Below are 137,252 nucleotides of genomic sequence, written 5' to 3'. Positions count from 1 at the left end.
TGTTCAATTATGAATTCATAAATGTGACCCTGGATCACAAAGCCAGTCTTATGTTGCACGGGTATATTTGTGGCAATAGCCAACAAAACATTGTATGGGTCAAAATTATAGATTTTTAAGTATTTATAGTATTTATAAGATATTAAGTAAAGATCATGTTCCATGAAGATATTTCGTAAATTTCCCCTTAAATATATAAAACATTTATTTTTGTGAATGGATGCAGCACTATTGCCAATATAAATGGACAACTTTAAGGCGATTTTCTCAATATTTTGATTTTTCTGTACCCTCAGATTCCAGATTTCAAATAGTTGTATCGGCCAAATATTGTCCTATCCTAACAAACCATACATCAATGGAAAGATTATGTATTCAGCTTTTAGATGATATATAAATTTTCATTTAAAAAAAATTACACATAAGACATAAGGTTTTGTGGTCCAGGGTCACAAAAATAACAACAATAAAAATATTTAATCATTATTATTTGTTATTAAATGAAATATTATTAAAGGTAGGCTAGGCAATTTCAGAGAAGCTAGCAATAGCAAGCTATAGCTTTGAAATCATAAGATCCCTCCTCCCCTTCAGAACATCTCCAAAGCCAGGCTACCTTCAAAACACATGAACGCGTACAGCAAGAGTATAGAGTCTGCAAGGCGTCATGAGACATGAGAACATCTCGGGTTGCCATCTCTTAATCAAGGTAGTTATGGCATGAACGCAGCATGTGATTGTTATTTTGGTTCAGGAGGAACTGTAAAAGGTGGCTGCTGTTTGTTTGCGGTGCTCAGTGACTGTGCATCTATAACTCTTCATAGCCTCTTGGAATGCGCTGATGACATGTGATGTCTGCGCGAGCAGGGTACGAGAAGGTATGCAAATACATACAGGTAGTAGGACATCCTATTATTTCATTCGGACCGAATGCAATGATTGGACAAACATTTTTTGGCCCTGAGACTTCCACTGAAGATATATGTAAATTTTTAAATATTTAGACCACTTCTGTTATTGATTGCTATCAGGATGTGAAGAGAGTTTCAACCAGTATAACAAAAGAGTGTTTATGAAAAACATTGCCTACCTTACCTTTAATTCTTATTTATTTAAATATTAATATTGAATTTATGAATTGTAAGAATTATATTTATTAAGAGTTTTCATGCTAGTTATTTCTTCTCAGTCATATTTTAAAAAGCACCTATTTATGTTTAATTTATAGTTCTCATTACAGTTTGACAATGAACATCCAAAGCTGAATATAAAACCAGGGTGTGCTTCTGTTACAGGATGCTGGCAGTCAGTATCTACTCCCCAGTCATTCCCAGCGTGCACTGCTTGACCGAACTCTTATGAGCCTCAACGTTGCCACGGGTCTCCAACAGTCACGTTTAATCTTGATCGAGCTCTCGTTGTTTGTTATTTTTTGCCAGGGACTTCCAGCCTTGCCATAGAAACCCGATCTTACGTGGTTTCTGGTCTAATACATAGTCGAACATCACTGAAATAGTCCATCGCATGATAATTACAGAGGCCGCAAATCAGAGGTCCCTGTGATGTGGACGGCTAGCTAACCTCTAAGTGGTACAGCAGATCTCCCAAATATTAAACCACTACCTTGCTTTTCCATCCTGGGCTATCTGTGTCTAATGATGGGAAACGCAGTGGTGTATCAGTGCGACTTTTGACTCTCGCCTGCTCGTGAAGAAGCCAACAAGCAGACTCACACTCTTCCACAGTTTAGCTCACCAAACACTCTTCATCTTCACTGATGTGGGAACAAAGATTATAATTATTAGACTTATAGAAATATAATGGCTGGTTGTATTTGTTCCATGAACGGGACCAAAATGTACTGTAACCTCGAACAATCATAGAGAAGCACAGCCAACCAGTGGTTGCATTTGAATTGAATTTAACGGCTGCGTGTTCACAGATGTTAGCTGCAGTATTAGGTTCTGTTGAGGACAAACTGTGACAGGAAAATTAATTTTGAATCTGTTTTGAGAATTTCCAGGCTAATGTTAATAGCTTTGTTGCTATTTTGCTTCCATTTTATACATTTTCCCAGAGTTTGCGAAGATGCATTGGTAAACGAAAGACATGAGAATCTGTTTCCCAGAGCTACAAGTTTTCCAAATGAGTAAAATAACTGAACAAATGCTTCTAGATTGTTCTATGTAGAAAGGGCCTTATTTAAAATATATATTTTGAGGTCAAAGCTTGAGCATTATTAGTTAATGCATTTGTCCAAATATTTGGTCTGATTTTCCTGAATGAGGCAGAAAATCAATTGACATAACTAAGGAGATCTTACTGTATCTACAATGAATGGCCTATTTACATTCTTTTCCATCCACCCTGCTTTACATTCTTACAAATCTTCTCTGTCAAGGGTGTACTTGAATGATGAAACAAAAGTAAACATCTGTTGCAGTCTGAGCACTTTAACTGGATCTCACAGAACACTGTGAAGAGACTTTTTTTTTTACTTCTTTTCGGCTGATTGCACCTGTTTTACTGTAAACTTTCCATGCATAATGGTATTTTGATCTTAAATTTCTGCTGTAGGTTGTGTCATAGCTTTAGACCTTTTTCTTCTGTGTAAAGAACCACTCGTATAACGTGCTTATACAGAATGTTCCCAGATTTATAAATATATTTCAGTTTAAATAAGGAAAAAACTGATTTGTAGATTTGGCAAACAAAAAGCAATTCCAGTGCATTCATGGTACATTTATCAGTAGTGTGTTCCCTGTAAATCAGACTACTTTGGACAATTGCTCCATATCTTGCATTCTAATTCTTAAAAAAACAGATGAGCAATCTCAATCTCATAATTGATGTGTCCTTATATTTGACCTGTTTTGGGAGCCAAGTCACTCTGCAGTCCAGCAGACGGGTGAGTTATCACGTTTTCAAAATTGTTCTTAACCCAAATCCAGCACCATTTCAAGTTTCACATTGTTTTGGCATGCGGCTTTTTTAATGCACTTTTGATTGTTCCCACAATAATGCCTATAGCAGAATACTGATTTATTTTTTATTTTTTAAATAATTGGTCATTACATATTTACATAATTAGTTGCTGTTCCATTAAGTGAGTGCAATAGACTTGTAAATGAGTTGTGGGGATGGGATTTTGATTCATTTCAGTGACTCGAATCTTTTGAATCTGTTTAGCAAAAAGATTTGTACTTCAGAAGTGTTCAGTGATTCATTCACTAAGCCACTAATGATACTACATCAGTAGGTAGTATTTGTTTCATGACCGAGTCATCAAATCATTCATTAAATAACTGTTGTTAACGACCAAAACAATACTTTTTAGAATTCTACTACACTGATAAAAATTCTCTGCTTGATTTACTTAAAAAATATGATGAATTCTTTTGCATAATTTTATTACGTAGATCCAACAAGACTAGTCTTTGTACAAACTACTTAACTTTTCTGTTTGTTAAAATAAAATTTTTACATAAAGTTAACTTAATTTTTTTATTTAATTAACTTAAAATTTGTACATAAAGTTAACTTAATTTTTTTATTTAATTAACTTAAAATTTGTACATAAAGTTAACTTAATTTTAGCATTGCTCTAGTCATTTTTGTGTGTGTGATCTACATAACTTTAAGAGTTCTAAATGTTTATTTTTGATTGAATCCAACTTAATTTTTACATTTCCAGATTACAAATTTCAAGTGGGATCTACTGTTTTCAAAATTTGTTAGTGTATTTTAGAGTTACAAGTACTCAAATTTTATAATTAGCAACTGAGTATTTCTACTGAAAGTATAAATGCAAATAGTACATTTTTTACTACTATAGTAAAAGTTCAACACTGGTACTTGGAATGTTTGAATGTGGAATGTACTCATCAAATATGAAAATCTAGTTATTACATTACATAAAGCTGACATTTGGCCATTTGATAGTAAAAATTGACAAGGTCAAAAAAGTATAATAAAATATATTCATCTCACAGGTTGAGACATTGTGTACAACAGAAAATTGTGCTTCATGGTGGTGCTAGAGGAAAACTCATTAAGTGAAAGTTCACAAGGCTTTATTGTCTTCAGAAAAATAAACATTTACATAATATTTTCTATAAAGATGTGTTTTTCAGTCCTGTACAGTAACATACTCTAAGACTTTAAAACAACACGCTCACACAATCTTCTGGCTTCTCAAGACCACCATCTCTGGCTTTGCTGACCACAAAGATGTCGAGCAAAAATGAAGTGATGGCCTCTTGGATGGCTGCAGCATCGTCGTCATCACAAACCTGTGAAATATACCAGAGAGAATTTAACCTACTTTTTGTTTGCTAATGTGAAGAATGCATTTAGCTCTTTGCTCTCCCTCTGAACAGAAATCTGGGTGGAATTACGTGGTTGCTGTGGTAGTTTTGATCCATATACTTATGTAAAAATTGTGCATGAAAGTCACTCGAAGAACGCAAGTCAATCGAAGATTGAAAGTCACTTGAAGAATGTGCTGCGTGTTGTCAGGATTTGGGTGGGATTACGTGGTTGCTGTGGTAGTTTTGAGCAGTGTTGTGATTTAAGCCCAATTTTTTTCACATTGATTTGAACGCAAGACTTTCGTTCATCTTCGGAACACAAATTAAGATATTTTTGATGAAATCTGAGAGCTCATCATGACCACTTTCAAGGCCCAGAAAGGAAGAGATTGTTAAAATAGTCCAAGTGACTACAGTGGCTCAACCTTAACTTTATGAAGCGTTGAGAATACGTTTTGTGCGCTAAAACAAACAAAAACAAATGACCTTATTCAGCTATTTATTTTCTTCCGTGTGGGACTCTGACGTGAGTTCATGAGAGCATCACAACGCATGTGCAAGAACTGAGAAGATGCTGAAGATAACGTCCTCATAGCCAGAAGCGCTTCACTGTCTGTTTACAAGCAGAGGATGATGCGCACTGTACATAAAACTTTGTAACTTTGTCTTTGTAAATATGTCTGCAGATTTCAAACACTTAAAAACCATTTTATACACTACATCGAGACCTAAAGCATAATCAATGTCGAATTCAAATAGCTTACATACACAGTATGTCCCCTGCTTGTAAACAGACAGTGAAGTGCTTCCGGCTATGTCAGGACGTCATCTACATTCTCGCGCATGCGTCGTGGGGCTTTCGTGAACATCAGAGTCCCACACGGAAGAAAATAAATAGTTGAATAAAGATGTTATTTTTGTGTTTTTTTTCACACAAAAAGTATTCTTGTCGCTTCAAAAAGTTAAGGTTGAGCCATTGTAGTCACTTGGACTATTTTAACAATGTCTTTACTAACTTTCTGGGCCTTGATAGATGCAATTACCAATCAGCCTATGGAGGAGTGAGACAGCTCTCAGATTTCATCAAAAATATCTTAATTTGTGTTCCGAAGAACGAAAGTCTTACAGGTTTGGAACGACATGAGGGTGAGTAATTACTGACAGAATTTTAATTTCCAGGTGAACTAACCCTTTAAGTTAAAATTCTGTCAATTACTCATCCTCATTGCTCTAAACCCGTAAGATTACACAAATGAAGATATTTCTGATGAAATCTGAGAGCTGTCTCAGTCCTTCATATACAGCAACGTCATAACCACTTTCAAGGCCCAGAAAGGAAGTATCATTAAAATAGTTCATGTGACTACAGTGGCTCAACCTTAATGTGATGAAGTGACGAGTATACTGGCCGATGCTGTTCACGTAAGCACAATGATAAATGCATGTGGTGCTGACGCAGGAGCTGGCCAACCAGAGGCCAAAACTAAGCCGGCGTTTTGAAGTAGAACACCGAAAGGCAATGCTGTGTTTACTACGTGAACAGCGTAAGAGACTGACATAGAAGAGATTAAATAGTTGAATAATATCATTATTTTTGTGTGCACAAAAAGTATTCTCGCCTCTTCATGGCATTAAGGTTGAGCCACTGGAGTCACATAGACTATTTTAACAATGTTTTGACAATGTGCCTTTCTGGACTTTAAAAGTTGCAATGACGTTGCGGTCTATGGAGGGTCAGAAAGTTGTCAGATTTTTATCAAAAATAACTTAATTTGTGTTCCGAAGATGAAAGAAGGTCTTACGATTCTGGAACGAAATGAGCGTAAGAAATTAATGACAGAAATTCAATTTTTGTGTAACCCTTTAAGTACAGATATCGGAATGCAACAACATTAAAGTAACTCCTACAATTTTAAAAGTACATGCCTCATTCATGATTTCAAGGGTCTCATCAAGTTTCTTCCCTACAGCTCCTCCCGTCCCCCTGTAGAGTCTCAACAATTTAGGCGTGTATTCGTCCAACTTCCCAAAGAATGTGGACTGTAGTGGCTTCAGTGTGATCCTCCAGAATTCCTCCTCGATCTGAGAAAGAGACCAAGAGAGATGGAGAGACATCTATTCTTCAGATACTGAAAGAATTAGAGACACAGTGAAAAAGAAACAGAAACAGAATACCAACTAGAAAAACACTAGGAACAACATTTAGGTGGCCTGATGTCTGGAAAGACAAAAATAGATTACCATGCAATGCAATGCAACTAATGCAATGGCAGACTTTGAGCAGCTATCAACATATGGTGCATACACGTTAATAAGTCACTTTTTTGACGAAATTTTTGACAGGACTATAAATTTGTTCTGTGAAATGAAAAAAAAAAAAAAAAAAAAAAGAACAAACAGGAAAACTGGAACTTTGCCTTTTGAAATGAAAAATTTTTAAATTTTGTCTGGCCCATGAGCTAACTGAGTTATAACTTCACCCCTAGTTTCCTCACTACATTTATTATAGAATTTAAATACAACATATTGAAAGTTACATACCTTTATCCAATGTAGTCAACTTGTCAGTAGAATAACCTGGTAAGGACACAGTGTTATGGTTAGTAACTGAACAATGCAAGAAACCCAAATCGTAGCAAATCATTTAACTATAACTAGAATTAAAAAAATAGTTTCACGTTTTTTTCTCTCCACAAAAACTGCAGGTAGTTGACCTGCCGATCAGACAGTTAATTGTCTTTGGTTTCATATCAAATGTTTCTTTGTGTTTGTTTTCTCTCAGAGCTATGAGAAAAGAGTACAGGGAATGCGTCATGCAGAAGGCAGGATTATGGTCACGTAAGATGATTGACAACTGTAAGCGCTCTTTCAGCTCGCGTAGTTCAGTGGTAAATGGAGTATGCATTCTGTATGACGAAATAGTTTGAAAACTAAATCGATATTTCTACAAATGCGCGCACGCTTGGAAGAGTCCTAATGGACGCTGTCAATTGTATCTTTTGAACAAATAAATGGATTATTTGCAATATTTGACAAATTAATAAATTAATGTCACTACAACTTTTATCATAAATAGTGTCCAAATATCTGGAGTCCGATCAGGTAAATGTTTTAAGGTGCAGTGAATATTAAACAATAATCTTTCTACGTAAACGGGTTAAATAAAAAGGATCATAACAAACATGTATGTCGACTTCTGTAGGGATCCGTTCCATAATGTTGTCAGACAGTCTTAGAATAATAATCTGAGCATGTCAGTGGCGAATAAGCAGGTTTTGTGGATGTAAGTTAAAGATACGCAATTGCCCATTAATGTAGGCCAACTGTTATTTTTTTCGCCTCTGCAAACTGCCAACAAAGATTGTTGTTCCCATCAGTCACTTAAACACAAAAACATATATTTTTTTAATAAGACCCAGATTGAAAAGAAATGACGTTACCTTACATTATTCATGGATGTTTTGAAAATCCACGTGCTTACACTAACTTACATCCCTTATTTCATGGCTGTGTATTCTAATGTGAGCTTCAAATTACACTAGAACAAACTATTTTATTATCACCACTTGCAAAGTTTCAATTAGGCCTACCGTTAAGCTAACGTTACAAGTAAAGCAACCTATCAGCGTAACCACATGGTAAATTAGGCCTAGGCTAATGCTAATTAGAAAATCCACATACAACAATCTTCAAATTACATTTGAAACCTCGTTTTTGTACAACAATTTGAAAACTGTAAACTAAAGAATCTACCAACCCAAGTAACATTAACTGTTAATTTGCTAACTTTATTCTTACTTTAAGTTCAGTCCGCGTCTTCGTCTTCGTCTTCGTTTGGAATTGCAACTTGCAAGGGGTTTCCAGACCAACGAATCAGGAAGGGGAGGGGTTTTTTGTACCGAGTAAATAAAACAAGGTATTGTTTGTTGTGCGTGTGTACCTAAAAAGTTTGGCTGGGATTACTTAGATTAATTTTGTAAAGGAAAAAATGCACATTGTCTTGTGTTTTGAACAAATGCAGATTAATTCAAAACTAGATATATTAATGTAAATATACAAACTTAACCTTTTATTGTTGATATCACACATTTTAATTACTTAACATTTACATCCACTCAGATTTATTTTTTTCAGTGTAAAAGACGCATAAAACTGTGTTTAAACATCATGAATTTTTTCCCATTAATTGTTTTATAGATTTAGTCAAAAACTTGACTTGCCTTTTATTAATATGAAATGGACAAAAATAATAGCCTAAATAGTTTTAAAGTTCGCGTGAACCGGAAGTTGCAAACGACTTTTCTCCAGTGTTGTGATATTGAACAGAGGGCAGGGTTTTACTCCAGCGCTCCTCCTCTCCATCTCTCACTCATAGCAGACTAACGGTTTGAGGGGAGTGGTTAAGCGTTTCCCAACCCAAGTCGTCAAACCTACATCATCAGAGAAGGAACGCCATTCCAGACCGGAAGTCACTTTTCAGACTTTGATTAAAGATTATGACAGCAAACAATTTTTTTTCTGTGTATTAACTAGTTGCACGGATTAATTTTTCACCACAAGACTAGTAATATGCGCTAATAAAGTAAATAGGGTCAATTTTGATTTCAGTTGGACTTTAATAGCGTGCTTGTTTTTACAGCCACATTTTAATTGCCTATGGTTTTTACACATTCTTTCACAGATTATTGTAAATACAAGTTTTCTAGTTAAAAACTGGACATGTTGTGTACCACTGAGAAGCTCAAAGGGATAATTTTGAGACCCAAGTTCCCGAGTTGGGCGGGTCATAAGCTTTAAACATGGCGGAGAGGAGAATGGTTGCTGCTGTGACTGATATTCTTTATTAGTTTTTCCACAACAGCTACTGTACATCGCCTTGTCCTTAAAGTAATACATATCATCATATATAAATAATCATTTGAAGCGTATTCTATGTTTTACACAGCGAAAATAACCTGTATTTGACCAAAATGAAAATATTAGAAATGAAAAGATTTCTGTCCCTCCATAGACAGCTATAAATACCACTTTGACACTTCAAAAAATTATTAAAGAGATCGTAAAACTAATATGGATTGAGCGGTTTAGTCCAAATTTTCTGAAAAGACTCGCTTGCTTTATATGATGAACAGATTTAATTAAGGCTTTTATTCACATATAAACATTGATCAGCGAACATAAACAGAAGCTCATTGTTCTTGCTTGCCGCGTGAGAACAAACCTCATTGGTTCTTGTGGAAGCTTAAACGTGCTTCGTATACGAGAATAAACCTCATTGGTTTTTGCTGAAGCTCAAACGTGGTGCGTAACACACAAGAATGAACCTCATTGGTTCTTGCAGGTCAAGCGAACATGCTTGAGCTTCCATTTACCACAACCGATGCGTGCGTTGATGAATGTTTATATGTGAATAAAAGCCTAAATTAAATCTGTTCATCATATAAAGCGATTATGTCTCTTCAGAACATTTGGACTAAACCACACAATTCACATGGATTAATTTTATGATCTCTTTATGAACTTCTTTAAAGAGATACTTCACCTCTGGAAAGATGAATGTGTATTTAAAATAGGTCATTTATGTAGAAGAAATGTGAAGAATTTTTTTTATTTGGAGCTTTCTAGACTGAGAAAAGCCAGAAAATGTATTTTTGGCTTATGTGGATGAAAGACAACAACTACCAGAATGCACTTGCTTCGCTGCCCTAGGAGGCCACGCCTACCGGTTAGAGAGCGCAGTTGAAAACAACAAGGTTAGGCTACCAGTGAGTCTCCGTGACGAGTCTGCCTGGGATTTCGAGTTCGCCCAAAATGTCTGGGATTCGGCTTTTGCGTTCTACAGTCGCCATTCATCATGTTTACTGTGGCGAGCAGGACGAGGCTGACGGCCGCGGGAGAACGGCGCGAGGCCGGTGGCGTCATTACTGAGATGCGCCGGTCTCTCACGGAGGTGCGGTAATTTTCTTAGCAATGTTAAAACGCACATCAACCGATCACTTGTTTAGCGTTCATGTAAACAATACATTCAGATTCACCAATCGGAATGAATTCAGCTAGATTGAAACAAGAGGTGTGCATGTAAACAATGAATGGCGACCGCAGAAAGCAAAAGCTGAATCCCGGACATTTTGAACGATCTCGCCCGCCGGACAAGTCCGGGAAAAAGAGGATAGTAACCCCTACTACTCAGCTTTCTCCTACTACTCAGCTTTCTTCACAGAACAAGAGCCTGCAAGCTTAGCTTCCAAAGAAAGACGGCTGACTGTGTATACATTATGTTAGTGAGATCCCACCCTCTATGGGCGGGTTGAAAACATGCGGAACAGCCCCTCCTACTGGCTGTAGTCTTTAGCCTCTGGCCAGAAAATCCTCCGATGATGCAAAATGACGATTTTTGCGTCATCTGAGGATTTTTTTCCAGACAAAAAATACATAAATCTCTCCTCTCAGGGGGTTATGAGGGTGGAAAGCATGGTAATTCGAAAATACTACAGGTTTTCTACTAATACAAAGCTTAATGCCAAATCCTGAAGTATCCCTTTAAGCGTAAAAGTGGTAGTTGCTTTGACTGTCAATGGAGGGACAGAAATCTCAAAGATTTCATTAAAAAATATCTTCATCTGTGTTCCAAAGATGAATTAAAGTCTTACGGATTTGGAACAACATAAGGATGAGTAAATGATGACAGAATTTTTATTTATGTACAATTTTTGGTTGAACTAACCATTTAAGAATGGTACTATAAAAGCAGCTTTAGAATCACTTGTCGGTAAGAATTTTAGTCTAACAAGTGTCCATGTGCAAGATAGACAAAACCCTCCATGTGCTGTCCAACACAAACGTTCTTCACTGTGTTTCAAGTTTTCCGGCCGAACAGATACTCTCACTGAGACCTCTGCGTGGTTCACACATCCTTCCTGAAGTTCAAAGGCCAGGCACTACTGTCGGAAATGGATGAGCTGAATGATTTGGCCTCCTGCATGAACGGAAGCTGTAGCAGAATCATTTCCACCATTCTTGGGGTCGAAGGACAAACATCTTTATCACCGATGCACAACAATCTGCATAACAATAAACAGGAAGCAGGTGAGATATCCATTTGCGTATTTTTTTGCGCTTGACCTTCCCGTCCTTCCCTTTTTTAGCCATTCGTCATTTTTAACGTGCCAAAGCTGAGAGAATGGCTGAGGTGGAGGATGACTTTACCATAGATTTTTCAGTAGATACTACAATTTCATTTATATGCCATAATGGAAAGAATAGGCTCATAAAAGGGGGGAAATAAGGGTCCATGGAAATGACCCCTGCGTGTGACCTTGCAGGACCTTGTAGAGTCTGGATATGTTTCTTACAGTGTTCTGTTTCACTCTTGGACTGATAAGAAGCGATTAATGCTGATAAGAAAACAGCAACACAATACTGGAAGGGTGAATTTTTAGCATGTGATGCCAAAACTGCATGCAGTCTTTGTGTTCATGATACACACATCCACCACTTTGCTCACACACAATTCATAATCATGCCACGCCATCAACACACACATTTCTCACGCACATACTACTGAACATGCACAAACATACACTCATACAGAATAATTTGCTAGTCTAAAGCTGTGGTGCTTGTTTTACAGTAGCGTAATGTTGAGTGACTAGGCACAATGCAGAGGAAAGGCCAAGTGTTGTCAAGAGTTTGTTTCTTTCCCACGATGCTTTTCACAGTTAGGGCACCACAAGGAAGGAAGCTGACGGTGAGGTTTGTCGCCTTGGCAGAGGCGGCCATGTTGCTCTCCCCATGCACACTGTTGGACATAAAGTAAAATAACTCATAGGAAGTTCTCAGGATTTTGCACTTCCTGTTTTCAAAAAGGCAGTTTTGACACAATACAGGGCAGTACAGTGATTTCAAAGACTTGCTTATGAAACGCTTCATTAATTTAACACTGTTACACTTGTCTTTCAATATTATGATTCCATTATATGTATACATTACCATTCCAAAAAAGGGTGCATTAAATTGATGAAAAGTGACATTAAAGACTTACATTATTACAAAAAAATGTTTTTTTTTAAATAAATTGGTTTTTTGTTGTTGCTTTCTTTTCATCAAAGAATCCTAAAAAAATGTATCAAGGTTTTCACAAAATATTACGCAGTGCAACTGTTTTCAACATTGATAATAATAATAATGAGAAATGTACCAAATCAGCATTTTAGAAAGATTTTGTAAGGACACTGAAGACTTTGTCATCACAGAAATAAATTACATTTTGGAATGTTAAAATAGAAACAGTTATTTTAAATTGTTATAATATTTCACAATATATATATATATATATATATATATATATATACAGAGAGAGAGAGAGAGAGAGAGAGAGAGAGAGAGATAAATGGAGTCAGAGAGAGATATCAGATGTTTATAATTTAGATATTATATAATATGCACAAGTTATTCTTTCACCACTTGTGAAAAAATCTCATATCATTCAATCCTCAAACCAAAAATACCATTAAAATATGAGTGGATACTCACAACCATATACAGCATGTTAACTACTTATCCATCAATATGTCTGCACAGGAGTGAGAAACGGATATAAATGAAATCCAAAGTCAATGCACAAATATCCGCAGTGTAGTGTATCTTGGACTGACAGAATCTCCCATGAGTTTCTCTTCAAGAGATCTGTGATTTGAAAGCAGCTGCTTCATAAAATCTGTCAGTATCTGCACAATGGAACAAATATCTTTACATTTTTTCAACCTAGCAAATTTGATCGACGTTGTACGTCTATAAAAAAGCTTATTGAATAACATTTAACTGCTACAGTATTATTACTGGATTCTGAACATGCTCTTTTGCATGCTTCAACTCTTTGGGCCCTATTTTAACGATCTGAAACGCAAGTGTCAAAGCGCAAAGTGCAAGTAACTTTGTGGGCGGGTCTTGGCGCTGTTGCTATTTTCCCAGCGGGATAAATGACTCTTGCGCCAGGCGCAAATCTAAAATGGGTTGGTCTGAAGTAGCTTCATTATTCATAGGTGTGGTTTGGGCGTAACGTGAAATAAACCAATCAGAGAGTCATCTCACATTCCCTTTAAGAGCAGACGCGCTTTTTCTAAAGCGGATTCCTATTGTAACGGCGGATTTGCCAGGCGCGCGCCAGGAGCGGTTCACAGCCGAGGAGAGCAACGCTCTCGTCAGGGACATTGGGGATGGAGAAACCCACCCACATTAACTTCGGTTAAAAAGGCGTATGATAATTTGGGTAAATGTGTAAGCTAGATGTATGCTTTTATAATAAATTGTCTGTCTATCTATCTATCTATCTATCTATCTATCTATCTATCTATCTATCTATCTATCTATCTATCTATCTATCTATCTATCTATCTATCTATCTATCTATCTATCTATCTATCTATCTATCTATCTATCTATCTATCTATCTATCTGTCTGTCTGTCTGTCTGTCTGTCTGTCTGTCTGTCTGTCTGTCTATCATAATAATGTATGATTTGCAAAAATGAAAACTGCTGCTTCTGTGTAGATGAGAGAATCAAAGTGTGTGTATGCGCGTTGTGAACACGCTACATTAATGTCCAAGCATGCGCCCTTAAAATAGCATATGCATAACATGCGCAACGCGCCACTGACTTTAAACAATTTTTTTCCTGGTTAGTTGCGCAATTGTTTTCTAAACCTGCAAAATAGCATGAAGGAACGTTTGCGCCTGAACACGCCTCCTTTTTTGCGCTGAACCGCCCAGGGAGCGCAAGTTCATTCCCTAGTTTAGCGACGTGCTTCTGTGGAGGGAAAAGCGCGCTTTGCGCGGGTGCGAAATAGGAATGATACATGCGTCGGTGTACAAAGTCAATTGCGCTGGGTGCAAGATAGGGCCCTTTATGCTTTTTGTAGTCTCTATAACTGTATATCAGTTTCCTTCGCTCCCTTCAGACCTTGGCTTGAACATCTTCTCATGCTTAAACACACAGCCCAGGCCTAATTACATCATCTCTTCCAACTTATAAGCAATAAAAATGAAAAAACACCAACGAAGATCTCATTGCTTTGAATTTGATTCTTTTTATGTGCATGTTCACACACACATATCCACACAGAATTTGCACAAAGGCTAGAAAGCAGTTATCAGAACTCAAACACTTTTCAGTTTGAGATGTAGTATTAACAAAACCTATTAGATTTGACAGATAAGACACAAATATAGGCATGAAGTTTTCATGATGCTGTGTTGAAATACATCTTTCAGGATTTGATGAAAAACAACAAAGACTGAATTTATTGAACTTGTCAAAAACTGTGAAGCTGGTGAAATTCCAAGGTTTCAAAAACACTCTAAATGTGCGTATTAAATTAATTAATAGATTATGAGAAGTAAATGAATACATGTGTGGTGAGGCTACAGTAAAGGCCTTGAGTTTGCTATATTTTGCCATTCAAAAATAAACTTCAACAAAACATTCAAACTCTGACTTGAACTTAATGGTGCATTCAATTACTTCTGGAAACTTTGCATTCATGAGTTGGGAAGTCTCTTTAGGTAGAAGCAAGACGGCAGTGTACCATTTCTCTATATTTGTACTCTACTTCTACTAAAGAATGTGCATCAGGTGTGTTTTTATTCAATTTATGAAGTGTCTGTAAATTGAATCGTTATATATTGTACAATACTATGGTGTTTTGTACATGTAACAACACCGTTTCCATAAAAACGGAAAGCTTTTTATGCGAACTTTTGAAAGTTTATCCGTTATCATCTCCATGTAAACTACAATAACGGGAATTTGTGAAACTGGTGATGTCATATTTTGTGTTCAGTCTATAGGCGTGTAGTGTTTCTTTGCAAAGTGACATCGCCAACTACTGGCCTGGCATGCAAAATACAGCGTTTTTAGTCATTTTCGTGGATCCTTGTGAATGGCAAAAATTCAAAGGATTTTCTTTATGTTTTTAGTCCATCGTTGTCGTGTAAACGTACACGTACATAGTTTTTTTTTTTTACAAGAAACACAGGCTTAAAGAAAGCCCTCTCGTTTACAATTACGACCTTGTTCATGTGTGTTCAACTCGTAAATACAATCTCTCTGACATGACCTGAATGCACTATAACTTGATAGACTCTCATTGTCTTTAAAGTCCAATATCTGACCACTGTAGAGAATAACAGTAAAGGCTGTTATGACTTTATGAAAAAAGACATAATTTCCTCTCCTCACATTATGGAGAGTGACCTCATCCTTTATGTTTTAGGGAAGAAAGTGTGAACTAGAATTGCACCAGACTTTTGGCTAGAGAGGTAATGTTGATAGACAGAATAAGGAAATTATTCAGAGTTTGAATAAATATTTCCATAAAAACATAACATTACTAAAATGTTTTCCTATGTAAAATTAATAAATGCCCACAATTTCAAGTATCACACACATTAAAAATGTCTCGGGTCCAAGCCAGTGAAAAGTCTGTTAGGACAGCCAAACTCAGTCTGTGTGAATGGCGCTGGCACCTTAGACAGAAACCCTTATTAACTCTAAATGAGCCATGACAAAATGACCTCACTGTGATTGGACTCACCAAAGCTGGGACATTAAGCTCAAAGATTAAGATGGTTTGAGCAGGAGTCTTTCACAAAGTTTCAGGTACTCATGTCCCATTTCTCCAAAAGATAACAACATGCATTGGTGGGAAATCAGCAATGGGAAAACTTCAAACGCAACATACAGTACAGCTCCACATGCGTAGGTTTAACTCTGTGAAATTACATTTAAATTGAGTTTGTGTGTTTTAGTATGGCTGGGAATTTGCATGAGCCTCTATTGGCTGAATTGTATTGCATCTAGACATAAAATCAGAGAAATAGAGGCTGATATCTGAAGGTTATGAACAGAGGCCAAGTGTGTCCTAAACCTTGTGGGGAGCCTCTCCCCAAACGCTCGCACACGAGAAACGCAACGTCACCATCTGCTAACACTTAGGAGCGTGTATCATGAGTTTTGCGGTAAAGTCTTTTTACAACAGAATGGATCTGCAAAGAAATTTACATATAAGATGACTGAATGCTGATTTCACCTCAAGGTTTATAAAGGACCTAAATATTTATGCGCAACATTCAGATTATAACTCTGGAGAAAATGGAGAACAATGAATGTGATATTTACAGTAAGACTCTTGGATAAGAACACACCTTTTAATTTCCGAGCGTTTGAATTGTTTAACAAGGAAAGACTGTGTTCTCTTCAGCAGGTTTGTATTCAGCCAGCAACCCATCTCTCTACATAACGCTTGGGTGCAGTTGAAGGGGGGGGGGGGGGGGGGGGGGGGTTGACCTGAAACCCAGGTTGATAAATGACCTTGCTGTCACACTGATTCTCCTGGTGCTGCTGTGCACTGAAACTCCATCGGTCTGCGGGGAGTACGCCCATGCTCCCTATACTACAAATAATGTCCAGCAAGGTCTATCCACTCACAGACATTAAATAATATGCAATGCTAATTTATTCTAAATCATTAAAACAACCATCAATCAACAACCATCAATGAATTGTAGGTTTCACATTCCCAACCTCTTTTTTTTTGTACGCCCACAGCCCCAAACCTCATATGTTCCTCTCTCTATATATAGCTACCAATTAATTAATAACTGTTAGGTTGCTTAGGTGTTTTATCTTATATAGCCCTTAATATTTAATATTCATACATAATTGTATATATATGAAAACACATATTGTGCATATAGCAAATGTAGTCTATATGCAAAAACATAAGTTACATACACCATCAAACTACATTGGAAGAAGGTTTAGAATCTGGTTCTTTGTCTTAAAGCCATTTCTCCAAGGTAGAGCATGGTGGCACTACAGTCTACAGGAACTGGTCTCTTTTCCTCAGTCCTCCTCTTTTTTCCAATGCTCCCCCTTTTGTACCGCTCCCCACGTGTCGAATATATTAGCAACCCAAATTAAGAGAGGCCGGGCCTGAGGTGGGTGTCGGATTTCACTCGCGGAGGTGCGGTGTATCCACAGAGCGTCCAGTCCATGCAACATTGGATGCTGAGGTGACCGTTATACGGAGGTGCGCGTTACTATTTAACACACAGAGGCAATCGTACGATATCCTGATCCCGTTTGGTGAATGGAATAGTGAATGCAGACCCGCTCACACCTGAGAGGCTATAGGCTGTTATTTGCCGGTGAAAGCAAGGAGTATCTGCTTGAGTATTTAATCTCTTTCCCATGGATTTAAGGCTGATGTATTTATCTTAAAACAAAAACGATCCGTTTGACGCTGGGGACGGGCTGGATACATCTGCATACAAATTGGATTTGAGTGAGACAACGGATGCTCACAGACAGCGGCGGAGCTCGATCAGATGAATGTAAGAATCAATGCCGTTATCCTATCTTTCACTATGATTTAAGACAGTCTGCTTAACACTGATTCTGACACCTCAAGGGTTTGCTCAAGAGAAAACGTTGGGGGGCTGCACGATTTAGCCACATTTTTATTGATCATTCATTTACATCTGTTTGAGCAAAACCAAGCGCTTCTTTGTGTAGCCTATGCAAGAGTGTGGTTTCATTCATTTTCTTTTACCCTGATGAAGTGACTGTATTCGTCCGCGTATTTCATGCCAGCTGGTTAAAGCATGCAGCTTGGATGCGTTAAGGACTCAAGCAGGAAAATTAATGTTTCCTAAATGGACCAACACGTAACTCATAAGATATCGCCTCTAGAAAGAATTTAAGAAGCTAAACCAACCAAACCAAAAATGAACTAGACCTGCTTAATGTTTAGTTAATTAACAAGTTGAGAATTGATATTCTGTTCAGGTGTATTTCCGCAGGCAGGGTGCAATAGGGGGGTGGGGGTAGTTGTGGATAGGTTATGGTTGTGGAGTCTTACTGGGGTGAATTCAGGTTGATTCTTGCATGACACTTTTTTCCAGTCATCTCAATGGCATGTCCCAATCAATCTGAATTCACCTTACCAGTTAAAGTATATTCAACAGTTAGACGGGTAGGCTATACTCCACGGGAGTATTCAGTGGCAGAAATTGCGTTTCCATCAGCAAAAATTAAATCAACAAAAGTTTTGCTAAATAATTACAGTAGGCTTTTTTTTTTTGCTGCAAAACAATTAGGCCTGCTGTAATTAATCACTTTATTAAACATTAACATAGCCTATCGCAGGCTATAGCCTAGGTTATAGCCTAAAAATAATCAATAATAATCAATTATTGTTGTCTTGAGTTTGCACAAGGCAAACTTTAAAAGCCTCCAAACTCCAAAAGCCATATAGGCCAATGGAATTTAGGCTATTAGAAATAGTTCACTCTCAAAGTCACAACTAATGCAGTGGGTATTTTTAAACATCCACGTTCAAAGATGTTTTCTGATTGTACTGTCGGCACATAATCATTCCTACCTTCACCCAACCAAGTTTACGGTCTTGGATCCTACAATGAGCCATATCTGCACTAAACATGGGATTGCCAAGTGCTATCTATTCCTCGCACGTAAATTAAAACGTTCTCAGTAAATGATCAAGTGGAGATCGGCTTCTTCTTGAGCTGCGAGGCGTGCATTCTCTGAAAACAGACTCCCATTTTTAACAAGAGACATATGTTTGAGTTTTTGTTGGATTACCAGGTTTTTTTTTTGCTCTCTTTTATCGGTGACTGCGGCTACCGGACACGTAGCTATAGTATGTGCCTGCACGCAATATAACTGCACGCAACTCATGGCATCAAAGCATGCCTATTATTTAGGTCCTTCATTCAAACTACACAGGCTGTAATTAAGTATCGTTAGCATGTAGTTAAAAGAGAAGAGAGCAGTTCACTCACTCATGTGTGAAAGGCATGTAATAGTGGTGGAACTGACAGAAGTAGCACTGAGGGGTTGTGTGCACTGAGTACAGGAAAGTAGATGCTTCGTGACTGCAGATGTGTAAGAACTTAACAATTTTGCTATGGGACCCCACTGTTGAGTTCTGTGGTGATTGCTTCAAGACTGCACTGCTTTAAAATCCACTTCCCTCAATGTTTTGCTGCGCTTAAAGAGTGATGAGACGGACTATGGAGCTGGGACTTTTCACTGATTGTCACTGTATTAGTGGTGGGGATTTTTCAGTGACCTTTCTGGAGGTTATATCATTACGCCTTTAGGTGGCAGCAAGCGTTTTTGTAAATGATGAGTATATGAATCATTCACTAAACCGATTTGTTAAAGGAGAACTCCGGTCAATTTTAACATTGAGCTCATTGTTTTGTAAATTTGGAGTGCTGTCAATACAGAGAACAACGACAAAAATCGGTGTTGCCTACACCGTGTTATCCTCTTTTTAAAATGTGCACCCTGTTGACTTCAAAGGGGCAAGTTTTAAACCTGCTTTTAGCCTCTTAACATCCTTGATGTGTCATTACAAGTGCACAGCTAATGTGAGTGATTCCTTCAGAGTGATCACGGGTCAATCTGACTGCAGTAGATGTGAAAGATATGATTAAAAATGATGTTATTTCAGCCAGCGCACATACCTGTATTTACATCCTGTTTTCGGTTAAAGTCCATAGTAATCGATTGTCGAGTTCACACGCATAGGTTTAGTTACCTATGATCACGCGCGTGAACTCGACAATCGATTATTATGGACTTCGACCGAAAACAGGAAGAAAATACAGGTATGTGCGCTGGCTGAAATAACATCACTTTTATTCATATCTTTTACATCTACTGCAGTCAGATTCACCCGTGATCACTCTGAAGGAATCACTCACATTAGCTGTGCACTTGTAATGACACATCAAGGATGTTAAAAGGCTAAAAGCAGGTTTAAAACTTGCCCCTTTGAAGTCAACAGGGTGCACATTTTAAAAAGAGGATAACATGGTGTAGGCAACACCGATTTTTGTCGTTGTTCTCTGTATTGACAGCACTCCAAATTTACAAAAAAATGAGCTCAATGTTAAAATTGACAGGAGTTCTCCTTTAACCAAACGCTACTACTGTGTGTTGCTTGGAGACGCGCAACAGTAAATCCTGCTTTAGTGGTATTATTAATTAACAAAGTAACTAGAAATACTGTGACTGAAATGTAAGTTACCCAATATTAACTTCTTTTAAAAACAATCACATCAGTGATATTCGACATATAGGCTACTCTTTGTCAATATTTTAGCGGATGAAAGGTCGAAAACACTCAGGATTGTGGCGCTGTTCTCCTGTTCAATCTGCACAAATCTGTGCGTAGAATTCAGCGGAAGCACAAGCCATAGAGCCGTGTCAAAGCATGCTTCACGCAGTCTATGACAGACACCTGTACCGTTGATATTAATAAAACAAAGATAGATGTTCAATAGACTGTGAGAAGCGTCACTGCTGGTTTCACTCGGACGCCATGCATTCATGAGCGCTATTTGTATTGTAAGAAACATCTGTTCATTGGACATTGGCCTGTCAGTAATGATTGGACACGAGCTCTCGATTCGGCGTGGTTTTGAACAAACGGTGATGTACATAATAGAAAGTCACAGCGCGTATAATTTCAAAACATCTCTGTACACTGAGAGCTCGGTGATAGCATAGACTGTTAAAAAAAAAAATGGACGTAGTGTCTGTGACGTCACTTGTAGGTTTCTGAAGAGAATTTTTGAAGCCCAAAGTGGTCAGAGCCGGCCGTCGCCATCTTGGGAGCGTGTCACTCCTGGATATCCAAAAATGGATAAAGAGGTGGGATTAGCTGAGGTGACTAGCCAGCTAACAGACAGCAGACAAACGGCTAGTAGTGACAGCAGCGGCAATCCACCTGTCACTCAAGTGACCACGCCCTTAATTATGCAGAACTTTAAGGCTAAATATAATTTAAACGGATGAGTTATAAAAATATACAGGCTCTGCTGTAAAGTTAGGCATTTTAACATGGGAGGTATATGGAATTGACTCTCTTTTGGTGCCTGTCTCTAGCGGCCAGTCGATGAATTGCAGTATAAGTCACTTCCGTGTTGGATTCAAGAGAGAGACCGGAAGGTTGCCGCTTGGATGATAGTCAAGTCTGTTGTGAATCATAAACCATTTCATTTGAATTTCATAATCGTGTTTCTTGCACAGCGCTTTTTGTAAATATTGTAGGAAAACAGTTATGAGCTTGGTTAAATATTCTTACATTTGTTTGGCAGTTGAGAGGCAGCTTTAATGAGCAAAATTGCACGATAGATCTTAGTGTAGATCTAATTATACATAACAAGTGATTCCTCTCTTTTATAAATCACAGGTTTACACTGGTTGAAATATACTTAAGAATCTTTTGTCAATTGTCAATTTATTGTCAATATCTTTAATACAATTCTTTATCAGTACCAAATAAAATATAAAAATTATTATGACTCCTCTGGAACCTCTTTTCCTGCATCACAGATCATAGCTGATGTCAGGAGCGCGGGGCACATGTGCTGCCTCTGCGTGAGACACGTTATAAGGCAGTAAAAGAAAGACATGCCCAGTGAGGGGGAGTCTGTTCATACTGTTGCCCATCAACACTTGGAAACTGATCAGAGGCAACACATGGGGGGAGAGGAGCTGTTTGATTTAATTAGAAGAGAATAGGGTGTGTGTTTCAGTTGGAGGGGATTTGAAACCACTCGTGACCACCGCATATTGCACGAGGATCATTTGTGCAGCTTATGTACTTGGTATTATTTTGTTGAATGATTGCTATTTAATATGAATGTGTATTTGCTACCCTTTTTTTAAGACATTGAAACTCTAAGATTAGAAGTATGGTCTGAACTCTTTGTTGGTCTAGGGGAAACCACGATTAATCTGTTTCCTGCAAACGCCGCAGTCGGAAAGGGGAGAAATAGCCCCTGTGCTGAGTGATTTCCATGTCTAGATGTTAGATCTCAAGGGTGTATATCCATTTCTCTTTCCTTATGCTTTTAATTGAAGCCTTATAATCATCCTAGAATTGTTCTTTAGAGGAAACGGTTTGCGTGTGATTTTATACACTTGCCTTATAAAAAAAAAAGAATGAAAACATTACATTTTATTCTTTATTCAAGTTATTCTTGGATGTGCCATAGACCAATTCTCACTCCTCCCTTCTTTGAATGAATGAAAAATATTCAACCTATGATGGAAATACATGCATATACCTACATTTTTGCAAAACTTCAAAAACATACCTATATTTACAATTCACTGCAGTTTCCTGCTGAAATGCATGATTTGTAAATACAGTTTGATATTTGCATCACATAACCGACTCCATTTGTATGGCTTGTCTGACTTGGTAAACTTGCTCAGTAGCTCACCTGGTACAGCACTACACTTGCGATGTGGAGTGCTTGGGTACAAATCCTAACCGAATCATTATTAAAAAGCTTGAAAGCGAGCTAAAATGCCATGGTTACTTCAGTAGACTTTTTTTTTTATCTCACTTTTGCTTTTGTTAACACTATAAGTTCTATTTAGTGTATGTGTTGCATTGAGCTAATACCTTTTAGCACTATACATTTAATTTCCTTCAACTGCTGCAATGTGTACAACAACCACCACAATAAAACATTTGACATTCATCTGTTTCAAATGAAACTGAACATGCTTTTTAATGCCACTCACTGGACATTTCACTTTGAAAGTGTCGCGAAACATGCAGGGAGCATAATTTAGCTGAAATGTCGCCACAAACAATTTTTCCATTGAGCCTGGGTTGCAGATATAAAAACCAGACCTTTTTTCTTTTATATTTACATAGTATTCTAACTTACGTTATAAGAGAGGTAACAAAAACTGCCTAAAACACTTTGTGTCTGTGTGCAAATGTTCTGTTTTTAATTAGCTTACCTAACGGTCTCTATTGTTAGATTTTGGAATCGGCTTCCTGGCACTTTGGTTAGAGCCAAGCCATTATATCTAAGCGCTCCAGCGGCTTTTCTCCTGGGAAAGGTTTCTTTTTTTCCATCTATGAAGCATGTTCTTGCTAAGTCATTTGACCAGTTGGTGATCCACTCCTCTTGAGTGAGGTTGCTATACACTTTCAATGTAAGTGGTTACTGAAGTGCAACATTTAATCTTTGCTCTTATTTGTGTACTTTATTAGATACTGATAACAAGCCAAACCAGGCTTGTGAGATACACAGAGCACTCAAAAGACACTAAATGCTTCGCTCTGCTCTCACCTGAACTGCTCGTTAACACAGTAATAATGTCCTTGAATCATTGAGAGCTTCATTCTATGTCTGAAATCCCTTGACAGCATATTTATTCAGAGTAGCAAACTTCAGCATGGTGGCACTGTGGCTTTGTGCTGTGTTTTACCTCTCATGGCCAGAGTTGTTCTCAAGCATCAGCACTGTCAAATGGACTGGAAATACGCATGTTTGTAGATAAGGTCCGAATTTGGACAAGTCAGTGTACAATTCTACTGAGGCACAGTTCCTTTTCCTTAATAGAAAGGTACCACGGCCACTGGTGATTGCTCTGGGTGTAGGCTTTCTGTAATTCTAATTTAGACAAACATCTGTTTTACACTTTAACATTAACTTCCCCATAGTCTAAGGAGTAAAAAATATTTTGGTCGTTTTTATTGGTCACGTAATTTCTTATGAAATTGACACATTTTTAGTATGTCATTAAAATGTTACATTAAAATATTACACCCTAGTATACAGAATATTTTAAAATAAATGTTTTTTTAAAAACTTTCTTTTCTTACTTATTTGGTTTTATCATCTGCATTATTTTTTTAAATTTCAACATTAATTTCAACATTTAATTAATTTTTAGATGTAATATTTAATTTTATGTTATGTTAATGTAAAATGTTCTGTTGTGATACATACTGTACTGTGTTACAGCGATTTAACTAATACGTTTAAATGTTAAACCATTCGAAGAGCAAAGGATTTGTTTCCCCCAGAGATTTCAACATCTGAAGCAATTAGATGTCAGAGATGTTTTATCTCAAGTAGTCTAATACCCAGTTTATTGTGTACAGTGGGACATGGTGCTGTAACCTGGGAGACATGGGAACCTGAGATGTGGCATCTCAATGTTCAACGTTTGTTAAACAGTTCGTCACTGCTTATTAATAATTCAGGGAGCTTGTCTCTCTCACAGTCTCTCTTTTCCTGTTACATCCCATTCCTCGAAAAAGAGCATGCTGTGCACCCGACCCGATCATAACAGGGAGACCGCAGGTTGTTTTGCTCATTCACTGAAGCTTTCTCTTTCTTAGAGCACATAGTGTGCTTGGCAGGTAAAGGCAAAATTGTAATCTGATTAAAATATATATATTTTTTTATTTAAACATTGAAAATCACTCAGGGAAGAGGTAAATAGTAATTTAATATATTTTTTTTACTTGTGTTGGCATAATATGGTTCACATCTGTTTTGTGAGAGTAAAAGTCGACTTGAAACGCAATATTGTGACTTATATACCTGAGTGAAACGGCTTTTGGAATGAGAAAAAAAAGTAGGGTGGGACTTGATTTCGTTCTTGGGAATTTGTTAGATTGTAGGAAGTTGGATATTGCTGTGGAGTTGTGGAGGATATATAGCCCCACCCTCTTCCGAGACATACCTCATGAAGAGAACAGATGGCAGAGATAAATCTTTTATTATAAACACTTCAACATTCTGTAAAAATTGGAATTGTCAATTTTGATTACATGGTGACTTTAAGACAAGTTGGACTTTTAACAACCTTGTTTTGGTTTACGACCTTGTTTTGTCTTTGGTTGGTGAAGGTTTGAACATGTAGAGTAGTGTGTAGGGTGTATCTATCATCGGGAAATTCTTCTTGAGGATTGATTTTTTTAAATATAGTACATATTTTTTTATTACAAAACCATGCATTTGTTTTTATATGAATTTAATATATTATTAAATTCAATCCCATCCATCCATTCATCCATCCAATCTAAATATTGGCTAATAACAACATAAATAAAAGAATTAATAAATAATAATTATATTACATAATGTATTATCTCATATATTTACGCTATTGCAATATATAATTATAGGCTACTGCATAAAAAATACTAAATATATTTATAAAACCTAAAAAAACACTGAAAATTTAGAATGAAAACTGTGTAGCTTTCACTAAATTAGGGTTTACTGATGATTATGAAGGGAACCTGTTTCTGGGGTGGCTAGCATGAGAAATGTTTCATCTGAACTTGTGGGGTCACTGCTTTAGCCCAAACCTTGTTTTTTCTGGACTTGCCTCTGATTGGAGAAGGAAATTTGGAAACATTTCTTCCTTGCATTTTTGCCACAGTGACAAACTCCATATTTCCAGTTACTTTCTCAGGAAACCACATATCCTATTAAACCTGTGCCACAGAGAGACCATAAAAACCAAACTAGTATGTGCTTGTGTGGAGAGAAATGTCCGGAAAGCTATATTACACCAGTTACTTAGGATCACGTCATTGTTGTCCAAACTGGGGGACAAACTTTACGTTCACTCACCTGATGATGGAGGTTGTTTTTACTCATGAGATCTTTCCTCAGCCCATGTTAGTGTGTTAACTGAGAGATTTATCTTTTCCTGGGGCTGGTAAACCTCCCGTGAACCAGTGGCAAATTCTCTATATGAGATTTAGAGTTGGCATTGGTTCCAACCTTGAACTCACTCTTGATGTCTTAAGCTGTTTTGTTTGAGTGCACTGAGGGTCTTTACACACTGAAGAAATTAGTAGTAATTGCCCTCAGAAGTGTAATCTCGGCCTTTATTCAAACGCGGTACAGATGACAGCTAAAAAGCATATGTTGGCTACCATGAGTGAGTCACTAGTAAAGCACGCTGATAAGGGATTTTATTGGATCTCATATCTTTAGGGTTTTGCAAATGTACTGTATGAATGGCTATCTTTGTAGAGAATTAAGGTTTCTTTGAGTTTTACAAGTATGGCGCAGTTTCATACCGGCACACAAATAGTCTCAATCAGTGGTTCTCAACTGATTTTGCTTCAGGATTTTACATTGGACATTATATATATAAAACAGATTAAATTTAGCCTTGTTTTTTTCCCCTCCTCACAACTAGTCCAATAAGAATCTAAGTTTTCATCCAAAATAACCCCCACATTTATTTTACTAAATTACTTTATGGCAATATTATAAAGCATTAGCATCTGTAAATACTCTTGGCATTTTATTTAATGGATGCTCAGTGACCTGATCCTTCTTTGTTCATCTGTCACCTGCTTCCTCAGTCTTAGCGTAGCTCAACTGCCATAAAAACCAACTAAGCCAGTCTCATATCAGTTGGAATCTTTTACTAAGACCCGCCTGCCACCTTCACCGTTAAATCAACCAACTCCAGCATTTTGACGACAGCTGGACGGCTAAAAGCAGAAAGCCCAAGGAGGTCTGGCACTGTGGTTGTCTAAATACTGAAAACTGAGCGGGAGTGAATTCCATACCCATTTAGCCTGCGGAAACTGTGGCAACTGCTCATCCGTATTCAGTCATTTCAGACCCATCATAAGCATGGGTTTTGGTGAAAGATTTTTCATTCGTCCCTCAAATGGAGCCAAGTTTCTTAAAATGATATATCCTACCCTGCGATGGTTTCTGCATCATTTTTATAGTGCAACATGAATATGATCACTCACAGTTTGAATGTTCCAATGCTTCTAACAAAAGTAGTTAGGCTATCAAATTAGTTTTAAGATACAAGTTTGAATGTCCATAGGAAGATTCTTAAATCTCTGCGGTCTAACATGGCGGTGATCTTCGGCTCTGTAACATTGTATAGGACAGCCGGCCCCCCACAGGTTTTCCTCAGACGCCTCTGTCAATCACTCAGTCTGGCCTCTGTTTATTCGGAGAGATCGTGATGGAGAAACCGTCAGCTCCACGGGCCCCCTCGACAACCTTTTTATGCTATGTATTTTAATAAGCCGTTAAATATAAGAATGAGACACATTGTGTGGCAATGCATCGTGGGCCTCCATGATCTCAGAATCTTGTTTAAATTGGCTCAAAGTGGCCCCCAAGTGCCCCACAATCTCTGCTACTTTCATAAGAATGAACATAGGGCCCGCCACACTTCACACAAATACCTATAGGGGGTCCCCTGATCCTAAAATTGTAGGTTTGAGGTTTTAACCCCAAATACAACTGTTTTTCTGTCCTATAATGATCACTTAAATTGTTTCGACAAGATTTGTTTCAGATCATCAATGTGATGAACAGATAGTCTTTGCTGTCTTTGTCCTTGGATATGCAATTTGTGTGTAAGTGTGCCCCCCTTACACATGTCTGGCTAAGGACGTATTATAAATCACATGTTTGTGAAGGTCGCAGATAGTTGATTAGGACAGACCGCATGGAGCCCTGCCGTTCAACTGTGTTTGTGAGGTTAATTATTTGTAAATGCCTACCATTAGTGGCACAAAATCACTTGATGTGTCATACACAACACACAGGACAATTGGTTCAGACAGTAGACATCTTTGTGATAGACAAAGGTAAAAAGCATTACTTTTAAATCTACTCCTTTCATAAACCTATTGACTCATTGTGGCCACTAGAGGGAGCCTGCTTGAAAAGCCTTGTAATGAATGAAAACATTCATGTGGTTTTATCTGGAGGGCTTCTTTCTTGTTAAAAAAATGACACTGAAGTCCAGATTCAATATTTCTTTTTGTCCTACAGTGAGTTCTGTGCATCTCACTGGAGAACTCTTAAACAGAACTGACAAGGACAAATTGCATTTGTAATCCAATTATGATTAGAGACCACAACAGCCCACAGTGATGATTTGCCATCATTATGCATTGAGGTTTGGATAATACAGACTTTACCAACATATACTCTACACAGCGCAAGTGCAAAGACTCCTGAGGTTTGTTGTGATTCCAGCCAAAGTAGTATAATTTTCTAATTGTGCTAGTGTACTTCTTCAGTGGCGTATAAAATATCATCCGGAGTCTGACCATCTGTAGCAGATTGCTTCACAGAGGATTCAGCCTTCACACATATGACAAGAGAAGAGATGCTTTCCAAACACATGCTCCAAACTCCTGTCTGGCCTTTTTGTCTGAGTAATGTCTTTCTGTCTGCTCAAAATTTGTGGCTAAGTTTGCTTCTTTAACATGGCTTTAAAAAAAGAAAAATGTTCTTAAAAATCAACTACTGGCTGGTTTTGGTTTGAACTGACTGCACTCAAAGGATGAATAACCTGCTAAATGAATAAATGTACTATGAATATTATATGTCAACATCTCAACTAAACGTTTTTTAACATGTTTAACATGTTATTTAACTAAACGTTTTTTAACGGCAGGGCTCCATGTGGTCTGTCCTTAACATGTTGGGATCATAGTGGCAAGCAAGAGAGGCTTGTCCTGCAATCTGGTGACCACCCTTTCAAATATGAATGATTCTATGGCACAAGTCTCTTTTGCCAGTTGGTTGGCTAGGTGGCCATATTCATAACATCCTGGGCAGCTATTTACTGTACATTTATGCAAGTACAGCTGTTATATTACATTCATATAACATCTCAAATCAGGAATAAAATTTGACAACAATGGTATTAAAAATGTAGTGGTGTAATGGTATTAAAAAGTCTGATCCAGCTAATGGGCGTATGAGTGACTGTAGATCTGCTTTAATATTTTTTTAACGTTTTATACACTGTTATTAAAGCATTTGGGACTATCTGACAGCATCATAGAAACATGGGAAATAGATGCGTGTGAAGTGTATTTTGAAAAGGCATAGTGCATAAATAAGAGCATGTACATCATCCACATACGTTTTTACTGCCATGACTGGGGAAAGCCTCTCCTTTTTGAAGCAAACACACCCCTTTCTCATGCATTCCAGCTGTTTGTGAGAGACAGGAATTTGCATTGATCTGCATTGGTATCTATGTCATAATATTGTGATGTGTAAATGTGATTGTGACAATCTGCTCCCCTCCTGTTTTGCAGGTGTGAAGAAACCTTGGCACGATGACTCCGTTGAATGGCTTTGGGAAAAACACATGTGGACAGTTCCGGATGTGGGTATTCTGGAGGCTAAGGATGCTTTTGGTGCTTTGTGTAGTAGTGGAACTATTAACAGTAATGGTCAGCGGAGAGGGCACATCAGGCATTTTAGAGCTCCAATTAGATGAGGAACAACCTGCAGGGACGATAGTGGGCGACATTAGCGCTGGTTTGCTACCTGGAGTTACAGCCTCACTATACTTCATCTCTGATCATGAAGGCACCGGCATTGGCAGTGATCTCCACATCGATGAAACCACAGGCATTATCAAGACCGCCAGGCGACTTGACAGAGAGGAAAGAGACCATTACAGTTTTATAGCTGTCACTATGACAGGGTTCACAGTCAAGGTCTCAATCACTGTAAATGATATCAATGACCATGCCCCCACATTCCCCAAGAAGAAAGCCTCTTTGAAGATCCCAGAGCAAACAGCGGTGGGAACTAAGTTCTCTCTTGAGCCTGCCACTGATGCGGATAAGGATCAGCTTACTGTACAAGGATATCAGATTAAAGAAGGCAATGTAGGACAAGTGTTCCGACTCGAGACCAAAAGAGCAGCAAACAAAGTCCTTTACCTTGACTTGGTAGTCAATGGAGTCTTGGACCGAGAGAAGAGGTCCTCCTACTCCTTGGTGTTGGAGGCCTTTGACGGTGGATCTCCAAGGAAGACTGGACAGATGACACTTGACGTCTTGGTGCAGGATATCAATGATCACGCTCCGATTTTCAACCAAAGCCGTTACAGTGCCATCATCTCCGAGAGCCTTCCTCAGGGCAGTAACATCCTGCAAGTTTTTGCAGTTGATTCTGACGAAGGAGACAATGGCCTTGTATTGTATGAGATAAACCGACGGCAGAGCGACCCGGATCGCTACTTCGTCATCGAACCTCGCTCTGGGATCATTACACTCAATAAGCCTCTAGACTACGAAGTGAGGAAGGTTCATGAGCTGGTAGTGCAAGCCAGAGATAATGCGAGCCATCCAGAGATCACCAATGCCTTTGTTACAATACATGTTAGAGACTACAACGATAACCAGCCAACCATGACCATAATTTTTCTCAGTGAGGACGGCTCACCCCAAATCTCTGAAGGTGCTCAGCCGGGCCAATACGTTGCAAGAATCTCTGTCTCGGACCCTGATTATGGCGAGTACTCCAATGTCAATGTGTCTCTTGAGGGAGGGGATGGGAAATTTGCCCTGACCACTAAAGACAGCATCATCTACCTCATCTACGTAGACCAGATTCTGGATCGGGAAGAGAGGGATTCGTATGAACTTCGTGTCATGGCTACTGATTCTGGAACCCCACCGCTTCGTGCAGAGTCCTCATTTACGATTCATGTCACCGATGTAAATGACAACCCACCTCTCTTTGACCAACAGGCATATAAGCAGACCATTCCAGAAGTTGTCTACCCAGGTAGCTTTGTGCTGCAAGTGACCGCGAGAGACAAAGACCACGGTCCCAACGGTGATGTCCGCTACAGCATCTTACCAGACAAGAAAACGCACGCCAGTTGGTTCACCATTGACCCTGTCACAGGTATCATAACCACTGCAACCAATCTGGATTATGAGAAGGACCCAAAGCCAAGTTTCAAAGTAGTGGCCACTGATGGAGGGCGACCCCCGTTATCCTCCACTGCTCTGGTAGAAATAGACCTCCAGGATAGTAACGATAATGAGCCCGTGTTTGGGAGCAGCTTCTACAATGTTTCAATCAAGGAGAACACATCAGCAGGGACCTGCTTCCTTGAGGTAGGAATGATTATGTTTTCCTTTTATGTTTTGTACCTTGTTCACCTACTTCACTTGTATTGTTTCTGTGATTTGTTTTTCTGTGATTGTTTTGGCCATGATTTTTTTCAGGTTTCGTAGTATTAAATGTAACATTTGATTTGGGCTCGGTATTCATACCTATTTCCTGATTCAATTACTTTCTGATTTACAAGCTAAATATTTGATTCCAATTTGATTTGTTTGGGATTGATTTGGATATTTTTTGCTTATGTGATGGCATCTAATGCTGTAAAAGATACAGTGTGGTTTTTCAGACTAATTCAAATTGGTAACTTATAAGAGTGAGTTGTTTGTTGTGGAAATTGAGTTACGGTATACTGATTGCACATTTTTGCTTCAGCAGTTGGTGAATTAATTGGAAAATCAAGATTTTTTTTTTACCCAGCCCTACTTTTGACTATAGCGATCCGATATGTCTTAAAACAAGATTTAAAAGTATTGTGCATATTTGTTTTGGGTCTTTTATTTTGCTTGAAAGATCCATGGTAATTGTGGAGCAATAAAAACTTGTAATTTCACTCACCAAGACAATTTGTAATTATGACATATGATTAGCAGATTTTATCCTCTCATAGAGAATTGCAGAAAGCTGCTTGACAGATGGTAAAATTGTGCTTTGTTGTTCTTTTGAAATGTTGGTTTAAGTCTGTTGCCATGATAATTGTTGTCACCATGTGGCAACTGGGCCAACTGTGTTCTCAAGCTGTTGTTACCCCTGTGGGAAAGAAATGAAAATCAGGGCATGGTTTTTTCCTCATTTTTTTTTCGCCCAATAATAAGCAATTCCAGACATCAAAGGACCTCCGTAATGTCAGTTTCCAACAGAAGCATCTGTTGAAAAATACCCTCCAGAACAAACTTTTTAGATAAATACTGGAATTCCACATTGTTGCTGGTTCATTTAACATATATTTGGAAAGAATCGCTGGTCACTGTTTGGAGGAATTTGGTATGTGGGTTTGCAGCATGAAGAAGAAGTAGGAGAGTGAATGAAAGAGAAGAATAGAGAGACAAAGAGAGACAAAGAGGGTTTGCCACACACATAGAGGGATGCATAAAGTCAGGAATAAAAAGGAAGATGGAAGTGAACAATATACTGATCTGCGAATCTTGGAATGAAGGGGTTATGAGAAAGTATTCTGTGAAACCAGAAGATATGCAAGTTTAGCAAAAAGCTGTTTAAATGTATCAAAACATTATCTATTTAAATCACTCACTCAACACAAATGACATGAAAAAATTCAATGGTTTTTCTGTTGAATGATTCTTTTCTCATTATTAGTCAACATTCTTTCAACTCATTTCGGGCAGCACAGTTGGTTTTTCAGTACCCTTGTAGCAACTTTCATTCCAGCATATTTCCCTTTGGTTTCACTGAACCAGGTTAGGACACTAGTATGGGTGTTATTTTTGATCCAGTGCTCAGTAGCAGCAGTCCTTATGGCACCAGGCCTCACATATTGGCATGTAATACACCAAACCGGCTGTGGTCACTGGTTCTGATCCATTAAGACACTGGACTTGGCTTGCCTTAGTGTTTTTCTACTCTGGACATTGTAGACATTCGGTATTTTTATAAATCACTATTTGTCCCATTCATATTTTTATTCAATTTGGAACTTCAGAGTGCACAGCACTTCAGGAAATGTATTAATAAGACCAAGGGGCAAATTCACTGTCGCTATTTTGCACAAAAACATACATCTTATTCGTTAACCACCTACAGTCCAGGTTAACCAGGCACTAAATGCACTAAAATAACTCTATCATTCTTCAGTCCAAAAACTCCTTTTTATGTATAGGCTCATGCTAGATTTTGACTTTGCTCTGTTTGTGTGGCACAATTATTAAATTGTATTTAATAGAGATGTTTGTGTACATTTTTCTGTTGATCATAGCTGTAGCTATTCATTACATGATAGATAATATTTTTATATCCAAGATGGGGAATTGCATTTAGAGTTTGCATAATTTTTCCTGAGATATCAAATCGCACACTAAAACATCACTGACAGCATTTATCAACAAATTAATTATTTCTTAGTGAGTTTGCCCTTCACAGAGAAGGGATTTGTGTTTAATCAATGTTTGTATGATAAACTGCTGATGCATAATATACATTTTTAGCACACCTCAGAATACACATGCATTTGTCTATAGGATTTTTTTAGACATTGATTAGCAGTCTTGAATGACAGATTGGATTGATGAATGTATATTTTTAATAGTTTAAATTTCAACCACTATCCCCCAAACACAAACACTCACGGCTAGTCCAGTCATTTCCTCCAAAAACATGCCTGTTTAACTAAGCTTATCTATAGAATAGAATGGTGTATTATTTACACACTGCTGAAAGAGAAAACTGCCTTATATTTGTATTTCGGTTTCCTTTCTTCTCCCGAGAGTAATTTCTCATGGAAGCAGTCTGCTCTAGTTTTCTGTTCATTGTTCTGGTGATCCGACAGATTTCGTGAGTAGGGCGCCCAAACCAAACCCTGTTCGGGACAGTCCCTGTTAAAGCATGTTTGGATAAGAAGGACCCTTCTTTATGTACAGGACAGAGGTCTCTCCACCCAATGCGCTCCTGTATCAACCGTTAGGCTTTTCCATTAGTACTGTTACACTTGCGCTTTTATGCTGATCTCAGAGCAGATTTTGTTCCCATTGCATGATTCCTAAGTGTAAAAGCTGATTCCAAGTTGGTGTACATTGTCCACCCATTAGTAAGACCGGAGATCAATTCCCTCCTGTTCACATCTGATAATAAGTCTCTCACTGCTGGTCTGATGCATTTAAAGTGTCTCTTATACGGTGGTCTGGAACATATACGTTTAATTCAGAACAAATGAGAGAGAAATGGACTTACACCCACTCAGGACAAAATATAGACATACAAATCTCAAACTGTCATCAAGACATCTTTTAGGATGTGCCTTGATTACTTTCACATTTAAGAGAAAGCTTAGTGTTTATATGCTCTTCACGAAGCGAAAAAGATCTTTTCCTGAATCGTGCCTTGGCAGCTCAGGGTCATGTTGAACTGGACAGCTCTTCAGTGCTTAAAACAATTCATTTGTATCATATGAATTTATTGTGTACTACGTATTTCTATTTGGCAGGGTTGCGTGTTTATGTTCACAGGTGCAGCTAGTGTTACATTTCCCAAATTAAACTGTAGAAAACGCTTTTCTTCACCTGTTGAAGCAATTGTACGCACTGTGGTGTTGAATGGTATTTTGTCCTAAAGACTAATCATGTTTAATAAACCGGGCATTGGAGCACATCTGGACTGATGCTTGTAGAGGAAGCTACCTGGGGAACAGCTTCCTGTAACATAAGACCGGCCCCCTGGTGGGGTCACATTATAAAGTGCCCCAACGGAAACAGGATCCAGACTGTGACTACCTACACAGTCTGTGTCATTCTGCAATAGAGCACACAAACCCTTTTTGTAGTTGGTAAATGGTGATAAATGTATTGAATACCCATGTAAGTTGCCCAAGTGCTTGAGAAATCCTCCTTGAAATTCCTCCTTGAAACTCCTTGAAATGTGTGTGTGTATATATATACTGTATGTGTGTATATATGTACAGTATATAATGGGATATACATTTAGCGTATATGTATGTAATGTTCTGATGATGCTTAAATTCACTTTTTTAACACAAATTTAACCTTCAACAATTTTTTTGTGTTTTTTTATTCATTTAGATACAATTTTGTAGAGTTTAGAGGTCATTATATAAAAAACAAAATTTAGAATCAAGTATTCTAGAGAGCTATGCACTCCTAATTATTAGTCTTCTCACTCCTCTGTCATTCCTTTTATCTTCAATTCCGTTTGATTTCCTCACCATTCCTTCATTTTTTTCTCTCTAACACATTGTTTGCATCATTTCGTACTACTCATGTGGCTGTTCGACCTTCTCTCGTTTGCGTGCCTGATGTCCACTGTTGTTGTCTCGGAGTAAAGCAGAGCAGCTGTGGCTGTATCTGGTGACACAGTGTTGAGACTGGCAAGCTCAGAGGTTTCTGGGGGCAGTGTTGCTGTTTAAGATCAGCTAATTGAATTTCATGATGTGTTGAGATGACTATTACCATGTATGAATCCTTAGGGTCCAGAAAGTTGCTGTTGGAGAGTTGCTTCATGGGACAGCAGGTGGTTGATGGCTTTAGAGGTGTTGATTCCTTTGGGCGGTGAGCTCAGCATTGGGGATAATTTTCCCAGAGTGTCATATTTGATATAATTAGAGATAAAGTTGAAAAGCAGAGATGGCCCATCATGAATGTAGGAACGTGGAGGCCATCTGGTCTTTATCTGTAGATGGTTGGATACGAGATGGTTAGATAAGATAATACATTATAGTCAATAAACTCAGCTTCAGTCAAGTCATAAAGCTGTCATCTGAGAGAACAAACAAACACAGCAGTAACAGGATACACAAGTTTGTTTAGCGTCTCAACAATGTAAATCTCTTTAAACACTCATATTTTTCCATTGTTCATTTGTCTCATCAGTATTACAAATGTTCCTGTCACAAAATCTGAAATGTAGACAACCGCGATTTTCCACTGTTGTGTCTTGGCCTCATTATGTCTCACATGTATTATTCTTTGTGGTCAAAAGGAGATTTCAAAGCAGCATTTCTCAAAGCGTCAGGGGCGCCCAGAGCATATCAGGCGAGGCCAATGATGATAATTCACCAAGTAAGAATAATTCAATTCAATTTCATATTTTAGTAAAAGCAGACTTTAATCTTAATAATGTTTCTCGGCTTAGTGGGCTGTAACTTTGCCTCTGTGATATGGTTTAGTGTGGGAGAAAACTATTTTAGTTTATCATAATTGTGCATTCATCGCTTATAGGCAAAATTAAGAGAAACATCCTGTAGATTTTGCTTTAAACTTTGCAATTTTTTCAGCTGTGAGCTCCCACCCTCATGAAGCAGTGCTCAAACAACATATATATTTGACTATTTTGCGATAAACAAGTTTTTTACTGTACTGTCATTTATTAACTTTTTGATTGCGTCATTGACAGTGCTTTATGTGTAGTTCATTGGCTCATGAAAGATGTTAAAGGGGTGGTATAATGCCCTTTTCACAAGATATAAAATAAATCTCTGATGTCCCCAGAGTGTGTATGTGAAGTTTTAGCTCAAAATACCCCACATATATTTTTATATAGCATGTTAAAGTTGTCCGTTTTTGAGGGTGAGCAAAAACGCACCATTTTTGTTTCTGTCCCTTTAAATGCAAATGAGCTGCTGCTCCCGGCACAGAGGGCGGAGCTAACAATTGCAGCTTTGATTACCCCACACAGACATGCACTGAAAGCATTTCAAAAACTTTTAGCCTTTTATGTTCAAACCGAAATCAGACAAACATGGAGAGACTCAAAAAGTGACAAAATGTAGACAACATTTCTGAATGGTTAGTTGATGAATTTATGAAGCTTATGTGTAGTTATCTTCTAGTCATTGATAAGCATATTCTGTCTTGATAATCTATAAATCGTGTTCCGGGGCAGGGTTTATGTAAATTTAAGGGTTAGTGATGTCACTAACCCGGGAAGAATATTGTGTAGTCCCTACCAGCCTTTTTGTTGTAGTCCTTAAAAAGGAATTTCTTTAAAAGAAAAGATCTCCTTTTGCTTTGAACTTTGAGCGTTGTAACTTTGCAGATGTTATTTATGCTCAAACAGCAACGTTATGCACTAACTAAAGTTAGAAAAGTGAAATCATAATCAACCACCCCTTTAAGTACACACTGTGATGTGTACCTTTTGAGATTTGTAAAAATTGTAATGGAGAAAATGACTGCGAAAAATACTTTTGGAACCAAGATTTGCTGGGTTTTTACCTGTTGATCAGAACAGGTTTGTCACTGTTTTTATCGCTCATCAGCTGTAGAACATCATTTTTAAAATGATTCCAACTATATTGTTCTTCTGTGTTTTTATTATAATTGTGGGGTGGACTTTGCTATTCTCATAGAATATTCAAACTTAAAAGTTATCGGTATAGTTATTGTCTTTGGTGTGAACGGGTCTTAAGACTTTGAAAACCTCTTTTTTCAATACATAGAGACAGAGTTATATATTAAACTCATGTTAGTGTTGTAATGTCAATTTAATTTAATTGAGACTTAAAATTTGGTGTAAACTTAAAGTATAGGCTAATAGATTATGTACCGCTAAACACTGGAAGCTTGTAACTGTGCATTCACATGGGGCATCGGCGTCAATGCTTGACGGAGGGCTTGTCTGAACTGACACGACCGTCATAGTGACAACAGCCAATCACATTACTTCCAGCTTTGCATAAAGACGATCTGATTGGCTGCCGCCTGCGTTGGCACTTGAAAAGTTGATTTTTTTAAACTTGTAACGCCAGTAAAGCAACGGAACCCAAAATTCAGTTCGGCAACGCATGATGTCACCCATTCAAAGTAATGAGAGCCGACAGCCGGTGTGAATGCACTGTAAAAAAGTTAAAATGTTATTAAAGCTATAAGCTAGTTCACCCAAAAATACATAATTTTCTAACCGTCATGTCATTCCAAACCTGCATGACTTTCTTACTTCTGCAGAGCACAAAAGAAAATATTTTAAATAAATGACAGAATCTTTTGAGTGAACTGTCACTCAGACACCCCTCAGTCTCTTCCCCTCCTGCCATCTTCTGTAGTTCATATCTGCTGAGCTAGTGTAGATATATCAGTGCTGTGCTGCACAGAGGCAAAATCTTATCCAGTCAAAGAGCCTAATGAGGCTTGAATAAAAGTGATTATATTTTAGTGAAAGGGCAAATTAGACGAGGTGACTAGAGATGGGTAATTGCACTCTTCTGCTTTTATTTTACACACAATACTCACATTCACCATGTGTCACTCCTTCCCTGTCAAACCTTACTTTCTATTTCAGACTACAGTTCAATCTATCGTGTCCATCCTCCAAAATAAGCAAGTCTCTCCCTCCCTTTTTAAGCTTTTCCCATAAAAGCTCAGTTAAATGAAATTTAATTACAAAGCTACTGTGCGCACCAGACTCAGCCAGTAATAATACCTGCTGTATTGATTTAATGAACAGTCCAATGCGGTGAAAAGTCCATTAAAGCCCGCGGACCTTGAACCACAGCATGGCGGCGGTAATCTCTATAATCTTTTGCTCACTCCACCTTTGCGTTTCTAAACAACTGCCTTTATAAGCCGATGTGCCAATAAACTGGGCACATATGCACACTGTGCCATTAATTGTGGTCTTTCTAACCCATCCTTGCTTTTGCAGACTGTCAGGCACCTAGATTATCCCTCTAACACACCCAGTAATCTTGCCGTCACCCTGGTGGTCTCTTCTCTGACCTCCATCCCGCACGGTTTGATGCTCTGCCAGCTTGCCTTTGTGGGATCTCGCCACTTTCTGCTACTCATCGAACCCTCTGGCCTTCGCCCTCACTCTCAGGACTGTCATTTCCCTCCATGTGTTGCCATTACATAATGCCCTGTCAGTATTTTTAAGGTTTGTTTGCATTACATTTAAGAGGCTGTACATTAACCTGAGGTTTCTGTTTGATGGGAAAAGGAGCTTACTGCATTTTTCCAAACCTCACGCTGAGTTGATTCATCTATCCTTGGCAGGGTTTGGGTAAACTTGTTTGAGTTGGCATTCGAGCGTGGTTCTGCGAGATTTAACTTCGTGGAAGAGACTCTGCAAGCCGAGGAGAAAGATATGGAGGTGCTTCCACTCAAAATTCACACATTGGCCCTGTTTATTCCCCCCAAGCTGTCATACTTGCTCAGAGTGACTCATAATCAAGGTCTTGTACTCAAGCCAGATCAACTCTCAAGTACTGATTTATGTGCAGTGACTATCCAAATGATCTTTTGTAAAGTTCATTGCTTCTTACTTTACTTGTCTCCTTCATAAAGCAAAGAAGCATAGAAATGTTTGGAAATTCATCCATCAGTCATTTTTTCAGCTAATTTGATGCTAAAGTATTTTTATTCTGGCTACAATGGCGTTTTAATCTTTCTGTAGCCAGTAAAGTTTTTGGACTGCTTGCATAGTCGTCCCAATTTGCGTGTACCGTATTAACTATACTCAGAGCGGTGTGACACAATTGTTACAATGTGTTTCTTATCCTACCGTTCAAAGCATTTTCAGTTGGCATGGTCCTTTCTTTTCCAGTCCACGTTTGTTTCAGATCAAGAAAGGACGGCCTCTGTAGGCCTATTGAAAATACCTTGGGCTACAAAGCCTGGAAAAATAAGATTGCCGACCTCACGGTCTCTGTCAGTCATCAAACTTGTGCGGGACGCTTAAAAGTATTACAGTGAATAGGGGAGTGAGTTCCAGTAGCTCATTTTGGTCTGTGTGCACCAGGCTTTATGTCTGCCGGCACTTGGGGCCTGGAAGGAAAGAGATGTTCATTTGAATTCATAATGCTTTTTCAGATGGAGCTCTTGATTCTCATGGCAAGTCTTAAGTTACCTTTCGATGCAGCCTTAGATAGTGTTCTAAGTAGTTTAGAACGCAAGTTTATTTCGTCTTCTTCCTCGTCGAATTTCTGTCGCTCTACATACGTCATCTGGTATAATTGAAAAAATTGGCTATGAGCTACGTGCAGGCGCATTTGATAGACATACTTGGAACCCAATAAACAGCTCTGAGCATTCGTAAACCACGCCTCAAATACGAGAAAATGAAAATGTGGTTCCCAGACCACGTCTCAATGAGAAAGAGGTCTGACGTTAGCCAGGCTAGCTGTATATTTGAAATAGTGAAAAATTAGAGGGACAAGTTGAAATTATTGTTATGTTTTGGTAAAAACAAAATTGTCCCGCTATTATCTCAAAAACACAACATTTCCCCACAATTACTTTTGATTGAGCTTGTACTGAACCTGGAATAGTCCTTTAACATGGTCCCATTCTGTGGAAAGACGTTCGGCCAGCTGTAGTCCTGTGGTGATAACAATTGTCTTCTACACCCAGGTGATGATTTTGACCCTAGTTCAATGGCCATCTATGCTGTGCTGATCCATTCATCATTGTTTCAGTAGCACGCACTGCTCTGAGCTCAAGTGTTTTGCCTCGGGACGAGTTTACCCCTGGAATGCAGTGCACTCGTTGCTTACAAGGAGAAAGCGGATATGAGGGCGCTTTGTGATTGCAGTAGAACTTGACCGGATCATCTGGCTCAACCTGCTCCACCTGCAAGCAGAGATCATTGATTTCTAATAAAGAGCCCCGCACCCCTCATAATGAGGTTGAGACGTTTCTTCGGCTCCTTTTCTCCTAAAGATTGTGTAAATGGGCCAGCGCTGATCAAACAGAAACATCTGAATGATAAGATCTCTGGACTCTTGAATGTTCAATAAAAGCTCTCAGCTGTCTTGCAGAGAGGCTGTGCCATTATTGGATAGTTTCCAACTAATCAATTCATATACAGGAATCAAACACGGATCATTCGGATCCAGGTGCTGAAAAATAGCAGCAATGTATCCCTGGATAACCCTGAATCTCCACCGACTGCCAGATGCATGTCCCTGAACTGTTTAAGAGTGTACTCATCTTATGAGAGCTCTTATGAGTAGAAGTAAGAAGAAGAGCAATGATGCAGTTAAAGGCAACTGTTTATGAGACAAGTCGATCTGGGAGTTTTGTTTTGGTTGGCTGTTTACACTTTCGTACAGTGTGTACATGCACTTACACCAATAAATTACAACCCCATTATCGGCATAGTTGTGTGTTCTACAGCAACAAATAATGATAAATCAGACAATCTGGGAGGCTTTCACTCGCAGTTTAGATTTTCTGGGTCAATGACATTTAAGAGTATCTGTGATTTAATTTTTTTTAGTGTAAAACATGCATATTTCTTAGAAATGTACTCTTTGGATTAATGTTGGTTTGAATCTGAATATGAGTGTACTGTACACATCTGAATTATTATTTTCAAAAATGTTTAAAAAATATTTTTTAAGGTACAAGTATATATTTAAAAAATATATATATATATATCTTGAATTATTAATGCATAAATATCTTTTTTTTTTTTGGAGAGTTCCTCCACATGACATTTTACCATCTGAACAAACCTTCATACAAACGTGAAATTATCTGATATACTAAGATTACTAAGATACTAAGATTATACTAATTATTCTTCTAAAAAGTTCTTTCCAAACTATTTAAAGTTTTCTTTTCAAGAAATATAATTTTACTGATATATTTTCTTTAATTAGGCTTTTTCCCCTGTCATTATCATATCAGAACAGTTGTATCACCCTGACTTTATGCTCCCCCCCAAAATTCAAAAATTAAAAACATGCATATAAAAGTATTTATGCATGTATGTATGCATATGTATGTATATGTGTGTGTGTGTGTGTGTGTGTGTGTGTGTGTGTGAGAGAGAGAGAGAGAGAGAGAGAGAGAGAGAGAGAAGGGAGCGAGATGTCGGCATGTGGTGTGAGTTATTAGCAAGGAATTGTGCCAGTAGTCATGGTTACCATGGCAATCCGACAGCGAAGAGGAAGGAGGTGGTGTATGTCTGTGGTGTGATTTTTTGTGTGTGTGTTTGTGTGTGCGCGTGTCGGCTTGTGTGTAGGGGTAGTAATTTGCTTTCGGCTGATGGTCTGGTTGGCAATGGTCCCTTTTGTCCTTTTTTAGACATTTCTCTTATATGCTTTTTTAAGTGTGTGTCTGCAGGTCTGCTTTATGTCTGCCCAGGCTCCCCTCAAGGACATGAGAAGTGGGTTAATAAATTATAAGTGTGATCCTTTGTAAGTAAAACTTGTGCACAAGTACACACACACACACACACACACACACACACACACACACACACACACACACACACACACACACACACACACACACACACACACACACACACACACAAATACACAACGATAAAATAGCCTTTCGGTGTGGAAACAAAGCCACTCCCTACCATCTCACATATCTTCTTGGGTTCTCTATCTCATAAACTACACACTCTTATCGGGCCGCCTGAACCAGAGAATTACATGACAAAAGAGAGTAAAATGGAAGCAGACAGTCTGTGGGCAGTGAGCCATGCTGGTATCACACTGGTAAAGAATAACACCAGCTCTCCCCAGAGATCTCCTCTCTACCAGAACAAAGAGCTGTCCCTTCCTCCAGAGCTCCTTCACACACAGTCCGCCTTTCCACTGCCCGTCATCTGTCTCTCCTGGTTTGAGGGATCATTTTGAGAAGAAAATAGATCTTTGGCTCAAATGTGAAACATTTAAACATGCAATTCGGCACAAGATGAAAATTTTGAAATTTAAATTCCATAGGGTAATTGTTGGCTGGTTTTCATGTGGATATTCTTGGAATGTTATGTTGCAATAGATATTGGTCATAATTGTGATTGGTGTCATGTTATTGTACCTTGGTAGAGCTACACACACACACATTTATTTTTTATTTTTTATTTACTTGAACCCATTTCCCCTCAAACTCATATGTGTGCTTGTATTGTGTTGTTGAAGGGTTGCTGAATGTGGTTCGTGTGGTTGTTTAAGTATCAGCCTGTGAGTCTACGTGTATCTGAGTGACATTTTATACCGGTAGATGTGAAACAGTTGCTTAACTGTTACTGTGCCTTAGATAATTATCATGTCTAATTATCATCATCTTGTTAAATCAAGCTTCTGTAACTATAGAACAGCCATACTCATAATTAGCTAAAAGACAGCTTGAAATCTATGTGGAATCTTTCAGTACCAACAATCTGATCAAGGACAATTTCTTTCATATCCAGATTAATAAAATAAACGGATATACAGTAGATATATGAGCTGATTGTAGATTCTGACTTTTTGTTCAGTAATATTTAGTATAATATGTTTAAATATATATATATATATATATATATATATAAATAATATTAATTAATATATATATATTATATATATATAAATTATTATTAATAATATTTATTTGATATTATTCATTATTTAAATAATAGTAATAATGATATATATAATTAAATACAATAATATTTATAATATAACATTTACATATTTAATTATGACCATTGAGGCATAAAAGAAATTGTGGGAAATAAATAAAATGTACACTTTATCATCACTACCCACATTACCCACCCTTGTGCTTCACGTATATCTGCATTTGTCATTTAAAACCTATATTGCAACCACTATTATCCAGAACCTCTAACTTCACATCTGTATTTCCATGTTTCTGTAATATATTTATGCAATTCTCCCAGGTCATCACTCATAGCCCATAGACACCCCCCTGAGTCATTAACACTTGTCTCCTGCATGCATTTTCACTGTATCAAGGTCATATTAAAATAGGCCGGTGCTTTGCCATCCACAGGCTGCTAATGTGTCTCCTGATGATCAGACCTATGATTGTGATTTGTCCATTGACTGAAACTGGCTGTAATTTCTTCACATAATATCCATTGAGTAAATGGGGGCCTTGTTAATTATTCTGGATTTGGTGTTGGCTGTGTTTCACAGCATATGCAAAACAAGACGTCTGTTCCTCCGTGGATCTCATGGATTTTTGATCTGTAAGGGTAGTGGAGTGTAACGTCTGGGGTGATGTCTGATGTCTACCAACCAGATTTGACTGAGTGGTTGGTAGAAAGAAAAATGAGAGGGAAAAAAAGACTAAATGGGACCATTAGCTAGGTTTAGCAATCTTGTTACTATGGTAACAGACACCCATGGGATGGCAGGTGTAGGGAAAGAAAACTGATGCAAGCTAAGGACAAACAGGATGTCGGAATGAAGGGTGATGGACTGACGTGCAGTGGTGTTGTTTGAAAATCTTTAATAGACCTTCATCAAGAGCACCATCTGGACAAATCCACAATTCAACTGTGCACTTTTACTCAACTGTTTATGCATGTATATCACTACATGCACATGCATGCTGTTTCATTGTTTATGAAACATCATGTCACATGGCGCCTGGAAGGTTATTGATCGTTCATAATGATTTAAAACTGGTTATTCAGGCAACAATTCCTTACATCAACACTACTCTGTGATCCTACTTGTGGCGTAATCAAAACCCGTAGAAATTGTTTGACAAACTAAAGGAACCCATAAACCCATTTTTATTTACCACAAGGGAAATTGGCCTTAATCCTCGGCAGCCTTATTTTCCACCGTATGAAATCTATGGAGGGAATACTGTACCTCCTGCCACACAGATGCAAACCATTATGAACAGCTAAAGAGAGAGCAAATCTCTCCACCACAACCTGCAACAAAAAACAATGAAATCATGTAGACACTCTGAGCGATACTACAGTAAGTCCATCCGCTTTCCATAATCAAAGAAGTTTGAGTTTACAATCATTCTGAGAGCAAAGCGTCCCATCTCTCTCCCACCCCACCCTGTCTCAGAGCTGTGGAGTGATCTAATACAAAGCCCTTTGTCTGGGCGGATAATGATCAAACAGGCGGAGGGGATTTCTTGCAGGATTGGTCTCTGTTATATTTTTACCCCTACCCAATTAAAACACACACGCTGTATGATCCGGGAGATGGTGTAACGGGAAAATCCAGTCTAAAGTTGGAGAACACAACTTCCTCACTTTCATCTGAATGTTCGGTTCTTCAAACAGCAGCCACTGATGCTTCATTTGGTTTGCAGGAGCTTATAATTATTTGATGAATTTTCATCTGTTCTGACTGCATTAAGTAGGGATGCGCAATATATTGGTTCCAAATTGGATGATAATGCCGATTTTTCTTTTAATTTATGAGTATGTACCTATATTAGATATTTATTTGTGCACTTAAAGTAATAATTGAATATAAATGAGGTTTTATTTAACAAAGTTCGGGAGGAGCAGGTTCAGATAATTAACCAAATCATGCACAGCTGTTGATTAATCAGTAATCAACTCAATGACAGAGTATAAATTCACAGCAGACCTGTCTCTGTTCATTGAAAGTTTGTCAGCATCCCTCCTCCACCCCATCTCCTCACTTCCAGTTCCATCTACACTTCCATTTCCATCTACTCTTACCAACTGGGGGGAGTACTTTGGGTTCGGGCCTAACTCCGAGCTCGGAGCCCTCCCCCCCGGACAGCACGCCAAATACGCATAAACTTATTGTATTAATTATATGTAGATGTGAACTCGTGAAATATAACGTTAAATATAAGTATGAATATAAGTATAATGTTAAATGTAATCTTTAGCAGAATTTAAATTTAATATGTATTTTTAATACTGTTGATAATTTAGTGCTTTCATTTAAATTGATTAAATTATATATTTTGTTAATGTTTATTTCTAGTAATAAATGAAAAATATGTATATATTATTTATATTATATTCATAATTATTATTAATAATATAAACAAATGCATGATGGTTTAAAATACATTAAAATATAACACTTATTCTAAGCTTGAGTCTGGCAAGACTCAAAAAAAAAGAAGGGAATGTAAAACTTTGTTGATTGCTAACATGTACTAAATACCGAAAGGAAAACATACAGACTTTGATGTTTTTATCAACCTATGCGTAATGGTTTCAGACTTTTAGCTTTTCTAATCTGAATAATGGCGCTATCGCAGCAAGGCTGATTCTAAATGGAGCGGTGGACGCCAGTTAAGTCAGATGGTGCCGTAATTTTCGAACTGGATTACCTCATCTGTTAAGGAATCACTTCCTTCCTATGGAGATCTCAGAGCAGGAAGCTAACACCTCATGCTGATCAGAGATATGCAGTCTGGACCACAGTGCTGTTTCGATGCTTATCGGCAATCAAAAAAATTTGCATTCCTAATAACATGCATTGTTATGCCACAAACAATATAATGAGGGAACTTAAAAGGTGAAACTGGGAGCTCACCACCATCTGGATTGTGTTTGGTGGGAAAATATTTTTGTAGCTGTTTGAAATTTTAGATTTTGAGTGAATTAATTTTTTCCCGGCCTCCCCTGTAAAAGAAATCTGCTCATGGTTATTTTTATTTTTTTTACAGGCTGTCATTTTTATCTCTCGCAAATGCATTTGTCACTGTTGCGCTGCAGGGGAGAGAATAAGAGGAGACGAGACGGGAAGAGTGGTGAGAAGAAAGAAAAGGGAATGAGGGGGAGTGCAGTGTAATCGTTCATTTGTCTTTGGTTTCTAACCTCCTGGCTCCACAGATAATTGAGTTGAACAAAGGCGCGATTTGACAATGCATCGTTAGAAATTTGTTGTCATTATTTTTTTAAGTGCCATCAGACCAAGACGTTATGCTGTGGCTAGTTTCAACAAACAACTAGTTGATTAATGAGGTTAAGTAGTTTAAGATTTCTGTCTCGGGAGTTCTGCATTAAGTTGTTCCGTTACACTTCGTCATGCGGTTTTTGAATGCAAGAGCATTCCCTTCTTTACATGCCATGTAATAATCCATCAGTAATCAGATTGATGGCTCAAATGAACTGAAAAGCTTTCATGTAAACACCTCAGTAGATCCGATTGAGCTTGACCCATAGATATGAAATAATCTGATAAATAGAAAAAAATTAGGCATATAAACTCTTGAATCTGACTATTTTCTCAATCGTATTCAAAAATACTTGCCGCACATGTTCAGTCCAGTGGTACACGTTTTTACATCTTTCGTTTTACTTGACGACAGACACTGCACTTCCACAGAAGTTTTGTTCTGAATATGTATAATGCACATTCATATTAATATTTGAATCGGATTTGAATGTTTATGGTACATAAACAGTATTTTTGGAATCTGCAGTTGGACTGAATTCATTCAGATTGACGAAAATGGGTGCATATTAGCATACCTATGGTGTAGTCAGGTGAATCCAGAATTAGCCTAATCATCCAAGGTTATCAGAAGTCTAGTTGTTCAGGCAACCCTCCAACTAGTTGATTTTAAAAATATGTTATTTTGCCCTAGTTTTTAGACTGAGACTCAGTCCAAGGTCACCTTTATGTGTTCCTGACAGGTCTGGATAGCATCTCCATAAGATCAAGACTCTAATTCTGGCACCTAGAACTGTTTATCCTGCATTTTCTTGTTGGTCTTACAAAGGTGACGACAGCAACATCCAGAGTTGTTAGAATGAGTTTAACCCTGAGTTCCTTTAGACCTTTGACCCCTGAAACTAAACTAGGCTTCTGCTGGTTGGGTGTAGGGAACTTCAAACTGAATGTAAAGGTCAAATCAGAGCAGCTTCTTCTACAGACCAGAGTCCCTGGGTAGGGTATTAGTTTTTAGTAATATGTCCACTGACATAATATTTCAAGCATTATTAAAATAATAAATCAGGCTGCTGAGGAACTTGGGAATTATTGTAGAGTCACACAATAGCCTTGCTCCCTGTAGTATTTGCTCTGAGTTGGTGAGGCAGCCTTTATGTAGCACAATGCAAAATTGTCCTCTCATCCATAGCCATTATAACTTGTCGGATAACATTATTCAACAAGAAAACGGCACATCATCTCACCTCAGTGTTGATGTAGAAGTTTTGTTTTTCTCTGAATCTCCTCTAAACTGTCTCATCTTCCTTGAATTGCCCATTGTATGATTTAGTCATGGAAAAAATCCAGACTGTTCCTGGCTGCTGTGAACCCTTGTGATGTTATTCTCACAAACCTCTCCCATCTCCAGCCTAAACAAGTCAGGTCTATAGAGCCATTTGCGCCCTTGTTTAGCTCTTTGATGTCGCTGGGCACTTGTGATTTATTTTAGGCAGTGCTGTAAATATGGCGATCTCAGCATCCCTTTAAGCACATAATGTCTCCGGAGGGAAATGTGGTGTGAATCGTCTGTGACATAACACATCTTAAAGTGTCGCTTAGTCCCTAACCGTTCAATGGGAGCACCGCAAACGCCATGAGCTGAGCGTTTTTTTCACGCTGAAGCGCTGAACCGCTCAGCGGTTTTTACAGGTCGGCGAGAGTTGAAGAATGTTCAACATTGGGTAAAACGCAGCGCTCATCACTGTCACATTTTACCCAACCATCCAATCACAGTGGAGGAGGGGCGGGACTAATACCACACCGACCAACCGCCACATTCTGCTTGTACAACGTCAACAGATGACGACAACAAGCATAATAACGGAACAAAATAATTTAAAACAAGAGCCAGAGAAAATATGTTACATTGTATCAACATTTTAATATAGAATCAACACAGAAACAAAATTTGGGTGAAATGAGATACTAGTAAAACATTCGCGGGTATTCCGTATCATAACAAGCAAAGTGTCTCAAATGAAAAAATGCTGCGCTGCCAAAACGCTCTCAAACGCCCATAGCTAGGCGTTTTCACCAGAGCGGCTAGCGTTTTCAGCTGGCTACAAACGCTTTGGTGGACACATGGCCTTAGTGAGATGACTTTCGTCACGTAAACATCGCAATCTTTGTCTAAAAGACTGCTGCCGGTTAAAGGACCCTCGTCATATGGTAACAATCTTTTCTCAAGCTGTTCACATGCCACCAAAGTCATATTCATTCTAAATTGTCTTTGAAATATTAAGAGGGTGGGCGGCTCCCCCGAGCTAAACGTTCCCCTAAAATGGAAAAATGCCACACGACCTCTTTTTCAAGGTAATTAGTCTTTTCTATTTATTTGCATAACAGACAACCAGGTCCATGGCAAATTTATGTTTTATACATCAGACTCCCCATTTGTCTCATGGACGTGGGCTCCGGCTGTTTAGATTGAGTGCCGGACCCAAGCCCAGAACGCCTCTTGGACCCCTGGGTGTTACTCCACAATAGTGCCCTTGATGTCAACCGGTGAAAACGGCTCTTAAGTGGAATGGCTTCTTTTTGTTCTTAAGCTGAATTAGTTTTTATGTTGAACTGAAAAGAGAACCATTTCAAGTGTACTAGTGATTGTTCTGGTTTTGTGGGGTGATGTATGGAGTGAGGCTTCAGTGTGTGGCAGAGCTTAATTTATGTGCCCTGTCTGCCGGTAACCATGTGAGCTTGAAAGATTTCCATCCTTCGCTTTCCCTTTCAGGGTCTGGGTTTAAAGATTAGGAGTAATATTCATCTGGGTGTTGTAGCAAAACTTTCTTGTTTTCTTTCTTGCTGGCTTGCTTTCTACCAACTGTCTTTCTGTTTGTCTTGTTGTGTCTGTCTGTCCTTCTTAATTCTGTCTTTTTTTCTTTTCTTCCGACTATATTTCTTTGTCCGCCTTCCTTCCTTCCTTCCTTCCTTCCTTCCTTCCTTCCTTCCTTCCTTCCTTCCTTCCTTCCTTCCTTCCTTCCTTCCTTCCTTCCTTCCTTCCTTCCTTCCTTCCTTCCTTCCTTCCTTCCTTCCTTCCTTTTCAGTTTGTCTTTTTAATCTTCCTTTCTTGCTTGCTTTCTTGCTATCTGTCTTTTCTTTTCTGTCTTTCCTCTGCCCCTTTCCTGTCTGTCTTTTTTCTTTTTGTCTGTCCATCCCTACATTTTTTTCTTTCTGTCCATCCTTCTTTCTGTCCATCTATCCACCCGTCCGCTCATTTATTCTTCTTTCAGTCTGTATTTTCTTTCTGCCTTTCTTTGTCTGTCCATCTTTTATTTCTCTTTTTCTCCTCTGAATGTACAGTTCTTCATCTGCCTATGTTTAATCCAATTCTTCATAGTTGTGGTTTAGCGACCGATGCCACTCAACATTTGGCCGTGAGGACGCTGGCCATGGAAATGGCAGTATTGAGCAGGCCAGCATGCCCCAGGGGATTGTGGGATGCTGAATGTCTCCTCTCAGCAGGAGGAAACGAGGAGTGTCTAAATAAAGCCTGTTTAAATGAGTCATAGAGAGTAGCATTGGGAGATTTAGACCCAGTAAAACCCATAGAGCTGACACAAGAGCACTACAGGTGCTCAGGAGTCCAGACAGACACTTTAGGGCTTTCTTTATCTATGTAAAATTAAAGTCCAGAAAGTTCTCGTCTCAACTCCAGCTGACGGTTAGGTGTAAACGTATGTTCCTGTACATTAGTCTCCAGTGATCTAATTTGGCCTAATTCTTGGCATGACGAGTGAAAGGCAAAATTTATTTGCTTTTGTTGGAACATATGTTTGAAACATATGCTGCCATTATATTTAAGGTTTGCAGTACAGCACTGTATGTATGTGATGCCAAAACAGAGTCCTGGGATTTGAATCTGGGACTATTTTAAGGTCAAACTGTGGCGATGTAGAGAAGCTTGGCAGCTAGGAATTATCAGGTCAGTGCTTGATTTAAGAGGAAACTGTTGGGTCTGGAGTTTTACCTTACCTGTTTGTGCACCAGCGGAAACATTATCAGTCTCTAAATTACACAAATTTAACACTTTTAAATGTAATCTTAACAAATCTCAATATCCATTTTCCTACTGGACATCATAATATTCTTTTACAGCATTTGAAACTATTGATATTATTTAGATATGCTTTGAGTGTTTTAAAAAGTAACATGTTTCCATGGTGTAGACGTTCAGATTTTCTGAAACAAGAACTTTATCCCTTGTTTTCCATGGTGTGGATTTTTTACTGCCGTTGTTTTAGGGAGACAGATTGAAGAGATCTATACTGATCCGAAACTTTCTGGTTGAGTTGAGTTTGGCTCAGTCAGCCTGGACAGACCACAGTTTTCAAGGTAGGAAAAGAGAAACATTTCCAAGCGGTAACTGAGTATTTATGGAGCAACCGTTTCCCTTAATGTATCCTTAATGTAGTGAAGACTTTGTGTCTTTAGGCAAGGACTTTTTTGGTTAATTTCTTGAGTCTGTCTAACCGTGCAACTCGTATTGACCATGGTGGTCCGAATCGGGAAGAGAGTGTTGAGTTACTCCATTACTCCGTTACATGTCTGCCAACATTGTTGGAATAAAAGCGAGCGATCCAAAATAGTGCCAACAGTGAGGATATGGATCTTGTTATATAGCAGATCAATTACTTCTCTTTCTCTTTCTATATTGTTTAGTATCAGATCCACAATAGCTTCACATCACTGTTGTTAACTGAAACATGCCAGGCCAGTTATTGCCTCAAGCATGGCAGAGCCATATCAGATTTCCCCTTTTGGGAAATTATTTCAATCGGTCCAGTTTGTCATCAGCAATCTGTAAAGACGGAAAACTGGCCGTTAGACTGGACAGAGGTCAGGTGCCCAAATCTGGGCAGTGTTACTCAAGACATTTAGCAGCCGGCTTTAAGTTATAACTCTACCAGACAGATTTATCCTATGGGCCTCTTTCACTTTTTCCCCTCCACATCTCTTTTTTGCTCCACATACAGTGTTCATTTGTCTCTTTTTGTCTGTCAGGGAATTTCAGGTGTGATGGTTTCTTTGGCACACCATTTCTGGTGCTCCTTTTAATCAGTTCTTTCACTCCTCCTCTCTCCGGCCTCCTTCATCCATTATTCCTCCGAGTGAGAATGAGTCAGGCAGCTGTTTCAGTGGTGGAAATAAGGCTTTGAGATTTGTGTGAAGGTGAGAAATGACTAAATGTTGTGCTTAGTTACTTCCCAGAGGGACTATCCTCTTTAAACTGAACCCTGCTCAGGGAGAGTGGTCAGTTTCTTTAGCCACAGGGAGTGTCTATCTTGTTCTCTCTCTCTCTCTTTTTTCTCCCGTTATTTCTTTTTCACACAAGAGGATACCATGACGGTTGATTAGGACTGAAAAGAACTGAGCGTGACCATGTTTTTTTTTTTTTTTTTTTTTTTCAGATGTAACCTTAGAGCTAAAGTATTCCACGAAAAAGAGATCCTGTCTGCTTCAGTGCTTCATCAGTGTAGATCTGATTTGATTTCAAAGAGTTTATATGGTGATTTACAATTCCTGTTGCCTATACTGTGAAGCTGTGGTTCTCGACCTATTTCGCTTTAGGATATTGATTTTACACATTAACAATGGACCGAAAGTGGCAACCCAACACAGTATCAAAATTGTTTATTGTACTAAACTAACAATAATGTTTTTTAAAATAAAAGCTTTTTTTTTTTTGTCCCAGATCAGCCAATGTTTCACTACTCTGAAATTGTACCCGCTTAGCCTAATTGGTGTTCATTGAAAGATCTGGGGCTGGTCACATCTTCTGCCAAATCAGTAAGCAGACTACAACAGCTTTTAGCTACAAACCCTGTTTTCATAATGTCTACCTGATCAACAGATTGCTTTGAAAGCTGGATGTTGAATGCAGTTTAACATTGCCGTTATGTTTGAACCATTGCTAAACATATGTGAGGTTTCTGTAATGAAATGCACATGCTAGTTTTGTCACGGAATGGGTAAATACAAAAAGGTGCAAGGACTCAAGTGCAGAGAAGAAATATTTATTAATAAAAGAAAAGCTAAACACAAAACAAAACCCACGAGGGGGAAAACATAACTAGTAAATACAAAACCAAAAACAGACCAAGAACTTACTGGGGAATCACAGGGAATAGGAAACATTAGACAATGAACCGACACAGACTGCAAACAAGAGGGGACTTATAAAGGGAACTAATCAAGAGGGAACAGGTGGAAAAACTCAAACAATAATCAGATAACAAGTGGGAGGGATCAGACAATGACATGAGCACATGGCCCAAAATAACAAAACACCCATGTGCAGCACAAGACAGGACAGGCATGTGACATTACCCCCTCCCTACGGAGCGACTACCAGACGCTCCATCAGACCAGGGCTGGGCGGGAGGAACAGACCAGGGCGGGACGGGAGGAACAGACCAGGGCGGGACGGGAGGAACAGACCAGGGCGGGACGGGAGGAACAGACCAGGGCGGGACGGGAGGAACAGACCAGGGCGGGACGGGAGGAACAGACCAGGGCGGGACGGGAGGAACAGACCAGGGTGGAGACTCTCCTTCGGGCGGCCAGGGCGGAGCAGACTGTCCATCGGGCGGCCAGGGCGGAGCAGACTGTCCATCGGGCGGCCAGGGCGGAGCAGACTGTCCATCGGGCGGCCAGGGCGGAGCAGACAGTCCATCGGGCGGCCAGGGCGGAGCAGACAGTCCATCGGGCGGCCAGGGCGGAGCAGACAGTCCATCGGGCGGCCAGGGCGGAGACGACCCCTCGGGCGGCCAGGGCGGAGACGACCCCTCGGGCGGCCAGGGCGGCCAGGGCGGAGACGACCCCTCGGGCGGCCAGGGCGGAGACGACCCCTCGGGCGGCCAGGGCGGAGACGACCCCTCGGGCGGCCAGGGCGGAGACGACCCCTCGGGCGGCCAGGGCGGAGACGACCCCTCGGGCGGCCAGGGCGGAGACGACACCACCGGCTCAGGAACAGGAACAGACACCACCGGCTCAGGAACAGGAACAGACACCACCGGCTCAGGAACTGGAACAGACACCACCGGCTCAGGAACTGGAACCACTGGCTCAGGAACTGGAACAGACACCACCGGCTCAGGAACAGACACCACCGGCTCAGGAACTGGAACAGACACCGGCTCAGGAACTGGAACCACTGGCTCAGGAACTAGAACAGACACCACTGGCTCAGGAACAGACACCACCGGCTCAGGAACAGACACCACCGGCTCAGGAACAGACACCACCGGCTCAGGAACAGACACCACCGGCTCAGGAACAGACACCACCGGCTCAGGAACAGACACCACCGGCTCAGGAACAGACACCACCGGCTCAGGTACAGACACCACCGGCTCAGGTACAGACACCACCGGCTCAGGAACAGACACCACCGGCTCAGGAACAGACACCACCGGCTCAGGAACAGACACCACCGGCTCAGGAACAGACACCACCGGCTCAGGTACAGACACCACCGGCTCAGGAACAGACACCACCGGCTCCGGAACAGACACCACCGGCTCAGGAACTGGAACAGACACCGGCTCAGGAACTGGAACTGGCACCACCGGCTCAGGCACTGGAACTGGCACCACCGGCTCAGGCACTGGAACTGGCACCACTGGAACTGGCACCACCAGCTCAGGCACTGGAACTGGTACCACCGGAACTGGCACCACCGGCTCAGGCACTGGAACTGGCACCACCGGCTCAGGCACTGGAACCACCGGCTCAGGCCCTGGAACTGGCACCACCGGCTCAGGCTCAGGAACAGACACCGGCTCGACGGCGGCCATCTTGTCAGGGGACACAGGCTCGGCAGGCGTGATGTGAACAGGCTCGGCGGCGTCCATCTTGTCCAAAGACACAGGCTCGGCAGGCGTGACGTGAACAGGCTCGGCGGCGGCCATCTTGTCCGAAGACACAGGCTCGGCAGGCGTGACGTGAACAGGCTTGGCGGCGGCCATCTTGTCCGAAGACACAGGCTCGGCAGGCGTGACGTGAACAGGCTCGGCGGCGGCCATCTTGTCCAAAGACACAGGCTCGGCAGGCGTGACGTGAACAGGCTCGGCGGCGGCCATCTTGTCCGAAGACACAGGCTCGGCAGGCGTGACGTGAACAGGCTCGGTGGCGGCCATCTTGTCCGAAGACACAGGCTCGGCAGGCGTGACGTGAAAAGGCTCGGCGGCGGCCATCTTGTCCGAAGACACAGGCTCGGCAGGCGTGACGTGAACCGGACTCGGGATCACCGGAACTGGGACCACCGGAACTGGGACCACTGGACTCGGGACCACCGGGACTGGGACGGAGGGAGTCTTCCTTCTCCTTCGTTTCGGGACCACCGGAACTGGGACCACTGGACTCGGGATCACCAGAACTGGGACCACCTTCCTGGCCATTCTCTCCTGATGGCGAATAAGACCCTCCACCATCGCCTCAAAACTGACCCCATCAAACGCCGATCGGATCAGCCAGTCCATCGGTTCGTCGAGCGCATGATTAAATAAGTCTTTACGAGCCTCCACGTCAAGATTCAGCCCCTCAGCTGCGCTACAAAACACGTGACTGAATTCTCTCACCCCCGTCCCCTGCTGACGAAGGGAGATTAGTTCCTGAAATCGGAGAATCCGCTCCCAGTGCGGACAGGAGACTGGTTGCGCCCCCTTTCTCCGCTGAGTCCTCATTGGTCGGTTCATTCTGTCACGGAATGGGTAAATACAAAAAGGTGCAAGGACTCAAGTGCAGAGAAGAAATATTTATTAATAAAAGAAAAGCTAAACACAAAACAAAACCCACGAGGGGGAAAACATAACTAGTAAATACAAAACCAAAAACAGACCAAGAACTTACTGGGGAATCACAGGGAATAGGAAACATTAGACAATGAACCGACACAGACTGCAAACAAGAGGGGACTTATAAAGGGAACTAATCAAGAGGGAACAGGTGGAAAAACTCAAACAATAATCAGATAACAAGTGGGAGGGATCAGACAATGACATGAGCACATGGCCCAAAATAACAAAACACCCATGTGCAGCACAAGACAGGACAGGCATGTGACAAGTTTTTGACCTTGCAGTAGTGCGTCACGTGAAGCATCTTACTAAATGATTTGACATTCAAGTCACAGTCTCTTATGTTAAGCAGATTTCTGCTGCTTGAATCCAGCTGGTGACAGATACATTTAGATGGTTAGCGATTAACCCCCAAGGAAAAGAATGACAGGCTGGTCACTAACATATTTTATACTTTGACTAGCTTAACAGCAAGGCTTCTTGGTCAACCAGCTTCACCAACTAAGTTGAACACGATGGCTATGCTGGTCCACCAGTCACACTCAAATCAGCACAAGTAAACTTATACATATGGATAGTGAAGGATCTCTTTTGATGTTAAGAACATCTTTAATCCCACACTGTTAGTAAAAAGGTATAAAATGCCAGATTCACTATAATTGTGTCCTATAACTTTCAGATTGAATGTCACTTCTTGCCTCTTCAGTTTGACACTGTGAACATCAGTAGTGGATTTTAGGTTATAATCTTGGAAAGGAAACTAATGACGATAGATTCAAATATGAATGTTAGAGGTATTTGAGTGCTTTCTTTTGTAATTGTAGACTTCATAAATCCATAATAACTGAAATGTAGATCCATTTGGCTCATTGGATGTTGATAACCCATTCTGTTCAATTAAACTAAGGACATTTTCCATTTAGTTCTCCACTGGCAACATCGCGTAATGGGAAAATGTGCATTATTAACAGCAATGATCTCATTCCTACATGCTCTGGTCTATTGGTTAATTTGTTTTCTCTGGGATATTTGAGAAAATTGTTTTAATTGCTACCCTTAAACCTCTAACTTTAACTGTTGTTGCTCAGCTAAACTAAGCGAGGGCTTGAGAAACGCATGTTAAACAGGGAACAGGGGACGGGGTGAGGGGGGACTTGAGGGCCCCTCTCCTGTTTCTCCAGAGAGGGTCTCTCTTGGCAGACATGTGTAAATATCTTAACATGTCTGTTTTATCAATCTGAGGCTCTCCTCACGCGAGGCGCTGATTGGAGACCCAAGGCCATCTGTCAAGCCTGGATTTCAACAATTGGATTTTGTAAACAAGTCCGCTGGGCGCTAAACACTCTCGCTCCCAAACGTCAGGTGCTGGTACATACGCAGAGATCTGTAGCTTAAACATTGCAAAGAAATTAGAATTAATCAAGAAAAATAATAGTTTAACTCCAGAAATCGATGACCCGGGGTTTGGGTTTGATTTAGGGTTAAGTGTTTCACCTCTCGGGTCGGCAAATGGCAAGAGATAACAGCTAAGCTCGTTCCTGGTGATCAAATTACAATCACAGTTTTAAGGTCAAAGGTTAGAGGTCAGAAAGTGAGCACAGGAATGCAAAACTATGCCAAAGGAGTCAGTTTACTTGAACGATTCACAGTACCTTGCCACAAATCAGTACCAAAGACCCCTTTCTGCTAAAAACCTTCCAGTCATTCAGTTAGCATGACAGCAGTGTTTTTGGGTCAGAAGATGCCATTCATAAATGACTCCCTGCTGCTAACATGTCTTTAAACATGGCAGATCCTACTAAGGACCATTCTTTCAGCACAACTGAATCCAATCAGCTAAAGTGCGACGTGGAGGGGAGGCCAAACAGTTTTGGCTGGGCTCACACTCTCTCTTGCTCGGTATAACTGAGAACGGCAGAGGAAACTCAAGCCTGGCCTGAAATGAATCTGTTTTTGTTGCTTGTTTATGAAGTGCGTTCATGTGCAGATGCCGTCTGGAAGCGGTCTCTGTTTTGAAACCTAAGATTTGAGTAGTGGATTGACACTGCTGTCTTGTTTCTTTAATGTGCAGCGCTCATCTCTGTTTTTCTTCCTCAGTATGGCATAATTGTCTTCCCATAGCGAAGGTTTTGCTCTTTGAGCAGGACCCATGAATCTTGGACGCGTCTTATACAGAACAGTGTCGGGCTCAGCTGTCATAACTTTGTGACTAATGTAAACTGGAATGCCGCAGCTGAGCCATAAGCGAGTGGAGCGGAGAAAAAACAAAAACAGAACAAAGTAAAAATTAAACAAACAGATGTAGAGAGAGACAGAGAGCATGTGAATGTCGGCATCATCGGGCAGTCCCTGAAAATGAATCAAAACGTTTATGGCCCACATGAAATGATTTGATTTAATTAATGTGGAAGGTCATAAAAGGGTTCCTTGATGTCTATAGTGCTACTCTGAATGCATTTCAGCCTTTTAGCATAGAAAGAATGTTTTCCTGCTGGTTTTCACATTATGTACTGTGAGAATGTTAGCAAAAGAAACAAAAAAGCTAAATCGTTCTCTTTGCCAAATGGTACCCCAAATGCAGAGATGTAGGAAATTACTTATTACAATGCTTGAATACTTGATTATAATTGGTCAGTCACAACATTCTGCTGGTCAATTTTTGATTTTTTTTGTATAGTGACCATTTCACGGATTTCCCACTGTAAAATCCTGTAAAATTTCCTGTTATCCTGTAAAAAAATGGTAAACTACTGGCAGCTGTGGTTGCCAGCATCATACCGTAAAAATATGGTGTGTTACTGTTTTTGAAATTAACAGCTAAATACCGCTTTGTCAGTATAAAACTGTCATTTAACAGCATATAGCTGTAGCTGACAAAATGGTATTTAGCTGTTAATTTTAATAACATTAACACACCATATTTTTGCGGTATGATGCTGGCAACCACAGCTGCCAGTAGTTTACCGTTTTTTTTATTTTTTTTTATTTTTTACAGTGTATACTTAAGTTTAATGCTTCTCATATCATTCAGTGGTCACTTTCTTTTCACATAATTATTTTTAGATTAATAATAACAATTTAAACATCTGCCAGATCTATAGCAACCACGTTGTTTAGAGTGTTTTATAATTTATTACATTTAATAAAACAGCCACAGTGGCATTTTCAATAGTTTGTTTTTATTAATTTTATTTTATTCTAACTTGAATGGAAACATCTATTGATACACTATAGTAATATATAAACAGCTAGAGATAAAATAATTGGTCACTGTTATTTAATTGAATTTAATATATATATATTTTTTTTTATTACAAATATTAAATTTAATATTTTCTTTTATATTTCATATTCCCTTTTCCCCATATATTTCCCATATTCTCTTCACTTTTTTACATATTCCCCTTTTCACAACATGGATGGAGACATAGCAAATGATACTAATTTCTCAGTCTTCAACACAGTTTGAAGTCGACCCAGTCAACAGCCTCCTTGACTATTTGGCTTCTCACCTTGAGACGGGCCTTGACTGCCGACAGCTCAGACATCTTGTGTGAGTGTGACGGGGGCCTGGGAGAAAAATTAAAAAGCATGCGATTGATTAAACCTCTTTGTTCCTGGAAAGAGCCCTTCTCGGACACATACACAGTCCACTGACTTGTTTTTAAGCTTGAGTGTTCCAGTCACTCCTTTTTTCTCATTTTACTGCCTCGGGGAAGGCACCTCATCAGCAGAAACCTGAAGAGCTGTGCTGAGCTCATGTCATTGATTTAGCACTTCGGGTGCTGGCCATGCACTTCTAAAACACATCCTCGATCAGCCTCTCGAGGTAACACGAGGATAGCGTTTGTTGTTTTTGGGGGGTTGTTTGCGTTGGTGTTGTGGTGGTGGGACTGGACTGAGGTGTTTGCTCGGAAAGCCATTCGAGGGCACATTTAACATCATGAAAACAAAGTAACCACAAATTGTCAAATGAAGAGAACCATTATGAATGTTACACTATGGAAATTATGGCTTTGACCAGTCTATATTTTCCATCTATGGCTTTATTGACCACATTACAGGCTGATGTCATACATTCAATCACTCGATTTCAAAGGTCTGCTTTCAGATGCCGCCACATCCACCCTTTAACCTCCAGAATCCCAGTTGAAGGAAGCCAGATGTGTTTGCAGCGGCATGACTTGCGCCATTACCTGTAGCACAAAACACGGACTTTATTTGTCTCATCAATTTCTCTATTCGTGTCCACAGCCTAAACCCTCTGACCCCATTCTCCACTTCTCTGAGAACACAGGTTTGGGGTTTTTTCAACCATGTGAAGGTTATTTCCCCTCCCTCCATGTCAACACCATTACACAAAGGGGAGGCCTGGACATCAGATCAGCAAGAAGGGTAAACATACTCGAAACTGCAGACTCTCTGGAAGCCCGAAGAGCTAAACAAATAGACTATACTCTTCAACACACCATCCCAGCAGGCTCTGCGTCTGCTCACGTGTCCATCGGTGAGACTAGTGTGTTCTTGAGTCTGTGTACGTCTTCTTTTATAAGCACGTATTAATCATCATGTGTGAATGTTTATGTGCAGAAACTCTTGTGATGCATAATACACAAATTAATCTCTTTATCGCTGCACCTATTTTGATGCTGACATCATGCTTAGATAAGCAAGTATGTAAACTGTTTGGAAAAGTACTCATAGATTCTCTTCCCTCTTGGGAAATTTCTTCCCGTTTTGCTGGTTTATCTGTCCACTATCAGTGCAGTTAGGCTTGGGCATCACTGAGGCAGCACATAATGCTGCTGATGCTATCTGTCCATGGTAACATGTCCGGGGGTAACGGTCTCCCAGGGTACGGTTTCAGTCAAACGCTTCAATAATTAATTGCTCTTCTTGAGCCAACGTTGGAACATTCAGGAGGCCATAGATTTTGTGTCTTGGGAAAGCAAAGGCATTTTAAGAAATTGCTATAATGAGCTTTACCTCCACATCAGTCTGTTTTTTACACTTTGTGAGCGGGTGAGTTCATTGGAAGACCAAGATGATCTAATGCAGATTTGATTCTGCTGTATATCTCTGTAGAGCTGAGTACATCCAAAATTCTTGTTACTGTAATGTGATTTTGCTTAATGATTTGGACTGGATTAAAGGCAGGTCACCAGAATTTCTAAAACTGGCAGGACATTTGTGTTATGACACTAGCAAGCAAAACGATACCATATTGTCTGAAGATATATTCAGTGTGTGGGTGAATCTCACAGAACCATGTCCAGGTCATGTTTAACCCTAAAATTAACACTTGGCAAGTGTCAAATGTGGAAAGAAATCTACGTTGGCGAGTATATGAAATGGCGTCAATCATCAGTTGACCGGTACATTTTTTATGGATTTTAACAATAGCTATGTTTTCATCCAAAGTTATGTATTTAACTTTGCGCAAAATTGGAATATCACATAAAACATTTGCAAATACATTTTTCCCCCACCCCTAGTATATGATTAATATTACAAATAATTTGATTTATTTTAATTAAAAGAAAATAATTCATATAGAAAAATATTAAAATGTATCATATCTAATGAATTTATCTATTATGTATGGAAGCTTGTTTCCGCCACAGAATAAAGCATTTTAAAAGATAATTGCGACTTTTTATCTCACAATTGCGAGTTTACATCTCGCAATTCTGACTTAAATAAAGTCAGAATTGCGAGATATAAAGTCAGAATTGCGTGAAATAAAGTCGCAATTGCGTGTTATAAAGTCAGAATTGCGAGATATAAAGTCAGAACTGCATGAAATAAAGTCGCAATTGCGTCTTATAGTCAGAATTTTTATTTTTCTTTCTCGCAATTGCGACTTTATATCACGCAATTCTGACTTTATAACACATAATTGCGAGTTTATATCTCGCAATTCTGACATCTTTTCTCAGAATTGTGAGATATAAACTCACAATTGTGAGATATAAAGTCCAATTCTAAGAAAAAAAAAAGACGGACTTTTTTTTTTTACCTCAGAATAGTTTATATCACAATTCTGACTTTATAACATGCAATTGCGACTTTATATCATGCAATTCTGACTTTATATCTCCCAATTGCGTATTATAAAGTCAGAATTGTGTGATATAAAGTCGCAATTGCGAGAAAAAAAGTCAGAATAACACGCAATTGCGACTTTATTTCACGCAATTCTGACTTTATATCTCGCAATTCTGAGAAATGAAGTCAAAACATGATCTGGATATGTTTTCTTGAGATTTCTGTGACACAAAAACAAGCATGTTCCTCATCAAGCCGGTTGTATTAACCTCTCATACATGCGTGCCTGAAACCTTCATGAGGTGTACAGACCCCATGTGCTGGTGATTAGGTATGAGATTGCACTCCGACCGAGGGTGAAGAGGTCAAGTGTGCTGCAGGATTCATGGCTTAACTGCTGCATTCGTTCTGCTCTCCGGCAACTGATAAATCCAATAGCGCTGACCCTCAGCTTGCGCGATTGATTGGAATGTGTCATGCTGCGTGAAATGATCTTCCTTTGTAATGGCATTCTAGAGTTCAATCCTTCACATTGACAGATGCATTTAAACATCAACAGGCTCCATAGGCATCTTGACACCGCAGGTATAGGAATGCCACACACATATCAGTTTTGCTTTTACTACAATTTCACATTGCCCCCACTGATAAATTGTGCCAGATTCTTTTTCCTATTGCTCTTATGTTGGTTGATGACCCAGCACATTTCAACCCCTGCGGCGTAAAGAGAGAAATAGTTGTTGAGGTGCTGTAAAGGGAATCCTAAGGTCACATTGAAAGGCTGTACTAGTACTGGAAGATCTCTCCGTAACATTCCAGTGACCTGAAACTCACATTCTGGAAGCCATTACCTAAATTTACCTCAGCATCAAAGGCTTTTCTATCTTTTTTTGGGGTCTCCTGTCTGCTTTTTAGTGCACTCCCCAGCCGGCACAGACGCAGCACTGAAATTATCGCCTTTGGATCATCTCTACACAGTGAACGGTTCAGTGATTTGAATCAAGTACACAAACTCAAACTCAAGTGGAAAGGAACAATGAGGCTGGTTAAGGTAATTTGGCTGTAAGAAACAATGGTGCTTTTCCTGTTTTTGAAAGCCAAAAAAAAAAAAAAAAAAAAAAAGTTCAAGATGATGTGTAATCCATTTCACAACACATTTTACTTTTTGCAAAGTGATGTATTTCCAATTATATGTATTATCGTATGTAGGGTAAATGCACACCTATACACCTATTTTAACACACCTACAGTATAGCATTCATGTAGCATACAGTAATATTGTGAAATATTATTACAATTTAAAATAACTTTTTCTATTTTAGTTAATTACGTAATATAATTAATATCTGTGATAGCAAAGCTGAATTCTCAGCACCATTACTTCAGCCTCACATAATCCTTCAGATATCATTCTAAAATGTTGTTTGCTCAATAAACGTTTATTTTGTTGTGGTGCACAACAGAGTTCTTCGATTATTGGAAAGTTAAAAGAACAGCATTTGTTTGAAATAAAAACTTTTGTAACATTATAAATGCCTTTACCGTCACTTTTGATCAATTTATTGTGTCCTTACTGAATACAATTATTAATTTCTTTTAAAAAAAGAATGACTTCAAATCGTAGTATATAATTATAATAAGCATTATTATTGTTTGTAACAATATTTACATTCTATTTTGTAGTTTTACTGATTATTGTAATGCCTCTTTAATAGTCAACTTACAAAAGCACTTTTCCCCTGTACTAAGTTTTTGGTATTCGCAGTTTCAAAAATGCTTTTAAAGCTAACACTCAGTGCTGTTAAAGCTTGTTCAGTGAATTTCTCTGCTGCATGTTGCATTAATTATAGACATATGCAACATTTTATGACACATGGCCGGACGTTACCTCACAATACATTGAAAAATGTTGAGGTAAATTAAGTTTTTGTTGCATTCAAACATGCAGACAGCATTCTTTGTTTGTTTGTGGTTTTGTCTATTATTTGATGTTCAGAGAGAGAGTTCCTGTCATTCAAAGCAATGTGGTTTCATTGCCAGCCTCCTCACATGGATGTAGTCAAAACAAGTTACTGAAATCATTACCGTCAATCATCTCAGAGACACTGGCCAACACTGACACATTAGCACAGTCCTCAATATCATATTTACACCCTATCAAGAAATCAAAACACGTGGATTTTTAATTCCTCATTATATACCACTTCTTTTCTCTTCTTCTTTGTTTTCTGGTGTTTAGTAATCATCTCTGACTCATTCACGTCTATCACAGTGGCTTATCCAATCAAAGTGACGCCCATTCATAGTAGTAACAGCCTGAGCACTTGGCAAGCTCACATGGAAGAAACCATAATATGCCAAACCCAGAGAACAGTCGTGCCATATAAAACGTCCCTTCACCCACACAAAACACTCTACTTACACCGATTACATGTTGCTTTTATGCCATAGTCTGAAGCAGCAGATTGTTAAATAATTTGCACGTTTTTAGTGAAGACTCAAGTCTATGAATCTACTTATGTGTGAAATTGGATATGAAAAGACCATTGTGGACTAAGACAAGTTTAATATAGTCTTAAAAGATACATTAGCCTTGCCTTCTCTTTCATGTACTCTGTGAGTATGGAAAAGCCATGTTGTTGTTGTTTGTTAGCATGTACGCTTACATTTACTCAAACATGGCAGTGTTGATCCTAAAAATCCAACAAATCTTCAGTCAGCAAACATTTAGCTTAAAAGTAAGCATGAAAACCTCTGTTAGCATCTGTTTTAGGGTGTGTTCATACTTGGCAGGCTCGGTTCGATTAAAACAAACTCTGATGCGATTGCTCTGCTAGTGTGGTTCATTTGAATAAGTGTGAAAATTGCCATTTGGTGCACAACAAACAAGTGGACCGAGACTCACCTTTTCTATGGTGCGGTTTGACTGAAATACATTCAACATGGACCAAAGACATTTAAACGAGCCTAAAACATTGTGATGTGACCCTAAAAAGGGCACAATGCTTAAGGATGCGCTGCCCAGTTCGGTAAAGGCATCAGAACTGCCATCTCCTTGCAGCAGATCTTCATTTGTGTGTGCTTCGGAAGAATTCCTGGAGTTGTTTTAACTCCGTTACACATTTTATAAGCATTTGGTGAGTTCTTAGGTGGTTCTACAGTATGTACGCACATACAGCAAGCACATTTAGCCCAGCACACAGCGTTGTTTTGCATGTTCTGTAAGTTCTGTCACAAAATACACTTCATAAAAACCTGTTTTTTGTTTTGTATCTTTAGGTTTGATGTTATAAAATGAGCAAACCATGACTAAATGTATCATTTTCTTTTTGGTCCGGACCAAAAGAACCAAGAGAACCGAACTACAAGTGTGATCACACCTTGAGGTTTTTAGGCAAGTAAAGCTTTGACAGTAATCTCAAACATATTGAGCCATGGTTGGCATGTTTTCTGATTATTTTTTATAGCATCAAACTATGAAATTCTGATATTTATTACGCTCTTGTAATTCTGAGTTATGAGGAAAACTGACGTCTGGACACATTGTTTCTTCTGTTTTATGATACTTTTTTTGTATGGCAACAAACTTTGACAGTTTGCCATTCAGGTAATGCGTCTTTGCCTCTGAAGTTTATTATGTTCGCAACACATGAGCTCAGTGTTTCCGCATTGTTAAATTGATATTTGTTGGGAGCCAAACGTAATGTCAGCTATATTAACTGCATTACAACAATGATTTTGCCATCTGTGCTGTTTGCTCTTACAGAACAGCAGCTGTTCTTCGCTGCCAGGGGAAAATATGAAAAAAAGGGGAAGCCCATTGCATTATGAGATACCTACCGGTTATTAAAAATAGATGTTGGAGAAGATATAAGTGCAAAGTTAATGTTTTCTCAGTATGGTTCGAGCACTGAAGAAACTTAAAGGGAAGAAAACAGCCTTGGTGCTGCAAATGAAGCCAGTATCGCATTATCAAAGCTTCCGTTCTCTCTCCACCAACAATAGACACCTTTTCCTGGTTTATTACAGAATTTCCTCCAAGGTCACAGACTTCATTTTTTCCCTTCTTCAACGTTTGTGAGGTACCACAGGCTTTTCTGAATCACTGGTTCCTTATGTGTTGCTGTAAAGAAGTCAATTTCCGCACAGCACTTTTAAAAAGCTAAGGTTCATGGGTGAATTCACTTAGTGGTACTTTTTTGGAGAGATGTGGAGTAGAGCATTATAACTGGACATCCCAGGTTCCCTGTTGTAATTTAATGTCTAACATTTTTATTTTAACATTATTATGTGTGGTTTTCTTGATAAAAGATAAAGCCGTGTTATTTTGAGAGAAACAACCATGGTCAGTTAAAGGAATAGTTCACTTAAAAATGAAAATTCTGTCATCATTTACTCACTCTAAAGATGTTTCTTTCTTCTGCTAAGCACAGAAGAAGATATTTTGAAGAATGTCGGTAACCGAACAGTTGATGGATCCCATTGACTCCCATATTATTTTTTTCCCTCTATGGAAGTCAATGGGGTCCATTAACTGTGTGGTTACCGATATTCTTCAAAATATCTTCCTTTGTGTTCAGCAGAAGAAAGAAATAAAAACAGGTTTGAAACAACTTGAGGGTGAGTAAATGATGACAGATTTTTTATTTTTAAGTGATTTTTAATATCAACACATCAAGAAAAAAACATTAGAATGAACAAAAAACGCAGGGGCATTGTCTGATTCTGCTTGTGTTGACCTGGAATGAGGTATATGTGTGTATATATTTTGTCAGACAGACAGGAAGAGAGAGGTGGTAGAAGAGGTAGAGATATACTTTGCTGAGACGGAAACGGTAGAATGTCGCCTGGCGGCCCCACATTCCTCAAGGAATCTCACAATCGCACTCCACAGGTCCTGGTTAAACACGCAAGAGTGATAAGTGAAACTCTGACACACATGGGTAGTGGCTCACACACTTAACAACTGGGTGGACAAACTGGCGCTGTTGTACTCAGACTGTGCTGCCCTCAAACTTCTTGCTTGTGCCAACACGACAAAACGCTCAACTATTCTGTAGTCGGGTATGATCAGTGTTCGAAATCACTTCCGATATATACCCAGTATACATTGAAAAAAGAAATCATTTTCGCTCAGGAATTTCTCAAATAATTGCAAAGAATCATCAAGTAACAAGTGGGTTTAACTTAGCAATATTGTTTTATAAATGTTATAAACACAATGACAATGCCAAACCTGTAAAGTTGTTCGCTCCAAGTTGTTCGAGTGACGTTTGTAGGGTAGTTGTTTTTTTTGGTATTTTGCAAAACTGCACCATGGATTTGTTTATTGTTCCTTGAGAGAATGATGAATAACTTAAGTCTGCGATTCTGTCTCGGATAAGGAGAGGTCAGAGAGTTGCTTGGCCAAGGCTACATATGAGCTTAAACAAACTTTCTGTGTTGATCTGTTTATACCTTGACTGTTCATCTACAACACAAAGGTTGCTGGGTTGATAACGAACTGGGCCTGGCAAGAATATTGTGCCTCATTATGAGAGAATTATTCCCATAGTGCTTTGTGGAAAATAGTTGGTAGAACACCAACAATTAAATACAATTTTGTGAAGAAAATCTAAGCCATTATTTGATAGAAATCTTGTCCTTTTTCCCATATATTCAAATATACTGCATGAAGATACATGAAGACAGGTTTGACAAATGTATTGGTTGTAATGTGTCATATGACCAATTGCATTTGAATACAAAAAATGCAAATGGAGATATGAACTACAGCAGATTTTCAGTCAATAATGTCTTATTCACTAAGAGTGTATTTTGTGTGTTCAACAGGTAGGCTAATTCTACAACTTGGCTTTAGCAAACCAACTAACATGGTATTTACAGAAGAAGCCTCTATAATATTATTAGCCAATCTAAAATCCTGATTTGTTTGATAGTTGTATTTGATTGCAGACACTATTTATGGGCTGAGCCGTGTTGATATGTGCAAAAGACTGTAATGAGAAAAAGTATGGTAGTAAATGTCTGCGTGCATGTGTTTAGAGAGAGGAGATGGCTGGGGTATTAACTAACCTCATGCACATAGAGGCCATTGTGCGCTCTGGATTTGGTGGCTAACCCAATCTGACGGCCCGGTTTAGAATAGGCCTGCAGGGAACCAAGTGTTTAAGGTAGAAATTTACAAGGCTGTGTTGTTTCTTCATCCTATGCTATAGCCTGTCTCTCTGGAGAGAGATGTTGAAGCCACCCCTCCACACCCCCTAGTCTCCATAAACGTCAGTCTCCTCAATCTCACATCCTCTGCAGTAAATGTAAAAGTTTTGAAGTTCACAGAAGTTGGCAGCTATTTCCTCAACATTGTTTTATTTGACTGTACCGACGTGAGAACCGTCATTCGGAGTTAAAATATTGTCGAGATATATCGTTTTGGGCGTTTGATATTGAGATCAGTGAATTATCTAGTGCAGGGCTATTCAATTAGTTTCATTCGAGGGCCGCATTATCAAATCGAAAAGTTGAGGTGGGCCGGTGGGTTGGTTTGGGGGTTTATCTTATTTATTGAAACATAATAGTTTCAATAAATAAGCTAAAGTAACCCTAAAGAAGTGTGGTATTTGGAAATGTGGTACCCAACAGTATGCAAATATATAAAACCATAATAAATAAAAACTTGATAATTTACAGCTGTGTACAACTATTTTCCTTATAGCTGTTGGTGAGAAATAATAATTATTTTATTTATAATTGTTATGCTTAAATGAAAATATTCTGACAGTGAGACTTGTTAACCACAGGCTCCCACTGTATAAAAAATGCCTAAACACAAGTTAAAAACTATACGCACCTTTACAAAGAAACTGACATAATTTCATAACAAGCATTAAATATATATTCCTCAACCCACCTAATAAATCTAATGCAATATAAATCACTATATTTACTATTATACTATATAATATTATAGTATATATTTACTATATTTCTTTATTACTACATAGTATTCAATATAAATATTGCACATTTCTGCCCAACCATGGTAAATTACTACAGTAAATGTGGTAAATGTTTGTAAGGGTGATTAGGGGATTTAAAGTCTTCTAATTTCGTTCATGCCACAATGTTTCTCCTGCTTTCCTCATCAGTCTTGTTGGGAATGTTGAGGCTGTTTCATCCGATTTAATACTAATTAAATCATCGAGTGATTTGTGGTTTGTAATAGAGAGGTTTCTGTCGAACTGAAACGCTTCCACTGGTTGTCGCAACGCTGTTTAATATTAGTGTGTCCGGGACCGGGAGTAAACGCAACTCCGCGCTGGGCCGTGTTTAAACAACTAGTGAAACAACTGAAAACATCGCTATTTGTTGTAACTGTACTGAACGAGAAACCGCTTCAGATGATTCAGTGACGGAGCAGTCCGAATGAATCCGAATAGTTTTAGACCGTTATGCAAGCGCGTTTAGAAAGAATCAAACCAAAAGTTCATTCACGAATGATTGGTAGCCTATCGCTGGTTCAGTCGACATAAATTCGGGACACATATAATAACTGCTGAAATATTCACACGTAAAACGTTTCTCAGGTTGATCGGAGCGAAAAGAGGAGGAGGGAGGTTGGTGCCGTCGGGCCGCATGGAGATGATTGGCGGGCCGCATGTGGCCCGCGGGCCGCCAATTGAATAGCCCTGATCTAGTGGAATGTGCTCACATTTGTTGTCTTCGAAGGGATGGTGGATGTGTTCAACACACACTCTGTCATTTCTGGGACACTAGTTAAACATGCATGCTTATTGTCACCTTGCTCTAGAGGTCACAGGTCAGACCCTGTAACTGGTTGGTATGCAACTTGCATCTTCAATTTCAGAAAGCTTTGGGGTTCTTTGTGACTCCTTGCTTAAAATGAGTATTCTTTACACATGTGTACAGCACTGATTTACCAGTGGAAATGTGATTAATTGGAAAGACGCTTCCATTATCCTGCAATAAGATGTATAAGCATCTTTTTATACGTTAGAGTTACTTAAAGGGATAGTTCACTTTGAAATTAAATTTTGGTATGTTTTAGCTTACCTCAAGAGCATCCAAGATGTAGGTGTCTTTTTTTCCGCAGTAGTTTAAATTTTTGATATTTTTAGGTCAAATCGTTCTTGTCTGTCAGTCATTTAATGCAGGTCTATGGTCACTGTCTCAAAGAGCATGCACAGAGTCCAAATTAAAACAATTCCCCATCGTCCAAATTAAACAATTCTCCATCGTAAGTACACATTGATGGCCTAAGACACAAAACGAGCGGTTTGTGTGAGAAAACGAACATAGTCTGCGTACACGTCACACACCAGGATGCGCGCGCGCCCTCAGATCACTTGGACGTGGCTGTGTATAAGAGGTAAAAACGATATAAATACTGTTCGTTTTCTCACACAAACCGCTCGTTTCGTGTCTTAGGCCATCAATGTGTACTTACGATGGGGAATTGTTTAATTTGGACGATGGGGAATTGTTTTAATTTGGACGATGGGGAATTGTTTTAATTTGGACTCTGTGCATGCTCTTTGAGACAGTGACCATAGACCTGCATTATATGACTGACAGACAAAAATGGTTTGACCTAAAAATATCAAAATTGAAACTACTGTGGAAAAAAAGACACCTACATCTTGGATGCTCTTGAGGTAAGCTAAAACATACCAAAATTTTATTTCAAAGTGAACTATCCCTTTAAGGGTGTGCATTTTTTTCACCGATCAAATTTTTACTTTTTTTTTTATTTTATAAACAACAATTACAAAGGCGCTATTAAAAAGACATCATGGTGGTGTTGACAAAAATATAACCGGGGAAAAATATGGTAATATCATATACATATATATATGTGGTATTACCAATGAACTAGAAGAAGAAAAATGGAGCAAAGAATAGGTAACATTCAGTGTTGTTATTGTTAACTAAACTACTAAAAATGTGTTTATTAGATGAAAAATGTAAAAAGAAAAAGAAAAAACGAAATTTAGAAATGTTGTCTTGGCAATCAACTGAAAAAAATAAGTTGAAGTACTAAATTTATTAAATATTAAAAATATATTTAAGCCAAATAGAAATATATGTATAAAAAATATATATTGATGACAAAAGCACAAACAAAATAAAATGTAAATGAAAACTGAAAATATAAAAAAGGTCATTCAAAATATAAAAAAAATACTAGTATATACATAATAATAAAATAACACTGGTAACAAATTCAATTTACAATAGTGTTTAATCCGTTAAAATTAGTCAATGGAATTGGTATCATGAGCAATTAACTTTTTATTAATACTTGAAACTATAAAGCATCTATTAAAATAACAATATTAAAATACAGCATTTAGGAATCTAGTTTAATGTTAATTTAATTTTATAAACATGCACAACACTTCAAGTATAAATTAACAATAGTTGATGTATTATGGACAAACATGAATTAACAATGAACAATATTTATAAATCAGCATTAATGTAGATTCATAAATGCTGTTAAAAATGTATTCACTGGTTTGTGATTCGTATCTATGAATTAGCTAAAGTTTGAACCTTATTGTAAAGTATAATCAAATAATTCATTCAAATTTCTAATCATAATATGTTGCAAAGTGAATGCAGTTCCTCACAAGTCAGAACTATTTGAGGCTGTGTGTATTTCACTCAAGCTGAAGAAAGAACATTAGGGTGTCTCATCACGAGTTCTCTCGCTCACACACTTTTTCTCTGCCTTTTATCTCACACCCAGTGCTGAGCTGAGCTGAACATGACCCTGCAATAAACTGCCAGCTAAGCTTGATTATAGGATCTATGTCTTTTATCTGGGGACTCTGTAGGAAAAAGAGAAGTGGCAGGAGTCAGAGAGAGAATGTATAGAAGAGTTGCAATAATGTCCTTGTAGAGGTCAGGCAATTTTCAAAGAGCCGGTGTTTCAGCTGGTTTCTGCATTACAACATGACAGGCAGCAGGGTTTTATTTGGAAATGGACAACTAGAGAGTTTCATCTTGAATCTGAAGAGAAATATACAATAGCTTGATAATGGATGAAACCATTCAAGTGGAGTTCATGGACGTGAGGTAAATATCTAGACACGATGCACGAAAATGCTGACCAACACACACAGACACTCCCACAGGGTCATCCTAGGCTGGAAATACGTGCTTCTTGGGAGTCAATGAAGGGGCAGACGGAACACTCAATTCCGGGTGTTTTCCTGGGGCAGGAAAAGAGGTTCACAGAATGTACAGAGCAGAGACTCTTGGAAGGAAGCATCCATGTGAAACATGCTGCTTTGTCTTCTGATTTAAGCTAAATATTAAGGAGATGCAGAGCTGTTCCCATTCACAGTAGCTTTGTTTTCACAGGCGGAACTCAGAGCCAAACAGTCATAACAGGCAGTTTTGGAACAATACCATCAGAGACAATTCTTATCAATCTGTTTTCTTGGCCTATATTGGCAGAGTGTTTGGCCTGTGAGTGCAGATGCTGGGCTTAAAGACTAATAATGCCTTTTTACAACTATTTATTTTGTTTTGCAGCAATATTAAAGAAATATGAAACAAATGCACTATGTATTTCAAGGATTTGTTGAATTTATCTTGGAAAGCAGAGGGAGCATATATATATATATATATATCAGTATATGTATAATTTAATAATGTATGTTATGTGCGTACTGTATATGGGTTTATGTATAAAATAAGAAACAGCTATTTTCATTGTATTATATATTCATAATAATGAGCTCCAATTCGAGATTAATTATTTTCTCTCTTAAAAAAATATATATATATATATTTATTTTTTAGGAATTCTTTCATCCAAATGCTTATAGTGATGAAAACCTCCAGACAGCCCTCCTAAACACTGAAGAATTGCACTTAATGGTCCAACTGATCTGTTCAGAGCCCACCCTGAAACCCAAATCCAGTTTATGGAGCTTTGATCAGCTAATCACCTTCCTGCTAGCCCTGTTTGACCGCACATATCATGTGACGATGAGAGCTTTGCACCCTGACTACAAGTCTTTTATTTAGCTGGCAGTTCAGAGGCCCAGAGGCGCAGTGATTTAAAGATAATCTCATCCTCCTCGGCTTATATTGGCACACAGAACAGCTCTACTCGCTCTCGTTTTTCCAAAACATATTCCTTATTTGCATCCCATGTGTGGGAATGTGTGTTAGAGAGTGTTAATCCATGCGCATCTCCTACCTCAATAACACATCATCTCCTGTGTACGTCAGTGACGGATCTAAAGGAACGAGTTCAGTTAAACCGCGCTGTGGGGAACCAGCAGGTGCGAGAAACGAACATCCACCCAGTATGGGTCCCGTCCCGGGAGGTGACTGAACTGGGGGTCCGTGTTATGTCTACAGGGTTTGATGCGATGGCTGGCTCTGTTTGCAGTGTTGTAACAGATGTGTTTTGTTATAATGGGACTCATAAAGCAAGAGTTTTGGGAAAGGATTAATTCTGAGGTAATTTAGTTCTGCTCTCTGTTCAGGAATTCTGGACTGAACCATGTGAAGAAACACTTCAGCGTGAAGAGGCTTTAATTTTCAGTGGATAGGACACGGCCCACGGGCAGCACTGACCCTGATGAGAGCACGTTAAGGACTGCTACACATACTTCAAAATTGAAACAATGGGACTTGTAGCGCCAATTATTCGTGCCTGTCATGTCATACCAAAAATATGGCAGTTAAATGCCATGAGGATATTTAAAATCTACAAGGGATTTATTGGTTCAGAGTTGTGGGTGTGATGTACTGGGATGGTATCTTTTGAGTTAATCATAAATGTAAGAAAACAGACAGTTGCGAGAGCCTCAAAGGCATCTCTTGAAATTGAGGTCATGATGATGTCATGCTCCTCGTCTGTTTTATGACACTGACTTTCTACAGCTGGAGAATTTAAGAGCTCTTCTCCCCTCTTCTCTCCTCTTCTCTCCAACTTCCATGTTTCTTCTTTGGTGAATCTAATGAAAACTTTCATGAACACCAAAAGACAATAATATGTGACCCTGGATCACAAAACCAGTCACAAGTCGCACGGGTATATTAGAGGCAATAGCCAACAATACATTGTGGGTCAAAATTATCGCCAAATGCCAAAAACAATTAGGATATTAAGTAAAGATCATGTTCTATGAAGATATTTTGAATATTTCCTACCGTAAATATACTAGGCATTTATTTTTGTGAGTGAATGCCTCACAATCGCGAACATAAATAGACAACTTTAAAGGCGATTTTCTCATTGTTTCGATTTTTTTGCACCCTCAGATTCCAGATTTTCAAATAGTTGTGTATCAGCCAAATATTGTCATATCATAACAAACCATATATTAATGGAGCTTATCATACATAAAGCGTATTTATTCAGCCTTCAGATGATGTATACATCTCAATTTCAAAGTTTTGTGGTCCAGTATCTGTAATGTATAGAAATGCATTCATTTCTTTGTGGTTGTTTTGGCGTTTGCTGTAAACACATTTGCTTGGTAATAAGAGTTGGCAGTCGAGGCATCATTTTGTGGTTTGGTCCTCAGGGGACCTTATGTTAAACCTTCCTCTCTGGTCCTGATTTCTAATAATCATTAGCATAGAGAGAAGACCTTCTTAACAAAAACAAATCAGAGGGCTTCAAAAGGCTTCATTTTTGAGAATTACTCCATTTATTTATCCACATAATATGCAGACACCACTTGGATCAGTCCGTTTTAAGGTCGAGCGATCGTGCGAGGACAAGGTCTTGATTTAACGTTCCCTCTGACGTTTTCTGCACCCGGGCGCAAATACAAACACACGTGCGCTTACTCATCTCTCTCGCTCTGCTCTCGGCCCGACTCTCTACGTCCCAGCTGGAGCCTCACGACCTTTGACCCGTACGCTATCTTGCGCTCAGTCGGCGTGTTTTTCTTGGCCATTCCCAGTGCGTTAGGTAGCCAAAAGTGAAGAAAATAGAGTGCAATTGGGACTAAGCTGGTGTGTGCTGTCTGGAGGATGTTTGTGTGTGTGTGTGTGGGAGGGTGTGCGTCTGTGCCTGCGAGTGCTTTATGATATGTGTGTACATCTTGAAAGTTTTGTTATGGATGCATATGGGTGCGCAGGAAGTGCTGTACCACTCTGATAATTTATGACCCGTTTTCCACAAGGGAGAGACTTAATTACGTGCTGAGCATGTGGTGTAAACCGTCGTGGTTTGCTTTGATCGCGTCCGTCCGTGTCCAGAGGCTGTGACTATAGGCTTCCTAGACAAGGAACGCTTACGTCTGGGCAGCTGGGATTCGCTGACAGCTTTATTTCGGTTTGTGTGCCCCTGCTAAGCTCCTCGGAAATCTTTTCTCAACAACAACAGGGCACCCCTGAGGTAACAGGTGTTTTACAAGTATGAATTCTCCCCCCCAAACCCCCCATTTGGAGCATATCAGAGGCGCATGTGTGAGGAGGTGGGGATTGATCGGTGTGCATGTGTGCATTTAAGGGAGGGCTGGGGGTCTAAATACTCAGACCTAATTATAATTTATAGCCAGAGAGAAAATGAGTGTAGAGAGAGAGAGAGTGATTTTTACGGCTCAAAGGTTGTTCGTTCATGGCTCAGGGGATTTAATTCAGTTTTCAGTATCAGAGGTTTCTCCTGAAAAATAGCCATGAATCAATCAATAGATAACATACAGTAAAGGCCCGTTCGAACCAAGAACAATAATTATAGAGATTACTATAACAATATTAGCATCCACACCAGCGAACGATATTGTTCTGTTTATTCTAAGTGCTCACTGCAGTTTTGTTGTCTGCTGCTTTAAATGCTCTTTAAAAAAGAATGAATTCTGAATTTTTAACCACTTTCAGAACATTTGAATGATTCCAGTGGTATTGTTTCTCTGTGCCATTATTGTTATAGTTCATTTAGATAAATATAAAATTTAGAATATTTTTTATTATTATTATTTATTATTTTCCATGTTCTTCCATCCATCCATTTAAATTTCAAATTTCAAATTTGTTAAATAATTGAAGAACAATAAATATTATTTTCTGCAGTTGTACCTGTTTTAAAATGAATAGCGGTTTTCCAGTGTACATAATTTTTGGTGTCATTTGAATATGATGAGACATGTTTGAGTTTGCACTGAATTCTCTGACTTGATAGCAAACTAGTGTCTTGGCAAATGTGAGCTCAGTAAGAGAAATTGTTGAGACCTCTTCTGAACCTCTAGAGGAGACAGGTGAGATTGCTGAGGGCAGAAAATTCTTGGGACTAAAGTGAAACTCTCCATTTAATCTCATTGCTGTCACCGAGAAACAACTGAGATATTAGAAATCCAATTTGTTGTTTTTCTTCTATCCTATGGGGAACCTTGACCTGCTTGGAATGTGGTCTGAATAAACTGCGGCTGGTTTTCTCCGTACCATCTCTGATTCCATAACTCTATCCGTAACTCCTTTCTGGTACAAGATAGCTCAAATAAATAATGCCTTGCTTGTTCCACAATCAGCGCAATACAGTACATTAAAACACAGACCTTCGGTAGTCTAAAAGGGGATGTCTTATTGTTTGAAACTGTTTCAAGAGATCTCCCATCTCTTCATCTGTCTCTCCTTTTCTCTTTACTCCCCAAACAGTCTTTCCTATATTTATTCACGTCCTCCAGTTAATGTTCCCCGGGGTACTGATCATTGATTCGTATTCACACAGCTCCTTTGGGACCCTGACTGAGATTGTAACCCTTTACATCATGTGTTATTATATTATGATCAATAAGCTTGGTTCCCCTTTATAAGTCAGCGCTTCTATTTCCACACCCACAAAGGTCTTGATCGGTCAATGCAGTGTAAATCAGGTTAAGCGAACTATACTGCACCTGTACAAAAACAAAATCTAGTTATTGTTCGACTGAGAGCAATATGTCACTTTAACCTTGGATTTTGGCGGCTTACACAGTTGTCAACTATCAATTGGCCGGCATTTATTGTGATTTCTGTGGTCATAAAAGTGTGTGTGAGTCACCTTCTACAATCTGCTGCATGTGTTCACCACGGCCTAATTCAATATGGCTTCCATTAGTCAGATTGGAGGGGTTCTGCTCAAGTGTTTTTCAAGGCCTTAACACTAAACAGAACTCTCAAGGGAGGTGCTTTTTCTCTCCCTTCCCCCCATTTTAGCCTTCTAATCACCCTTGTTCTTCTATTTTACCTCCTTCTCTGTCTTTCTCTCTTTCTTTCCTCCTCTCTCTAATTTGCATTGTATAAGTGAATCTTGACCAACATTTTTGCTTGTGACCTTTCTCTCAACCTTGTTATAGCATGGATTCATTCACACAATTTAACTTCCTTCACTATACAACGAACAAAAGAAATACAAAATGCAACATTAATGATATTCTAGCATTGATTATGCTTGCAATTTATAAAAATGGATCAACATTGTGAATATAAGGATTGTTAGAGGTGCTTTAGAGGTGATAAGTTCATTTCATTTCCATGAATAAGTTCAGTCTGTCAGTGTTAGTGAATCAGTTTAATAATTTATTTGTGTGGCATTTAGAAAATTAAAAGCATTTTGTAACTGTATGTTAAAAATGTTTATATACAGTATATATATATATATATATATATATATAATGTTATTTATCAAATATTAAATAAACATTTAAAAAATACAAAGATGGAGATAAAATGCTAAATACATTGCTATTGCTCAAACCTACAGTAAATTAAATTACAGTAAAGTACATATTGCAGTTCATTTTTCTGTGTTGTTATATTGGTACATATACATTTATTTATTACGATTTTTGCTGTAACATTTTGAACAAAAAATACATTATATTATATTACATTATATATTGTGTGATATATTTTTGGAATACATTTTTTGGGGGGTCTTAAAAAGTTGTATTTCGCTATCTTGCTCAACCCTACATAGTTTAAAGTACGTTATAATGACATTATATTTCATATGCAATTTTTATATTATTTCTGAATTAAGAAATAAGATGGTATGTGCAGTAGGTCTCCATGTTGTAAGCTCACAAAGGGCATTTCGCAAAAGCAGAGCTTTGGTTGTGAAATTGTGTCGAGTTTCATATCAAGATGTATTAAAGTAATTTCTGTCCCAGTCAAGGAGCAGAGAAACAACCCATGATGCCTGGAAAACTCACTTGCAACTCAATGACCAGCCCTTGAACTGACCTCACAGGTTATAGTAGGTGGTCCCATGACTTCTGGAAACTTAAAGTTGTGTTGATGTAGTAGAAAACCAAGAGGAATTCCAGGAATGAAGTGGGTATGAATCTCAAAAGTTGGTCGGTAGACATTTTTCTTTTCTGTGGTGATACTATGGGAGCAAGGTCAAGGGATGTGGTTTTAAATGATTTCCATCTTTCATGGGCCTCAGTCATGGGGTGGTGATAAGACTTGAGTCATTAGCTACATGAGATAGGAAAACGATGTAGAACTGACCTGCTCGCTCCATACTTCGGTCTGTGTTCCCTGTGTTCGGGTAATTGATTACAGGCCTCAAGATGTTTTTTCTTATGGAGCTTAAATTTGACTTGTGGAGTTTTCATTTGTTTCTGAAAAGTTGTTTCTGAAAATGCTTGGCTCTGAACATTCTGAAACATTTCTAGTTTGTGCTTAACAGATCATGTTTAATTGACTCATCCCAGTGATTTGAATCTTTGCAGTCAGTTCACTGAAATGGTCACTGAATCATGCATTGGCCCTTTCTTCAGGTTCATCACCAGTGTGTGTTTTTTTTTTTCTTTTCTTTTTTTCCTGAATCATTCACACTTTTTTTTTGACTAAAACAAATCGTATTATCCTTTATTAATTTATTTGTCCCTACAAAATGGTTTTGAGTCTGCAGAAAGAGTGTTAAAGGGTTAGTTCACCCAAAAATGAAAATCATGTCATTAATGACTCACCCTCATGTCGTTCCAAGCCCGTAAGACCTCCGTTCATCTTCGGAACACAGTTTAAGATATTTTAGATTTAGTCCGAGAGCTTTCTGTTCCTCCATTGAAAGTCAATGGACGGCATACTGTCCATGTCCAGAAAGGCAGTACAGACATCATCAAAGTAGTCCATGTGACATCAGTGGCTCAATCTTAAGTTTATCAAGCGGCGAGAATACTTTTTGTGCGCAAAAAGTAAACAAAAATAACAACTTTATTCCACTATTCATTTCCTTCTCTCTAGGCCTCAAGTGAGTTCACATAGTATTTTTGCGTAGCGTGTCTGTGTTGTACGTCACACGCATCACACATGACCAGCGTCGGCCAATAGTGAGCCTACGTGTGACGTACAACACAGACGCGCTGCGCAAAAACACTACGTGCAATAGCTCGTGGACAGTATGCCGTCCATTGACTTTCAATGGAGGAACAGAAAGCTCTCGGACTAAATCTAAAATATCTTAAACTGTGTTCCGAAGATGAACGAAGGTCTTACGGGGTTGGAACGACATGAGGGTGAGTCATTAATGACATAATTTTAATTTTTGGGTGAACTAACCCTTTAAGTATCATTTAGCATCACATTTAGCGTATGTATTACAAACTCACACTTGCGTTCTAAGTTTGGGATATGGAGATGAAGCCAACATGTTACAGCTATCCACAGTTTAATGAGGTCAGCCAGAGTCCCTGACCCTCTGACTAAAGCAAGTGACATCATGCCTCAGGATATCCCTCTTCCTAATTGAATTTATTTGCTCCTATGAAAAGAGATGAGCGGAGGCCACAGAAGTTTGTGCATGTGTTTTATTTAAAGATAACAGGTGGTCTCTCATTGTCTGGCAATGTGGCATGTGTCACAGTCCAAATGAACAGCTCATTTTAGATGTAGTGAAAGGATTGCGTTTGCAGCTTAGCAGCCAGGGGTCAGGGGTCGACCTAGCGGCTGATAAAGAACTGGACGACATCTTGCTGACCTATGACCTTGCCCCTTAAAAGGTCCACGGGCCATGACCAGAGGCAGTGTGTGTACCTCTGCAGGTGGAGTATGTTACGTTAGTGTTAGTTAAGTTAGTTCAACATGACAGGATATGTCAGCTGATCAAATTAGAAACAGATTTGTAATAAAAAATGAAACGGTCACTTTTAAAAAACAAATCTCGAAATCAATGTGGAAACAAAATGGACCCAATTTATACTTTCTGTGAATGAAATCCTTCATAATCTTTAATCATAATCTTCAGAAATTATTCTAATATGCTGATTTGCTTCATGTTGCTCATTACATCACATTGCGGAAGTAAAACGGGTATAGCAGATGGCAATTCACATTGACATATTGAATGTTGTTACAAAAGATAACAACAGTGTGATAATAGAATTCAGCTTTGTGACGTCCAACCCTTGTTTTTCATGTTTGAGGACGTATACTGAAATTTAAACCATGTCTGATCAACTGTTTGTCAGCCATGGTTGAAACTTGTGACAGGAAAAGCAGGACTCTGCCGTAATCAATGCCAAATGTGACTGTCAGCGTATTTCCTCTCACAAAGTGGCTTTATGCTTCATGAATACTTGTATGTAATTTGTAAACTTACAGACGAGTATGTCTCCCATCATGATTTACCCTGTGGCAGAAACTGTTTATTGCAATGACAAATTTTGCTTTTATAGTCTGGGTGTCTGGAACCTCAAATTCACCAACTTTGCTACGCTCTTGGTTTTGTTTATAATCACTTTTTAAAGAGATAGTTCACAAAAAAACAACAACTATAATTTATTTACCCTCATGAGGTTCCAACCCTGTATTACTTTTGTTTTGTGGAACACATAAAAAGTGAGACATTTGAAAAATGTTTCAGCATGTTTTGTCCATACAGTGGCAGGCAGTGGGGTCCAATGTTTGTTCATTGACTTTCATTGTATGGATAAAAATGGTTGAACCATTCTTCAAAATAACTTTTTTTGTGTGTTCCACAGAAGAAAAGAAAACATTTGAAATGACTTGAGAGTGAGTAAATGATGACAGAATTTATAGTTTTATGTGAACTATCCCTTTAAGAAGAATCAACCCTGAGTTGTGGTCCAGAAAAGAATGCACTTTTTTCCATACAGTCCTGCAAATAAAGGCCAAAAAGTCTTACAGATACTGTAATGCTAAAAAACTGACATACACATAAACTTTTTTCATTTCTTCTCTTGGGGTTCAGAATGATTTACCTGAGGCCTGCATACCTTAATAACTCAATAAGCTTAAAGACTCCTGGTGCTTTGTGCACTTGAGTTCAAGTGATACCGTATGGAGAACTGGTCCATGTTTTGGGGGAGAGCACAGTTTGTCTGCCCATGTTTATGGGGCTTTGACAGCTCATGCTTATCCACTGAACTCCCCCAGACCAGAGACGATGTTGAGTTATAGCTCCGCCCCTTTTCTTAAACCCCTTCCCTTCCACTCTTACTCAGCCCATCCTCCCCCATCCAAAAGAGCAGTTGTGAGGCATATGACTAAGATACTGCTGTCACAGTGGCGACTGCATTGAAAGGCATTGTAGGTTATATATTAGGGTCAGTTTATGCTGCACTAATGTTGTTTGGGTTTCGGGCGGCCTTGTAATCAAGACCACACCATCCGAGAGGAGACGGAGAGTGGGGAAGTTGGGATGATGATGCTATGTTTCTTCCCTTCTTTCCCTCCTTTCTCCATTGTTTTTCCCCTCCATCCTCATTCCCTTTTCCTTAGGGCTGGGATCACTTAGTGTAAGAGTGTTGAGATGTGAAGTTTGTGCCATTCAAGGTCAGGGGTCGGGGGACGTATTGGAAGAAGAACAACGTTCTTCTAGTTTCTGGCCTGTACTTTGTCAGCATCACTGAGGTAATATCAATAAATCAATGGGCTTGTACTCATATTATGGGCAGGAAACGGTTATAAACTACTGTGAACTTCAAGTATAAGCAATGTTTTCATTGAACTATGTTTTTTTTCATCCCAGTAGAACATGTTCCTACAGTAGATTAACAGTCATACTTTCATCAAGACATTTATATCAACCAATCAGTACTTTAACACTAAAATCACAGGGATTTGACTGCTTGATAAGAATATCGTTGCAGAAAATCACAAAACTAGTGTTTAAGTATAGATACCCTGCTTGTTAGCTTAGTTTAGTGAAGCTACCATTGACAGTTTGGTTGTTGGGTTAGTGTTCAACATACGCTATTGTTCAAAGTTTGGGTCAGTAAGATTATTGAATGGTTTTGGTTAAAGAGATAGTTCACTTTGAAATTAAATTTTGGTATGTTTTAGCTTACCTCAAGGGCATCCAAGATGTAGGTGTCTTTTTTTCCGCAGTAGTTTCAATTTTGATATTTTAGGCCAAACCGTTCTTGTCTGATAGTCATATCATGCAGGTCAATGGTCACTGTCTCAAAGAGAGGTAAAAACAATATAAATACTGTTCGTTTTCTCACACAAACCGCTCGTTTCGTGTCTTAGGCCATCAATGTGTAAATACGATGGGGAATTGTTTAATTTGGACGATGAGGAATTGTTTTAATTTGGACTCTGTGCATGCTCTTTGAGACAGTGACCATAGACCTGCATTATACGACTGACAGACAAGAACGGTTTGACCTAAAAATATCAAAATTGAAACTACTGCGGAAAAAAAGACACCTACATCTTGGATGCCCTTGAGGTAAGCTAAAACATACCAAAATTTAATATCAAAGTGAACTATCCCTTTAATCAAATAAAATACAGTAAAAAGAGTAATATTGTGAAATATTATTACGATTTAAATAACCGTTTCTATTTTAATATATTGTAAAAGCTGAATTTTCAGCATCATTATGCTAATATGCTGATCTGGTGGCCAAGAATCATTTCTTCTTGTTATCAAAGTGTAAAAAAGCTGTGCTGCTTAATATTTTTGTGGAAACAATTAAAAAAATAAATAAATTCAGGTTTTCTTTAATGAATAGAAAGTTGCAAAGAACAGTAGTATAAACCTTTTGTAACATTATACCTGTCTGATTCATTTATAATGATCAAATTAATCAATGTAATGTGTCCTTGCTGAATAAAAGTACCAATTTATATTTTAAACAAGTAATAAAAACTCAGTGAGTGTTTTAGCGCAATTTTCTCACGTCATGGGATCACAACACTAAGAGATAGTAAATCTTTTCCTGGATTTTTTTTGTGCGTTCCCGAGATTAGACCTTCCTTAACATAATGCCGAAAACCCGAAGTCTCTAGGTGGTCTGGTTGAGGAGTAGATAGAAGTGCAAGATTGGTGCGCACAGACAGAACAGAAATCATGAGTTAACAATCGCAATTTTGTCCGGTGGAAAATTGCGCTAAAAAAGCACAAAAGTACATTTCTAAGAACTTAGCACGTGTTTTGCTAAAAGAAGTCTTGCTTGTCCTAGACACTCTTATTTGTCATCGACCCTGTTATAAAATAGTTTCCCTTATGTTATCCCTGTACAATATAAGAAATATTGTCCTTGTGATTACATGCTCCTCTCTTAAATAAGTGGTAATGACATTCTAGATTTTTTTTTTTAGAAGTGCTATAATCAGTGTGCATGTATAGATGAGTGTGCGTGCTGTCCCAGGCCAGAACCGATGAGGAAACCGTAGCCAGATCTGGGAGAGCTCTTGCCTCTCTCACATTCATTAGAGGCCTAGCGGGGATGCTAATCAGCCTGCATTTAACAGGATTGGTCCCCAGGCTCCATCAGAACAATCACATGAATCCACTTTACAGTGCCTGGGATAGTAAGGTAGATGTGCTCGGGTGCATTTTAGGATACATTGTTAACAATTCATACAAAAGACAAGTGAACGTATTAGAGGAAAAAAATCAAGCGTTTTCTTCCAACGCATTCTGACTTTGCCAGAAAGTTGGAAGTAGGTATTGTGATGTTCCAATGAGCACATCGCCCCCTAAACAGAGCACACGACCGTTTCCAAACCTCAGTTGCCAAAGTAGAGGAATGAATTATGTATAACATGTTTGTGCTTTTCTCGTCTGTGTACATACTTCTGCCATGAAATACAAATTGGAAGCAACCAACATGAATTGCGTACACTTCAAAAGCATACACAAGTCTGGAAGGAAGTCCCAGGCCAGATCCCACAAACTTGTAAAAGGAAAATAAGACTCTTGTGGCATCTTGCAAAAGCTATAGGGACCCTTTCTTCACTGTAAAACCACTAAAATACAGCCTTTTATATTCTCCGTAGTGATGCATAGCTCAAGGCCTCGATGCGAGATGCTCTTGCCCATAAATTTTCTTAAAGGTGCAGCGTGTTACACAAACAGCACTGAGTGGAGTTCGCCAGTGTGGTTTGCAGTTGTTGAGACATAGACCCATTGAGAAAGAGAAGTGGTTGGAATCTGTCTGCTCTCATCTGTTGCCAGTTTAGAGAATTCTGGATTGTCCCTGGTCCATCACTGTCCTACTTAATTATAGTTTTCTCACATGGAAATTAAATTTCAATGACAATGTGTTCTGGAAGTAATGAATTTTCATTCACCAAAGAGTCTGGAAGCATTTCTCCTTCTTATTTGGTTTGTCTCTGGGTTTATGTTTTTGTATTCCTAATTTCCCAGATTCGAGTAGGATTTTCGCTGTAGTAAAATGCAACCTTTGGGTACAGTATGGGTACAGAGAGGCAGGAATACTACATTATAATTATCATTTTAGTTAGTTGTTTAGTACAGAGCCCTAAAGGGACATGGTGATAAAAAACTATATATGTATATTTGATGGGAGGAAAAATTTATTTCAATGCTTTTGCATTCTCTCGCAAAAGTTATGCATTCTCCCACGAAACTTTGAGTTTTGCGAGCAATGCAATTTCTCAGGGAAACGTAAACATTTTGCGAACAAATGGATAGTTTCTCGGGAGAACACAAAACATTTGTGAGAGAACGCAAAAGCGTTGATATATTATTTTTCCTCCCATCTCATATATTTTTTACTTCACCTTGTAACTTTAGGGGCTCTGAAAGGTTTGGGTCCCAAGTTAACACTTAAAGGAGAACTCCGGTCAATTTTAACATTGAGCTCATTTTTTGTAAATTTGGAGTGCTGTCAATACAGAGAACAACGACAAAAATCGGTGTTGCCTACACCGTGTTATCCTCTTTTTAAAATGTGCACCCTGTTGACTTCAATGGGGCAAGTTTTAAACCAGCTTTTAGCCTCTTAACATCCTTGATGAGTCATTACAAGTGCACAGCTAATGTGAGTGATTCCTTCAGAGTGAACACGAGTGAATCTGACTGCAGTAGATGTGAAAGATATGAATAAAAATGATGTTATTTCAGCCAGCGCACATACCTGTATTTACATCCTGTTTTCGGTCGAAGTCCATAGTAATCGATTGTCGAGTTCACACGCATAGGTTTAGTTACCTATGATCACGCGCGTGAACTCGACAATCGATTACAATGGACTTCGACCGAAAACAGGAAGAAAATACAGGTATGTGCGCTGGCTGAAATAACATCATTTTTATTAATATCTTTCACATCTACTGCAGTCAGATTCACCCGTGATCACTCTGAAGGAATCAATCACATTAGCTGTGCACTTGTAATGACTCATCAAGGATGTTAAGAGGCTAAAAGCAGGTTTAGTACTTGCCCCATTGAAGTCAACAGGGTGCAAATTTTAAAAAGAGGATAACACGGTGTAGGCAACACAGATTTTTGTCGTTGTTCTCTGTATTGACAGCACTCCAAATTTACAAAAAAATGAGCTCAATGTTAAAATTGACCGGAGTTCTCCTTTAACAAGTTGCAAATGCAAAAGTAGGTTTTTAGGATTTTTATGGATTTGTTAGAATATGAATGTTTTCTTCCTTCTCCATTACTCTGTGGCCACACAAATGTAGAATATTCCTCACATTAAACCACCAAAGAGAAAATATAAGGGATATCATGTTTATATTATAAATATAGTACAAGTTGCAGTGGTTTCTAATGGCACAGTTGTGTTTCTCATAATTTCTCATCATAATCTCATCAAACTGTTGGTGTAAAAAGAAAAACTATTCTAATAATTCTAATAATTACCCTTAGCCTTAAAGGAGTGAATCCTGTGCATAACATTACTAGAAAGTATCGATAAAAAGTACACTTGCACTAATCAATGAATAGTCAATGTGCTTTGCAGTCAGCTATTTAGTGACGCATTAATGAACAGAATGGTTTGCTGTCTCATGCCTGGATTAAAGAACAGCTTCAGGTTTGCTCCAAAATAACCACCTCGCTTTCACCACTTCTTATAATAGACCTCATATTTTAGCAGTGTCATATGAGTGCCAGACCAACTTCCTCTTTGAACTGCCATTTGCCATAGTGTGGGAGGTTCTGGTTCCGTCTGGCATTCGTAACACCAGATGCCAGTTAAAGGCTCCCATTAATATGTAAGACTGATGGTGGTTGGTCTGGTTTCAATTTCCCTGTGTGATGGTTAATGATATATTGAATAGATATATAAAGATATAAATTAAAAAACTTACATTTTAATTTATTATTTTTTTTTTTTTTTAAATATGTCATATAGTATGACAATTGAGTGGTCTGGTACTATCTGGCCTTCATAACACCATGTCAGTTAAGGGATTCCATTGATTAATAAGACTGTTAGGGTTTTGATTTACGAGCTGTATTTATTTTGATCCATTATTCATGCTGCCAAGGGAACTGACTATTTAAAATATTTAAATTACCAAACCAATCCATATTTACAGAGTCCAGACCCTCCCCTGAAGGGAAAAAAAAACTTGTTAGATCTATGTTGAATCATTACTTTTTGTAAATATATTTAAATATTGATCAAAAGATCAAAAATGTCTAAAACTGTAAATTCTGCAAAGTAGTCCATTTTTTGTAGACTGTTTGACTTTTTCTTTTGAATAAGGTTTTTAAGAATTTTTCAACTGTTTTTGTCTATACATAAAGTCAATGAGCCCAATGTTATTTTGGACCCCATTGATTTTCATTGATCCCTCGCTGTTTTTTTTTTTTTTTTTCGTCTGAACTATCCATTTAAATAAATCAATGAATAAGTTAATAAGTTGCTTGCTGTGCCTCACAAATGCACAAATTCAATACAGAGACCCCCAAATGTAGTTTTCACTGTCTGGATTCCTAATCCAGATCTAAGCATAGGTCTCTAGATACATTAAAACTGTGACATACATGAGAGTGCTTAGAAATTATATCATCTTCAATTAAACTCACAACCTCTTTGAAAAGGACTGGCAGAAAGGTCACGGTGAAGGAAAGGACATCTAGCTTAGCTCTCAATTAATCACATCCAAAGCACTGCCGCTTATCTTGATATAGACCTGAGACATTGTAGTAGTGGATTTCCTCAGTTTCTTTTACTTATTCTGACTCCTGCGATTTTAAAAGAGGCAGATTCCCTTGGGAACGAAACGAGAAATCGGAGATTAACCAGGTGATCTTGAATTACAGATATCAAGGTTGTGTGCATTAGCGAGAAACTCCATAAGTTTGCTGAGCCATGTAAAAATAACACAAATTTGTCTGTTGGACAAGCAGTGACCTGTAATAGATCCGTTGTCTTATCTCAAATTGTTTGTATGAGCCTTTACTCGGGTCAATGGGTTCATGTGCATTTGAAACGGATGTCTTGCCTTCAGTGTTTAAAAAAGAATGAAAAAGAATCATGTTAAAAATGCAGATAAATTACAGTATCAGCTTCTTGACATTGGATGCTAGCAAAAGATAAACTCAAAGATTAATAATGTAGACCACATGTTTGAGACTGTAAGCAATGTAATAACAAACTGTTTATTGCACTTGTAAAATTGCGGTGACCCTGGAAAAACCTCGGACAATTTTGTGTTGTTTGCTCTGTAAAATTCACGTACATAGACATTTGTCAGCTTGAAACAACTGAAAAAACCACTGGAATTTAGGAAGTGACCATGTACAGTATAGTGCAATCACTTTCAATCAGTGTGTTATTATATATATTTACATATTATAGATCTTGTTGAATGCTTGTGAAGTTGTTGAGAGAGTTTTATAAATAAATCTAACTAAATGTCTCCCTAAATACACCCAAATTCTGCTCTGCAGTGTTTTGAAGCTTGTCCTTGTCCTGGATGTAATACTATGGAGTGCAGTGGGGCGACATCAGGCAAAAGAACATATTGCACATTAGTTGCTGTGATAAATTCAGTAGATTAATATGAACTAATATGAAACTGCTGTTTCATGACTCATGATTTATTGTGCATGTTTTTGAGAGGTTTCAGTGGAAAGAATCTACTTTACCACAAGATCATTCACAACTCTTCAATTACAGTTTTGCTCCTCTAATCTGGTTAGTTATAGAAGTGTTCATCCTCCTGAGAGGTCTGCAACCCAAGAAAGCCATGAATTACGGCATATGGTGTTAAGTCCTACTTTCCGGGAGCGCTTGTCCCAAGAGCAGCTCTGGATAGGGAATGGATGAGTCTCTACGGCAGAGCACGGCTTCATCCAGACAGAATTATTGCGATACTTTTGCGCAAGTCTCTGATTAAACTGTAGAGTTTGGTAATAGCAGAAAGACTAAGTGGTGTTTGAAAGTTCTGTTTGCTTGTTGTGGGCTGAATGTGTCTCGACACTATTGATCAGCTGTGAAAAGCATGGCGAGTTAGTGATTTGTTTCTTGTGACGTTGAGAAACCCTCAGTGTCTGTCGTTTAATTTATTGATGAATAAGGGATGGAGTGATGCAGATGGGAATTCTGGTCAGGACTGTCAGATTGATTGATGCCAGAATGGCCGATGGATTCTTGCATGTGTGCAGAAATACTAGACAGCTTTACATTTAATTGGCACTGATGAGTGTGCAGAAAATCTTGGCGGCCCACTTTCAGTCTTTAGACTCGCTGACCTTTTTCTCTTTTGTGAAGTGTACAAAATCTGTTTAGAAGCTCATCTGATAAATAAATACATAGATTTTATATTATTATGTATAATTTATATTTATTTATGATTTAATGATTTATTTGTGTAATTTAGTAAATTAAATAAATAAATTTGTATAATTTTGTGTTATATATATAATTTATATATCATTTATTTATTACAAACACAATATACACAATGTATAATATTTTGTGTTGTGTAATTTCTATTATTTGTTTATTGTTTTAAAATGTATTACACAAACAGAAAATATTGTACATAAATTAAATTAGTTTGTATAATATTTTGTATGTATACACAAACAAAATATACAAATTAATTTAATAAATGTGAAACTTACACAAATAATTAAATAATAATTAAATTATATAAATTATATATAATTATATAGCCTATGTAATTGATATATATATATGAAAGTCAGTGAGTCCAATGTTATATTGTCACTGTATGGACTAAACCAGTTCCATATATCAATATTTCTTGAGAGAAAACAAAACAGGTTTAGAACAAAATGATGAGGAAAAATAAAGAAATAATTTTCGCAGCAAAGTTGCATACAGATTTTGTGCACTGTCCGAGAGTGTGAAGAACAGATGTGCTGCATGCTCTCATTCCCCTGTCAGTATCAACTCTTTCCCCGCAGATAAGACCTCCACCCCTCAAGCCCCAAAAGGGGGCGAGACGCCTCACGGGCCCCTTAATGCTTTTCTCACCTGCGACCTGTTTATTGGAGAAAGTTTCTTTCACGATCCCAACCTCACAAACACACACATTCAGTTGAACCCTCTAGACCTTCATGCCCCATTACCACACACACCTGATCAAATCATCCACAGCTTAAACACAGTCTTGATGTTTGAATCTTATTGGATTCCTTTTTTTCTTATTCTCTAATGCAGTATAAATGATCGGCTCTAGTCCTCTCTGAAAAAAGGGATGGTGTAGAGGTCATGCTCACCAGGTGGGCTAGTAGGCTTGTTTCTATCAGCGCCCTGGGACTAAAGTCTGGCTACCACAGCGTCCCAGGACGAATAATTATCGCAGATGCTTAATCCCAGCCACTTTACCCAAATATCCCAAGAACACAGGCGTAGGGCTTTGATTTGTCAGAAAGATAGTATTTCACCACACGTAATCCCAACAGAAAATAACAGTGATAATGGTAAAAACAGATGGAAATGAGTTGACCACTGCAGAGCAGATTATGAGCAGTGGTGGTCTCATTCAGGTCGAGATCTGGCTCCGTCACCGTCGGGCTCTGGAGGACACGTTCACCTGTTGGATTATCACTGCACAAATGAGCCATTCCTGTCAGAACACCACAGCAAGCTGCTGCGGCCTTCCAGAATGGTTCATAAAGTGCACATGGGAATGCATTGTGAAATGTGGACAGCATTCTCTGAGCAGGTGTTTTGATTTTGATTTGTAAAAATTGCACCTCAAGATCAGATTTTAAAAGTGACTTGCTCTTCCATTCTTATTACCATAATGCATCCAGAATTTTTTCGACTTTTTTTGTAATTCCTATTATTCTCAAAGGCGATTGTAATACTGCATTTTTAAATCAGTTTATTTAAAAGTCAGTACAACAAAAACTACCATGACATAAATATTTTACAATTTATATTATTTATGGAAGTAAGCATAATATTTTTGTTTTGTTTTGAGTAAAAGTTGTAAAAAAATATATATATATATATTAAAGGTAGCACAACAAAACTATATCTTGATATAAAAATAAAATGTATATTATTTATAATAATATACAATATTTATATTTATATATAATATTTATATCATTGTTTTATTTGTATTATTTAGTTTTTTGCATTATTTTAATGAGATTTTTTAAATCTTTTTTTTATTATTAAGGGCAGTATAACTACTATTTCATGATGTTTAAGTTTTATACAATTTATTTTTTTAAATAAATAGAGGTTTAAAAAAAAATAATAAACAAATTAAAAGCAGTACAAAAGACCATCATGAGAATCAAAATATTTTACAACTTATATCTTTTCATAACCAAAATAAATGCCCATTCACACCAAGAGCGATAACTATAATGATAATGATAAATATATAGTTCTAAAAATCTTTCTAAATATAAAAGTATAGCACACCACAACTATAACGATAACGGTACAGGGGAACGATATCGTTGGAATCACTTTCAGAACAATTTTTCCAGCTGATGAACAATAAAAACAATGACAGCCAATCAGACTTCATCATGCGTTAAAAAGCTCAAGCATTTAAAGAGGCAGAGGACAAAACTCAGTCTTATCATCCGCTGTTGTGCATGTGATATAGTTATCATCGTTAGAGTTATCTTTACAGTTATCATTCTTGGTGTGAAACGGCCTTTTCCAACCAGTGAAAAAGGTACTAAAAGTTGTGCTTTTAACAGCTGGCAACCGGACAGGACAATCCTCTTGCGGCTTTTATACTTCCTGTTTTTACTAAATATTATTATTGGAATGGATATGGGAAAAAACATCAGGATCCATAAAGGATCCATTTTGGCCAGATTTTACATCCAAGATTGCATTTAAGAACAGGTTTTTGCAGTCCTCATAAATGGCAGCAAGCAACGTTACGAAACTTCTTCCAGAGCCAACCATATTAAATATTTGCAGCCCCGGCAGAGTCAAAGGTCATTTCCCCTTAATGTTTTGCAAGGAGCCCTTTGTTGTGTTACAGGCACTAGGGTCTACAGGTCTTTTTGGAGTTGATGAATGGGAAGTTTTGTGGACCACCAGAGTAATATTGTTTACAGAGAGCATCATGGTGGGAGAGGGGTCACAGCATAAAGCAGAGTTGAGGGGTCGTGACCTCAACCTTTCCGGTAGCAGGAGCCCTGTTGAGGAGCCTGAGATTCTTAAGTTCTGCATCTCCTGTTTTTACCATGTCAGGACTGTAATGTGAATCAGCTGTACAGCTGCAGTTATTCTGGCGTGACAATAAGAAGATTATCTGTGGTGGCGTGTGTGAAAATGTGATTGCGTTTTATGAGGTCGACCGATTTAGCTTCAAAATAGCAATTTTTTATAAACTATAATTCTTCATTTTACGGCTATCTGGAACGCTTGATTCTGAGAGATCAGTTGCTGCAGTTTTCTGCAGTAAATCATTTTTTGTAATGACCATTAAACTGTATAATTGTCTGTTTTACCATGTTCATTCTGTAGGCCTAGTCTTACCTTCTACATACTGAAATAATGTCATATTGAAATGTATTTCTTTCTATTGATTTACTTACAGTATTTGATAAGTAGCTGTGTAATAAGAAGGATTACACACGGTTAGCCGGTCATTATCACAAAATAAACCTCTTAAGCGTGATACGAGTCTCCTGATCCCCCTGTCTGGGTTTATATTTTGCGATAATGACCAGCGTACTGTATATTATCCTTTACTTAATATCTTCTTAATGATTATATATGAACTGTTGGAGTAGATTTTGGTAGGAAAACATCAACTGAAACAGATATTTCCAGTTCAATAGTTAGTATGAACTTTTTAGTATGGGTTTTCACAAGTTTGTCTTTCCAGCTAATGGACAGTCTTCAGTTAAATGCTTTTCCTTGTTTTAAGGGTAAAATCAAGCTCTAAGAATCAAGCTTGCACATGCAATGTAAAAAAAGTGTACATAAAATGTCTTAATGAATAGACAGAACAGCATTTATTTGAAATAAAAATCTTTTGTAACAGTGAAAAAGTCTTTACTGTCACTTCTGACAATTTATTGCCTCCTTGCTGAATAAAAAAGTGAATTAAAAAAGAAACAAAATTTCTTACTTGCCCCAAACTTTGGTAGTGTAATCAATCCTGACTCCAGAAGATTGTTTGTCCCGATCCAGACCCTCTCTTACACATTTTCCGATTGCTTTCCAGCCTTTAAGTTGGTCATATCACCAACATATCATTGAGGTGCATTGCAGAAACTAGCGCACAGAGAGGGCAGGATGCCCAGACAAACAAAGGCTTTTATGATTTGTGGAAGCATAGAGGAGAGAGATCCAAGACATTTTCCCTTTCCTAGCCTTCAGCAACTGCTGTAACAGTTCCTGAATTCTCCTGAGAATATCCCAAATTCTCTCAGTAACATTTGCCCCTCATGAAAACAGTGTTTTCAGTACTGTATGGCTGCATATGGGATGTATTTGATGAATCTACACTGTAAAAAATTTGCTGTAGTTTTGCAGCTGTTTGCCAGTAACTTACTGTAGATTTAAATTTATGTTATTTACTGGCAACAGTTTGTTCAAAGTTAAATGAACATTAAACATTAACAAGTCTTTGTCTTTAAAGAATAAAATTATAAAATAACAATCTAATGCAAAGCATTCTGGGAACCAGAAATCTTCATCAACCTTTTTCTGTTTTTTTTCCTTCAGATTTTGGTTCCCAGAATGCTTTGCATGAGGATGTTATTTTAGTTTTATTCTGTAAAGATAAAGACTTGTTAATGTTTAATGTTCATTTAATTTTGAACAAATTGTTGCCAGTAAATAACATCAATTTAAATCTACAGTAAGTTACTGGCAAGTAGCTGCCAGTAATACTGTAATTTCTACTGATTTTTCTAACAGTGTACGCTTCTGTCCTCACATTAACGTTGCCATAAATTGGCTAAAGCCCCTTTCTGAACTCAAGGCCAGATTTTTCCACCTATGGCGAAGCCCAATAGCTTCAACCAGTTATCTCCACCTCATCACTTCTTAGAGTCTCCATCTCTCAGCAACAGTGGCCCTCTTTCCATAGACTTTTACCCGAGCATTCAAGGGCAGGGAATGTGAATCTTAGAGAAGAGACGCTTTTCTCCTTCTCTTTCTGCCTTCTCTTGTTTTCCCACTCCACTGTGAGAGATTGATGAGACAGGTGCGGCCAAGAACAGACCAGCTGGCAGTAAATCCTTGGTACAATCAGCTAGAGGACAGAGAGAAAGAAATTAGAAAGAGATGGGGATTTATGTCTGGAGTGTCTTGGTTATTTAACGGGGCTATACCGCATTTATTGATTAATTATTTTAATGAAAACATATTAAGACCTCTGAATCTTGTTCTGCTTGCTCTCTGTGAAGACGAGGGTTTATGACATCAGTCGACTATAATTCTGACAACGTTCTCTGTGTTTGTGCTCCACAGGTAAAAGCAGATGATGCAGATGGTGGGTCATTTGGGGCCATCACGTACTCGATTGGATCCGGGCCTGCTAGTGCTCCACCCAGTCAGTTCAGCATCAATAAAGAGACTGGACAGATCTGCACCAGTGTGGCTTTGGATCGGGACGAAGGATCAGACAGTTTCGACTTCACTGTCACTGCAACGGACGGGGTGAGGGAATTATAAGGCCAGAAATTTGAAGCTTATAATTTTATGAAAGCACATTCATTTAAAACTTTTCTCATTTGGAGCTGTGAAGCTGTTCTCATACTTCTTATGGTCGTTTTAGTTGTTATATTGTAAAATGGTTAGAAAGTTTACCTTTATATATAACCAAAAGGTTATATTATATATATATATATATGTGTATATGTATATGTATTAGGGCTGTCAAAAGATTTATCGCGATTAATCGCATCCAAAATAAAAGTTTGTGTTTAAATAATATATGTGTGTGTACTGTGTATAATTAAATTTGTATATATAAATACACACACATGCTTGTATATATTTAAGAAAAATGTGTCATTTATATATATAAAAAAATTATATTTATAAATTATATATAAATATATACAGCATATGTATGCAAATATTTCTTAAATATATACATGCATGTGTGTGTATTTATATATACAAACTAATTATACACAGTACACACACATATATTATTTAAACACAAACTTTTATTTTGGATGCGATTAATCGCGATTAATCTTTTGACAGCCCTAATATGTATATATATATATATATATATATATATATATATATATATATATATATATATATATGTATGTATATGTATATGTATATATATATATATATATATATATATATATATATATATATAAATATATGTATATATATATGTATATATGTGTGTGTATATATATATATATATATATATATATATATATACATATACATATACATATACATATATATATGTATATATATGTGTATATATATATATATATATATATTAGATGAAAAACTTAAACTTTAAAAACTGAAACTTTAAAAAAGTGCTTAAATTACTGAACTAAAACTGAAATAAATATAAAAGCTATATGGAAGTATTAAAAAAACAAATAAAAATTACAAAAGTACAAAACAAAATGACTAAAACTTAAATGAAAACTAAAATTATAAAAGAATATATACTATAAATGATACTAAAATAACACTGGTCTCATTGTAGCCCATATTTTTACTTCTTTTTTTTTTAAGAAAAGGAGGGACAAGTCATTTAAAAGTATTCAATAATTTTTGTGGTATTCAACATTATGCCACAAGTGCTGTCGATTAAACTAAACCTCAACCCGCAATATTCTTTTAAGACCCACATTGTATGTTAGTGTCCAAAAATGTGAGACCACTTGGAAAAATGCTGGTCATTAATACATTTAATATGCTTTTTAACTGTTTGGGGAAACCTGATCCATTTGGAATTATACACTGCAGCTTTAAGAGTTGAAAACCCTTTAAAACTCAATGCAGAAGCATAAAGTCTGATTAAAAAAAGACCATTAGTTCTGTTGTGTAGCACCTAGATGTCCAGTCACTCAGTTCTTTCTCTCTCCGTTGCCAGTAACAACAGTCATGAGCTCTCTAAATGAAAAGGCAATAAACCGCAGTGTCTCAGGGGCACATTTCTGTACATACACACACACACTCACACTATTTCTCTTTATAAGCTTACAGCAGTGGCCCTTTTTGTTTCCCATTTCAATTATTAATGCAGCCATAAAATGCTCCTTGTGAAGAGAGCGAGCAGGCCGACTGCAGCACATACTAGCTCACTGGCCTCTCTTAACCTGGAAAGGCAATTATATCCCACTGCAAAGTATTCTTCTGCATTATTACACACAAGAAATCATCAAGATTGATTCGATAGAAGTGTGACAGTATCCACAATCCTGTCGTCGTTATCGCCAGTAACTTAAAATGATATTTTCCCTGCAGGGAGGCCTTGCGTCCTCCGCCTTTGTGAAGGTGTCACTGGTGGACATTAATGACAACAGACCTACATTCTACCCGGTGAACTATGCCGTCAGCTTGAGCGCACAAAGCACACCCGGGACCTCCGTTGTCAGGGTAACGGCCCACGACTCAGATGCTGGTGCAAATGGTAAAGTGACATATCACACTGTCCCTGGTGGAGGATCCAATTTCTTTACCCTCAACAAGGACACAGGTAGGTCAATAAAATTAATTATAATTAATTAAATGAATATATAAATATATATATTATATTTTAATTGGTTGAATTATTCCTTTAATATAAATTTAATTCAATACTTATATATGGTATATATAAATATACAATGTAATATATGAAATTACATTTATTTTAAAGGAATTTGAAAAACATGATTTTCAATGTATGACTTTCTTCCTTGTGTGGAAAACAAATTATAATTTTTTTTCTATTCTTTTGTGGTGTATTCTTACTTTTAATGTGATTTTTAGGTGATTTTTGAGAATTCCCGTAAAAGTTTTGGGCCTTTTCAGTATCCATAACCTGTTGTTAATTCCAGTAATCGCTTGTCAGATTGGCTGACTGAACTTTCTCATCCGTATCCTTATATTTCATATTCACAGTCTTCAGGACTGATCATAGCCTATATCTCGCTTTATTCTATTCTCACTGCATTTTTTCGCTGTTAGGTGTGATCTCTCTGTCACGCTCGCTGCATGGAAAGGCCAACTCCGTCATCACCATGGTGATCACAGCACGGGACGGAGGCGGTCTCACAGCACCTGTCAACGCCAGAGTGAACATCAGCGTTGTGGCTGGCTCAGTAGCGCCCCCAGTGTTCGAGCAAGCGCAGTACTTCTTCACCGTATCTGAGGACGTGCTCCGGGGAACCGAGGTTGGCGTAGTGAGAGCCAGTGGCAGGAATGGTTAGTTTCAGCATTTTTCATGTTCCATCTAAAATAAGTAGCCATGTGCTGCTGCATGCTTTCGCATAGCTCTGCTAACCTCAGTGCTTTGGCTCTCTGAACCATGAACTGCTGTCTGTAAGACAGTCAAGGGTGCGGAAAAGCCTGATCGGGAATATTTTCACTTTCGCTGAGCCAGTTGTGCAAATATAGCAGCAGCTGCTGCATGAACCTCATTAAACAGTCACATCCATCACAGATTCCACTCTACCTCATGTTGCTGGAAATTATTATATGTTTATGTATATTTTCTGATAGCACAGGCATTTCGTTGGGATGTTTAATGAAAAATAATGGGGGATTCTATAAGAAGTACCTGTCTGTACTAGGGGATGCACTGATATCACAGTTCTGGCTGATACGGAAGTCAGTAATTATTTTCATGTTATGGCAAATAACTGATAAATGACAGATATTAAAGGGATAGTTCACTTTGAAATTAAATTTTGGTATGTTTTAGCTTACCTCAAGGGCATCCAAGATGTAGATATCTTTTTTTCCGCAGTAGTTTCAATTTTGATATTTTTAGGTCAAACCGTTCTTGTCTGTCAGTCGTATAATGCAGGTCTATGGTTACTGTCTCAAAGAGCATGCACAGAGAAGTCCAAATTAAACAATTCCCCATCGTAAGTACACATTGATGGCCTAAGACACGAAACGAGCGGTTTGTGTGAGAAAACGAACAGTATTTATATCGTTTTTAACCTCTTGTAACACAGCCACGTCCAAGTGATCTGAGGGTGCGGGCGCTTCCTGCTGTGTGACGTGTACGCAGACTGGTGCATAGATATATACACTAGACGTCGCCTTGGCTACGGCAGTTCATTGGAACGAATGTCTTTAAGGCGACATCTAGTGTATACTGTATATCTATGCACCAGTCTGCGTACACGTCACACAGCAGGATGCGCGCGCGCCCTCAGATGACTTAGACGTGGTTGTGTACAAGGGGTAAAAACTATATAAATACTGTTCGTTTTCTCACACAAACCGCTCGTTTTGTGTCTTAGGCCATCAATGTGTACTTACAATGGGGAACTGTTTAATTTGGACTTCTCTGTGCATGCTCTTTGAGAAAGTGACCATAGACCTGCATTATATGACTGACAGACAGGAACGGTTTGACCTTAAAATATCAAAATTGAAACTACTGCGGAAAAAAAGACACCTACATCTTGGATGCCCTTCAGGTAAGCTAAAACATACCAAAATTTTATTTCAAAGTGAACTATTCCTTTAAAATGTGATACTATTTTGTCTAAATAAATGGTAAAGTAAAATACAAAAAACTAAAACACAAGTGAATTTAGGCATCACGTCATTATAATGTACAGTATGAAAAATGTATATTCATTTTGAGGTATGATAAAGACACATTTAATTAAATGAATAACTTTAAGTGAGTGTTCGATAATGGAATCTTCCTTCTGTAATAATTGGGGGAATGTGAAAATATATCCAATATAATCTGATAAATAAATAAATGTCTTATAGCGTCCAACAACCAATGTAGTACTACACTACCATTCAAAAAAATTTTTTTTTATTCCATATTAAATTAATCAAAAGTGACAGTAAAGACTTGCATTATTTTCAAAAGAAAATAAATACTGTTCTTTTGAACTTCCTATTCATCAAAGAAACCTGGTCCCACAAAAGTAACTGTTTTTGACATTAATAAGAAATATTTTTTGAGCAGCAAATCATGTGACACTGAAGACTGGAGTAATGATGCCGAAAATGTATCTTTACCTTCACAGGAATAAATTACATAGAAATAAATTTTTACTGTATTTTTGATCAAATAAATGCAGCCTCATTAAGCAAAAGAGACCGACCCCAATATTTTGAATGCTAGTGTACTGTATATGTTGTGCATCCCTAGTCTGTACCTTTCATTAATTGTATATTTTTCATTTTCATAGAGTTGTGTAATAGTTAAAGATCTGGGTTTGTAGGGTCTGAAGAGATTTATCCATGAATCATTACCGATAATTCCATAAGAACATTGTCCTTGTAATGAATTTACAAAGTCGCTTTAGATTAAATCACTGCTTACGTATCTTATCCCATCACTCTCTCACTCCAGGAGTCTCTAAGGATGTCACCTACACTATCTCTGCTGGGGATCCAGATGGTTATTTCATGGTAGATCCGGAAACTGGAGCACTTAGAACAAGCCTTCCTCTGGACCATGAGTCACGTCCCTTTTTCGACTTGGAAATTCAAGCGCGCAGCGGTTCCCCTCCAGCTTTTGGAGAGACGCGTGTTCGGGTCACCGTAGCAGATGTGAATGATAACGCTCCCATATTTTTCCCATCATCCTCTGAGTCTCTGCTCCTACTAGAGGCCACGAAAATGGGTACTGTTGTGTACCGCGTGCAGGCCGAGGACCGCGACTCAGGCCCTAATGGACAGCTGAGCTTTGACCTGATGACGGCCGGAGGGCAGCGCACTTTTGGCGTGGAGCGCAGCAGTGGGGAGATCCGACTGATTGGGAGTCTGTCGTACGACAGCGTTCCTCGCTATGACCTCCAAGTGATCGCAAAAGACAGCGGCGCGCCTCAGCTTAGTGCTACGTTCAGCCTGGTGGTCCACATCCAGGCGGAGAACGACCAGGGTCCCGTGTTTGACACGATGACCTACCGCGTGGAGCTGAAGGAGAATTCACCACTCAACACAAACTTCTTACAGGTCCGGGCACTCAATAGAGACCCCAATGGAAATGGAGGGTCGTCCAGAGGTTCCACGCCAACTTCCACACTGGCTTACAGACTCCGGCCTGATGGGGACGCAGCAGGATTTGGGATCGCCCCGGACAGTGGTTGGCTGTTTGTTAAGAGCGCTTTGGATCGAGAGGCCAAGGATATCTACCTGCTAACTGTGCTGGCCACATCTGGAAGCGGGCAGATGGGGAAGACCGGCAGCGCGACGGTCAGAGTTTCTGTGACGGATGAAAATGATAACTCTCCTCGTTTCTCTCAGGAGAGGGTGTTCTTGGCAGTGAGAGAGAACTTGCCTGCAGGAACTGGTTTTGGGAGGGTGTCTGCTACCGACCGCGATGCGGGTCTTAACAGCCGTCTTACGTTCAGACTACTTCACACGGACCGATACTTCCAAATCAATTCACGGACTGGTGAGTTGGAACACAATTCTGACCCTTCAATGTCATTTGACATTTAGACATTTAAGAAATTTTCTAGATGAGGGTCTTTCAAACTTTTTGATGCCAAATATTTTGTATTAAAAAGGCATGTATATAGACCCATTTATATTGTGAAAGATAGGGGCAAAAATTGGAAAAATATTTTTCTATAAAAATAATTCTACCCACCAGTACATAACTGCATATTAATGTACTGTTAAATGTCTACAGCTCTAAAGAAAAAAACACAACTATGGCTATCAGTAGACTAAAATAATTATGATTAGGATTAATCTTATCTCAGTCATTTCCAACGGAAACATTTTCTTTTTTTAGAAAGCAGAAAGAAACAGTAATGTTTTTAATTAAGTTATTTTTTAATGATATATATATATATATATATATATATATATATATATATATATATATATATATATATATATATATATATATATATATATATATATATATATATTTATGTATTTATTTTTACATTAATTTTCCATGAAGTTTTTTTGTGGACTCTTTAGAACCTTCTGGGTCTGGTTGAAAATCCCTGTTGTAGACTATATACTCTAACTTTTGACCATAAACTTTTTAAAAATTAGCTGTGTGTTTATGAATTCATGAATATTTTGACTACATTTTTATCTCATTTCAGTTGTTCAGTTAACTTTTCAAATTGTATATCAGTTTTTAAGTTTAAGTTTTTCATCTAATATTTATGTTTTATTTTATTTCATCTTTAATTCAATTTATGAAAACGATTTTAGGTTTAATAGATAATAGTTTTAGCTTTAGTTAACAACACCACTGAAAATCAATTGCACCATTCTAAACTGATTATTCTGACTACAGTAACTCCCAAATTTCATGTGTAGGTGAAATCAGTACCAGGGCAGCTTTGGATCGTGAGCACCAGTCGAGTTATCAGCTCATTGTGGTGGTACAGGACAGTGGTACACCTCCACGTAGCGCCACCGGAACAGCCCATATAACCGTGCTGGATGAGAACGACAACGCGCCAGCATTCAGCCACACACAGCCTGGCAGGGAGATTCTCATTCAGGCAAGAAACAGACTGGCACAGACTATATTCAAAGGCTTAAATCAGTGTCATAACATAGGTGCTTGTGTTTATTAAAGCAGTTTACACATCATAAAAACGTCATTATGTCTGTACATAATATCTTTCAAAAATTGTTTATGTGACCTTGGATACATTCCCACTCTTGAAGTTGTTTGTATCAAGTATAAGCAGCCAGACTGTGCTGTTTAAAAACTTGCTTGATGTTTTCCAGGTTCAGGAGGGTCTTCCTGCCGGTTCTTTATTAGGAACTCTTCACGCCAAAGACCCAGATGAGGGAGAGAATGGCACTATTTTCTACTCATTATCAGGTAAACAAGAGTCTAGAATATTTCCTATTTGCTGGGTATTATTATTGCCAGAGGATGTTGCAGAAAATGTTGAAACTGTTAAACATAAACAGATGTCCTCAGTTATCTTTGTGCCCAATATGATGTATTGTACAGCTAATTATACTACCATATTTGTCTATATTTATGCTTCCATTTGTCCTTGCTTTTAAAGGCTCCAGAGCAGAACGTTTCTCCTTGAACCCAAATACCGGAGAGCTGCGCTCCTCTTCCCCCCTGAGGAGAGCTGAAAAGGCAGAGTACGGCTTCACTGTTACTGCCTCGGACCGTGGAGCTCCATCTCAGAGCTCTTCAACTGCCTTACTTGTACAGGTGAGACTATTTTTTTTTTTTTTTTTTTTAAATATCGGACATTTTTTAGGTGGTTGCTTACTGGATCAAGTCTACCCTTAATAATTTTTTATTTAGTTAATCTGCCGACGTATTAAAGAGGCCATATTATGCCCTTTAACAAAATCTTAATTTTGTTTTTGGAGTCTACTAGAACAAGGTTTTCATGCTTGAATGTTCAAAAAGCATTCACATATTTTACATATTTTACATTGTTGCTCTGGGAAGCGTTTCCCGAAAGCATAATTGCCAACTATGGAACTTGCGAAAGTTCCGTGGTCATCAGCATAGTTCAGTGAGATGGTGTTTCCCGAAACCATAGTTCCAACGAACATTCGCAAACAGCATCGTTGTGTGGTTGGAACAACAGCTCTCGGGCTGTGGTTAAGAGCATAGTTTCTTGTTTGCATGACATGTGGACTTAATAAATCCTTATCTTGAGCAAAATAAGCAAGCTGACAATCAGTACAATCTATATCTTTTGTTTCAAATACAAATGTCAATTATGTCTTTTAGTTTCTAAAAAGAGCACTTTTTAAAGAGTGCATACGTGCTCTAGTACACAAGAACAAGCCTATGATGCCTATGAGCCTATGCCATGTCTGTAATTTATAGTAAAAAATCTAGCATTAATTCGATCTCTAACGGATTCATTATAAGTTATTACTCCACTACCTGTGTGACATCATTTACCAACATGGTTGAACGACAAATTTGCGACAATACGGTTTCGGGAAACAGTCGTGAATAGCTAGTTGATTTCTTCAATGATGCACGAAGCAGCGAGTTACGTCGTTGTGTGGGAAATGCAAAGAAAATTTTAGTTTCTGTCTCTATGAAGCCCCTCCTTCAAAAAAGCGCAATGTTCTCTGATTGGTCAGCTGGACCAATGTGTTGTGATTGGTCAACAGTTAAAGCGTGTGTCGAAAATGTCACGCTCCTTACCATAACACACTACTAATGCAATTCAACCAGGCCTCGTCCCTTTTTGCATATGCCTTGGGCAGGAATTATTTAAATGATGAATATTGTGACGTGTACGTTCCCAGAAGAAAACTCAAGACTACAATCGAGGCATTTTCAGGGAGTTCAGAAACAGCGCCTTTGACTGTTCCTAACTATCATCATGCTCACAGTCCCCTGAGCTGTGGTATCAATATTCAAGAAGGGAAATGAGTTGTGACCCGGAGGCCAGCTCCTTTCTACACAAACACCTCAAAACTCCCAGGATTACTTCCTGCTCCAGAGGAACGTACTGTAACAGAAAACCATGTATTAATCCCAATGTTTAGCATGGAACTGCGTGAAACAGACATGTCAAACTACATCTTTGACAATAGGATCATTTCCATGGCTTTTCATTCCAATGTAAAAGAATCCGGATTCTAAAGAGTTTATTCTCTGTAAAATTATTCTTGCTGGTTCTTTTTTGTTGCGAAATATCTTTAGTGCTTTTACAGATGTGATTTCAAAAAGGGAATTGGAGGCTAATTGTAGAGTGTGCAGTTGCATGCAATTTCTGTACTCCCTGTTTGTATGAGGAAGATGAGAGTAAGGGAGAGATGGAGTGAGAGAGAGACGGGGGAGAATGCACCTTTGAATCAAGTGTTCCCAGATGGCTCTGATGAGGCCCAGCTGTGGTTCCCCATGATCAAACAGAAAGCTGCAAACTTGGGTCCCCTAACACGGTAGCGCTAACGCCGATACGCTCGCACCACAGAACTTTGCACCAGAGCAATCTCGAGATAATATTTTACATACCATCAGTAATACCATCTTCATTTTGAAAGTCCAGTGTACTTTGCACCTAAGAGAGAGCCCAGAAATGGATCAACGTCAATCCTTCTGTTGCTTTCCTTCCTGTGATCTGGTATGTGTGTGTGTTTTTTTTTTTCATGGGGATATTAGTATGAAAGGCTTCCACTGTCAAACATTTTCCAGCTCTACTGTACTTCAAAGACATGGGAAATGGCAGGCAGGTTCATTCCATCTTATTAGTTCAGTATTGTGCACTCTGTTGACATCTAAAACAATGAGAACACACCTATGCGTTGTAAATTGTGGAATACTGTATATATGGCTAATGATGACAAATAATCCTCTGTTTTTACATTTTACATTACATCTTCTAAATTCATTGTGTTCCCAATCTGTAGGTCATTGGCTCCACAAGGACCCCTCCAAAGCCCAACACCCTATCCATGACCCTCAACTCAGTGGAGGGTGCCAAGCCAGGCTCTGTTATTGGCTCAGTTAAAGCACATGACCAACATGAAGTGAATTCAAACGGTCAGGTGACCTACCTGGTAGTGGGAGGCACAGATCATGAAGGAACCTTTATGGTTGACCATTTGACGGGAGATGTTTACTTGGCTAGAGAGCTGGACTATGAAAAAGGGTCACGGTATACTCTACAGATCGAGGTGGATGATTTCTCCAATGCCTATCCAAACACTCACATGGTTCAGCTGGAAATCAATGTGCAGGATAGTAATGACCACGCACCACAGTTTCCAGAAGATCCTGTCACTATTGTTATTCCTGAGAACACACAAGCCGGTTCCTCTATTTATACCTTCCAAGCTACTGATAAAGATGGTAGTGGCCCCAACAGTGAGGTACGCTATTCTATCCAGCAGCGGTGGCCTGACAACCCAGATCTCTTCAGTCTAGATCCTGTCACAGGAGTCTTGAAACTGGGTCGAGAGCTAGACCATGAGGAGACCTCCAGCCTGTTCCTGGTGGTCCATGCCACGGATTCAGCCTCGGACCCCAATCAGAGACTCTGGGGCTCGGTGACGGCACGAGTTTTCGTCACTGATGAGAACGACAATCCTCCGATCTTCAGCTCCCCGACTGCTGTTAGTGTGATGGAGGATCAGCCGGTGGGCTTTGTGCTGCTTTACGTCATGGCCCGGGATGCAGATCAGGGCGAAAACGGCAGAGTATCCTACAGGGTCCAGTCGGGAAACACAGCAGGACGGTTCGGCCTCAGCCCGAACAGTGGTAAGAATCATTACTTCTCTCTCATTCGCTCAAAGCCAGAAGCAATTTAGCAGAACAGATCAGTTTCTTGAAGGGTTTATTCGTGGAAGCACAGTTCTATTTTGGCCCATCGACCGCACACTCTTTGATTTGGCGTTGGAAATATGCATGTGTTAGTTTGAAATTCCTCTCAACCTCCCAGAATATGACCATTTACAGCTCACGCAAAATTGGATTAAATTGACAAAATCACCTAATCGACTGAACATCTGTAGATGATTTCCCTTCCATTATTGTCAGATGGTTTATGGTGTAGGCTAGTGTTTAATTTCTGTTCTAAATCAGGCATATTGTATATACTGTATACTATATATTAAAGTTGGGTTAAAGCGCACAATAAAGTCACGGCTGATATTAACCAGACACTAAGCAGAAAGTCTTCACACTGTTTGGACTCTTTAAGAAAGAGGTCTAGAGATGGACGTTAAGCACAAAACCAGAGCTACCGTATCCAGAAGCAGAAGCCAGCTCAAACATCTCAATGATGTGTTTAAAGCTAGAGTGTGTTAGGTGGACTATAAATAAAAAAAAGAGGCCGCACACAGACTTCTCACAAACACACAATAATATTTCGCAGTCAGCAAACAGTCAGGCTGCCATATCAACCACAGGGGTGTGTTTATCCTGGGTGACCCTCGCTCGGGGTCTTGCTGATGACAGCAGTGCAGAGAGGTATAGCTGGAAAGGATCAAAAATGGATCCATGACAACAAATTTCTTCCCTGGTCTTCATACCAGCAAGTCAGCAAAAAACTTAATTCTCAAATTCCTTATAGAGAGTGCAGGAGCTAAACTGAGGAGAAAAACAGAGGATGAATAAAGCTGAAATTTATGTCAGACTGGAGCGGAAATTGTGTTTGACTTCTATGATGTTCTATGAACAAATTTATGTTAAAAAAGGACCAGCAAAGATGAATTATCCCTTGAAGCATCTAATATACTTAGAGCTAGCTAGCATCCCTATTAATCTCAGTGGTATTTTCTCAGCTGGCAAACATATTATATTATATTATGTTATGTTATATTATATTATATTATATTATATTATATTATATTATATTATATTATATTATATTATATTATATTATATTATATTATATTATATTATATTATATTATATTATCATTAAATTATACAGCTACTTTTGAATGGCCATCACTGGAGACACATCCATTTTGTCCACATAGTAATGGCATCCACCAGTAAAGACTAACTGCCTAAGCTAACCGGCCAAACTTTGTCCCCCTGGGTAATACCCTGTTTTGTTTTGTTTTCTGTGGTAATATTATGGTATCATCAGTATTATGCTATATACTATAATATTTCCATTGGATAACATCAATATTGTACAGAAACAGTACTTTTTCTGTTTGTAATCTCCACATCATTTGTTGTGGTGGGCTACTTTATGTCATGAATGATCTCCTATCCTCATCAAAGTTACCCAGCCACATTCAGGTAGCTTAAGATATTGTCTGGCATGTACATAATTAAATATTACAAATATGCATGGTATAAAACAGAACAGCTCTCTGACCTCGGTCACACGTCTCCAACCACAGGCTGTGAAGCGTGCAGCAGATCTACAGATGTTTTTCTCTTCTCCTCTCCTCTTCTCCAGGCTCTCTCTCCATCCTTAAACCTCTGGATCGTGAGGAGCAGGAGAACTACAATCTCACAATTGTCGCGGAGGATCATGGGATACCCCAACATTCCACCACTCAAGTTCTGTCTATACAAGTAATTGACGTAAATGATGAAGCACCGTGGTTTGAACGCAGTGAGTTTGAAGCCCAAATCAAAGAGAACCAGCCAGCAGGAACAAGCATTCTGAAGGTGTCCGCTTCAGACCGGGATCATGGTGAGTGATTTTTTTTTTATTATTATTCTGCAATAATCCATGTGTTAAATGTTCCTTTACTATTGAAAAGAATCACCTGCATTGTTGGGTATTTCAACCTTTCAGATATTCATGACCTGTGTCTGAAAACGTCTCAGGTTACGACTGTAACCTATGTTCCCTGAGAACAGGGAACGAGACACTACGTCAGAATGACGCTATGGGGAACGCCTCAGGCGTGACAGGTGTCTGAAATCAATATCAAATCACGGCAATCACATTGACCGGCGACAGCCCGTGAATCATTAACGTGAATGATTAACATGCGACCTGCAAGTATAAAAGGGCGCCTTGCAAACATGACAACATCCTATCGTCTGAAGGGACTGTTGCAGGCAGGCCCCGAGGCATGGCAGGAAGACGTAGTGTCTCGTTCCCTGTTCTCAGGGAACATAGGTTACAGTCGTAACCTGAGACGTTCCCTTTCGAAAGGGAACTCTACACTACGTCAGAATGACGCTATGGGGAACGATATACCAACGCCACCATGCTAAGGGGAGTGCATGCCAAAGGCAGTGACAACTGTCAGAACCGGCAATTCAAATGAACGCTAGTACCACTCACCCCCAGGTCACACTGAGCTGTCAGTGACAGCACTCCCTACGGTCATAGCCCAAGCTAAATGACACCACAGAAAACCTCCATAAACATAGTTTAGTGAAAGGTCTACCTGGGCCTGCTCAAGGGCCTAGGACCACAACTTCAACTTCTTAGAAGGGGTCCCTTCTAGGGAATGTGGCTAGGGAACCTGAGGGAACCCCAGCCAGTCACTATTCAGGGGAACGTGCCACCTGAAATGCCACCAGGCAGGCCTGACCTGGTGTCACCATATAAGACACTACAGTCTGGCCACTTCCTGTCTGTCCGAAGACAGAGCCTCTGGACACTTGCCTTTAGGAAGGCATCCAACCCGAGGGACTGCGAAGCAGGCAGTAAACCACTCGGACCGGATCTCAGAGACGGGATATCCTGGAGAGTATGACTCAGCATAGTGCTTTACAACCCTTGCCAGCGAGGGGAGTTTCTCTACTCGATCCACGGATCAACCCAGTGTTTGTGTTTCAAAACACTAAGGAGGCCTGTGAGGGCCTAAGGACTGATCTAACTGGGAGGCCTCATGAGAGGCCTACGACCGACTGATCAGACTCAGGAGACCACATACTCATACTGACCCTCAGTGAGGGGAGCATTAGATCTACCTGGTAGGCAACCAGGCTGTAGCAGGATAAAGAGGTTCCAGGAGGGAACCCGTAGCAGAGAATACAAACTTGAGTCGAGCCAGTGCGCAAGCTCACCTTCGGTAGCTGCCTGATAAGGTCTGCTAAACTGAAAGTAAGCGGCCACTAGCTTACAAAACCCAGCACCACAGTGAAACTACTCAGGGAGACCTGGAGAGGCCTACTACCTGACAACCACAGTATGTGGGAGCTCACCTTCAGAGAGGCCTGGTGAAGCCTACTATCTGATAACCACAAAACGTGGGAGCTCACTTTCAGAGAGGCCTGGAGAGGCCTACTACCTGACAACCACAGTATGTGGGAGCTCACCTTCAGAGAGGCCTGGTGAAGCCTACTATCTGATAACCACAAAACGTGGGAGCTCACTTTCAGAGAGGCCTGGAGAGGCCTACTACCTGAAAAACCATGCTCAGTGGAACACACAGTAAGTGGGAGCTAACCCTTCAAGGAGGCCTGGAGAGGCCTACTACATGACAACCACAGTATGTGGGAGCTCAACTTCAGGGAGGCCTAGTGAGGCCTACTACCTGATAACCACAGCGCATGGGAGTTCACTTACAGAGAGGCCTGGAGAGGCCTACTACATGACAACCACAGTATGCGGGGGCTCAACTTCAGGGAGGCCTAGTGAGGCCTACTACCTGATAACCACAGTGCATGGGAGTTCACTTACAGAGAGGCCTGGAGAGGCCTGCTACATGACAACCACAAAACGTGGGAGCTCAACTTAAGGGAGGCCTACTGAAGCCTACCACAGTACATGGGAGTTCGCTTACAGAGAGGCCTAGAGAGGCCTACTACCCATTACCAGAAAAACCACATTAAGTGGAAACTCAAAGTATGTTGGAACTCAACTCCAGGGAGGCCTGGTGAGGCCTACTACCAGAGAACCATGACATGAAGGAGCTTACTTTCAGGGAGGCCTGGAGAGGCCTACTACCTGAAAACCACAGCTGACATTGGGCCAGACTGGCATTCCAGTTGACTGTCTATGGGGCTTTGCCTTCAGGGAGGCCTTATGAGGCCTACTAACTGATAGTTCAACCTCAGGGCCACTTAGTACCACAGTATGAGGGATTTAGCCCTCAGGGAGGCCTAGTAAAGCCTACTACCTGACCCCCACAAAAAATGTGGGAGCCCATCTCCAGGGAGGCCTGAAGAGGCCTACTTCCTGAAACAGTCTAATCAGCTGGATGTGACTGCTGCTGGGGACTCGCCTAACAGGGAGGCCCGGTCGAGCCTACTAGCTGATAGCGAGTCTTTCTGCTACTTTAATGAACACTGCTGGAACCATACTAATAAAAAACTTTCCTAAAGTTTTGACCTAGTGTATGCTCCACAATGTTGTGACCCACCTCCGAGGAGGCCTGTTAAGACCTACTACTCGGTAGTGAGTCTTCTGCCCGAACTACCAGGGCCAACCAACGAAGGTGAGCTGGCCTAGGAGCCCTATCTTAGGGGCTACCCGGTCAAGGAGGCCTGCTGGGGCCTACTACCTAACTGTGCAGCCTTCAAGGCAGAAAAACTGTTACTACAGCACTTACAGCATCCTGGCACCTAATCACATTGCCAAAGGCAGTGTACTCAGCAAAAAGCAATACCCTCATAGCAGGGGAGTACAACATACGCCACTCTGCCTAGTGGAGGCCCCATTTTAAGGGCCTACCTACTAAATGCATGGGCATCAGCTCATGGCAATGCTCTGGCTTCAAGGGAGCGGAGTTCAAATACCGGAATGAAATGTAGTTAGAACTCCCTACTCACCCGGAGCCATCGTGGTGTGAGGTAGATAATACAGAGCTGAGAATGGATTACTCAAAACTACCCCGCGTTTAGTGGGGGAGAAACACCATATGCCCCTGAAATGTTAGACAGGGAGCGGGCCTGCAAGTGGCTCCAAAGGGTGACAGGGATTTGTCCTGTGCCCAGCCTGGGGAAGCGGAGCTTGCTTGCAAGCCAACCAACCTTCACCCATCGTTCGAGTGGTTCAGCTCAACGGGCTGAGTGGAGCCAGCTCTAGAGGCCTAAAAACAAGTAGCTCTGTTCGACAGGGTCTGGCAAACTATCACATCGCAGAGCGAAAGACAGCCTGACCCGCCTGAAGGATCATACCTCAACTACCACCCTGCATTACTCTATCACCCCTGAATGCAGTGAAAGGGGCGGGCCTTGGCCAACAACTCCCATTTAAGGGAGGAGGCTGAAATCTAGGGGAGGAAGCCTAACACATAATGAATGCGGCAGCTATACTTAGCAGAACGCCTCCAACATCCCAAACATAGCCTAGGCCAGCTACAGAGGCGGCCCGGGTTAGGGCCGACCCATAAGCATAGATCTACCTGAGGGCTCAGAGGAGCCAAAGCCAACTTGATTGAGAGGCTGTGAAACACTCAACCTACTGACACCTTACAGAGCTCAGGGGAGCGAAGTACTCAGGATACAAATGTCACAAACTGATAGGTAAGACATAAGATCTATCTGAAGCGCCAGCGTCAGTCTAAACCTAAACAAAAAAGCTTTTTTTTTTTTTTTTTTTTTAGGAAGACCAACTACTCTACCCCTGGGTGGCTAATAGCCCTGAGGCTAAACAGAAATGAGCGGCGGCCCACCACGCATAAAAAATGTTATGACCGGAAGGCCATCACACACTCAGCACGGAAGCCAAATCTTCTTTGAGCTTCTCCCTAATTCGTTCCAGCCACCAACTGAGGGGAGGCTTCAGGGCCCTGAAGTCCAAAACTTACTTTACCTTATTCCTCCTTGCCAGTACGACTCCCTAGGTCTATACAGGGAACGAGGTCTGTAGAGAAATAAATGTCAGTGTTATTTGTACACACAGATATTCTTAAAAGACCAATCAGCTCACCTGCGGCATGCGGAGTGAAGACTCCACCAGAGATTCACAAAAACCTGGGGTCCACCACTTTTACATGCCTAAAAGAGGCGCTCACACTAATCAAGCCAAGGCGGGCCAACAGAACATAGTTCTATCATGGGCCCAGCCCCAGGCCTGATGTAGCAAGAACGCCTGGGGAGTCAGGAAGAGAGAGAGGGCTGGTAGAAAAAGGCCCTCCAGGGAGATCAACCCTTACTCACGCTGTGTGCGCTTGCGCTGGATGACCTCCCTTAGATCCCTCTTCTTGCGGGAGGCTCGCCTTCTCTGTGTCCTACTCCTCCATGGAGGGGGCGCACGAGAGGCGACACTGGACCTCTGGTCCTGTCTACGGTCCTCGGACCGAGAGGGACCAGGGCCTCCCGTCTGCCTGGGCTTGGACCCGGATCTCAGCGGTATACATGTTTCAAAAGCAGCTGAGCGTGCCTTCGCCTCTCTAAACTTCCCAACCACCGTCATCCACGGAGGTGCCAAAAAGCTTAGAAGGCGAAACTGGTGAATTGAGGAGAAAAGGATTTCTCTTTCTCCCCGATATCAGCCATGTTAAGTCACAGATGCCTCTCCGTGGCCACCATCGCTGCCATCGATCAGCCGATCGCGGCAGCAGGCCCGGAGAGACAAAACTGTGGTTCGACGCAGCTCAGCAACCGCCTCAGGGGACAGCCCCGCCCCCTGGTCGAGATCCCACAGCAGGTCAGCCTGGTAAGCTTGCAGCACCGCCATGGTATGGGGAGCAGCGCCGGCCTGACCTGCTGCCGTGTATGCTCTGCCATTCAAACGAGCTGATACTTTAAGCGGTTTGGATGGCAGGGTTGGAGCTTTAAGTGTCGACACCCGCCCAGACACGAGATATTTTGTGAACGTCTCGTCAATCGGCGGTATCGACACATACCCATGCTTCCCGATCCACTCAACATCAGCGAAATCACCCCGCTGATGTCAGTGAATATGAGCAGAGCATGGGTTCTTCCAAGCCCTCTCGATCTCAGTATGGAGATCAGGAAGGAAAGGAAGGCTCACCTGAGCTGGTGCCATATGTTCAGGGAGAAATCGATCGTCAAGCCTGCCGCGAGCGATCTCTCCCTGAGCGCGCCGCCATGGCAACTGAAGTTTGTCGGCGGCGCGCCCCATATCAACCACCAGCTCAGCATACACGGGGCAGGATGGCTGACGAGGCTCTGGATCTAATGCATCCTCATCAGCCATTTCTTGCCCGTCCTGAAGAGCACTCTCTGCAGTACCAGTAGGAGAAACGTCTCCGTCATCCACCTGCAACACGCTCTCGTCAGTCGATGACGCATCTGAGAGGGTTTTTTTTTTTTTTTATTTGCACAGGACGCTCCCTCGAGAGCGTCCCGTGCGTGCTCTTCACTCAGACAGAAAATGCACATTTCATGTGTGTCACCCGGCAACAAAAACCTTGGGCACGGGTCAACACATATAATGAAATTCTTACCTTAGGACTTGCCTTAAGTGTGCGCTTCATTTTCTAATTGCCGTTAATGCTTGACATTAAGACCAGACAAAACAGTCCCTGAAGACGAAAAGATGTTGTCATGTTTGCAAGGCGCCCTTTTATACTTGCAGGTCGCATGTTAATCATTCACGTTAATGATTCACGGGCTGTCGCCGGTCAATGTGATTGCCGTGATTTGATATTGATTTCAGACACCTGTCACGCCTGAGGCGTTCCCCATAGCGTCATTCTGACGTAGTGTAGAGTTCCCTTTCGAAAGGGAACTTTGCCATCTGGTTAAAGCAGTTATGTTGAGTTGCAGTGAGGGCAGTGTTTTTTTTTACTCTTCCTGTGGAGGGTATGTGGGACTCATTCTCAGCCTCCTGGGTTTAGTGAAAGAGTATGAAAGAGAGATTGTAAAGACATTTTTCAGGAAGCATTAATTGAGCAAGCAGGTGCTCGTGCCAAAGCTTGCTAACTTTGCACGCAATCTGGCACTCGTGTGTCTTTAGTCCATGCTTAACACTTGTGTGGACCACTACTAATGAAACCGGTCTTAAATCCGAGATGAAAAGGTTTGAACCTGAATATTTTGACATTTGACATTGCACTTCTGTTTTAATTCAAATCAGGTCGTTCACAACTTCTTTTACATCTTCTAACTCAGAATGAAAGGAAAGAGGTTTTGGTTGATTGTTACCAGTCACAGGCTGTGTTTGGAATAGCATTCTTATATACTACACATACTAATAATTGATCTGACTGCCAAAAGATATTTTTACACAAATTCTAAATAAAAATTCCACAAATATGTCAAGGTTTTGGTAAGGGATGAGGTGAGGACTCAAAGATGCAGAGAAATAAGCTTTTGTTGTTATAAAGAATAAAACAAAAAAATTAATCCTTCTTACAAAACATGCTTTCGTCTTAACCTGATCACTATGGTAAGCCTATTATAAGTGTTTATAGACCTAACGGGATGGTTTTCGTGGGAAATTACGTTACATTCGTCACCCGTCTGTGCATGTCTTGTCATATCCGTAAATAGAGAAAATTTGCTCTGGCTACTGTGTGGGAGTGGCATAGGTTAGTTGTCACAACGAGTGAGAAAGTTGACATGGGGCCCGTTAAATCTCAAACCTCAGAGGATTCACACATTTTTTTATAAAGAAAATGCCTAACAGAGGAGTGTTTGCTGGCAAAATGAGACTGAGACAGAGCTCGTAATAAAATGAGAATCAACACTGGCTTGGCGTGAGATGTTGAGAACTGAGGGATTTGAAATGTTGTAAAAGCGATGCAGAGATGTTTATATTACTCAACAGGTGAATAAGGTATTTTATTGAATAGATAAATTTCCATATGTAGCTCTCTAACAGAGTTCATAGTAAAGCATTATCTATTGCGCTGGAATTTAATGTCTTCAGCTAGTCAGCTTAAGATATTTTCCATCTAAACTGGTTATATCTCTTAAGCCTAGTAGTGAATGTTTTATGAGCAGTAGGATAACCATTGTTCTGTTTTGTTTTTTCTTTTAAAAAGTTACGTAGTGTAACTTTTAAATAATACATTTTGTAAATGTAATTTATTGTCAATCTCTTAGCTCATAACTGGAAGCCATTCACATGTAACCTAGTGAGATCATGTGGCAACAATGTAGTATACTTTGAAAGGTTTCACTTACTAAAAGATAGTAGGCAGCATGCAGTGTTTACTGTGCAGTGTTCAGTAGATAGATAATAAGCTAGTATTCGATTATGATCAGAATTATTGATTATATATTTCTGTTTTTGTTGCAGGCACGAATGGCTTAGTGATTTACGGTGGTCTGACTGAGGATGGATTCACAATTAATCCAGAGACGGGTGTGATATCTGTCACTCAGGTTCTAGATAGGGAACTTCAGGACCACTACACTGTAACAGGTACATAAACACAGCCAGGATCTGCACATAATATGGTTGAAACAGTGTTATTTTAGTATTATTTATATACTATTATTGTATTTTTTTGTGTCTGTTTAGCTTTAATTTAATGTAATTTAACTTAAACGAAAATTCAAAAATGTTGCTTTGGCAACTAACTGAAATAACTAGTTTTTATAAAGTTTAAATTGTAAACTGTGTAAAATTTTTCATTTTATTTGATTATTTTAATGGTAATGATGATTTCAATTACCGAAACGTTTTTAATAGTTTAGTTTTAGTTAACAATAACAACACTGGCCTGAAAAAGTATTATGTGCTACTATAAAATATAATTTTATATAATTATAATTTATAATATTATCAAAACTTATACTAAACTTAATAACCCTCTTTATATCTTGTGAATATGATAGTGTATGCAAAAGATGGAGGAATACCCCCTAACTTTGCCAAGGCTAAAGTACACATCACGGTGCTGGATGAGAATGATAATGCTCCTGCTTTCGGGCGGCAGCATTACAGTCTGGAAGTGCCTGAGAACCAAGAGCCCGTGGAGCTTTTCAGCCTCAAAGCCACAGACCTGGACACCGGAGAGAGTGGACGACTGAATTATAAGATCACTGGTAAAACTTTTTTTTTTTTTATTCTGTACAGAGGAATCTGTAGAAGAAGAGCTTTTACAGTGGATTACAAACCAGATTTGCATTTTTTAATTATCTTCGGTCAAGGCACGTTACTGTTTTTGCTCACATTGCAGACTTGTTTCTTATAAAAACAAGACCCACTCTGCTTGATTATGAACAAATGTTTTGTCTGTGTGTTTCCATTCTAGCTGGCGACCCAGATGGTGACTTTCGACTTGTCGGTTCCTCTGGAGCTCTGTCTACTTCAAAACCTCTGGACCGAGAGCGGAAGAACAGTTATTCCTTGGAAGTGGTGGTTCAAGATCATGGCAGCCCTTCACTGAGCAGCACTGCCACTCTGGAAATCTCAGTCCTTGATGTAAACGACAACAGCCCCAAGTTTGGCAGCAGTAGCTACACCGTCGATGTCTCAGAAGATGCTGCTGTAGGTTTTGGGGTGTTGGATGCAAAGGCCACAGATGTGGATGAGGGCGAAAATGGGCAGATCTTATACTTCCTTAGCCAAGAAGCTAAAGGTGCATTTACAGTGCATCCAGACACGGGGCGGATCACTACCACAGCACCTCTGGACAGAGAGAAAAGAGCTTCTTACACCTTCCAAGTGTATGCTATTGACCTTTCACCCGCCGCACCTCGCAACGCCACAGCCCAGGTAACCGTTACCATACTGGACGTCAACGACAATGCACCATTCTTCATCCAGGACCCACTGATTATCAACGTGTCCAGTGGTAGTGTGTCCACGCATCAGGTGGTGGCCACAATGAGAGCAGAAGATAAGGACTTTGGAGCCAATGGGTCGGTGTTTTACCGCTTTGCTATGCCAGTCCGAGGATTTTCTATTAACTCGCTAACAGGGGAGATCCAGACCACAGAGAAGCTGCAGACCCTCACGCAAACCCAACGCACCCTCATAGTGGAGGCTATGGACCAAGGCAGCCCTCCTCAGTCTTCTCTAGGTGTGGTGATGGTCTATGTGAAGGAGGAAGATTACAAGGGCATTCGATTCTCTCGCAACGCCAGAGATGTTAGCTTACAAGAGAATGCAGCTAAAGGTACGAAGGGAATTTACAGCAAAAGATTTGGTGTGCTATTATTCTGGAAGATTTTAATTGTTACACAAAGCAAGAAATTGTTCCTTGCTGTCCATTTCATGGAAAAAAGGAATGAAGACATTATCATGTTATAAAATAAATCATTTGTCAGCATCAACCCTATTTTACTTTCTTAATACATGTTGCTGGTGGTATTGTGCACCATTCAGTGAATGTTATTCCCAAAAGAAATACAAATTCTTTGCAATCGTTCATTAAAATGTAATGATTTTTGCGTTTCAGCTGATGTCATCACGGGCATGCACAGTTATGACCGGGGAAAATGATGTTACATTTTTTGAAAATAATTTTGTAATATAGATATTAATGTATTAAATATGAATGTAATATAGGTGATGGCAATAATACCAAATTATAGAACTGGAAATATTTATATATTGTCCCACTGGGACAGAGATGCAACTTTTTGTGAACCAGTCAATTCCAGATGGATAATACTTGGTCCCACCATTCTTCTTTACTTAATTTGTTGATGTCCTGTTTTGCTCAGAAACAAAACACATTACAAAAATAAAATGGGTTGAAAATTCCACTTCATACTGACTTTGAAAATAAGTATCTTGTATGTGATGTATCTTCTTACAGGTTAAACAGTGCATTGCAAAACTATACAGGCCTCCATTGTCGCTCTTTTATTACAAATCCTACACTAAAAGTTAGTCTCTGTGCAATTGTCATTTCCAAGTACTGGCATGAGGCAGTTGAAAACTTTTGCAATGAACTGCATGGTGAAAACTGCAGCATTGTATTTCAGCACTCGCAGGCACAGTCAGTTTTGTGAAGCATTGAAAGCCAATCCATCAGTTTAAGTGAGTTTGGCAGAAGAGTATTGAGGGTTTTTTTTGTGTGAATTTTTCCCCACAGGCACTGCAGTCGCCCAGGCTCAGGCTCAGCACCCTGACGGCACCCGAGACGGCATCACTTACACCATCTTCAGTGGGAACAAATACCGTTCCTTCAGCATTAGCTCAAGTACAGGTCAGATAGGAACTTTTGACAAGATTTTGACAAAATGCATACAAAAAATAATCAGAAAGATGTTAAACAATATTTCTTATTAACAATGGCAGTCAGTTGACCTACTTCAATGCATTATTGGTGCTTTCATAGGTGAAATCTGGGTACAGAGCTCAAATGGCCTGGATTTTGAGGACACTCCAAGACTCCGCCTAGTGGTGAAGGCTGAAACTACATCCTCAAGCTCCTTCATGGCTGTCAACCTGATTCTTCAGGATGTCAACGACAACCTCCCCCGATTCCAGCTGCAGAACTATGTGGCTTATATGCATGAAGCACAGGGCTATGATTTTCCAATTCTTCAGGCAAGGGGTCTTCTACTTTTTTGTACTTCTAAAAGGTTACATGTAATTGAAAACACATTGGAAAAGACGTGAATATTCTACAAACAACTTTCCAATCATACATAGTAACTTTTTGCCATACTAGCCAATCGTAAGTGAATTGAGAAAATGTACTGTAGCTGTCATGAAACTTTTTTTTAACCATATTATAATGGAATTATTTACCGGTTTTTCCCTCACATATTTCTTACTTTACATCAGCGAGTGTCAGATTTAAACTATGTATGGCAAGAGTTCATTTTGGACTGTCTGTTTGATTAACCTGTTTTTGTATGAATTAGGTTATGGCAGAGGATGTTGACCAAGGTCAGAATGGTCAGGTGACTTACTCCATTGAGTCTTCGAGTCAAAGTGGCCTTTTCAAAATTGACCCTCTGACCGGCAGCATCACGACCGCGGCCATAATGGACAGGGAAATCTGGAAACAGGCACAGTGAGTGTATATTATGTGTACTGCGCTTGTTCGGCCGATGAAGTCATTGCTCTGCAGGTCTTTAATTTCCCTCTGTTCTGTGGAATGTAACTGTCCTCTCCAGCGTCATTTAGTTTGTGTGTGATGTGTTCAAGCCCTCGTAGTTTTACCTCATGTGTTTTGTTTCTAAAATGTTCCCCTACCCGTATAAAGTGGTGTGTTTTTAATTTACTACATTTTTGGTCTGTTAGAGCTTTTGGATTGTTGCACAAATATTTTTTCCAAAAATAGAAGACATCTTTTGTTCTCTCTCTTGATCTAAAAAAACTGAACAGAAACATCTCTCACGTGATATAAGTCAGAAAATAATTATCTAACCTTTTATTTTATCTCGTTTGCATCAGGTTGGTGATAAAAGCCACTGATCGTGGTAGCCCCAAGCTAGTAGGCACTGCCACCATCACAGTGATTATTGTCGACCTCAACGACAACAGTCCTACCATCCCAGTGCCACGGGAAATTAGAGTGCCAGAGAGTAAGTGAACTAACTGGTGACCTTTGACCCTTTATCTTGAAAGACTAAATTACAAGCACCTAAAAGACAAGACTTTTATTACTGCACATGTATCTGAACGTTGTGTCCCTGCTTCCCTCTTCCAGACTCTCTTATCGGCACTGAGATCACCCTGGTTACTGGAAATGATGTGGATTCTGGCCCAGTGCTGTCTTACTCTTTGCAGCTGGATGCTCCATCACAGGGAAAATTTGATATCCATCGTTACAACGGCCGTGTGTCTCTGACAGCACCACTGGACTTTGAGGAGAGGACATGGTACACATTGACTATTCGAGCTTCAGATTCAAAGCATCAGAGTGAAGCCAATTTAACTGTGCTGGTGGAGGACATAAATGATAATGCACCTACATTTACACAAGATCTATATCAGGTAACTTTTTCTTTCTACCATTTGAAGTATTTTAAAAGGAGTGACAATTTGTATCTTGTTTTATTAGGATTGATGTAGGTTTATTGGCTTTGTTCTTCTTTTGTTAACTGTGTGAGAAAAAGGGTTTGACTCTCATGGATTAGGATGGAAAAATAACTTGAGTCACATACATTTATCCCAGAATAAATGTACATGCTTCCATTCGCACCAGTAAAAAGTATGCAGTCATTTATGATTGCATTTGTTCGTTTACCAGATGCTTTTATTCAAAATGACATCGCTGTGGATACAGGAAAAAGCATGCCAAATAACAGCTTTGTTGTTGCTTTTGGTTTCTAGGTAACACTTCCAGAACATTCTCCACCAGGCAGTCCTGTTATCACAGTAACAGCAACAGATCGAGATTCAGGAGAAAATGGAAAGGTCACCTATCGAGTATTGTCTTCAACGAGGGACGGATTTTACATTGATCCTAAAAATGGTATAAGCTTTATACTAAATATATTAGTGGCATTTACTCATGTATATTCTATTTATAACAAATAGCATCTTGCAACAAATAAATTGTTTATAATAAGTGCAATTAGTAGTGGATGATATGTGCATAAAGTGGTGGGTTGAGTAAATAAAAAGCATCTACTTATAGGTTCAGCTACTTGCATGTAGTTTAAATAGCCACTGCCAATAGTTTTAACATATAGTAAACTATATAGCATTAACATTGTAGTAAAAGCACTTCCCATTTCTTTCTAGGTACACTTTTCATCAGACAGAAAGCAGAATTTGACCCAGAGCAGCCCTCTGTGAGTGTAGTCGTCGAAGCTCGTGATGGAGGATCTCCACCTCTATCATCTTCTGCCACGGTCCAAGTTCAGCTGATGGACGTCAATGATAATGCCCCCATATTCCATCAGTTGGAGTACAAAGCCACAGTGTCTGAGGACCAGCTACCTGGAGCCACTATCCTGACCTTAGAGGCAGTAGATGGAGACCTATCTCAGGAAAACTCTGGTTTTGATTTTGCAATCGCCAGTGGGAATGTTGGAAATGCTTTCCAGATTGAGAGTAGCGTTCGTTTCATAGAGGGCCATGGCTTCCAGACTGTAGGAACCCTGATCCTGGCGGAGCGACTGGATTTTGAGGCGCTATCACGCTATAACCTTACCATTGCGGTCTCGGACCGTGGTGTTCCCCAACGCAGCTCCAGCGTACCAGCCATCATCACAGTCACTGATGTGAATGACAACCCTCCTGTCTTTGGCAGAGCTGAGTACTTAGTGGCTTTGAGTGAAGGGGCAGCTGCTGGTACAGAATTCTTACGTGTGACTGCAACTGATCCCGATTCAGCTCCCTATGCAGAGGTCCAGTACAGCATCAGCTCTGGAGATGAGATGAAACTCTTCTCTGTGGATCAGTGGACTGGGGCACTGAAGCTTCAAAGACCTTTAGACAGAGAGAGCCGAACTTCCCATGTGGTTATAGTACAAGCTTCAGATGGCCATGGTCATTTTGCCTTGGCTCCTATTAATGTAGAGGTAAAGGACATTAATGACAACAGACCTTACTTTCCCATTGCTACATTAACGGCCAGTGTCCGTGAGAACCAGCCACCCAACTCTGCCGTGACTGTGTTACATGCAATCGATTATGACACAGGAGTTTATGGACAGCTGAAGTATTTTTTGATGGACCACTCCAGCCTAGGAAAAGACCTCTTCTTGGTAGATCAGAACTCTGGTGAAGTTCGTACCAGGCAGATATTTGATTTTGAGAAGGTAAACTCATTTAACTTCATTGCTTTGGCTGTGGATGCAGGCAACAACTCAGCTACAGTCACAGTGCAGGTCTACGTCACAGGGGAGGATGAGTATGACCCAGTTTTCACATCTTCAGACTTGTCCTTTGAGGTACCAGAGGGAGCCAAGAAAGGTCAGAGCATTGGGCAAGTACAGGCCAAAGATGAGGATGGTGGGATGGATGGCATTGTACTGTACTCCTTCCCCAATTCCTCTCCTTACTTCGATGTGAATAAGACCACTGGTGTAATCTACCTAAAGATGGACAGCTCTGGCAGCTCAAGTGGTGGAAGTCGCTCGAAGAGGGAAACCCGCCTAATGACTATGGATGTTACCGCACACAGCCCCCTTGAAACATCGAGAGTAGCTTCTGCTCAGCTAACCATTGATGTCACCAACACATCCTTTGGTCTCGCAACAGACTTTAATGTCCTCCTTGTGAGCATAATTGCTGCCTCTCTTGGAGTAATAGTCTTGTTAGTCATAATTGCTGTGGCCCTTTATCTAGTAAGATCAAAGCGCAAGAAGAAAGGACAAGACACAGGGAATAGTACTGTATCTTCAGGCACAGCTTTGCAAAACTTGGATGAGTCTAAACCCGCAGGGGGCGACAGGATCTATCATCAAGCACTTCCTGGATATGCAGGTGTTGAAGAAGGAACAGGTGGAGGCTCCTATACCCGAGGAGGATCCTTAGATCCTTCTCACTCCAGTGGACGGGGATCTGCCGAAGCGGCAGAGGATGATGAAATCCGGATGATCAATGAGTACCCAAGAGTTGCAAGCATCACCTCCTCAATGCAAGAGCACATCTCTGCCAGGGGCCCTGATTCAGGTATCCAACAGGATGCAGACCAACTCTCTGATATTTCTTGTGAACCAGGGCCACTTGATGCAAGCCAGTGGTTCAAAAATAAGAAATTGGGGAGCATCAGTGGGAGTCTCAGTGGTACCCTACTGTCTGGTCAGCTCCCAGTCTATAGAGATGAAGGTGGGGGCTACCTTGGAGTAGGTCGTGGGTTGAATATTTCCCATCCAAAAGATTATGCTTTCCCTGAGGATGGAAAACCCTCAGTTGATGGCTCCCTCACAGCCATAGTGGCAAGTGACGAGGAACTGCGAGGCAGCTACAACTGGGACTACCTTCTCAACTGGTGCCCTCAGTTCCAACCCTTAGCCAGTGTCTTCACAGAGATTGCCAGACTAAAAGATGAGAGCTTACCTCCCAACAACCCACGTAGACCTTTCCAACCCAAAGTCAAGACAGACCCCAAGCCAAGAATTGACCCTCCACCCCTCATTACCTCAGTGGCTCACCCAGGGGCCAAATCTGTCCCACCGAAACCCGCCTTAGCACGGACGTTCCACCACTTAGCATCGCTAAGGCGTTCACCTATAAGCCACGAGGGTTCCATCTCCTCAGCAGCGATGTCTCCCAGTTTCTCCCCTTCTCTGTCCCCACTTGCTGCACGGTCCCCAGCCGTCTCCCCATTCGGGGTCACTCAAGGTCCCTCAGCCTCCATCATCAGCACCACAGAGCACTCTCTGGAGCACAGTGATGAGGCTGAGATGAGAATTTAATGCGACATTGCACTCCATTTTGTGGAGGCCGTTTTATGTCTTTTGATAAGACATTATATTAGTCACTCTTAGCAATGTTGCATACCTGAAAAAGGCAGCATGAAGAATCAGTCGCTAAGCCATGATGGGGACGCAGGTGTCTGGTAACTGAAAGGGTAAAAACATTGTGTGGCGACATTACCCTTCTTCAGAGCCACCGCAGTGTTGATGTGAAGTGAGTTATGTGTTGCTTTGTTTTGTCTCGCTGGCTGGCCAGGGAGGCAAGACGTGGACTGCTCCTTTTGTTTGTTTCTTTTTATATTGATGACTCAAACTGCTTTGAAACTCCAGTGTTATGTTAAGTCCATCCAAAATAGCTGCTATTGTCATACTTTGTAGGCCGCAATGAGAACTCTGTAGAAACTCAAACTGATGTCACTATATTTGTTCATTACCAGGAGATGTTATTTTTTCTTTCTTTTGTATTTTAAAAAAATGCTAATCAGTTTCATTTATGTTTTTTATGAAGGACTTCCCATTGCTTTGAGAGAAGGAGTTCTTACATTTTAGTGACATTTTTTGTATGTATATTTATATGTATGCTAGCCATAATAAGTGTATTATCATTGTATAGTGTCTAGGATCACCATACTGTGCGGTTGTGAAAATTGTGACACTTGTAATGTGAATGATTGGAAGATTGTTGTATTTTATTATTTATAAAGAGAAAGGCTGAAAGTGTTGAAACTTCCAATGTTGCATAGTGTTGTATTATAGGCTTTTTCAAGTTGTATTGTCCTTTGCCCTTTGAACTAGATTGTTAGCATCTTAGCTAATTTATTGAAGAAAAAAAAAAAAAAAAAAAAAAAGGACCATACTTTTTCGGCTCATCTGGAGACCTTTCGAGAAATTGGTGAAACTTCAAAGACTCTTCTGTATATAAATGGGTTTCTTCCAAAGCAGCAGCTCTCTCACACTGTTTCTATGCTGCTTTTTCTGACAATAAAAAAAGTTTTGTATAGTCTACATAACTTACGGTTGGGTCGTTAGTAAATTTAGAGTGAAAAAACTTTTGGCCCATCATCTAGGATGTAGTTTATTCACCTTTCAGAGTAAGTCACTAGACAATGGACCTTCTTTTGTAATACACAGTGGATGTTTTCTGTTTTGAAAAGAAGCTTCTGAAGTGCCCTGCATTTTTTTTTTTTTTTTACAATCTCGATGGAAAGAGATTTAAGCATTTGAATGACCAGAGGGGCTGTTTTGCTACCTGGTGCATGCCTGATACCGCCACTGCCTCAAGTGTAACTGGACCCTGTTTAGCACTCAGAACAAATGCAACTCAAAGAGGGGTCTGACATTTTTGAAGTCTGTCTTGCACAATTCATTTTAAAAGTTGACATTTAATTGTCTCATATTCTGGAAAACAACAGATTCCAAGATGGCTGCCTACATTCCAGCAGCAGTACAGTTTAAATCATCTGTACATATTTAAATCAAATATTAAATTCCTACTGATTTCTTTTGTCAAACCTGAGTCTTCTGTCTTCCTTCCTCCAAGCTCAAATCAAAACACGGATGGGGAGTTTCAAAGTAACTGAAGCGTAGCAAAAAGCAAAAGGGAAACAGGAGGGGTCAGAGTCAAATTTGTCCTTCATTAAAAAGCAATTTGAAAGGATACAGTATGTTCCAAAAACCTAGACTAAAGCCTGGCCTCAGGCTGTGTATAGCTAGACACAGGGTGTGCCCGTTTTAAAATCTCAGCCATTAAGAAACATTTTCATGAATGTCCAAAAAAAAAAAAAAAAATGCATATTAACATTTATGCACCATATGAATTAACTCAAATAGCTATGACTGATTATATTTGCTATAATTGTACAGTATCATGTAGACATTTTAAAAGGAAATCACTCATAAGTACTCATGTCATCATATCATCACATCAACCCCCTTCTGTTTTTAAATGAGTACATAATATACCTATCCATATGCAATGCACAAAAATACAGGAAAATGTACATCTCTGTATCTTATTTACGCATAAATGCTTCATTTTAGGATATCTTTTGAGGATACTGCCCCAGTAACAAGCTGTTGTGTAATATTTTTTTTGACAGTGTATATGAAACTGAAGCACACCTTAGATGCTCTCACATTCTGCCTTTGTTTCTACCGTATTGAGTTTTCTCATCCCCTGTTGTGAAGTTGGTTTTGGCTGAGATTCCGCTCTCCTCCATCTCCGTGCTATGCATGTCTAACTGATTTACACCATCCCAGATATCACAAAGAAATAACAGTCTCATTCGCTTGCACAGTCAGTGTTTTATAAACACTGCAATGAGTTGTGTGACCACTGTATAAACATGTTTTCTTTATCACTGATATTATTTTCAGGATGAGATTTAACCTTATCTGTTATAAGCATTGTGATCTATGCCATTTACGCTTATCTATGTAGAATGCATCTCTGTGTTATCAAGTCTAGTTACTACACAGTTTGTAAATTTTTGCTGCTGCTTCTTTCTTTGTCAGACATTAGGCTATAAGTAAAAGGCTGCTGAAGGATTTTGGCCAATTTTTGTTATGCCTTCCCATTTTTCTCACCATCGTTTATTGCCAGTGCTGTGGGAAATTGTTAACTTGCTGTGATTTGTTTTATTTTATATTTTAATCTTATTTTATTATTTATGCAATCTCATCCATGACACATGAATGATTATGCACTCTGATCTACACCTAAGTATAAAGATCTGAATATATAGCTACTTATTACATAACAAATCCAAGACTTAAAAACTTTCCACATAAAACCATAAATCCACATCTTAGTGTGGATCTCTGCTGCTGAAATGGGTTTATCAGGTCATCGGACATATGTCAAACTTTTCCCATTGAAGATTAGCCTATATAGATAAGAATAATCGTGAATGTTCACCCTGCATTGCACTGTAGAACAGTCCTCAGAAATATACATATTGTGTCTGCAAATCTAAGAGAGCTAACCTCTGGTTTTGATATTAAACTGCAATGTTTTTTTGATTAACAACATGAGATAAATTAAAAAGTGATTAGTGGGCAGTTTATGCGTTTTTAAGATTCGTCATTTTTGAAACGCTTCAAAAACAAGGGAAGTCTCCATAGCACCATTCATGTTGAAAATACACATCAAAGAAAGATTCCGCAGTCTTGGACTATTAAAAAGTCTGCTATTCCTATCAGGTCAGTAGTAAATTTAATGATCCCTGCATTCCTCATGGAAAAAAAAGTCAGATGTATCTATGTATTGGAATTAGAATCAATGAATCGTTCTGCATAGTCAAAATTAGTTAAGTAGAATGAATGTCTCAATGAAATTTGAGCTATGCCAAACATAGCCTACATTTTAAATGACAGGACTGACGTTTTGGCTCGTAGATCTTATCATCCTGATGCTATAAATTGTTCTTAAAAAGTGCCTATAAAGAATATCTGTTAACTAAGACCAGATCTGGCTCAAGCAAAGGGAAGGTTTCTGCATTTTCTTAAAGAGATAGTTCACCCAAAAATGAAAATTCTGTCATTAATTATTCACCCTCAAGTCCTTTGTTCATCTTCGGAACACAAATGAAGATATTTTTGATGAAATCTGAGATCTCTATATTTACATAATAATAATAATATAATAACTTCCGGTCTTGATTCCACAACACGCATGCGTCATGGTTCTCCCCCTAATGAATTGCAGGTCAATATTTTCGTAAATAAAGCGGTAACGTTTTTTTTGTGCAAGCAAAGCATTTGCGTCGAAAACACTGGAGTCACATTGATTACTATGTTTTTCCTTACGTTGCTCCCAGAAAGCTCTCGGATTTAATAAAAAATATCTTCATTTGTGTTCCGAAGATGAACGAAAGTATTACGGGTTTGGAACGACATGAGGGTGAGTAATTACTGACAGATTTTTCATTTTTGTGTAAACTAACCCTTTAAATATAACCTCTGTCTTTAATTTTATTATGCTGACTCAAAGTCACTCTCAAAATCTGTCAGATTCAGTGGGGACCTCTCAAATTCAGTCCATGAGACTATATTGTGCTTCTTTTTTTAACACTAGAAATGTTGTTTTGCTCTTATAGCATGTTTTTCATGTAATCTATCCATTCTGTCTTTCTGGTTAAGGTACGTGCTGTCTTAGTGCATGTCTAATATGCCGGTTCATATTTGCTTTCTTGATTAAATTAAAATTGCCTTCCGCCATGCACCAACCTGGAAACTTACCAAAATAAATATTATTAATGGTCATGAAATATATTTTATACCAAAGTACCAAAATGTGTATTTTTGATCAGAAACAGCTTTATTATGCCACAATTGTTGAAATTCTTGCTTGGTTTCACTGTTTACTTTGTGTGTATGTAAAATTAGATTATAATAACACTGCTTTAAGGAATGCTTCCTCATTTAGGAGGAGATGTTTGTCATCTTTCAGCAGTGGTGATCAATGGTGCTAACTGAGGAGAGTTTGTGGCGAGTGCCCTCTCTCAGGGTCTGTGCATGAACCGGAGCTGAATGCGGAGGTGGACAAAACTATACCAGACACGGCTGATAGATCGCATCAACAGCTCCTGATTTATGACAGTCCAGTCTTGAGAGAGAAGGAAATAGCTGCAGAAGTAAAATACAGTTTGACTTCAGCTTGTGGTCAACAGTGTCCTCTCAGATGTTTAAGCTAATATGATTTTAATTCTAACTTGCATGATTATTATAGATAAAATAAGTCTGTCTTATCAAGCGGCAGGACAATCTCATTAAAGAAAACATTTGATTGGACAAAAATCTTTGTAGTGCAGGATGAGTCATCAATCTTATTTCTTTGTTGACCCAGTAAAAAAAGACACAAAGCATAGGCTATATATGCGACTAATAGTCATGCTTTAAAGACACAAAACTTAAATTTTGATTTAAATTGATTACATTTTTTATGCTCGCCAAGGTTGCATTTATATGATCACAAACATAGCTAAACAGTAATATTGTGAAATATTACAATTTAAAATGTTTTCTATTTGAATAAAATGTAAAATGTGATTTATTCCTTTGATGGCAAAGCAGCATTTTCAGCATTATTACTCCAGTCTTCGGTGTCACATGATCCTTCAGAAGTCATTCTAATATGCTGATTTAGTGTGTAAGAAACATTTTTTATTAGTATCAATGTTGAAAACAGCTGTGCTGCTTAATATTTTAGGACTCTTTCATGATCAGAGGCAAATCTAAATCCAATATTAGCTTCAGTTCCTGTCTCTGAGATACCCTCATCGGATAGATTCAAAGATCCTACAATCCTGTGCATTCCATTCTGTGAGTTATGAGCTAAAAAATAAAAATGGCATCTAAAAGTTGCAGTTGGTGGTCAGTTTGTTTGTAAATGTACGTTTTTGTCCCACGTTTTCTACTTTTGATGTTATGTATAGCGTGAAATTTCTGTTGTAGTAATTACATGTTTGATTAGTTATCACCAAAGCTTACTCTGTATCATTAAACCATTATGCTGCCTCAGAAATATGTCTGAAAACAGTTTCATAAGGTACCTTTGTGCCCAAACGCTGCCTGCAAAGTCATTGCTTGATCAGCTGCCTAAGCTTTCGGCCCATAACTCTTTATTCAAAAGAACAGCATTTATTTAAAATCTAAATGTATTTGCAGTTACCTTTGATCAATTTAATGCTTCCTTTTGCACAGTTGTGTGTATATAAAATATTTATCCCTGTTAGCATAAGGCGGAAGATTTTCTTAGCTCTTAATGCAACCCAAAGCCATGTATCGCTCCTGCTTAGTGTCTTTTCTGTCACCACTCTATTATTATAACTTTCCATTTCAGCTGGTTAAAATCAAGGCAGATCGAAGCGTGGACTGTTGAATCAGTTACAGGTTGGAGTCACAACGTTCAGTAAACAGCCTCTGTTTTTCCACTCATTTGCTGAGTCACTGCAGGTATTTATTAGCATTGAGTCACAGGCCTGCGGCTTCTGCTCATGATTACATCTCTTCCCCAGAGGTCTCACATCTCCTGGGTGTCTGGAGGAGATACACCCGAGAAAAGCATGGGATCAAGTAGGGCGCTGTGGTTTGGCTCTGGAGCCGCTTTTGACAAGTAATTCATATAAATGTAGTTTTGTTCAAAAAAAGAAAGAATCGCACCATTCAGATTTCTGTTGCCGCTTTTCTGAATTAAATGACTCAGCTGTTGTTTTGGATGCAGATATGTTGAGTTACAAATGAAGATGATGAATGGACGTGCTGAAACTAGGATGTTGTCAACGTCTTTGTGTTGTAATGTGGCTGTTCATAAACAATTCCCTCCAAAGCTCTGACAGATTTTTTCCATTCAAGTGAATAAATGGCAGCATTTAGAGTCAAGGAGGAAGATGGATTATTTCTGCAGATCTAATGAGCCAAACAGTGTGACAGTAACAGAATCCCACCTGGTTTTGATTTATCCACCCTTACTGACTGATCTTGCATTTGTGTAAGTCGAATGTAACTCTGAAACTCTGAATATCTTACATCAACCCTGAATCAGTATGTGGCAGAAAAGCTAATTCAGATCTTATTCTTAATGTCATGTGAGAGGACAAGATGAATTGCTGTTAACAGAGGCTCTGTATCAGTGAATATGTCAGAGTTCTCGTCATCTCCTCTTTTGTGCGGCCTGAGTTTACTTCAACAGCAGGAAACAGGCCTCATCCATAACCTCTGCAAAGAGCCTCCTGTTGCCCCCTTTTTCCAGCACTCCTCCTCACAAGACCATGTTTACTTTGTGCAAAAATCCACTCCCCTCCCCTTTGTTTTCTATGGCACTGTCACTAAAAATAGAAAAACTTCATTTTTCCTCATTAACTGGAAAAAGGGTATACTGATGAATCTACAACATGGTTGAAATGTCACCTAAAAATTTATTTATTTACATATTCTTTCACAGGGATTAAAGTGAAAAAAATTCTTCCAGTAGGCGTATTTTAAAAGCTATTTTAATCTATGAAAACCAGGCAGGGAGCATACTAATATAATTATAATTTACCTATATATATTATATATATATATATATAATATATAGGCAAATTATAACACGTTTACACAAAATTTGTTAACACACAAGTTACTTTTCCCCTCTACTTAACATAAATTGTTAGAATATGACTAATAGTAAAGACTAGTACTAATAAATAAACATTAGGCCCAGTGGTTAAACTGGCTTTTGTAGGGAGGGGGAGCCCTTATCGCATCGTAAAATGACTTGTGGTGATCAATGTATAATTTCACTGTAATAAAGGTATTATCACACTTTAATAAAGGTATAATTACACATTTATATTACACTGTAATAAAGGTATAATTACACAATGTATTACATTGTAATAAAGGTATAATAACTAGGGCTGTCAATCGATAAAAAAAATTAATAGCGATTAATCGCATGATTGTTATGAGTTAACTCGCGATTGATCGCAATTCATCGCACATTTTTTATTTGTTCTAAATGTACCTTAAATTAAAACTTTTCAAGTTTGTAATACTCTAAATCAACATGGGCATGGATAAATATCGATGCTTTATGCAAATGTATGTTTATTATTGAAACCATAGTCAACATAGAGCATGAAGACAAGACATGTTTCAAAGGTCATAGATGTTTTTCAAAGAACTTGTTCATGTCCATTAGACACATGTAGAAAGAACAAAGAAATACCAGATTCTAATTATTCTCTTTCTTTGCACTGAGCAATTTACTAACACAAACATGCTTAGATTTTTGCATGACAGGGCAGCTCTTCTGAAAATGCTAAATGTACATTTATTATTTATTATTACATTAGTTTGTCTGTCTCTGTGCCCATTTTAATGAAGCTAAATTCTGAATAAAACTGTTTTCATTGGTATATTTTACTGTTTCTTTTGTCAAACAACGGAATGAATATGAAATAGTGACTGAAATGCAACCCAATAAACATAACCACCTCTCCCTTCCAAGACGTTAATCTGCACAAAAATCCTGATAATCGAGCCGTCGTCTGATGAAATCAAATACACATAAGATAAAGACAATATTTGTGTTGTGACTTCGGCTATACTTGCATGTAAAATTAGAGAAGCAACATAATATCTGTGTTTAACTGAATTAAAGATACTACGAGACGCAGAGAGAGAGAGAGAGAGGTGCGCGCGCGTGCTGGGAGAGCAGTACCGGCGATTCTCAGAAACTAAATAAGGCTTGGGCGCTTTTTTGAAGGGAAAAAATGGCTAAAGGGGTCTGCAATGTCGCTAAATTGGCAAGACTGTGTATCTCCATTTCTTCAACTAGGAGTTGGGCCACGGGTCAAACAGAAAATATGCCCTGCGTTGATCAGCCGTTAAAAAAATTTGTGCCGTTAATATGATTTTGCGTTAACGCGTTATTAACGCGCTAACTTTGACAGCACTAATAATAACACAATATATTATTACACTGTAACGAAGGTATAAGTACACAATGTATTATTACACTGTAATAAAGCTATAATTACACAATGCATTATTACACTGAAATAAATGTATTTAAAACACTGTAATTGTTACGAACCGTACACTGTTTTTCTTCTTGTGTATGTTCTTTTGTTTTTCTATTGTTTGTCATTTTTAGCACTTCTAGGTACCGCCTACTTTCGGAACGCTATTGGTGGATGTACCTGCCAATCATCGTTGGTCGACTGTGACGTCGCGGGATCTCCGCCAGACACCATTGGCTCCGACGCATTTAAAACGGAAGCGGCAGCTGGAAGAGTTGGCGGCTGTTTTGACTTGGCGTGTCACTGTTTGTGTTGCTTGTCTGTGTTATGCTACTACTTTAAACGCTTACGAGATTTCCATGAGAGTTGATGGAATGAGCTGTGTAATGGTTGTCATTAGTGACGTTTGTGTTCTTGTTGAACAAGTGCCTTTGACACTTCTAGCTGCTGAAACTCCACTTAAACTAACTGCTGTCTTTCAGACGACGGAGACGTGGAGCAAGCTTAGTAAGTCACGTGACATACATACCTTGCACGTAGGAGTTTCTATGTATTAGATACACTAGTTTAGTGAAGTGCGCTAAATATGTACTTTTGTGTTTATTAGTTAGAGTAAGTTCAGGGCGCATTTGCGCTGAAGATTTTTCTTTTCATTTTTTTGTTTTCTTATTTAGAGGACCGGGTGGAGACAGTTGGGGCTCTTTTTGTTATATTTATTTCTTTGATTTGTTAGCGCTACTTTCAGTTCCCTCTCTCGTTTGTCTTGGTTATATATATTTCTTATTGTTAATTATTTTTGTTTTCTTAATTGTTTGTAAATGTTTACGGTCTTGGAAGCAATAAATCTTTTGCGGTGATACTTTGATGGTCTTGTGTATCTCTTGCCACACACTTAAGCCTTTTCTATTGGTCATCTCAATGTTACTTCTTTTAAAACTCCTAGACAATAACTTTTTCACCAAAGGTCGTAACATTTAATGGGGGCTCGTCCGGGATAATAATCTGTTTAACATATTTTCGGTGTAGATATTACCGGATGGATTGTTAAATTCTTGGGAGGTAAACAAAATGACCAAAGAAATAGCTATGGTAGTGGCAATAGAATTTGTTGGTTGTGTAGTAGGCTAGTGTAACTTGGGTAAGTTTGTGATAGTATGTAGCAGTTTTGTAGCACTCTTGAGCACGTGACACTGTAATTTAAAATGTTCAGTTTAGAGGAATTTGTTAAGAATCCGTCGTTGGAGTTGCTCAACGTTTGTCAGAAACAGGACTTGTTTTTGGTGGCTGATCATTTTAAATTGTTAATTAATAAACAGGATTGTAAAGCCGAAGTTAAGCAAAAGATAATAGAAAAGTTACTTGAGCTTAATGTACTTCTCATGTCAAATATTGAAATGGAGGAGACGGCTGATCATCTAAGCCCTGGTGATGAGGTGTTTGCTTCTCTTGAAATGAGAGATAAGAACATGTGTAGTGGCAGAACCGATGCAGATGCAGGGGTGGAGGCCGTTGCAGATGCTGGAGTTGGACTGCCACCCTTTGAACCGTTCTCTCCACTCTCTGTGGGTTCCCGAGACGATGCGCGGCTGAAAGTCCGTCTGGCACGTCTACATTATGATTCTCAAGAGCACACCCGTCGGGCTGAACTTGACCTACGTTTGCAGATACGCAAACTTGAAATCGAGGCTGAGACGTAAGTGAGGCTGCGCCAGCTCGAGTTGGACGCTTCAAGGAAGGCTGCGTTGGCTAATCAGCCAGGTCCAGTTTCTCCTTCAAATGTTTCTTCGGTGTCGATATCATCCAGTCCCAATTTTGACGTGAGTAAGTACATTGCTCTTGTTCCACAATTCAGAGAATCAGAAGTTGATTCGTATTTTAATGCGTTTGAACGGATTGCGACTTCTTTGCATTGGCCACTTGAATTTTGGTCTTTGTTACTGCAGTGTAAACTTGTGGGAAAGGCTTTAGAGGTGTACTCCACTTTGTCACTTGAAGAAAGTTTTAAGTATGATTCAGTCAAATTAGCGATACTTCGTGCATATGAACTAGTTCCTGAGGCGTACAGACAGAAGTTTAGGACGCACAGAAAAACTCCTGGTCAAACTTTTATGGAATTTGCTAGAGAGAAGGGCACGCTTTTTGATAAGTGGTGTGTAGCTAACAATGTGGCAGATTTGAATTCGTTGCGTGAGCTTGTTCTCTTGGAAGAATTTAAGAATTGCTTACCGGAGAAAGTGGTTGTTTACCTAAACGAACAAAAGGTAAATTCTTTATCACAGGCCGCTGTTTTAGCTGACGAATTCATTTTAACCCACAAAAATATCTTTGTTCATTCACGTGTAGAAAATGCACCTGCTGTTCCATCTTCATCTAACACACAATTCGTGCGCTTGAAAAATAATGCACCAAGAGTTAGTGAGGAACGTGACTGTTTTTATTGTCACAAGAAAGGACACGTTGTTGTGGACTGTCTGCGACTTAAACGAAAACAAAACTTACAAGCTAAACCGGTAGGTTTTGTAAAGACTTGTAAACAGACTGTGGCTGTACACTCCAAAGAGGATGTGGATGAAACGTTCCGTCCTTTTATTCTTAAGGGGTTAGTTTCTTTGACTGGTAGTGATGATGATCAAAAAGAAATCACAATGCTTCGTGACACAGGGTCTATGCAAAGTTTTATTGTTGAAAGTGCAATGAAATTCTCTGATGAGACTTCATGTTATTCCAGCGTTTTAGTGCAAGGAATTGAAATGGGATGTGTAAAAAGGCCCCTGCATAATTTGCATTTGAAAAGTGACTTGTGTTCTGGACTTGTCCGAGTTGCAGTTTGTACTTCACTGCCTATGAAAGGGGTAGATTTAATACTAGGCAATGATTTAGCCGGAGGGAAAGTGATGCCATTATTGGAAGTTCTGGACAAACCGTCAGAAGGTGCATCTGATGAGGTTGGCGAAGCTTATCCTCATGTTTTTCCTGCCTGCGCTGTCACTCGCGCACAGTCGCGTAAAGAGATTGCTTTGGATGATTCTTTTTTTTCTTCTGTCGTAGACGGAGAGGAAAATTTGGACCATGAGAAAAAGAAAACAGAAAGGGTGAAAAATTCTTATTTGAATGACACAAATTCGTTGATTTTAAAAATCACCCGAGAGGAATTAATCACTGCACAGAAAAAAGATGAAACCTTGACTACACTTTTTAATTCTGTAGTTCCGCACGATTTGGCTAAGACGAAACAAAGCGCCTATATTTTAGAAAATGACTTGTTGATGCGTAAGTGGTGTTCATCACCTGACCAAGACGAATGGGATATTTTTTATCAGGTTGTGGTTCCTGTCCCATATCGCCCACATGTGTTGTGCTTGGCACATGATCATCCACTGTCGGGTCATTTGGGCATAAGGAAAACTTACAACCGGATTTTAAAGCACTTTTTCTGGCCTGGACTGAAATCTGATGGAACGCACTATTGTCGATCTTGTAACGTATGCCAAATTGTGGGAAAGCCAAATCAGGTTGTTTCTCCAGCACCGTTAAACCCAATACCTGTTCTTGGTGAACTGTTCGAACATGTCCTTATTGACTGCGTAGGTCCTTTGAAAAAGTCAAAAAGTGGTAATCAGTTTCTACTAACAGTGATGTGTCTAGCCACCCGATTTCCTGAAGCAATTCCTTTAAGAAAAATCAGTGCACCTGTTGTTGTCAAGGCATTAGTTAAGTTTTTCTCGACATTTGGTTTGCCTAAAGTGGTGCAAAGCGACCAAGGCACAAATTTTACGTCCAAGCTTTTTAATCAAGTCATGCAGACTTTGGGAATTAAACATCGTACTTCCACTTCGTTCCATCCAGAAAGCCAAGGTGCCCTGGAACGTTGTCATCAAACGTTGAAGTCGATGTTGCGAAAATATTGCATGCAAACGGGTAATGAGTGGGATGATGGTATTCCCATGCTGATGTTCGCTATCAGAGAAAGCGTTCAAGAGTCGCTTGGTTTTAGTCCAGCTGAATTGGTTTTCGGACACCAGGTACGTGGTCCGTTGAAAGTTTTAAAAGACCAAATTCTGGAAAAAGACAGTTCGAAAGCGAATGTACTGGAGTATGTAACAAAGTTTCGGAAGCGTTTGCATACGGCTTGCTCGGTTGCAAGAGAGTCTCTTGCCAACGCGCAAAAAGGCATGAAACGAAAATTTGACAAAAAGGCTGTTATGCGATCTTTTAAGTCTGGTGACTTAGTTCTGATTTTCTTGCCTATTCCTGGTTCTTCACTGTCGACTCGATTTTTCGGACCTTATGTAGTGAAAGAGAAATTGAGTGAAACAAATTATGCTATCTGTACTCCTGACCGAAAAAGAAAAGTTCGCGTTTGTCATGTGAACATGCTGAAACTTTATCATTCGAGATCACAAACTGATGTGAATAACAAAACTCCCGACACTGCTGTTATTTCTGTTGCGGTTGTGGCAGAAAAGCCTGTTACTGATGCTGAAGAAGATGGAGTTATGTTTCAGAATACTTCTCAGACGACTGTGAGGTTGTGCAATTCTGTAATATTGAAAGATCTTGATTCACATTTAACGAATTTGTCTGTTGATCAGAAAGGTGAACTAGTGAGAGTCATTTCTGAATTTGCGTGTCTGTTTAAGGACGTACCTGCGTTAACTAATGTCATTCAGCATGATATTGATGTTAAAGATGCTAGTTCGATCCGGCAGCATGCATATAGAGTGAATTCAGTCAAACGTTCAGTTATGCGACAAGAAGTTGATTACTTGCTGAAGAATGGTCTTGCTAAGCCTAGCTCTAGTTCATGGAGTTCTCCATGTATTTTGGTACCGAAACCAGATGGTTCTTTTAGGTTTTGCACAGATTTTAGGAAAGTAAATTCACTTACGGTTCCTGATAACTATCCACTTCCTAGGATGGAGGATTGCGTGGATAATGTAGGGTATGCAAATTTTGTGAGTAAATTAGATATGCTCAAAGGCTACTGGCAAGTACCACTTACATCCAGAGCTTCTGACATTGCTGCTTTTATCACTCCAGATTCGTTTGCACAATATACGGCCATGGCGTTCGGACTCCGAAACGCGCCTGCTACCTTTCAGAGGTTGGTAAATACAGTTTTAGCTGGCATTCCTAATTGTAGTGCTTATTTGGATGATGTTGTTGTTTATTCCAGAGATTGGGATGAACATATGAAGTCATTACGTGCTGTATTTGAGCGTTTTGCGAGTGCTTCCTTGACCCTTAACTTGGCCAAGTGTGAGTTTGGTCAGGCTAAGGTGAGGTATTTGGGAAAGGAGGTTGGGCATGGTCAAGTTCGACCAGTTGAAGCGAAAGTTGAGGCTATATCGAAGTTTCCAGTTCCCACGACTCGACGTGAACTCTGAAGATTTCTTGGAATGGCTGGATATTACCGCAGCTTCTGCAGAAATTTTTCGTCTGTGGTTAGTCCTTTAACTTCACTTTTAAGTCCTTCTACTGCTTTCGTGTGGAGTGCAGAATGCCAATACGCATTTGAGAGTGTGAGAACACTATTAAGTAGTTCACCTGTTCTTGCATCTCCTGATTTAGAACGTCCATTTAAACTCGAGGTGGATGCAAGTAATGTCGGGGCTGGTGCTGTTTTATTACAGAATGATGAGCAGAGTGTACCTCATCCAGTAAGTTATTTCTCTAGGAAGTTTAACAAGAATCAGTTAAACTATTCAGTCATTGAAAAAGAGACGCTTGCTCTAATTTTTGCATTACAACATTTTGAGGTTTATGTGGGATCTAGTGTGCAACCTTTGGTAGTTTTTACGGATCATAGTCCTTTGACATTTCTTTCAAAGTTGTACAATCATAATCAGAGATTGACGCGGTGGTCACTCTTTTTGCAGAGTTATAATTTGGATATAAGACACAAGAGGGGCGTTGATAATGTCTAAGCGGATGCTCTTTCAAGGGTATAACTTTTTGGTGTTTTTCCCAAAAGTTTATTCTTAAGTGGGGGAGTGTTACGAACCGTACACTGCTTTTCTTCTTGTGTATGTTCTTTTGTTTTTCTATTGTTTGTCATTTTTAGCACTTCTAGGTACCGCCTACTTTCGGAACGCTATTGGTGGATGTACCTGCCAATCATCGTTGGTCGACTGTGACGTCGCGGGATCTCCGCCAGACACCATTGGCTCCGACGCATTTAAAACGGAAGCGGCAGCTGGAAGAGTTGGCGGCTGTTTTGACTTGGCGTGTCACTGTTTGTGTTGCTTGTCTGTGTTATGCTACTACTTTAAACGTTTACGAGATTTCCATGAGAGTTGATGGAATGAGCTGTGTAATGGTTGTCATTAGTGACGTTTGGGTTCTTGTTGAACGAGTGCCTTTGACACTTCTAGCTGCTGAAACTCCACTTAAACTAACTGCTGTCTTTCAGACGACGGAAACGTGGAACAAGCTTAGTAAGTCACGTGACATACATACCTTGCACGTAGGAGTTTCTATGTATTAGATACACTAGTTTAGTGAAGTGCGCTAAATATGTACTTTTGTGTTTATTAGTTAGAGTAAGTTCAGGGCGCATTTGCGCTGAAGATTTTTCTTTTCATATTTTTGTTTTCTTATTTAGAGGACCGGGAGGAGACAGTTGGGGCTCTTTTTGTTATATTTATTTCTTTGATTTGTTAGCGCTACTTTCAGTTCCCTCTCTCGTTTGTCTTGGTTATATATATTTCTTATTGTTAATTATTTTTGTTTTCTTAATTGTTTGTAAATGTTTACGGTCTTGGAAGCAATAAATCTTTTGCGGTGATACTTTGATGGTCTTGTGTATCTCTTGCCACACACTTAAGCCTTTTCTATTGGTCATCTCAATGTTACTTCTTTTAAAACTCCTAGACAATAACTTTCCACCAAAGGTCATAACAGTAATAAAGGTATACTTGCACAATGTATTATTACACTGTAATAAAGGTATAATAACACTGTAATAAAGGTATAATTACACATGTATTATTACATTGTATTAAAGTTATAATAACACAATGTATTATTAGATTATAATAAAGGTATAATTTCAAGATGTAATAACACAGTGTATTATTGTAATAAAAATATAATTTCACAATGTATTATTACATTGTAATAAAGGTATAATAACACAGTGTATTATTACACTGTAATAAAGGTAT

At 39.1% G+C, this 137,252-nt stretch overlaps 1 protein-coding gene across 1 annotated transcript; it reads left to right on the top strand.

Moving 5' to 3' along the window:
* Nucleotides 1-17,356: 17,356 nt before the first annotated feature.
* dchs1b (dachsous cadherin-related 1b) lies at nucleotides 17,357-123,344 on the top strand. The gene is made up of 21 exons (XM_081354350.1): nucleotides 17,357-17,702; nucleotides 29,282-31,105; nucleotides 93,389-93,577; nucleotides 95,372-95,603; nucleotides 96,077-96,313; nucleotides 98,442-99,488; nucleotides 100,379-100,566; nucleotides 100,799-100,895; nucleotides 101,089-101,246; nucleotides 103,421-104,270; nucleotides 105,930-106,169; nucleotides 113,595-113,720; nucleotides 114,137-114,346; nucleotides 114,556-115,422; nucleotides 116,347-116,460; nucleotides 116,593-116,804; nucleotides 117,125-117,276; nucleotides 117,660-117,790; nucleotides 117,916-118,202; nucleotides 118,542-118,683; nucleotides 118,956-123,344. The coding sequence occupies exons 2-21, from the start codon at nucleotides 29,303-29,305 to the stop codon at nucleotides 121,577-121,579; spliced, it is 9,906 nt and encodes a 3,301-aa protein (XP_081210476.1). The 5' UTR covers nucleotides 17,357-17,702; nucleotides 29,282-29,302; the 3' UTR covers nucleotides 121,580-123,344.
* The last annotated feature ends 13,908 nt before the right edge of the window (nucleotides 123,345-137,252 follow it).

The sequence above is a fragment of the Scardinius erythrophthalmus genome (genome assembly GCF_964197995.2).
Source record: "Scardinius erythrophthalmus genome assembly, chromosome: 23".
NCBI lineage: Eukaryota > Metazoa > Chordata > Actinopteri > Cypriniformes > Leuciscidae > Scardinius > Scardinius erythrophthalmus.
The sequence above is the reverse complement of the archived record's forward strand: the minus strand, read 5'-3'. Positions and strand labels throughout refer to the sequence as shown.

Bases quoted from the DNA above. Each gene is read 5' to 3' on its own strand.
- dchs1b (XM_081354350.1), top strand. From the start codon at position 29,303: ATGACTCCGTTGAATGGCTTTGGGAAAAACACATGTGGACAGTTCCGG. The intron at 101,247-103,420 runs GTGAGACTATTT...CCCAATCTGTAG, and splicing joins CAACTGCCTTACTTGTACAG to GTCATTGGCTCCACAAGGAC. The intron at 113,721-114,136 runs GTACATAAACAC...TGAATATGATAG, and splicing joins GGACCACTACACTGTAACAG to TGTATGCAAAAGATGGAGGA.